The 144,179-nt window shown below is 43.0% G+C and overlaps 7 protein-coding genes across 12 annotated transcripts in view; all 7 read right to left on the bottom strand.

Moving 5' to 3' along the window:
- The window catches only part of yeats2 (YEATS domain containing 2), a 40,585-nt gene extending 3,922 nt beyond the window's left edge, over positions 1-36,663 (bottom strand). Inside the window, exons 1-27 of one of the 5 annotated variants that reach the window (XM_080440695.1) lie at positions 36,525-36,663; positions 35,725-35,830; positions 35,470-35,567; positions 34,803-34,895; positions 33,505-33,735; positions 33,288-33,406; positions 29,685-29,846; positions 25,558-25,669; positions 23,712-23,756; positions 23,465-23,636; positions 20,453-20,677; positions 18,175-18,354; positions 15,296-15,387; positions 14,319-14,504; positions 13,487-13,706; positions 12,852-13,013; positions 11,736-11,860; positions 10,352-10,501; positions 7,231-7,413; positions 5,898-6,285; positions 4,632-4,769; positions 3,460-3,594; positions 2,925-3,111; positions 2,425-2,501; positions 2,258-2,337; positions 1,053-1,257; positions 1-62 (exon numbers count right to left, since the gene is read on the bottom strand). The exon at positions 1-62 is cut by the window's left edge and continues 174 nt beyond it. In XM_080440695.1, the coding sequence (XP_080296821.1) occupies positions 1-62; positions 1,053-1,257; positions 2,258-2,337; positions 2,425-2,501; positions 2,925-3,111; positions 3,460-3,594; positions 4,632-4,769; positions 5,898-6,285; positions 7,231-7,413; positions 10,352-10,501; positions 11,736-11,860; positions 12,852-13,013; positions 13,487-13,706; positions 14,319-14,504; positions 15,296-15,387; positions 18,175-18,354; positions 20,453-20,677; positions 23,465-23,636; positions 23,712-23,756; positions 25,558-25,669; positions 29,685-29,846; positions 33,288-33,406; positions 33,505-33,735; positions 34,803-34,895; positions 35,470-35,567; positions 35,725-35,824 (3,927 nt within the window). In that variant the 5' untranslated portion in view covers positions 35,825-35,830; positions 36,525-36,663. Of the gene's footprint in view, positions 63-1,052; positions 1,258-2,257; positions 2,338-2,424; positions 2,502-2,924; positions 3,112-3,459; positions 3,595-4,631; positions 4,770-5,897; positions 6,286-7,230; positions 7,414-10,351; positions 10,502-11,735; positions 11,861-12,851; positions 13,014-13,486; positions 13,707-14,318; positions 14,505-15,295; positions 15,388-18,174; positions 18,355-20,452; positions 20,678-23,464; positions 23,637-23,711; positions 23,757-25,557; positions 25,670-29,684; positions 29,847-33,287; positions 33,407-33,504; positions 33,739-34,802; positions 34,896-35,469; positions 35,568-35,724; positions 35,831-36,378; positions 36,399-36,524 lie in introns of those variants that run through there. The other 4 variants (XM_080440696.1, XM_080440697.1, XM_080440693.1 and 1 more) reach the window with 4 other exon arrangements.
- Positions 36,664-47,173: 10,510 nt separating this feature from the next.
- klhl24a (kelch-like family member 24a) lies at positions 47,174-72,706 on the bottom strand. Its single transcript, XM_080439113.1, has 8 exons — positions 72,465-72,706; positions 70,387-70,504; positions 69,396-70,240; positions 66,180-66,364; positions 60,929-61,047; positions 53,096-53,284; positions 51,214-51,402; positions 47,174-50,692 (listed from the first exon to the last, which is right to left on the bottom strand). Exons 2-8 carry the CDS (start codon positions 70,459-70,461, stop codon positions 50,492-50,494), a joined length of 1,803 nt encoding a protein of 600 aa, XP_080295239.1. The 5' UTR covers positions 70,462-70,504; positions 72,465-72,706; the 3' UTR covers positions 47,174-50,491.
- A 1,208-nt stretch (positions 72,707-73,914) lies between these two features.
- LOC308093563 (putative G-protein coupled receptor 148) lies at positions 73,915-77,719 on the bottom strand (the record flags this gene model as incomplete). The annotated part of the gene is made up of 4 exons (XM_080439897.1): positions 73,915-74,316; positions 76,520-76,682; positions 77,087-77,347; positions 77,451-77,719. The coding sequence occupies 4 exons, from the start codon at positions 77,717-77,719 to the stop codon at positions 73,915-73,917; spliced, it is 1,095 nt and encodes a 364-aa protein (XP_080296023.1).
- A 344-nt stretch (positions 77,720-78,063) lies between these two features.
- Positions 78,064-79,499, bottom strand: LOC308093328 (putative G-protein coupled receptor 148; the record flags this gene model as incomplete). The annotated part of the gene is made up of 1 exon (XM_080439662.1): positions 78,064-79,499. One exon carries the CDS (start codon positions 79,497-79,499, stop codon positions 78,468-78,470), a length of 1,032 nt encoding a protein of 343 aa, XP_080295788.1. The 3' UTR covers positions 78,064-78,467.
- A 1,766-nt stretch (positions 79,500-81,265) lies between these two features.
- mterf4 (mitochondrial transcription termination factor 4) lies at positions 81,266-84,956 on the bottom strand. Its single transcript, XM_080439661.1, has 4 exons — positions 84,758-84,956; positions 83,481-83,913; positions 83,193-83,377; positions 81,266-81,667 (listed from the first exon to the last, which is right to left on the bottom strand). Exons 1-4 carry the CDS (start codon positions 84,782-84,784, stop codon positions 81,278-81,280), a joined length of 1,035 nt encoding a protein of 344 aa, XP_080295787.1. The 5' UTR covers positions 84,785-84,956; the 3' UTR covers positions 81,266-81,277.
- Positions 84,957-87,922: 2,966 nt separating this feature from the next.
- pask (PAS domain containing serine/threonine kinase) lies at positions 87,923-110,416 on the bottom strand. The gene is made up of 22 exons (XM_080440053.1): positions 110,352-110,416; positions 107,965-108,158; positions 107,374-107,585; positions 106,873-107,043; positions 106,194-106,331; positions 105,761-105,895; positions 105,256-105,430; positions 104,126-104,307; positions 102,855-102,951; positions 102,638-102,739; positions 101,835-102,015; positions 98,084-98,271; positions 97,279-97,360; positions 96,196-96,722; positions 95,722-95,852; positions 93,745-93,912; positions 93,498-93,623; positions 92,849-92,983; positions 91,276-91,475; positions 90,329-90,462; positions 89,770-89,928; positions 87,923-88,762 (listed from the first exon to the last, which is right to left on the bottom strand). The coding sequence occupies exons 2-22, from the start codon at positions 108,152-108,154 to the stop codon at positions 88,593-88,595; spliced, it is 3,603 nt and encodes a 1,200-aa protein (XP_080296179.1). The 5' UTR covers positions 108,155-108,158; positions 110,352-110,416; the 3' UTR covers positions 87,923-88,592.
- A 2,119-nt stretch (positions 110,417-112,535) lies between these two features.
- kcnab1b (potassium voltage-gated channel subfamily A regulatory beta subunit 1b) overlaps positions 112,536-144,179 on the bottom strand; it is a gene marked incomplete at its 5' end in the record, with an annotated part of 64,737 nt that continues 33,093 nt past the window's right edge. For both annotated transcript variants that reach the window (XM_080440438.1, XM_080440437.1), the window contains 12 exons: positions 112,536-112,670; positions 113,432-113,520; positions 115,428-115,548; positions 115,643-115,737; positions 115,823-115,943; positions 116,352-116,437; positions 129,874-129,960; positions 134,289-134,332; positions 138,315-138,359; positions 140,256-140,300; positions 141,714-141,793; positions 143,270-143,307. In XM_080440438.1, the coding sequence (XP_080296564.1) occupies positions 112,569-112,670; positions 113,432-113,520; positions 115,428-115,548; positions 115,643-115,737; positions 115,823-115,943; positions 116,352-116,437; positions 129,874-129,960; positions 134,289-134,332; positions 138,315-138,359; positions 140,256-140,300; positions 141,714-141,793; positions 143,270-143,307 (953 nt within the window). In that variant the 3' untranslated portion in view covers positions 112,536-112,568. The remainder of the gene's footprint in view (positions 112,671-113,431; positions 113,521-115,427; positions 115,549-115,642; positions 115,738-115,822; positions 115,944-116,351; positions 116,438-129,873; positions 129,961-134,288; positions 134,333-138,314; positions 138,360-140,255; positions 140,301-141,713; positions 141,794-143,269; positions 143,308-144,179) is intronic.

Genomic DNA, 144,179 nt, shown 5'->3' on the forward strand with positions numbered 1-144,179 from the left:
GGTCTGCATCTGCTCGAGCCGCAGCACCAGGTCCTCGCAGCTCCCCAGCGTTGACGGGCACTCTGCAGGCACATCAGAAACGGGTTAACATGCACTCACACCCAAAAGAGAAGCAGAACAAGTTGGGATGCACCGAATGGGAAATTCTTGGCCGAAACCGAATGCCGAAAATAGAAAACAGTTGGCCGAAAACCGAATGGCCGAATATGATAAATATATATAATTAATTTATTTGTTTACCAATGTTGATCAGCTACCTGATTATGGCAAAATACATGATTATAGCAAAACTTAACTTAAATGATTATCACTATTATGGGTCCATAAAACATTTATTAAGCACTTTTGAATGCATACATTAATTCCAGACTGACTGCTGAAAGATTGTAAAATGTAAACATTTATATAATTATATAATAAGATTATTCCAGATTTTATTCCAAGATTTTTTGATAATAGCATTGTTTCGGTGTCTTTCGGTGATATCGGCCGATATGTTTCGGTGTCTTTCGGTGATATCGGCCGATATGTTTCGGTGTCTTTCGGTGACATTTTTTCGGCGTAAAAACCCTTTCGGCCGAAAGCCGAAAATATTTTTTTTAACCATTATCGGACGATATGTTTCGGTGGCCGAATATTCGGTGCATCCCTAAGAACAACCTGTTTTTAAATCACTGCCACTGATGGCAGCTATTTAGTAACAACAACACAAGTAATGTGTTGGTTGAGATCAGGGAGGAGTGTGACTCACTGAACTGGTAGCACTGACTTAATTCAAAATTTGTTTTAATTCAGACTGCCTATGTGACTAAGGGCTTAACCGAACACCAAGGCTGTGCACTTATCTTTATAGAATGTGCACCTGGTAATAAACTACTTAAAGAAGTTTGAGTTTTGCTCACAGTATCACTTTAGGTGGAGAAAAATATTGATATTGAAGTGCACTGAACTACAGAGAACAGGCTATGTAAACTGTGAGTAGTGGAAAACTAGTGGATCCCTCAGGAAAAATGTAGCTAAACACACCCACACGCACAAATATCTAAACCTACCAGGCTCATTGTCTATTTGAGTGAGGATGTCCTCGATGGATTCCTCATCATTCCTGCGCTGGGGCTCGGGGTCGGGCGGTGTGTAGCCCCTCTGCCGGCACCACTGGACTACCTCCCTGGTCTTAGGAGGCGTGAGTGCCTGCAGGCGAGGGCAGTGGTCCAACACATCCTGGACAACCCGCTTCACCGCCACAGCTCGCTGGAGCTGCACACCATTTATTATGTTTAAAACAATATACATCAGGGGCAACAGGATTCAGAAGAAAACAATAATATTGTTTGTCCTTGGAGCAACATGAACTCATGCTCTTTACAGAAACTCTCTCTGCATTCCATTATAAACTCTGTAAAACTTTCCTTGTTTCAATCTCTTTCTTGTATTTCTTATCAATCCCTGTTCCATGGGTGAATTAGCAACATATGGCTACACATTTCTAAGACTATGCCAGTCTGCAAGCCTTTGGGAGCATATCAGGAAGAAAAACAGAGACAGACAGACAGACAGACAGACAGACAGACAGACAGACAGACAGACAGAGAGAAAGAAAGAGAGGGAGAGAAAGAGAGGGAGAGAAAGAGAGGGAGAGAAAGAGAGAGAGAGAGACAGACAGAGAGACCCACAGCTTGGTCTAGCGGGGACCCGTTGTTGATCCCATTATGAGAATACGGGAGAGGACATCAAGGCAGAGATACACATCTGACCAGACAGAGAGGAAGGTACAAGGCAAGCAGAAAGCCTGCTGAGTCAGAAGGCCTTGTGTTTTGCACACAGGGGCATTACACAGACAACACAACTCTGAGGAAGGGAAATTATCTCTGACAAAACAAGGCAGCATTGGCTAAATACATTACAGTACAATAACAGCAGACAACGGTGGTGTCACTTTGAGATGCTGTTTGGCTCCACTCAGATGTGCTCTTTGTTTCTTTGCAACAACTAACTTGCCTGCCCTTCAAACAACAATTAAAATTCTGCATAGATTTGGCTTTGGCTTGTTTGGCTGTTCCGAGTAGACACCATGAGAAGCAGCGGAATTGAGCTCAATATAACACGCCTCTGTAGCAGAGTAGTCCTGCCTGAAGAAAAGAGAGGTGGGTTGGTGGACTGATCATCTATTGGTCCAAGTGGGTCTGAGGCTGATCACCGTGGAGAAAGCATTTATATCAACACACATGCACACAAGACAAACATAACAAACAGTCACCTCTGATGCTCTTCGCTTGCCGATGTTCCAGGAAAAATACTGCTCAGCAGAGGCGGCACAGAACGGGTGGGAGTCTTCCGCTGAGAAAACAATGGACATGTTAGATCACCTAGTCCTGATACAGGTTAAACTGGGTTCATATCAATGTGGGACAGAAGTTCACTCACTCTTCTCTGGCACAATCAGGGGGAACTTCTTCACTACGGCAGTCAGCAGCTGCATCAGGGTCTCTATGTGCTCAGTGCTGAAGACAAACAAAACAGGATATTAACATCAGTTATAGTAAACCAGTATGGAACCAGTGTACCAGCGTGTACTAGTATTTTTTAGCCCCTCTCTGTACCTCTGGTACAGAGAGGGGCTAACTACTACAAGATATGTCTGTCAAATAACTTGTAGCTGTCCGATAGCTAGAAAAATAAAACTAGCCACTAAAAGAGCTATGAAACACCTTTCAAATATTTTCCAAAATGCATCAAATACTTATTTCACAATATATATATAGCATTTCAGAAGCCAGTTCTAAAATAGAACAAGGCCTCTGGTTACCAGCCATAGTCAAGCTGCACCAGCATTTGGCCAGTGGCTGGTATTTATGTGTGAATGCTGAGCTACTAACATGAAAAAAGGTTTAATCATAATGAATTTCATCATAATGAACTCTTACTTGATGAGGTCGTGTGTGGAGTTATCAGCCCCCTGCTCCAGTTTGATGGTGGCGGTTGCCACGGAAACATTGGGCGGGGCGTGGCCAGAAGGTAAGCAGGAGGACAATGAGGAGGAGGAGGCAGAAGCCATCACAGGCGGCAACGGGACGGAGGACACAGGTGTGCTGGCACCTGGCTCTGTCTTCACTGTTGGCAGAATGAAAAGACAGAGGTCACGGACCGAGACACTAGCTAGACTGATATTTGGATATTTTTTGGTAATGGCAATTATGCAGCCGATGTGTCCCAATTTCAACCTGGCGTCGATAGTTTGGGCATGTCATTACAGAAGTATGAAAAGTTTTCAAAGATTTTCAAAACATAAAAGATTTACAAGCTCCCAGTCGCGAGTCACAATGTGACACGATCAGGCTCTACGAAAGACACGAGACACAAGATGATGAAACAGAGAAGATGTGAGCGAAATCACAGCAGAGGAAGAGCAAGAGGATGAGAGGAGTCATGGAAGGGGTGGGGGAGTTTGTCTCCTCTCACCTTGTGCCAGAGGCAGGGCAAGGGAGGGGGAGACCTGGGCGGCAGAACTGGGGGAGGCTCCTGAAGGGGTGGTGGTGGTGGTGATGGCGGTGAGGGGGGTGAAGTGAGTACTGGAGCCTGGGCCTTTAGACATCACTATTCACACACAGAATAGAACACACAGGATGATGGATCAATAGACTATAATGGAAGATAGTCGGTGTACTCAGGGGTGATGTAATGTGGGAAGGCAGTGTTTACCCGAGAAACCAAGACAAAGGTTGATGTGTGACTTGACTCTTGAGAATATGTGGAGTATAATATTAATATTAACATGGCTACACAGCAAAGAATTTGAGCCACTTATTCTCAAGAGTGTACAGAACTCAAAATGAGTTTTCAGTGAGAGTTGAGTGGAGTGAAGTCATGCATTTCAAAAAGGTTCCTTGCCCTAACCGTGCAGTTGTCCTTCCAAATGGTATTATGCACCAGCAGTGTAGCAAACTAATCATCCTCTCCGTCGTCGCTATGTCCAACCAAAATGTCCTTGAACACTTGACAATTACTCAGTCAATTAATTTTGAGTTCATTTAACCAGATTTTTGGGATCAGCCATTTTCACTTCCTCAACAAAGAGGCTGTTAAACCTATTCAGACTGAGTCGAGACCGAGACAAAAGGAGTGGCGAGACAGAGTCAAGATCAAAGCTGAGCGAGTGGAGTCCAGAATCCTAATCAAGATCATTAAAAAATAATTCCATTTGCTAATTATTTACAAATTAAAGATTTTAAGATACAAATAGATAGAAGAACAGAAGGCAAGCTTTTGATCTGAAACACTGCAATTATATTTACCAACTTTGGACAGGTTCAGAATTGGGTATAATAAGACCATGGGTCTGACAGAGTCAAGACAGAGGTGCCTCCTAATGCCCGTTTTATGTTCCATCATACGATTGTGTCGCACGTGGAACGTTGCGACGCGTTCGTTATACGGCAAATATAAATCAGGCTTAAGCCGAAGGCACCACGGAGGAATCAAACTCTCCACGGTGGTGGAGACTTTAGTGACTGTGTACATGCCTTGCAGAGAAAATGATCTTGTAGCTAACCGTAGTGCAATTCTCCTTAAATTGTACATGGTCCCTGCTCCATAAACAAATTAAATGATCGGCCCAATTGGTTGGCCCTTACCTTTACCGACAGGCATGAGTATGGTTTGCATGGCCCCAGCAGCGGTGCCAACCCCAAGCTGTTTGAGCTGGTTGGCAGGAATGGTCAGGACTGTCTGCTGGGAGCTGGAGGAGCCTCCAGATTGAAGCTTTAGCATGCCTGAACAAAAAACATAGAACACCCTGAAATAAATCTGGGAATGGAGCTGATGGACAGTCTCTCTATGCCCTGCTGTCAGCCTCAGCCATGGAGGCACAAAACACTGCACTACCTCCAGCCTCCATCCCTCCTCCTCTTCTGCCTAACAAAAACTGCATATAAAACACATTATTAACTACGTAATATAAATATGCATTGTGGAGTTGTATTATCTTAAAGGAATGCTTATTACATACACATACTAGTTTAAAACTTTGTTTTCAATATCGGGTAAGTTCCAAAGAGTTATATTGAAGTCTTTTTCAGTCAACTCGCGTTACTGCCCCCCCCCCCCCCCCGCCCCCTTTTTTCTGTTTTCATTTTCTGCAGAAAAAGCTCTCTGATCAGCGTTTTTTCTTCATATAAGGCGGATTGTGTGAACATAGCCTAAAGCCTCTTGCACACAATAGTCAGATTTTTCGCACTGAAAAAACTGACGGTTACATTTCAAAAACCAACACACGCTTCTCTAAGACCTCTTGCACACCTGCGCTAATGAAAAAAGTCTGCAAGGGCCGTAAGAGTTTAAACACCCAGCTAGTGACCCCTAGAGGTTGCACAGCTTCTACCACCCCAGTTTTCAAGATATCTTGATTGGGAAGTCACAAGTCTCATCATAATCCGCCGATTACATTTTTGAGATATCTTGTTTGCATTGACGTTACATTGACATTTTGGCCTGAGGGTGGAGCTAGATGGAAGGCCATGTATTCAACAAAATCAGTAGAGTTCATTCTATGGGGAACTTGAAGGTGCACAGCAAATTCCATGGCAATCCAACCAGTCGTTATTGAGTTATTAAAACCCTCCAAACTCCACTTTTTGTATATTTTTTTGTCATTTCAGTTGGTTGGTTTCTGCCCGACAGCAGAGCTATGCAAAGGGTTGGAGAGACACGTCTCGTTGAGCAGAGGCGTCTCGCTCATTGCATGCGACATGATGTCCGAAGTGCTCTGTCGCTCAAAAAATACTTTCAGTGGACACGGCCCGTAGCACTCGCATCACATCACATCACATCACATCAGTGCACGACATCTTCTGGCTAGTTCACGTCTACAGTACCCCCTCCTGTGGCAGCCTTCTACCTACCCGACAGCATAGCGCTCTTGCCTCCTCCTCCTGCAGCCATCCCACTGACCAGCGAGGATGCCGTGACGAGTGACGTGCTGCTGGCGCTTTTGGGCACACCCCCCACCACGGTCCCCGCCCCGACCCCTTTGGACATGCTGATGACCGGCAAGTTGGTCATGCTCTTGGCCACAGTCACCACGGCACCGGTTGGCCCCGCAGCACCACTCTTCGCCGTGACACCGGAGCTGCCGGTGCCCTTGACCAGGCCGGTCTTTGATAGGCTGTTGCCGGCGGCCGCCGCTGCGGCAGCGCTGGCGTTCTTGGCAGCGTTGATGACCGCTGCCTGGTTGGCCGCTACCAGGACAGGGTGGTGCTGCTGGGAAGCCGGCTTGGCTCCATCAGACCCCTGAATGGGATAAATACAGTACATACGGTAAGGTATATTTCCTTTATAAAGTGCCTGTTTAAACAAGAGTTAAAAGGTGCTGTATAATGAAAAATAATTACATAGAAATAAAAACAATAAAACACACACAGCCGTCTAGACAGAAAACAGACAGAATGTGTATGCCTAACCTGCAAGTACACCTGAGCGAGCCTCTATGAACACACACATTTTCAGCAATTATGTCACATCATGGGTAAAGTATTGGCCTTAAACTGCCCTGTTCCCTTGGCTCAGTTCACATTTCGTTCTGGGTTCCCATGGAGACCTGTCCCCATCAGGTCACTGGGTTGATGGAATTCTCGCTGACACAAAAGGAGTCAATTTCCCTCTGGTGGGGCCCTGACAATCCAATTAACAGTACCCAACGCGCAGCGTTTCAAAATGGTGAACTGTTAAGGCGGTAGTGTTGCATTCCAATGTAGCAAAAGCTCACTGTGCTTTTATCAATGTATCTGGGAGAGTATCTGTGTGTGTGTGTCAGACACTCCAGTGTAATGGCCATTCTGTGCTTCTCCTTCATTTCTTCAGTTAATGAGGCCTTGCCAATGGCAGTAAGGCTTTAATCTCCACAGCACAGGCCACCGCTGGTGATAGACTACTTATGGCTCCTCACTCACACACAAATTACCATATTCACAATTCATATTCCCTGCATTTTACCTATAATAATTACACATCCAGCCATTATAAAAAATAAAAAATGCACCCACTTCAAGAGTGAGTCAATGGAAACGCATCACCTGCTGCTATTATGCTCACCTCAAAAACTGAAAGATAGGGCAATTACAGGTAAATTGATCACTACAATCATTCAAGTATCAAAATGGGAGAGGTTTTGAAACCGCAGGTTATGGTATAATGTAAAAAAAAATAAGAGAGCGAGAGGTACACTATAACACTGGCCTGTTGGGCATTGTTTGCCGTGGCAGCGCCGACAGAGCTGGGGGTGGAGCTTGTGGCTGTGATGACTCCACCCGTCATCCTCAGCGTGGTCGTCCCCGGCTTGGACAGGTGACCCGCCCCCGCAACCGTCTTCACAGAGCCGTCCGACAGCTTCACCTGAGAGCCCTGGGACCCGCCCACCACCTGTCAATCACACAACACCTACTTGAATTCTCGTTCTAAAACAGCGCTACAACTATTGAGCATTTTCTTAGCGATTGTTCTATTGGTTACTTTTTCAAATAATCGAATAAACGAGAAGCGCTTTTCTTTATCATATTTAAATATAATTTTTATATTATATATATTTTTTTATATATCAACGAATCGATTAACCACAAGCGTTATTTTATATTTCACATCAAGACTACCGGTATTCATATAGCTGATGCCTTATTCATACATATTGATGCCCTCTCCACAGACGTGTCAAACACAGCTGCAGCTAATTAAATTAATAGTGGCCACGTCCGATTTGTCTGATTTAGGTGTACCGTCGCAAGCATGCGATTAGCTAATGTCAATGCTTGACTCTTTGGCAAACCTAAATCAAACACACATTATTAATTCACTTAGCTGCAGCTGTCGCTGCCCTGCTGTGACACTCCTGTGAAAAAGGTCTGTCTCTACAACCAATGGGATATCACATGCACTTTGCGAACCAAAGCGCTATATATATATATATATATATATATATATATATGCGCTTTCAACCACTTTAGTGGTGTTACATAAGCTGAGACAGACTGCACAGCATGAGAAGAAGCATCAGCCTCCCAGCCCACACACACACACACACACACACAGGGGTATTGAGGCAGACAGCGGCTGTCCCCTGGAGTAGTCTTTAATCCATTAAAGACCAGGAACGCATATGTGTCATTTAAGATTGTTTTGGCCATTCAAAAATAGCACATCTACAAGCTCATAGCGTGACCTATGAGCTTGCAGATCTGCTATTTTTGAAACCCCCCCCAGCCAAAGAAATCTAAAATGACAGCGATGCGTTCCCGGACTGAATGGGTTAATAATACTGTGCTTGTGCAATAGATGGGAAAACATTAAGACATTTTCTGGATCAGGGCCCACTTGAAACCCTTGAAAGCGTTCGCGGTCCACCCATCTGGCCACTTAACACAGCAGCCGTGTTAAGTATCATTCATAGTCGGACGTAAGGATACGTAACGAGCGCCAGCGCTCCTTACGTTGTCGTTTTTGTCTCCCCCTCCGTCACTTACGGCTCCAGGATTTCCGTCCGTGCAGTCGACATTCACCGTCAGGTCGACGTGCACGTTGACTGTAGTACCACTGGCGACCGTTGGCAGTATAAGGGGAAAAAGTTTCCTTGGGCACTCTTTCTCCAAAAAAGACCCTCGTTGGTGGAAGTACTTGAGTAAATGTACTTAATTACTTATACGACCAATAGCCGACCGTCGATCCACGGTCTGTGACAAACCATTGTAGACAACCATTGTTTTTGTCTAGTTTGTGGACTAGTTTGTGTCTTTTATTGCATTGTTTTGGCTAGATGCTACAATGCTAGCTCCATGTTTGTTAATGCTAGCTCGTTGTTGCCAGCTTTTGTGAGAGAAATAAGCAACCAGGTCTATGAAAACAAGCCCAAAAGAATCGACTAGGCCTAGTAGGCCACGTCACATGAAAATAGCAGATCTACAATATATATTTGAGAATCACTGGTTTAAATAATAATTGGCCCAAATAAGCAACTACACTTTAGAAACAAGCACAAATAAAACCGCAACCACCAATGTTTGTTTACAAGCAACTTTACAGAAAGATAAGCCCAAAGTCGCTTATAATAAGTGGACATGGCAACACTTTCCGCAACATTGAAAGGCTCGCAACTGCCATCTAGTGGATTAATAGGTGTACGACGCCTCAACATCATAATTCCTACGGATTTAACGTCAGCGACCTTGCATGTGTACATAAAGAACGCAAGACATCCCTCACCCCCTGACGTACGTTAAAGACCCATCTAGGGACTTTGAACGGGCCTTTAAGTGGCCATATGGGGGGGCTGCTTGCATTTTCACCATGTTTATTTGAGTGATCAATCAATCGACCGGGTTCCGGGTTTGATCAGTGGAACTAACACAGTATACTTTAAGTTCCTAGTTATCGGCATCACAACAAAAACTCATTTTCAAGTTTTCTTTTTACATAATTGTTTTGAATATGTATGTATTAAAATATTAGTGTTTTGCCAATTATTTGGGGTCCCGCTTGCAATATACCCTCGCAGCCACAGGTTGGGAATCACTGCCCTAGAGTAATCTTCATAGAGTACTTGTGCAATAGATGGAAAACACTAGACATAGCTGGAAATATAGTCTTCCAGCTCCATTCTACCATCATTCTGATCATTTTGTCATCGCTTACACTACAACAGGTACAGAATTCAGTTATCTGAATCTAAGCTGGCGTCAGTAGAACCAGGGTATTGTTGATGCCAATTCTCTCCGTACTGTTCTCAGCTCAAAATAAATCTGTCCAAACAAAAAATGTTCTCTCCAGCTGAATATTTTAAAGGTGTAATCTTGTCAGGTGCTAGAATATTTAGGGGCGGGGGTGATGATAAAATATGCTGGCAGTGAAGTGAAGTGAAATGAGGGAGTTCTCTTGGCAATAAGAGGTATTCAATCCTTGCTCAGAACTCTGCCAAAGGTGTAATCATTAGCTCTAATCTGTTGATCAAAGCACAAATCAATTGAGCCACTCATTACCAAAACACAAAGCTTGGGGCGTCCACTGGCCTAGTGGTCCAGGCGCATACCACATAAGCTGGTAATCCAGCATGACTCTCTCCCCATTTCCTGTCAGCCTACTGTCCTGTCCAAATAAAGGCATAAAAGCACCAAAAATATCTAAAAAAAACAAAACACAAAAGCTTCTTCAAGGCCAACTCACTGACTTGTTGAAAATGCTGTGAAGTATGTACGACATGTTAAAGTGAATATTGGTGCTTTACACATGGTAATTACAGTGACTTCTACTAAAATTAGACAAGCGTATAAAGGTCAAAGGGGGCTGACTCCCAGCATTGTTCGCTCATACAGACCTGTGCCAAGATGGCAGCCTTCTGTCCTGCCGTCACACGGATGGCCTGCTGTGAGACATTCGCCGGAGACGATGCCGCGAGACCACCTGCTGAGCTCGAACTCCCATGTTTTCCAGAGCCCTGCGCTGGCTGGCCCACCAAAAATGTGCCCTGGTGGAGATAGAAGACAGCTGTGGGGCTCTATACGGAAACACGCAACAACACACCAATGCTACCATAGAAAACCAATCGGGCTACGGTTGCATTGTGCGGCGTTGTCAGCTTGTTTGTCTCCAATGTTTTTCTAATTAAAGTTTAAAGTATAAGTGGTACTCAGACTAAACAATTTAGTCAATTATACATCTATTCATCTAAACTATTTGAAAATTTTCGCACTGCATCAGGCCGATTTGAAAGATTTGGGGTGGAAATTCTTCCGTGATCAGATTCACAGAATATTAGTTGAAGATAGCATTCAAACATCATGAAAATGTTTTATCATGTCTGGTGTGAATGCACCTCAAGACCTCTCTGGATCAGGGACTTTATTAAGTACCGTTGGCTTTAAATGCACAGACAGCATTGTTCCACAACGCAGCTGACTGGGAGATCAATGCGACAGTAATGAATGTATCTAATTAAAGTTACACCGCGCTCCACGGCTGCACCAGAATAGAACCTAACTTCACAAAATGAAAAACAACCAGATCCAAAGACAGCCACAGATATAATGTACATGCCCTTTCATGCCCTATGAGATGATACCTCAAAGCAACAAGGCTTTGAGGTATTATATACTGTAAAGTGTTGCAATTTCACTGTACCTTTGAAAAATCATGGAATATTCTCCGTGACCACAGTCCTCACGGAGATCACCTCATTACACACACGGTCTCGTAGTATAGGAAAAAAATAATTGTCCGCACACAGTAATCCATTGCACAGCTGTGTGCAATTGTTTTTGCCGCAAAGCAAGAGAACGGAGATATAGCCATTTCCCCACAGGAAATAAAGAGGAAGTAAACAAGCTTTGATTTTTTTAAATTACATCAATTCCGGGTCTGTCGTCATCAGGCAGTGAAAGCATCATTCATAGGGTAGATAACAGCGCCAACTGGTGGAAAAACACTGAAAACGCAAATCTCGTCAGCCTTGGCAGAATCTGACAAGAAATCTCGTCCATGGCAGGCAAATAGTTAAGTGCCTAAGCCTTATTTGGGCATGCAGAGAGTGGGTTTATACCGCTCCGCATGTGATGCTGTGACAGAAGACTTTCAAGAATGAGATCAAAGATAGTGAGGGAAAATAAAAGTGACAGGGAGAGGAAGAGGAAGAAGAGTAGGAATAGCAAATGCTCTCTGTGTGTGTGTGTGTGTGTGTGGGGGGGGGGGGGGTGTACACCAACCTGTGGGGTCTGTTTGAGTATATACGATGTGTAGGATAGATTGGAAGGTAAACTGCTGGAGGAGGTGGAGGAGGTGTGAGAGCCACCAGAGCCTGCAGACGAGCTGTTGTTCTGGGACTGCTGACCTAAATCAGATGCACACACACAAACAACATCAGCCCTTCAACCTCATAAAGAAGCCAGTGACACTTATGGCTTCACTTCTTGCGTCGATCTATTCGTCTTCTATCTGAAATCTACAGCATCTGCTGCATCTACTGCGATAGGACAAAGTACAAAGTAGAGTTGTACAGTCTGTGGTGAAACTGGGTGATGTACTATAGCTGTGGTGTAAATATGGGGTTTTGTGATCTCGAGATGGAAACTGGAATCCGTTTTGAATGTGCTGTTGTGTTTACAGAATACAATCTTGAAGTCTAAATTATAGCTGCTGAAGATCACGTTTTATCAAACATCCCACAGATATATAGCGTAACTGTGTGAAAGTATTTAACCCAGAAGGAACACCATTCTTCTGTTATCTCCCTCGACTTCTGAGTCTAGTCTTACAAAAGAGCGTCTCAAAACGCAGTGCAACTCAATATGGCGTCATCAGCAGACAGTATGAAAGATTTAAGCCCTGCAGTGCTTCAGTTATGTTGTCCAACAGATGATCGGCTGACTCACCATCCAGGGGGCAGTGTCCGAACCCACTTTTAAACACCACCACAGAGGTTCAAGAAATTAGAGTCACTTTGACAGTTACTGTTCCCAGTAATTTGTATTTGTAGTAATTTGTAAAAGTATTGTTTGCAAAGAGCAAAAATACAGCTAATGTGCAATGGAAAGATGGGTGCTTCCCACACCTTAATGTCCCAAACAATCACTAGCTTTTCCCAAAAGGATAAGGATAAGGATAAGGATAATGTACAATGATGTACAAAACTTTAATGACTCTTAGTTGTGTGGGGTTTCTTTCACATGAATTTAAGCTTCTGCTTTATCAACTTTTAGCTGTAACTAATATTATTCAAACATACAGTAGGGAGCCAATTTGAACCAGGTATTCCTGTTCTTCTGCCATGGAATGTGTTCAAACAGCAAAAGAGTAAAAACGAGATGAAAGACCAACTGTACCTGCTGAGTTGGAAGCTCGGAGGATGGCTCCCTGTGGGATCAGCAGTAGCTTTCCCTTGCCTGAGGGATTCTTGCTATTGGTGGTTAGGTAGAGCTTGGTGCCTGGAGGCAGGTTGGCCAAGTTGGCCAGATTGTTGGCAGGCAGCTGGAGAGTTGCCATCACTGAGTTCAGACAGGAAAAAGCAGAAATAGAGACATTAATGTTTCATCCTCAGACGGACAGAGGGGCTAGGAATAATACAGTACATTTAGATGCACACGATTATTTTTATTCTAAAGAGCTTCTCAAATCAACTGTTACAAAGAGCTTGCCCTCCTTTGGGGGCTCAGCAACACACCCGCCAAGTGTGAAGACTATCGGATGAATGGTTCTCAAGTAGGGATGGGACGATATGAAAATTACATGTCACGATTATTGTGGCAAAAGTAATTGTGATTGCAGGTCAACAAAAGCTAATTCATCCTAGTGTACGACGTACAATTCCACGATCAATTTTAATCTCCGCGATACGATTATTGTGAGCGTTTTTCAATCACCATAAAAATCGTCCCATCTCTATTCTCAAGGTATGCAAAGGACAGACAGACAGACAGATATAGATAGATATGCATTTTGTGTATGGAACCTCACAAACCTCCACTCTTCCCGCTTCCCGAACCGCCAGATGCCTTGGTGACGACCTGCTGCCCTACGATGCCACTCGTTCCGCTGACGATGGCCTTAGCCACGACCTGCTTGCCACCCATCACCTTGGAGCCAGAGGGGCCACTCTTGGCCACTAGAATCTGACCACTGCTGATCGCCACTTGCTTGACTGCTGACTGGAGCGTCGAACCAACAGGGATGCCCAACATCTGCAAGCATGGACCACAAAACAACCTATTGTTCAGGAAATACTGTGTGTGTGTGTATGTGTGTGTGTGTGTGTGTGTGTGTGTGTGTGTGTGTGTGTGTGTGTGTGTGTGTGTGTGTGTGTGTGTGTGTGTGTGTGTGTGTGTGCGCGCGCTTGTATTACTGTGAGGGCTAAATGTCCCCACAAGTATAGTAGAATTTGAGAAATACACATAGTCCTCCTCACAAGAGAGGTGGTTGTTTTATAGTTAAAACTGATTTGGAGAGTTGGGCTTACAATTAGGTTAGGGTTATACATTTAGGGGTTAGGTTTAGGGTTTGGGGTTATACTTATGTCTGATTTGTTTGTAGTTGCGCACTGTTGTCACTCACTGAAAATAGCTGATGAGGACCACAACGGAAGCAAGTCCCCAGGACTTTTTTGTGTTATCCTTTTAGCTTAAAGTTTTCATTTCTGACTAATAAAATATTCAATCAATCAATCAATCTAGGCTATTTCCGGCTTTAGGGTCAAGGTTAAAAATGGCAAAAGTTTGTTTTTAAATGTTAATCTTAAAATCGGCAGTATAGTTGAATGTGTGTGTGTGTGTGTGTGTGTACGGTGTGTGTGTAACCTTGCTGGATGTGGCCCCGGTGGCCCCTCCTCCTGTCTGTTTCTGGGGCGACATGGAGATCACGTGACCCCCCTTCACTGCGACAAACTGCTGCGTTGCCGTGGCGACGGGTTGCTGCTGGGCGGTTACCATGGAAACCATCTGCTGCTGAGTAGGTACTTCCCCTGGCTCCTGCTTGATAATGACCTGCAACAAGCACCAAACACCAAAACTACTGCCTCCTGCTTGATAATGGCCTGCAACGAGCCATAAGAGCACCAGAACTACTGCCTCAACGTACTACAACTATTATTATTTTTTTCGAGTTTTAATAATTAATAGTTAATATTTGCAACCTTAAAAACAAAAACAAACAACACACACTAAAGGGAATAAAGTGATTTTAAAATAATGACTTAATAAATTACTTTATTTCTTTAAAAAGGCTTTTCTGCAGGGAGGTAACCAAAACGTTTGTCGCTCCATAATATCTGGGTTATTTACCACCAGTTAAGTGTGCAGCAGAGACAATCCTCAGACATTGAGCCAGTTTAACTGTGACATCCCTACATCTCAGCAATAACTGCTAAAAAATCTATCTCAGATGATGTATTATTATGGTTTTTTTTTCTACATCTGTGGATGAGAAGTTGGTGGGAAGTGGGTGGATTTTTTTATCCTGCAGGGAGTTGTCTGTTGGAGGGTGATACACAACTATGAATTCCTCTGTGCAATGAACCCCTCCCACCCCACCTCAGAGTTATGTCCCATTTAAGTGGCTTGCCAAGGCGCTCACATCTGCTGAAGATAGCACCGTGGCGCTCTATTAATACCGCACAACCTCGTTAGCAGGACAGATCCAGCAGGAACGATTTTCACACGAGAGGCGCTGGAAACAGATCAGCAGATGGCTGTTTTTTCGTCTTTTTCTTTTCTTTTTTTTTTTAAGTGTTGAAGGGAATGCAGCTGTTCGATATGATACGACTGTACGAACTCACCTTCACTCCCGAAGAGAGGAAGCTGCCTGTGTGAACTTTGGGGGCCGGAGAGCGAGTGCCCTGAGCAGAAGACACTTTGGCTGAAGGGCTTCCTGTGGGGGACAATTACAACCAAAACACAGACATTCAAATATCAGTCCGATACACTGGAAAGAGCACACTGGTGGAAGATTACTGATTCTCAACCTTTTTAATTTCAAGGACCCCCAGTTTGATATGCATTAGGCCTCAGATCCCCATTTCATACTTTTTATCACTAGGAACTCAATCTACACAATAAAATCGTCAGCATTTATCTAACTCAGAGAGTAAACTTGGAACCAAATAGGTCCATTTGGTTCCATTTGTACATCCTTTGAGTAAAAATTTAAGTTACAGCCAAGGAAGAAGTTACTTAGGCTGCATATTAGACATAAATTATTGAATCATAATAATAATAATAATTAACTTTATTTATATAGGACCTTTCATGACATGAATGCAGCTCAAAGTGCTTTACAGAGCAAGAGAGTATGGCTTTAAAAGGTCAATCAAATCTCAAAAGGTCAATCATAAAGTACAATTTCTAGCCAGAACATCCATATTCATTGACAGAAGTGCTCAGTACATTTTTACAGTAGCACTTGTTACATGTCATTTTTATTACACCTGCACACCATGGTACATCCCTGGATAAGTTGACAGCCCTACTGTGAACAGCTAATCTCCGGCACCGTTGGCCCGATCGCAGCAAAACTATGCCTACACACTCCCTGCATGCCAGAGCAGAACCTCTGCCCCGAATTTTTCAGATCGGCCGGTTATAGCACCACCAGGAGGCTGATTTTTTCAAAACATTTTTTTTATATTACTCCTACAGATTTTGTCCAAACATCATGCAAATCGGTACACAGTATCTCTATAGTCAGTAAACCAAACGGGTCTTTCAGATTTTTTAAATTCCATCGTGAGTGGCTAAGATTGGCGTCCAAAGTTTGCAGGAGTGCTCCGTTTTGAACAAAATGCCTCAAATCATAAACACAGCGTGCGATTGCCATTAAAAACTTTGCACGCATATTGCCACTAGGCAGAGGAAGAAATGCCACCCAACATTTTCAGAAAAACAGAAAACAAACAGAAAAAAATCAACCATTGTTTCAAAAAGACACTTCATAAATGAATTTTAAAGAATGGCCAAGAAATTCCTAAAATTACAGAAACAAATTATAATTAAGAAGTAGTGAAAATAGCAGATCTACAAGCTCACAACGTGTGTGAGCTTCTAGATCGGCTATTTTCACTCGAGCTAAAAAGTTTGGGAACCACTGCCATAGATAATCGGTGTGGCTGTTCTAGCAGGTGGATAGAAGAAGCTTAAGTTACTAGTCTCAGTTAGCTATGCTAGCTCCAACAGTGGACCCAAACGATGTTAAAGTTTATCCCGTTACTAACTGCCCCTTTACTGAAGAATAGACAGACAGACACACACACACACACACACACACACACACACACACACACACACACACACACACACACACACACACACACACACACACACACACACACACACACACACACACACACACACACACACACACACACACACACACACACACAAAAAAGTCACAAGGCTATTCAAAATCTACAATTTGATACAAAAGTATAACAATTAAAAAAATCGTTACAGGTTTCATTTAAAGCAGGTCTTTAGAACCACAGGGATACTTCAACTTTTTGAGTCCTGGCATGAAAGTTTAGCAGTCTTATCAATTTATTTTGAAAGGTCTTCTTTGTTTTTGGTGTTCGTGAACCATGAATGACACTGGACACCGGCTAGAGTCCTCAGTGCACTCCTGTTGATACACAAGGAGATCCTTCTTTGGTTGACTTTCGTGATCACCTTTGATGCTGTTTTCTTTCACAGGAAAGTTTGTTATCCAAAATACAACCCATATAGGCGACCTCATCTTTGCTTGTGATCACCGACTCTGATCGTAAAGCCCCGGGACTCAGTGAGGTTGGTATTGGACCCAAAAAGTATGGATTCTGCTTTCCCCAGGTGTAATGACAGTTTGTTATCGGAAAGCCAAGTGCAGAGATCATTAACATACAATTACCAACATCAGAGTTGATTGTATGCCTATAAAAATCAGCTACCCATTACCTAACACTCCCTTCCCCTCGCTTTTTCGCCTCCTTACACTACACTGATCTCAAACATCTTCTCTGGAATCCAACTGACGACCAATCCGCCATAGCAACGGAGAACTTTACTCCCTGCATACACAATCTCATCCAACTCATATTCATCTTCTTATCTATGATAACCCCAACCATGGAAAAGCAGCAGCCCGGTCACCATGGAAACCTCGCATCCGGCCAAAGATGCTGCTGAATCACCCCACGTCACCATTTATGAAAGGGAGATGGAGGCCTCTCATGCTCACACACATACCTGTACACTACTCACACTCCCACCACAAGAAGGAGGGAGAAAAAAAGAACATTGCTGAATAAGGGGGAAATAGGAGGTAAAAAAGAATAAAGCAAAAGTAGGAGTGACAGCAGGGAAAGAGATGTGAGACAAAGAGTGATGAGAAGGACCAAGCCACGTACACATATTGTTTGTTTGTGTGTGTGTGTGTGTGTGTGTGTGTGTGTGTGTGTGTGTGTGTGTGTGTGTGTGTGTGTGTGTGTGTGTGTGTGTGTGTGTGTGTGTGTGTGTGAGAGTGTGTGTAGGAGGCAAGAAAAGTAGCCCAGCGGCAGTGTTGAATTTCATCACTGCCATTGCACTCTACCAAGCTGCTTTCATATTCTGTGTGTGGGGGCGGCGGCTTTAAGACCTTTTCCGCTTGGCTCTACCCGTCTCTTGACACACTGTAGGCGGAGTTGAGTACCTGCGGAGGACGTACCAGCCACGCCGATGCCCTGGCCCGGCTTGTCCACGATGATGTAAGGATTGTTGAGCACCGACGACGAGGACGAGGAGCAGGCGGAGCCCTGCTTGCCATGGACCGAGTTGGAGGTGGTGGGAGTACGGGGCAGTGGGGAGTGGCTGGGCGTGGAAATGGGAGAACCTGGAAGGAGGAAATGATGTTACATGCATTAGGGTTGTGAATCGTCTGCCATCTCACGATTCGATTCCGATTCTTGGGGTCACGATTCTCGTTTTGTTTCTGATTCAAAACGATTAAAAAAAAAAGATTCTCATTCAAAAATGATTCCCAATCAGTTTAATCCAAACTATTTCAGTCATATTGTTTTCATCTGGACTTTAACGACCTAACAGCTCAAACAAAAAATGATATAATACCAGAGGGGGTCATGTAAAAATTCTTGGCTTTGATGGAATCTTAGATTAGGTGTAGTTCTATTTGATGCAGAAACACGACATAATTGCTTTGATGCAAGTAACATTAACGAGTGTCAACGAGCGTCAGCTGGACAGTGACACGAAGTGTGTGTGTCACTGTCCAGTGTCCAATGTTTACTGTGATTATGGTAAGCTTACATTTCATATCACAAACACCATAGAATAAAAACTCCTGTAACTTTAACCAGCAAAACAAAAAACAAAAAAACAAAAAATCGGTTTTGAATCGTATATAATAAGAATCGTGATTCTTACATGATTAGATTTTTTCCCAAACCCCTAATATACATTCAACACATCGCCGATCCGACCGATATGTCTGAGTCATAGTGTCGGGGGCTTTGTCAGCGTACCTGTAACAGAGGTATTGTCACGTCTTCGATATATATTAAGGACTGTATCTCTTAGGCGCTTTGGGATCTTATGACTGTCGCAGTATCGGCTGGGGCTGAGGCTCGAAGCGACTCAGCGGGCTGTGAGATATTAGGTATGGTTTCTCTGGGGTTAATTCCTCCAGTACAACTCTATCTGAGTATAGCTCTCCTAGGTATGATCCTATCTCCAGTCTCCAGATACTCTTCAGTACTCATCTAACAGCTGGTCTGGCGCCCGCTCGCGCCTCCCGCTGTGCTTAATAGGTGGGACATGGTGTCGTATGATCTTAGGGTGACGTCATACTGACGCTACGTCCTTAATCGGGACGATTGTCCCGTCGTCATCGTCGTCTTGGCAACAGTACCCGTTGTCGCTGTCTGTCTGTATCCCTTTGTGCCCATATATGGAGATCCCTGTTGTCATCAGTATATGCCCATATGTTGGCATATTATGGGTTGGATCGGCAGTTCTGGACAACTGGATATCTATGGACATATCGTTCTGGACAAACGCATATCCGAACTACTCTACAGCGGGCACCGCACTCTTTTGAGTCCTTACCGATGCACGCTCCAAGTTTGAAGTCGGTCGGTCCCATATATGCACATGACCATATATGGAAATCTGTGGCTCTGGACAACTGGATCTCCATTTATGCCTATATATGGGCATATCGGGTTTGTTTATGGTTATGCTCGAGTCATAGTGACATGCCTATATATGCGCGTATCGGGTTTGTTTATGGTTATGTGTGAGTCATAGTGACGTGGCCGTGGTCCGTCTGCTCACGGACCAGGTGAGGTAGGTGAGCATCAGTGTTCAACTGGCAGAGAAATAAAAGAAGACAGAAACCACGGAAAGAATACTAAAATGTCTTTGACAAAGAAAGTTGGTCATTGAGTCTGGGTTGAGTCCACAGGGGAAACTCAAGCACAGCTCCTCGCGTATCCCATACACCCCTGAGTCTTTCTTGACCCTGACAAGTACTAGTGCTGAGCCCCTTGCTAAGGGGTATGCTATTCATCATGTAGAAATTGCTTTGGTGGGTTTTATAGTTTGTAAGTGAACACAAATACCGTAAGTTACAAAAGTTTTTGTCTATTGGAGCGTTGATGTATATTTTGAGTGGGCGAAGGTGCACAATACTCCGCTATCAGAAAGGTCAGACTGAAAAACACCCAGCAGCAATCATAACTAAGTACTGTACTAGAATTTCAGCACCACCTCTCTTGGTTTTATTTATGCTGTGTGCTGATGCACTCCTTTGATTTTATTTCATTCTCCAAAGCTACAATTGGAGGGGCTATAATAAAAATAAATCCCTTGTTATTTAGGGAGGACAAATATATGCATCTCTGTGGAGGGTCATATATAAAAAGCTTCCCTAGCCACACCCCCACTCAGATAAATAAAAAACTGTCCCTTACCAGACACAATCTTGCAGCTCATGGTGATTGGTTGGAACGATTTCCCGGGGGACTCAATGGGGCTGGGTGCCTGTCCCTGAGGGACGATTTTACAGCTCGCCGTGATTGGCTGGAAGGCAGAGTTGCCGTGGGAACCCAACGTGATTTTGTCGCCGGGTTTGGGTCTGGTTGGGGTGCGTTCACCGTGTGCCACCGCAGACCTCCCCATCTCTGACTTAATGAGACCTGGAAGAAGGGGGGGGGGGGGTATTGAGCATGGATCATTAAAACTCACTGAAGCACATCTCAGAGTAATTAGAGAGACTCATCCTGCCACACACAGATAGAGCGCAGAGGAGATGTAATGTGGGGGCAGTTGCAAAGGAGAAAGGGGGAGAGGAGCATGGTAGAGTCAGGTATATCAGATGACAGAGAGGGAGTGAGAGAGAGAGATTACCCACTTCATCAATAATTCACTGGCCTGTGGAGGAAAAGGATGAAAGAACTGGGGGGAAAACTGAAAATTGGCTCACTTGAGAGCGAGGGAGGGAGGACAGTAATGAGTAATGCGGGGTGCAGGACTAGCCTGTGATGAAAGTGACATCATTCAATAGCGCTGGCACTTAATACACAGCCTTCATTTTCTGCAACGCACACATAAAACTCACTCGCTAAAGTCCTCTGCCAAAGTTTACATTAACTTCTCTCAGAAGAGTTCTAAAATGTCTCCTTAAAATTTCTGGTTGGAAAGAAAAAAAAGACAAACTTGACATGAGTATTGAGTTGAAAGTTTTACCCTCTGAAAAGCTTATAAAAGAGAGTGAATTTTAGATGCCAATTACACTGGGCCATGAAAATCTAGGTCATATTGAAAGAGCTGAAACAGCTATTTGGTGGAAAAGAAAATAGATGCCAGGATTTCATACAGACATCAGGGCCTTTTTACCTCTCCTAAGCCACTATGTAGTCACCTTGACACAGTCTTTTTCCGTCTCTCCTCTCCAGCCACACGTGTCTCTCTTTTTCGTAAAGAGAGACACTCCCTAAAACCTCCGTAAAATGTAGACCACTACCCCTTAAATCCTGCACCACACAGTGTTGGATTGGGTCATCTTGTCAAGCTAAGCTAATCTAGCTAAATTAAATGTCGACATTTCTGAAAAAAACATATTTCATCAATATTCAAGGACTATATGCGATTTCAAAATAGATTACAACTGATTCCCACCCTATTGGTATGCAACTTGTACGCCACAGATGTAGTCTCGCGAGGCCATCAGCTGCTTGACGTGGGCCTGGCAGCTTGCTTGGGGCACACCTCATGAGCCGGCCTTGTTCAGAAACGTGCACCGCGATGGCCTGCTAAACCACGCCCGTCCAGGTGTAACACCTGGTTTTTAGTGAGTCCCCTTTTTCTATCACTTCTCCCAGACCTGCTATTCTCCACTTATCCACCAGATGCCCTCTGACTTTCTCTCTGTGTTAGGAAGAAGGCTCGCTGCATACAGTCATCTATACATTTTCATATAACCTTTAGCTTTCGAAACCTTCATTCTAAAGAGTGAGCGGTCAAATAGGTCAAAGGTTCATATTAAGATTCTTTTGGGGTGTATTATGGGAACCTTAAAAAAAATCAATCACATTTCAGGGCCTCAATTTCAGCATGGGATTGCGGATATTGCACATAATTTAACTGAGTCCTGCCAACTTAGCTCTTATAATGTGGGAGATTCAACACACGTCAACAGAGATGTTAATAATAACCAACATGAAGATAGATGGGCCGCTCAGCTACCATGCGCTCCCTTTCTCCTTTTCTCAAGAGTGGTTCTTTAGTTCCTATCCCTCTGTATCCGTGAAGTGTAAATTATATTTTTCATATTATCATTACTAGTCCATACCCGGTCGACGCATCAGTGGGGGGATATGCACACATGATCTGGCAACCCGGGAGCCATTCATCCCATAGCTCGCGGGGCCATTCCACAGCTGGGCAGCCATAACCATGGCGACATTCTTTTTACATAAAAACGCGAATAAACAGCTGACAGTTGGGGAAATCGAAAAACGGTGTGCAATTTCAGATCAATTGGTCCAGCCACTGAGGAGAACTGGGCGTTTTGTGCACACAGCACAGACAGACAGACAGAGCTTTGTAAAATTATAGGAGGATTATGAACTTTGCAGCTTCTGACTTTCCCAGAAGTAGTGTGTATAGGATGTGCAGCAGGAGGCAGGAGATATGTACTGTAAGAACAGAAATGCATAGACCTCTTATCTACTGTACCTATGCTCATCCATAAAATATGTATTAGAATAACTGATCTTTAAAATATCTGTCCATCTCTCATCCCCTGCTCTCCACACACACACACACACACACACACACACACACACACACACACACACACACACACACACACACACACACACACACACACACACACACACACACACACACACACACACACACACACACACACACACACACACACAAAATTGAGTAGAACAACTAAATGCAATCTTCACATTCCCTGCCATTGACGGAGATCTCAATTTAAAAAAATAATGTTTTTAGTGATACCGCTAGAGGGGGCTCTTCGCCAACCTATGAATGATGCCTTGACTGCGAGAGAACGATAGAACCGGAAATGACGTCATCCAAAAAAAATAACCCTGTCCAGTGTCCACTGCAATGTTATGAGATTTAGAAAAACACATCTAGCTCAGATTTCTTCTCCCAGACTGCCTTTTTTTTTTACGAGCTATATTCAACTGTCGATAACAGAACGTACGATCGCGGTTACAATGTTTTTGTTCCGGTGGAAAGAGGAGAGACTCATCTCCCCACGTCGCTTGTTTACATCAGCTGGCAGTGGCGGATGGATTAATTAATTAATTAATACCTGGCAGTGACTGTGTTAAGCTCACAAGCTTAAAGGAGGAAGTATATAAAAAAGTATATTCAAAATAGTGTATAAATCCCCCCATTACATTTTGTTATTACAGACCCTGCATTTCCCTGTGTCTCACCTTTGTCAATGCTGGACTCCTGTAAGTGTGTGGTGGGAGAGATGGAGCGTCCACAAGCCTGCGTCACAGAAGATGACAAGGGGCTGGCTGCTCTGTGGTACAACCTGGAGGACGAGGGGAGAGGAACATAATCTTCCCCTAGAGAGTTCCTATGGATCTCCACATCAACCACCTGCAACACAAAGAACTGATCAACAGAGGAAGACAGAAGAAGAAGAAAGTGAGAGAATATGCGCGATCAACTTACAGTTTCAGCCCCCAGTGTCTGTAGACCCGTATAAGTCCTGTCCAACTGTGGAGAGAAAAAACAGAGGGAGCTTTACATACAGACGTTTTTATAACAAAATACTTATACAGGACGAGGCCAATGTGGGAATATGCCCTCAAAAAACATTACTGATCCCATTTAAAACAACCAGTCAGGCAACTGAAGACCCTGGGTTTGATTTCCGGAAGTGAAAATTAGAAATTGGCAAAGTATTATCTCCATGTTGCTGCACTAATGACCCCTGCTGGTTGATTGTGGCGACCATTCGGCAGGTAAGAAATCTGTGGGAGATAGCATGAACCCCTGCAGCATGAACCCCTGCATCCTTCCACCAGAATTAGGGCCGACACCAATGGAGTCCGTGTGGGTCTCAGAGCACACCAGTCCTCCAACTGAGTTCACACTTTGCACAAAGATTGCTCAGCACTCTAGCTATTGGGATAGCTGCAGTCAGATCGGCGGTACGACGTAAGGGCCGCGCAGGGCCACGCAGCAGCCCTCACACCTACGTGGGCCCGAACCTTGGAGCCACTTTGGAGACTGGTTTCAGATGCCTCCACTGCAACTCCAGCTTGACCGGGCGCATCAACAAACAAAACTGGCTGTGTTCGTGGGTGGGAAAGCCAGCAGGGGATTTTGTCCTTGTACATTCTAAACAGCGAATACTGGTTGGCCAGGGTGGCTGTTCAGCTGGGAAAGATAGCATGTTCTTCTGCATGTGTTACGGCATTGAAACTCCTCAGTGTCGGGTAAAAAGAAACGACTGGGAACGTGTAGTGTTTTTTTTAAGGGAACTGACGGACAAAATTGTGGAGAGGAAAAAGAAAAGCATTACTGGGCACATGAAGGCATGCCACTGTCTCCCGTTCTCAGTAAGAAGTGGCCATAGTAAAGTGTTCACCCAGGGGCCATATCTATTAAGGGTGTACTGTGTACGCATACAAATTCTGGTGAGCAAAAAAGGGTTTTATCTCATACTCAACAGGTGTGGTGTATGCAGATTTTCAGGGAGTGATTTTTGGCAACAGACTCATGAGGAAAGATAATGCAGGAACAATTATAATAGTGTATTTTGAGTCTAATAAAATGTCATATCAACATAAAAGTTTGTGCGTTTTAAAGATCAGATACGAATTCATGACTTTATTGCCCATTATATTTGCGTGAAATAGAAATTTCTCTTCGGTTCAATGAACCTTTTCCATGCTGATGCAAAATCATTCTAAATGAATGCACCGATACATTTCTCAAAAATGTTCGGGGCATCGCTGTCCGCGAGGAGATTGGTGACCGCTGTTTAGCCCAGGATACCAGCCATGTGCTGGTCCAATGGAGAGAGCGCTAGTCCCCTCTCCCTTCCAGTGGCTGCGAAACGTGCCCTGTGGCCTCCCTTTTGAAGCTCCACCACTTTTTTTTCCTCCACAAAACATTGCAACACTCTGAGCAAACGTTATAGCGTAAATATTTTTTTTATTTACCACAAACCAATTTCACCCACTCAGTTCTTTTATGCATGCTTGATATGCTACAACTACACTTCCAAATTATATTTTGTATAGTTTGCTACACCCTCAAACTAAAGTTTTGTTTACACTTTTTTGTCACATTTTACCTACATTAATATGAACTTAGACCTATAGACATACAGTATAGACGTATAGCATATTAATAGGTTAATTGCTCTCTGGCCTGACGCTTTTAAAGAAAAGAGTGCAGTATGCTGCTTTAAACATTAGATCTCGTATGACCACCTTAACCTGACTAAACCTACTTGAGCTCTTCTCGATCTGAGAAGTGAAAGTGAAGCTGTGATTGACTGACTGACCTTTAACTGGTGAATGATGTCGATGCGTTTGTTGCGATGGTCATTGAAGTGAATCTGGATCCTCACCGGGAACTCGCCCCAGCCACGCCGCGTCAGGTGGAAAGGAGGCTCACTGAGAAAGAAAACACATCAGAATGGACTACATCACTCATCACTGAAATATGCATGCGAAAAGAGGAAATAAGTAGTTTCTGAGACGAGAAAGAAATACTTATACATATTATTCTCCTCTCATCCTTTCTGACTCTGAAGTTAATAATCCCCTAAAATCAATTACTTTAAAGTTGGTCTTTCATCTCCTCTCGCTCTTTGAAGCCTGGTGTTTTCATCCCCACAGCACCAGAGACTGAGCAGTACGCGTGTGCGTGTGTGCAAGCGCGCATGCATGCATTTACAGTATGCACATTAATTGACGAGACTCTGCAAAGCGTGCCAGTTTTCGTTTGCCGTGTTTCTGCCATCCTACTATACTCAGCTTTGGGTCTACATGGGATTCAGTGGGTGCAAATACTCTATGTTAGTCAATCATTGTAAGCTTACGTGGCGTTAGTAGGCAACTTGTGTGCCTTGTCAGCTATAGCAGCACGGGTGGCTATGTCTCAGTATCAGAAGTGTTTTTTTAAAAGTAATTTTTGGGGGTTTCTGCCTTTATTGATAGTACATAGTAGAGACAGGAAACAGGGAGAGACAGGGACACGCAGAGACAGAGACACGCAGCAATGGCCGTCGGGCTCGGGAATCAAACCTGCGACCCTGCTGTCAGGCTGCATTAGAGCCTAAATGTGGTATGCGCCTTAAGCGCTAGGCCAGCGGCACCCCCCATCAGGAGTGTTTTAGGACATCATTTACAAAGCCACTGGTAAAACGCAATCTAAATTTAGAACGTACAAAAAGAAAAGGTCTTTTAGTTTCTTATGTCCTCAAAACAAAAACAAAAACACTTGTCTAATGATGATACAACACTAGTCTCTTTACTGTGAACTTTACTGTGTGATGAGAAAACAAATATGCACACTGGAATTAAAGCTCCCTTTTTTTGCGATGCTACGTTCCCAAATGGTCTTCCCGAGTCAAAAACCAACACATAACGAGTGGGAGGTTGCATACATAAATTAGAAGCATAATAGAAAACATATGTGCGTCATGGCAGAATATGAATACAGTATACCATTATAGAATTTTAACAAAACAATTATAAAAGTTGCATACAGTCACTTCCAAAAACATGATCGACCTTTGGTTTATGAATCTCAAGTGATCTTAAATTTGAGCAAAAATAAACAATCACTGTTGCCTCTGGAAAAGGACCAATTACAGATTTCCCTGTAGGTATTGTACCCCACGAGTACAAGTGTTTATTCAGGTTGAACCGTGGAAAACAAAATGAAAATAAAATGCACCTATAATCACAAGGATCACAGAGTGGACATGATGTGGCTAAGACAAAGACCTGTGACTGAGTTCCCTCTGGAAAGTCCCCACCAGGGGCCAGGAATCCCAGAGTGGAGAGTATTTGGACAGGTACAGGTATAGCGGGGATATACTGTAGTATGTCCTCCCCTCCAACACAGGGGCCAAATCTAACAAATCTAACAAAACGTTTCTTGGGAAACGAAAGTTAGACAGTTGACAACGTCTTCCAATAACGCAAAGAACAGCCATGGCTGAGTTGAGGTTTGCAGGAAGGTTTATAGCTCTCATCATGTCTGTAATTCAAAACACACCGAGTTTGGATATTGGCTTAATTCCTAATAATATGCCAGTCGATTTGCTCATTAATGGAGCAGCAAATCGTCTCTCTGCAGTTCAGAGGATGCTGCTCCTGTGCCTAGAGTGTCCAAAATAACCCGCAGGATATTCACTTACAGTTACAATTACAGCTAGTCTGTCATGGACGAAGAGATACAATCACTTCCACATCTAAGTAAGGTTTTATGATGAAGTACTTGATTGTGGGTTGTGTACAAGTAATTACTTCAAAAAGGGGCATGAAACCCTGGACCAATTTTGTACTTTGTTTTCCTGTATAGGTTAAAAACGACATACGGTTAACAACATTGCAGGCTGACTTAATAGTACACCATGATGTACAGTAAGAAGCAACACAGTTGTAGCTAATACAATTATAATGGGTGATGAATTTTGGGCGTATCAATGTGCGTTGACAACATTGTTGTTGACTACTGTCAATGTCTGCACATGGCACAACTAAATCTAAGACACCTGTTCTTAATTTTATTAGCTGCAGCTGCGTTTTCTGAAGGGCTGCTTTTACAAATTTTTGTGTCATATATTTTGTGCGTGAGTAGGCTGCCGCAGCACAGTGATTCTGGACACAAACATTAGTACCATGTGACAGAGGGGTCGAAATTGAACAAAACCTGCTCTATATGGTAGAAATAGGTCAACAATACAAATGACGCTAGTTTTTTTAATTAATTTATTTTGAATGAGCGGCCCCCACCAAATCTACTAATCTACCGGAACTACTTCATATTTATCAGAACCGGACCATAACTCTGACCACGGGACTCGGGCAATCAATTAATACCTTTGCAACCACTACATTAATGGTAAGTATTTCCTACAGAAAATATACTCAAAAAATCTGAACTAACCCTTTAATGCACTGCAAGGTCAGCTTGCCATGATTTTACCCTTCTGTAGCTTTTAACCTGTACAGAAAACAAACTAAGAAATCAGCCTAGGGATTCATGCATGCCCCTTTAATTCGACCTCAAGACCATTGTAAAGATGACAGGGTGTGAGAAACTAGAGTGTCATCCTGCGTGCCTATGAACCTGCGTGCCATGCCTACTGTATGTCCACACCTGAGTGCTCCAGGCCAGAGACAAGCCCTCTGAGATGTCAAGTCTTCTGTCTTCTCAAGTGATTACGTCATCCATCTCTATGACCTGGGTGTGTCCTATTATAGTGTGTCATGTGTTGATGTTGTTGTGCTCTGTCTCATGCTGGGCTCAATAATGCCATGGAACTTGCTACAGCATGCGTGCGTTTGGCCTGCACGATGATCAATTAAAATAAATCTTATGACCCCTTGGCAGGCGCTATCTATGGACAATGGAAGCTGATTATTCATTGCCCCCAAGGGGAAATTCCTTTCCAAAGAACAGTACACACAGCAGCACACAATAACAACATAAAATGACAGACAGCAGTACCCAGTACTCAAGCCTGTTCAGCAAGGCCTATGGTTTTGGCTATGATGTACTGGCTGTTTTACTGAGGTTGCAATATGTGCAATAGTCTTATTGTTCTTCGAGGTCGAGTGTGGGGAGATCAATTATCCTGCCAGCACTGTTGGTTATGGGTGCGAGTTTTGCTCAGTTAGTAACAGCTCACAGCAAATTGCAATGCAATGCGTTGTAGGCTTTTTTTTTTAATGTTGGTAAAGTTATAAAATATTTGCCTATAATGACATGTCCAATTTAGGGACGCCAGGTTGAAAGTGGTTAAAGAAGGAGGTGGAACAGTACAGTAGGATGGGCTAAATAATGGTTCTGGTACAACGGTAGAAGGAGAAGGGAAGATACAATTGGCTATAAGCTAAAGCGTCCACAGTGGGGCGGTGTTCATCAAACAGGCTTTTCGCTGGTGTGTGTTTACTGATGAGATGTGGTGTCGCCAAATAGTTCCAGACGTTTCTGTGGGCTAAATTCTATGTTGAGGCACAGGTCGACTTGACAACAGTCAGTCTGTGACGAGAACAGGTTCTCTTCATACCTAAATGGCTTGATTCTTTCCAAACCAGTTTCTTCGCTCTTTTCAGTCTAGTGATGCATGGAAAGGGACAATACCTCTTGACATTGCAAAAATAATAACAATAATGTATTCATAGAAATAAGCAGTGTCCATGGCAACACAACACAACACAACACTGTGACAACATATGTGATCAGAACATGTTTCACCCTGTCTCTCTACCTTTATTTCTTGCCTAAGGCAAGGCAAGCACTTGGGGAAAAAAACACCACCCAAGTGCACAGTTCAATAACAAGAGAGAAGCCCTGCCTGTTTTACGTGTGCATGATTTAAAAACACACAGACTGGTTCTTTATCCGAAATACACGACGAGGACATGTAAACACACACACACACGCACGCACCTGACTTCCACCAGGTCATTGGGTTTATAACTGGGGTGCAGGAAGAACCAAACTTTCTTGACAAAGTGGTCGATGCTTGGCTCCCTTCTGGAGCCTCTGACATACACCATCCACTTGTGGGTCGACTGGTCGTTCTCCTCCCGCTTATCTGGAGGGATGTATCTGAGGGAGAAAGAGAGACAAAAACAAAGAGGAGTTTAGATATTTAATGTATGATTCGTCCGCGGTGTTTCCGGCTTGGCCAGGCACTCCAACGAACACAATTGGTCGTGTTCGCGGGAGGGAAGCCGGCAGGCGAGGGCGATCTCTGTTGCGGCACTAGCGACTCCTACAGGTTGGTCGGGGCATCTGTTCATTAGGGAGCGGAACTGGGAGGGATAACTTGTTCTTACGCATGCATTACGCCATGAGTCCTCACTGTCACGATTCAGACCAACAGTAGGGGTTGGCATTGACAGGTACTATACACATTAGCATGAAAACTACATTGGGGAGAAGGGTGAAAAATACTCAAAAAATAAAACATGGATGGGAAAAAGGGCAACAGAAGTGTGGGTGGGTGAGATAGAGGTGGGCTGGGAGGAGGCTGCTTCTGAGAATTGTTTTCCACTGAGAGAGAGAGAAGGAGGGAGCCAAGAGTGATGACAGCTGAAGGCGAGGATGATGAAAAAGTACATGGAACAACACAGCCAGCTATGTTAACCTAAATAGTTTGGCACCATGTATCAGGAGACAAATATGTCACACACAAACATTACAGCACATAACTCCTATCAAATAACTTGAATTCGTTGTCTGCAACTCCTGTCAGGCGAGCGTTAGATCAGTGTTCTTTGCAGTTATGGTTTGTAGCACAGATCAGGGGGGAAAGCTATATACGGTAGTCTAGATTCACAGCCCACATGGAATAAACTCAGCTTTTTTTTTTTCTTTCTTTCAGCATTTCTGCTTTATTTCTGATAGTGACAGTGAGAGAGAAACAGGAAAGGTGGGAGATAGGGGCTTACATGCAGTAAAGAGCCGGCTGCGGGAAGGACTATGGCCTTATTTGTGTGGTATGAGCGCTTACCAGGTTTGCCACCAGGGAGCCCCATGGATCAAGCGTCTTAAGATTGTGTTTATCTAATATTTTTGCCTCAAATATAATGATTGAAATAGGTGCCCTTGCGAAATAGCTAAGCAATCTTAATCAACCCCCTAATGAATATGAGGCAACCGAAAAAGTAATCCGTAGGGAAAAGAGACATTTAGCAGTTTTACATCAAGACTGGGCTTGTAGGAGGTTCTTACTCAACTTCTCCAAACAGCAAAAGAACGAAAACAATCTAAGACAGACAAATGAAAAAGGGGGGTATATAGGAAGAAATCTGTCAGCATTGATTTTATTTAAAGACTCTGGTGTTACACATCTCTATTCCTTGCTTTACTGACATTGTTACACCACACAAGTTGCAAAACAATAGGTATGCTTTTTCTATGACCAGATGTTTGGCAATATTTGGAGTTTTGCTAAATTTAATATATTGTTGAACTTTTACAGGGTCAATCAACAACAACCGTTCTCAACCACAGACCACCCACACACACACACACACGGCTCTATGTGTGTGTGTGTGTGTGTGTGTGTGTGTGTGTGTGTGGGGGGGGGGGGTCTTGGGCCTTTCTGTATTGTTTGTTTCTCCATTATGGACATTTATGCCTCATCTACCAGCTCACAATGCATTGAGATGGGACACGTTGTGAGCTTGTAGATCTACTTTTGAAAATGTTTAGTTTCCACACAGACTGTTTCCCTAATATTTTTCCCAAGGGATTTGGGATTCAGCGTTCCCCTGCATAGTCTGCAAGGCATATGATTCTTCCAAAAACATTCTGCCAAACCAGTTGAAACAAGACATGGATTTGAAATTAATCTGTTTTGAACACATTTAGCTACCTCTCAATTTTATTTTTAAGGTTACCGTTAAGGCAGTGGATACTTTGCTGTTGGAGTTAACACTATTAAGCCATCAGGTACTCTTTTGAAACCCTAACTCAATCGCATTCCAACAACTAAACTGTCACTCTATTTACTCTGCGCTGTTTGCATGTAAAGTGGAAGGTTCTCCATATTGAAGGCTGTCTCAAACCATTTAGCGGGAAGTAAAGATGTTCTATAGAACCGTCCCACGGCTGACTTGACACATAATAATACCCCTTAACGGAAGCAATTTATTTCATAACATGCTCATCGTTGTGCAATCTTTTGGAAGCAAATATCCTTGCCTCTAAACACTGAAACATCAAAACCAACTCATAAAAACAGCCAGGCGAGGAAGGCATCTTAACAGTAGCCTTGGTGATGGCTGCTTCCTGCAGCAAATTTATTAATTTAACCACACCAACCCCATGCCTAAAACTTAACCACATAAACAATGCCTAACCTTAACTAAAATGTATTGATTTAACCACACCAACCCTGTGCTTTATCTTAACCACATAAACGATGACCAACCTGAACTAAAATGTATACATTTAACCACACCAAACCTTGCATGCATTTTAACTAGCTGCAAGCTACTGTATAACCACTGAATTAGTTCGAAGCCCCGATAAATCAAATGTCATAGAAGAACGAAGAGGGTCCAGTAGCTCCATATCCACTTTCTATTGTTAACACATTGACTGCCAATCACGTAGATCTACGCGAACCTCCGCAAAGCCGCCACGTGCCAATCACGTAGATCTACGTGAAGTGAAAAAAAAAAAAAAAATGTTTTTTTTTTTCCAATTTCACCCAAAGACCAAGGAGATATGATTAGTTGAAGATCTAGACTCCTATCCACTTCCTTTATAACTTAAAACTTAAAAAGTCTGTATTTCGGCTCCTGAGTACTTTTTTTTTTCCAATGAAAAACTCTGGCACTGGCTAAAAAAATATGAAAATAATTCTGGCAGTTAAGCCGTTATTGAGGACCTTGTGTCAACTTCTAATAAAATGTTCTTGTGCTAAATATGAAGGTCTTGTGAAATACTGATAACCCCACTGCCTCCCAAACTCTGCAAGAAAATTTGAAAATAAATATCAGTTCCCAGGGACATGTTAACACATTGGGTGCCAAAACCGTATATATACGGTTTTGCGCATACTAACGTTGAGTGCCAAAACCGTATATATACGGTTTTTGAAAAAAAAAAAAAAAAAATTACTTTTTTTTTTTTTTTTTTTTTCTTCACAGCAACAGGAAATATCACTCCTACAAGATTTAGACTCCAATCCACCTCCTGGTTAACTTATGACTTCAAAAACCTGTATCTCGGCTCCTGTGCACTTTTTTTTTTTACAATGTTAATTTAACTATTTTCAACTGGCTGCAACTATGGAATGGATTTCCGAATGTTTTAAAAAAAATTCCCCCGATTGTACGAGACCTGTATGTGTGTAATGAGGGGATCACCGTGAGGACGGTGATCACTGAAAATATTTTGTGACTACTTGAAAAAGGTTCAAAATGTTTAAAAAGTCCTGGCACTCAAAGTATAATATTTTAATAAACCTCTGGCACCCAATGTGTTAAGAAAGTGATCGTAGGTGTTTTTGAAACCTTTATGTATATAACATACTTTGACACGTTGCCCACTACAATGGTCTTCTTTGCGTAAAGTCTGGAGGCCTCGTCCCCAGTCGTGTGGTACGTCACCCTCGGTTCTATTCCTGCCAATGACGGAACGCCAAATGTGTCCTGCAACACAGAGGTGATAACACAAGCGCTTCGTCACAAAGCGTGACAAACTGCTTAATTCTCAACATTCAACATTTCTCGACTTTCTCTTAACTCACCCTTCCTGTGTTGCGCCCAGACCTGCGTTCCTGCCTGCCACCATCGTCTCTCCATGCTCCCTCACCATCTCTCTCGGTTCCTTCTCCTTGCTGTGAGAGGGATTCTGATTCTGAGGGGGCAAGGGAGGGGGTCTCGGAGCCCTGGTTCAGGGGAGAGGAGGAACGTGAGGGAGACTCCAGGAACCGCCTGACCGCTGGATGGTTTAGGACTGCCGGGTCACTCTTAGAGACCTGCTGGGAAATACAAGGCAAAGCAGTTGCTGCTTGGGCTGCACAACTAGTCTAATTTTAATCGTGATCACGATTTTGGCTTCACACAATTAAATGTACATGATCGTCCGATTATTGACATTTAGTGATATGCAGGAATGTAGCGCATTGTAAAAGTAAAAGCAGTGCTCTGTTGTTTTAATTTAGTGTTAAGTTTTGGTATTCATTCTGTAATGCACAGAATTTACAGCAGGTGAATAAGGAGGAACAATTTTATTTTGATTAAAAAATTTGTACATTTTGTGCTGTTTGTTTTGTTTTTGTTTTTTGTAGTGTCTTACTCTCTACATCAGTGGTTTTCAACCCTCTTCATATATCAAGGTCCATTATTTATTCTGCATTTGAGCCACGGACCACCATTTGATGAGATTTAGACTCTCAGACCCAAAACTTAGGATATGTCGTTGGATAAGATTGTCCACAATTCCATGCTGTATTGATGTTGGTACCATAGAAGAGACTACAAGCAAACGTTGATCAAAATAACAATTCTTCTACATTCTCTAATTGTGTAGAGTTCTTGTAAATTAAGTAATGCAAGATGTTTAACAATAATTTAACTCTTGTGAGCATTTTACACTCAAGAGTTAAAGATCTATAAGGGTCCATTTAGTTTTATTTTACACTCTCAAGAGTTCAAGATTTATAAGGGTCCATTTGGTTACCAACTCTCCATCATTTAGCTGGGGACCACCTGGAACCTCCTCAAGGACCACTGGTGGTCCCCGGACCACTGGTTGAGAACCATTTCTCTACCTGGCTTAAGAGTAAAGACTGAAATAAAAATATGACTTATTTACTACTACATTAGCAGGAATGTACAGAAGCACAGGATAAATATGAAAGCAGTGATGCTTATGAGACAGTGCAATAAAAATATTTTAAATAAGTGATCTCAATATTGATCAAAATGATCGTGATAATCATTTTGGTCATAATCGTGCAGCCCTACGTTGTCATATCACTCAAATCCGCGACCTTCCCACAGCCAACATGATTTTGTTGCATTCATATTCAAGACGCCTTACCTCTGGGAGCTTTGTCACACCAGCGTTGGCATAATAATTGGCCACTATGCAGGCTCTTAGCTTATCCATCATCCTCCTTGCTTCATTGAGTCGCTGCAGGATTAATGGAGATAGGGAACCACAAAAAGAGGTTTCACATAATCTACTAGAGAATGCACCAAAGTACGGTAGTAGTATAAGTCTATATAAAACAATTTATACCTGCATCAAAATATAAACAATAACAATGCACAAACACTGAGTTATATGGGTACTTTATATTGCAAAGTAGTATATGAATATTATAAAAATTTTAGGGTGACCAGACATCCCGGTTTGGCCAGGATTGTCTCGGTTTCAAACTGTGTGTCCCGAGCCCTGACAAACATCTCTAAAAAAAACGAAAATGTCCCGGTTTTCAACATTCATTATCAAATTGCCCCGGTATTCCCCACAATTAAAATAATGATGTTCTGTTCATGTACATGCTCTCTAACCAATCAGAAAACATGAACAATGCATTGTGTGTCAACGCCTATGTGTGTCAATAAGTCGTTGCCTGTATGCAACAGCTATGGTGTGTGTATACATTTGCACGTACGTGAACGTGCATGGTGTGCGCGTGCACGAAGGGGGTTGAAAATATGGTCATTGGGTCACCCTAATATTACTGCATGTTTCAAGTTACCTGGCCTATCACTTCAATCTCATGCTCTTTGTTCTTCATTTCCAAGGAGAACTGCTCCCTGATGATGGCTTCAATCTTCTGCACGGTTGCTTCCCGGGCTGACAGAGGGGAGACAAAAGACAGACCAGCACTGGCACAATTGAGTGTGTGACATGACATTAATTGGAGGGTGGCGTCACTGACAGAACACTTTGCTGTGGAGCAGGTGTATTGACACAAACTGTGTGAGGATGTGATTTAGGAGCACGGTCCTACCATTATGTTCAACCACTTTGTTTCTCTTGCTCCCCTGGACCAGTGAGATGTCCTCATAGTCTGGATCATTATCTTCTATCTTCCTCTTGATTCCTGACATGACAGCCTGAGAGGGGAATGAATAGAACAGATAATAAACAGAAAACAGGCTATCTATGCCAGTGGTTCTCAAAGTGGGGTCCAGGGACTCTCAGGGTGCCTTGAAGGGGTTCTAAATGGACCCTTACAAGTCTGTCTGTAACTGTGACAGTGTATACTGTCAGAGTTAAAGGGGGTCTTTGAAATGTTAAAAGTTTGAGAAGCACTGATATATGCTGGCACAGTCAATAAATAGTAAGGAAAGCTAGCATTGAGTTAGCCAGCAGCAGCCAGGGGGAGGGAGGTAATGCCCGCAGGTCTGTAGGTACTAGGCAGCAATGCTACCATAATAAACATCAGCAGACGGGCACCTGCTGCACTACGCGAGCCCGGGGTCTGGCTGCGGCCTGCAGGCTAACAATATTTCACACAGCGCACTGTTTGCTGGACAATTATCAACTGCAATTATATGTACCGAAAAGGCAACGTTAGATATCTTTAACAGGCCAGTAGCACTAGAAGAAGTACAGTGCAAAACTGCATAATTGTAATATTCTAGATATAACTGGTTCATACCTCAGGGTACTGGCTGCTCCCACCAGGAGACTGGCTGCCAGGCAGAACAAATAGCTGACTAGCTTAGCTTAGCATGGCTAGCCCATTAGCACACATACATGCAGACATTGCAGAGAGATAGAGCGTGTTTTGAAATGTTAACTTACTGGCGCAAAGTCCTGTGAGCGAGCGTGTTTGTGTGAGGTGTGGACTTTAGTTCACCAACAGCATGGCAGCGTGCTGTATTAATCTCGCAGACTGGTGTTTTCATAAATTAGCTAAACATCGAAGTGAGCATGAAGCTAAACCGTGGAGGTTGGCCATGCGATGAGGACACTTGGCCACTAGGGCCCACTATTGTACCAGATGATGGTAGCTATATGCCACCATGCAATGGCCTGTATTTGTGTTTGTGGTGCTGCACCCGAGCTATGAAGGGTGCTGTAGTAGTAACTAAATATATTTACGGCGGCAGTGGCAGAGTGGCCGGGTGGCCGGGTAGAGTGAACTGGAAACCGTAAAGGTTCCCAGTTCGATCCCGGGCTGGGGGCCTCGCCTCCCCCAGAGTGAGTGTCAAAGTGTCCTTGAGCAAAATGCTGAACCCCTATTGCTCCCGATGAGCAGTTTGGTGCCTTGCATGGTTTCCTCTGCCATCGGTGTGTGAATGTAATGCACAATCTATGTAAAGCGCTTTGGATAAAATAGGATATATGCACCATTTACCATTTTACCATTTACTCAAGTACTGTTACTGGAGTATTTCCAAATTTCAAGTACTTTTACTTCTACTCCACTACCTCTCAGAGGCCAATATTATACTTTACTCCACTACAGTTATTTGAAAAGTTTAGTTACAAGTTACTTTGTAGATATGGATTATCATTACAAAACGTACAGTAACCACTATTTTCAGCCATTTGAAAATAGCCGATCTACAAGCTCACAATGCTTGTAAGCTTTTAGATCTGCTATTTTCAAAAGATTTATTTGAAAACGTGTGAAGACTTGTGAAATGGAACATTTTGCATAATGATGATTGCATTTTGATACCAATACTTCTGTACTTTTACTTGAATTCCTGACTTTTACCAGAGTATTTTTACATTGCAGTATTGATGCTTTTACTTAAGTAAAAAATGAGAGAGCTTTTTCCACCATTTACTATGAATCACCCCATGTTAGCTTTTATCTGCCCATTGGAGTTCTAAACTGATAGAAAGCTATTCCAAATACATCTTCTTGTAGTAGACTAGACTGAACGGAGATGTGGTTTATGGTTACAGGGTACAGCTGTGGCCCAGTGAACAAAAACAACAATAATAGAAAATCATCTTTAGCAACAATCATAAATATCCTTATAGAACATAAAAACATTTTAAGGTACACGTCAGCTGTCTATCAACATTGTAAAATTAATAAGTAAGCATAGGCCTACTGACTGCACTAAACTACTTTATTCTCTTCCGATGTTTTGCTCTAAATTTATAGATGGACTGGATGTTATGCCTGTTATATTTATTAAGTGCAGGGCAGGTGTGTCCTGGATTGTTTCATTGTATTAACAATGTCTAACAAGGTATAATACATATAAGTAATAAGGCTATAATACAAGGGTACTAAGCAGTAATAAGTAATAAAGTGTTAAGTGTGTAAAATGTAGGCAGTAAAATGTAGGCAAATAACCTCTAGGTGTGCAACAAAACAAAAAAAAACTCATACACAGACTTTGGTGTACACACCGGAGCCTTATAACCTGCCAGGAAAGATGCCATTCCATTCTAAATGGTATGTTATGCTAGTATATATGGTCATTCTACACCAATGTTTGTCTATATTTTTGCACACGTATAAAAGGTTATTAAACACTAATACGTCTAATTTGACACACTTGACACGCTACACTTTATTACTTGTTATTACTGCTTAGTACCCATGTATTATACTGTAAACCTTACTTGTATAATACATTGTTGTTTGGTGTTGAACATTATCACAGTCTGACAGAATAATGCCACACCAATATTTCACTGCACATACTTGTATGAGCATGTGACAAATAAATCCATCTACAGTGCAAAGATCTAGGGTGAGGAGGTTTGAGAGAGACAGATGCTGAGCTATAGATCACAGAGGGAGGCAGACACTCTAATTTAATAATATCTTGTAATAAAACCAAAATATATCCAAAGGAGGAGGCCAGTCTATTTAAACATACTGAAATCAATCAAGTGACCTCTACATAATTTCTAAGCATCCTAGTAGATGACAAACTCACATGGAAAAACCACATTGATCATGTGTGCTAAAAAGCAATGAAGTCAAATTGTATTATCAGGAAGGCCGATTTGCTCATTAATAAAAAAATATCTTTATTTATAGTTTGATATTCCTATACATATCATATTGCAACATAATATGGTCCAGCACTCATTCATCGTATCCTAAATTAAAGTTGGCTTAAGGGTGGACGGGCCGGCCGGCGGACCTCTGACGTCACTCTGACACAGACATAACCATAAAACAAACCCCATATGCCCATATATAGGCAGGACCACGGCCACGTCACTCTGACTCAGACATAACCATAAACAAACCCGATATCCCCATGTATAGTCATGTCACTATGGCCTCGAGGGAGTGCAGTGCCCGCCGAAAAGTCGCTCGGATATGTGCCCATATATGGGCATATATACCGTGTTAAAAAAATCTCTCAGACTGGCAATATTCTCAAACCGATTTAAAACAATCTGCTCCTTTAAAAAAAAAACGTAGCAGTGACAATGAATGATCCAAGCAATGATGGCCAAGGTTAGTAACACAGCACTTTGCATCACTTTATCAGTCCAAATATGGACATGCCCTCTATGTCAGTACAATATATGAAGATACCTGTGGGTGTGTGCCCATTTTATGCCCATGCATATGGAGATCCCTGATATATACATACATAAAACGACATTCACAGCACACTACTGAGCGCATGCATTATGCCCAAATATGGACATTCCTGATATCACAATACTGACATCATCCAATGCTGGGAACTGAAACCTGAACAACCCTTACTGTCAGCGTGATATCCCCAGCAATGCCAGGCAAGCTGAAAATGTGTCTCTTTGCAGTGTGTTTTCAGCTTGTTTCTTATACAAGGGCCTAGTATAAGAAACAAATTCCCCAATGGGCAATGAATGGCCTATAGTAACTAAGCCATTGCCCATTGGGGGGTGATCGTGTTGGGGAACGATGGCCATTGGAAATCCATGCCCCTCTAGTTATGCAATTGCTAGACTGTGTTGGCAATACCCGTTGTACCAGTCTATCTGCTTTTGTACCTATATAATTTAGATCGATCCCTGATGTCATCCATATGACATCATAGTCCTGACACCAGTCGGAGGACACACACACACACACACGTGTGTGGATGTCGAATCTCCATACATGGAGATCTCCATATGGAAATCCATTGCCACTTGGTGGTTCTGGACAACCACCGTTCAAACCGCCTTCCCACTCAGCACATCTCTCCGCGTTGAGTTTGAAGTCGATCGGACAGCAGAGATTCAGCACATTTATAGATAGATTCTTATTTATTTCTTTTTATTATGTTTTATTAAAGTGTGGCTTCCTCAGAGGCAAGCCGTCTAGAAGAGGTCCATTACAACTTGTGTATGGACCAAATTCCTTGTGCACATAGCCAGTAAGCCACAGAATAACCTCCACTAATTTTCTTTCACATTATGTTTTATGTAATGCAATGTACTCTATTGTTGCTTGTTTTTATGTTTTTTGTGGGACTGCGGATGAAAATTTGCATCATTGAGCTAAGTCCGGTGCATTTAGGCCTACATTACATTGTGTATTGTTCATTAATATGCGGTGTCCAAGTAAACAAATATAGTAAGATGATAGTTTTTTGAATATATCCGTTTAATTTTATGATGGAAGTCAATGGGGCTCTGATCAGGCTGAAACCTTGCCCAAAGTTGGAGTCATAAGTCATTATACGTCACAGACGACTGACATCATAGATGAACAAGAAGTCTAATTGGAGCTAAGCCACTCCCATGTGGTCCTGGGAATCCACATAATTCAACCAAGACAGTGGCCCTAACTGACTGTTGTCAGAGAAACCACGTGACATATAGTATCAAATATGATGTTTTCTGCCCATGTCATGGGAACTTTAATAACTCCAGTGACAAAGACACTGAAAATGTATTTCTAAATGAATCTCTATGGTAAAAAAAAAGGAGAAAAAAAAAGACGAGACAGAGAAAGGGAAGAAAGGGAATGCCAAGTTCATGAAGGACTCCAGCTTCTTGTGACCCTCCGTGATGATCTTAATAAGCAATCCCCAGACACACCAGGCCCACCACAGAAGCCAAGGTGATGACCATGGCAGAGATGATATTGCCAGAAATCATTGTGCTCTATTTTTTGTCGGCAGGGGGGATGTTGTAGTTTCTCTGCTTTCAGGTTGGAGGCCGTCACAATGAAGTTCACAGGGAAGTTGGTCCTTCTCAAAGTCAATGGATGAGGTTGAGCGTGAACCTGGGTGGACTTGGAGGACGGGAGAAGAGTCTTCAGCTTCAGGATGCACAGCTTTACCCTGAAGTAGGCGCAAGCCGGTGCACGTTGGTGTATTTTATGTCTTTAGCACAAATGCCACCCTGAGTACCTGGACCTGGATTTATTATGCCTTTTGGTCAAACATGTTCCTTTCTCCAGACAACTGGCTGTTGTTTTGGACCCTCTCAGATGAGGACAGTGGACTTCTGCATGCACTTCATAGGCATCATGGCCCTCTGTCGTTGACAGAGGGTGTGTGGTACCAGTTCAGTTTTTCTCTGACAGTTAAGAGCATTTTGTGTTCCTGACAACCATGTGGGATGAAAATCCCCCCCCCCCCGGGATAACTAAGAACAACATTATTTGTTCGATACAAACAATGGGACTGGGAAGAGAGAGGGGTAGTCATGTTATGGTGGAGCGATCAGTGAGCAGGCTTGCTGTACTTCACATCTTTCTTTCCCCCATATGATACTTTGTAGTAGTATGTCATGATGCCAAGAGCCATCTCACAAGTTTTGGTATGCTTAAAGGCATACATCTTGCTCCACCAATTTGCGAACACGAGTTCAGCCATGTTCAGTCTGCAGTATAGAGGGACGGTCAAGAGGTCAGGTTTGGAGTCATGCAATTGTTATTAGACCCCATCTTTTTTGTTATCTCCTCTTCTTCCCCCGTGTCTCCCTCCATCTCTCACTCCTTGCAGGAGAGCTGTGGCATGTCTGTGTGTAATGGGAAAATCTTCATCCTCGGTGGCCGAGGGGAGAATGGCGAAGCCTCTGACACTATCCTGTGTTACGATCCCGCCACAGGCATCATCCACAGGGGTGGCAGCCATGCCCCGACCCATCTCCTACCATGGCTGTGTCACCATACACCGCTACAATGAGAAGATCCACAAGCCTTGACCACGATAAACAGACACACGCACAGTCACATGCGCACGTGCATTTGAAAATTAACTTAAGGGCTCTTTTAAAGTCAAGCTCTGCCACACACGCAAGCGCAGTCGTGCACACACAAACACACACACGCATACGGTTGTGCAGATAAGCACACAAACACCAATGCAATTCTGTAGAAGAGGCCCATTTAGAAACTATTCAGCTCTTTTATTTCCTTTCAGCTTTATGTGGAAGCATTCTTTGTGGTGGTGGTGTGATAAAGCAGGTTTCGCAGGTTTCAGCAGAACCTGCTTTAACAAAGTTCTGTGGAAGCTGGTTATCCATCTGTAATGGACTGCATGTTGAAAGTAAACATATTACCGCTGTACCCACATTACTGTGTCATATGAAGTCAATCTAAGATCTCGATCTTTGACAAGTTTAAATGTGTCTGTTTCAGCAGAACCTGCTGAAACCTTGCTACTTCCATAAAATTGGTAGGAAATATTCAGGATTTTGAAACATCCTCTATTCCTTGATTTCCTTTCCATGATACTTGAAATGCCTTGTGTCAACAGGCTGAGGTGTTTCTGACCTTTGAACCTCAGTGGCGAGGGAAAAGGAGATAAAGAAAGGAGTTTTTTAATATAACAAATATGTAAAAAATATATTATTTTATATATAATGTATTGATTTGATTGACTGCGTTAGCCCCATTGACCTTTTTGTTATATTATTTTGGCAGGGTTGTTTTTTATTTAGATTACATGTGGATAGTCGCTTGAACAGGAAATCTGGGACAGAGCGAGGTCACAAGGAGCATATGGTCTAGTCATAGAGTCGAACATCCGCACGCTGTCACGCAGCTGCTGGTTCTCGATCTGCAACTCGTCGAGACTTCTCTTGAGCGATTCATAATACTCCCTTTTCTTCTTGCGGGACGCTTTTGCAGACATCTTGTTTTTCCACAGACGGTGCACCCTCTTGTCTTCGGGAACAAGCTTGTGGGGGTTGTGGTGGTGTGTGGCGGTGGCTGGCATCCCCACCCCCTGATGGAGGCTTGAGCCGGGGTTGCCAGTCAGTTGATATGGGGGCATGCCCCCTCCACCTGGGGCAGTTGGCATCTGTAGGAAGAGGCCTGGCTGGCTGATGGGATAAGGATGCAGATGCTGTGGAGCCATGGCTGTGGCCATAGGGAAAGAAAGCATGTTGTTGTATTGTTCATTGTTGATGTAAGCAGCTGTAGGATAAACGTAGAATGGCTGTTCAGGTTGCGCTGCATCTTTTGCAGTAACAACAAGTGCTGATGGTGGCACCTCCTCACTCGTCATGTTTCTTCTCGTCACGTGACGCTGTTTGCGGCTGCCTGCTGCGTACCTTTACGTAATGTTGCGTAAGGCCTACGTAGCGATGAAGCGGGTTAAGATAGGGCAACGTTTATTTAAGATGACAGAAGTTGATATTAATGTCTTCGCTCTTTCTTCTCTGTTCCCTCAAGGTGGTTGTCAGACGAAGTGGAAGCGTAAGAGTAACGTCAGCCTTTATATAGATTTACAAACGTCATAGATAAGCCGTCTTACGTCACACACACCTGCCAAACAATCGATTTACGTGCCTTAACAACGCCGATGCGCAGTGGTGGAAAAAGTGCTCACATGTTTTATTTAAGTAAAAGTATCAATACAGCAATCAATGCAGAATTACACGTGTGTGTGTGTGTGTGTGTGTGTGTGTGTGTGTGTGTGTGTGTGTGTGTGTGTGTGCGCGCGCGCGCGTGTGTGTGCACGTGTTTGTTTTTACGTCTGGAGACTCCCGTCCAGGACAGTAAAAAGTCCGGTATTCAAAATTTACTTGATCTTAAAAGTAGCTACAAAAGTATTGGCATTAAAATGAACTTAAAGTACCAGAAGTAAAAGTACTCATTATGCAGAATGTCCTATTTCACAAGTGTTCTACAAAATGTATAAAAATCTTTTGAAAACAGCAGATCTACAAGCTCACAACACAAAGCGCAAAGTAGCCTATGGATAAAAGTGGTTGATGCATGTCTTATAATAATAATCAAAATCTACAAAGTAGGCCTATAGTTACTAAAGTTTTCAAATAATTGTAGTGGAGTAAAAGTACAATATTTGCCTCTGAGAGATGTAGTGGAGTAGAAATAAAAGTACTGAAAGTTGGAAATAAATACTCCAGTAAAGTAAAATTACTTAAGTACAGACAGTACTTGAGTACATGTACTTCACACCACTGCCGATGCGTGTCTACTACTGCCTAGCAACTGACACGCTGCAGGCGCGCCTTGCAGTTCGTTCGCCCACAAGTGTCTCTGTGTCTGGAATGTGACTTTGAACGTTGGATCTGATTCATTCTGCACAAATGGTTCCTCTTTATTAATGGCACAGGATTTTCTACTGAATGTCGATGCTGCTTTCGGACGAAACCGTTCTAATGCTGACGCAGTGGTGGAAAAAGTAGCCTACTCCATTTTTAAACTCAAGTAAAAGTATCAAAACTACAATATAGAAATACTCTGTTTACAAGTAAAATTATCAAAATCTACAAAATAACTAGTGACTAAAGTTTTCAAATAATTGTAGTGGAGTAAAAGTACAATATTTGCCTCTGAGATGTAGGAGTAGAAGTAAAAAGTACTGAAAATTGGAAATACTCTTGTAAAGTAAAACAAATACCACAAAATTGTGCTTAAGTAGGCTACAGTACTTGAGTAGCCTATGTACTGCATAGCGCACTGGTTCACAAAGTGCAGGGGCTGGAAGCCCCCAGGGCCCTTGAAGGCGTTCCAGGGGGTCCCTTGCAAAATGAGGAACAGTAAACAACATTTCCCATTTCATTCTTCAGCTATTCGAACATGCTGAAAAATGTGGCAAATCTTCTCTTATGGGGGTCCCTGGCACAACCTCTTTTCAAATGGGGGTCTGCTCTGCAGCCAAATACATTACAACTCAACATATCAATTTGGGGGTCCTTAAATGAGCATGTTGGGCTAACGAGACCCTGTTGTCATCATCATGTGTGTGAATCTGATTCTATGGTGGTATTGTGGAACTTTATGTCCAATTTCTGTACAGCTGTTTGTGCTTTGTGCATAAAGAGATTGTGATTGAAAGACTTGGAATTAACTTCTTCATCAATTGGCATCAAGTTAAGGTGAAGGATTCTTAAGATTCCATCACCGTAAATAGGTCTCATAACACCACATGCAATTAATGTGGTGATTTGAGGCCTATGTGTGTAAAGAGACGCACATGGAGCCAAATGTCTTTTTAATTTATCACTTTGCCCCACTGATTTGAAATTAATATGAGCACTTGGCAGGCTATGAGTTGTATTTAGATGGTATGATGATAGGGAAATACATCATAATATATTTTACTTGCTGAATCATGTATTGTGTCAGTGACAGTCTCTATTGTTTATTGTGAAATCTAAAGACACTGCACATTATAACCTACTTAGAAGAATAGCAGTGGTATTGAATGATTATAACCCCAATGATAATAAGGACCCTTTGACACGTAATCCAGAACCATATCTTTGTGCATGAATGAAATGCTTGATTAATGAAGATGCCAATTTATAATTTGACATATTGTTTGTTAACATATTGGTGAACACAATGCATCTTGCTTATAGCAGTTTTTCAATTAGATTCTCATGAAAACATGGATGATTTTACAGCATAGACCATATTCACACGGCGGCCATATTGCCATTAAGTCAATGAAATGCCACCCCAGTTGCCACAGCAACGCAATGTTAAATTCAAAAATGGCCACTGTGTGAATATGGACTATTGCCCCATATGGGTCGAGCCGTCTAGATCTAATCTTGCAAACCACAGACTGATTAGTGCCAAACTTCTAGTTTTGTGCATGCTACCAGTAGGAGGACATGGAAATGAATCCTGAATTTAAAAAAATACTTTATTTTATTCTAGTAGTCAATGGAAGTTGTGCTGACTTTGACCAAATATGGAGATGACTGATGTCATAATACTGATGCCATAGATGACTCAGGTATAGAGCACCGAAGTCCTGACGTCACTCGTTCATCCCCAGGTTTGCGGAAGTAATTTCTCTATGGAGAATAACATTGGGTCATCTTAGAATCGTCTCATATAAGAATTGTGGTCCAAAAATAAACACCGCGTGTCGGCGTTATTGTCAGGGAGGAGGTTCTGTATCGTTTATGATAGTCAGTCACTTATATTTGATACAGTCTGTTTCTGGCGAAAATGTAACTAATTCGGCGGAAGTAACATTAGCGTTTTCTCACCGTCAGTTGATGCTTCATATCCATAAGAGTCAACCCGCCGGGGTCATGTGTTTATTTTTGGAACACAGTTCTTATTTGACGCGATATTCAATACGTCTATGGGATTCAGAACGGGGGTGGAAAACTGCAAACCAGGTAGACAAACAAAGGATGTGTAAATGACGTCAGACTTCGGCGGTCTATTGACTGGACGTATAACATCCCGAAGCCACACCATTATTAGACCTAGTTTCTCTAGTTGTACATACATACCTTGTGTATTATCCCCTTAACGTTCATTTAATCACAAAACTATCACATCAACAGATACTGTTTATTGCAAAAGTAATAAGTCATAGTCCCACAATTGTAGAAAGAAAGCATGCTGTTGTATTGTTCATTGTTGATCTGCTGGTAAGCAGCTGTAGGATGAGAGGGATAAATGTAGACTTGGTTGCGCTGCATCTTTTGCAGTAACAACAAGTGCTGATGGTGGCACCTCCTCACTCGACATGTGCTTTTACGTCCAATTTCTGTACAGCTGTTTGTATTTTGTGCATAAAGAGATTGTGATTGAAAGACTTGGAATTTATTTCTTCATCAATTGGCATCAAGTTAAGGTGAAGGATTCTTAAGATTCCATCACCGTAAATAGGTCTCATAACACCACATGCAATTAATGTGGTGATTTGAGGCCTATGTGTGTAAAGCGACGCACATGGAGCCAAATGTCTTTTTAATTTATCACTTTGCCCCACTGATTTGAAATTTATATTGTATTTCACTGTACAGTACATGGGGTTTGCATTTCCTGCTTCTAAATCATGATGTGGACACCTGCCAACCTACCACCTAATAATCAACACGCTGCTAATGATAACATAGTGCATAACTCTCTGACTTCTTGGGAATTCCACTGGCATCTCTTCTTTCAGCCCTAGGCTAAGAAAAAAGGCAATCAAGGTGAACTCAGTCAGACATACGGTAAACAGAGGATAGTACAGTAGAGACTAGATAACTATCTGAGTGATTTAACTGTTTAATATATACCTCTGACCAACAGGCAATAGACAGTGAACACATTTTGGCATAAAGAGAACTTTATTGATGCTTCAGGTCAGCCATTACATTTAGACATACTGCCACACTTTTTCTCTGTGAGCTAAAGACAATAATCAAAGGAGAAAAGAGACGTTAAAAATATTGCATCACGTAAATCTTTCTCATAATGTAGGTTATTATCAAAAATACGAACACTGTGTTCTGTCTTAGTTTATTCTGTTATGAAGGCACATTGAGGCATCATCCCCAAAAGGGCAACTGAACACCTCTGTCACGCATGCAAGTAAAATATTTAATCAATGGAGTTTCAATATACCTTTGGGATTGGATCTTAAACCACTTTGGATTAACACACTTTCATACTCCTCCTCAATTACATTTCCAAGTTTACCCAATCTGCAGCCTGAGACATCACATACAAGGCAAGACCACTTAAAACATGGCAAACATTCAAAACACAACCCATCAATCAGCAACACACATCATCCCAAAAGTCACCACAACAAGAACAGAACGTAAAAACAAATTAAACAATGTATGAAAAATCAATAAATCATAACCGTTACAAAAAGGACACAGTTCATGTCCTGTATGGAGTAAATACTCAATGAAGTCAGAGACGCACACACTCACACACACACTCAACCTCGCTCTCTCTCTCTTTAACTTCCTCTTGCCCGTCAGCCTCCGCCGGTTGTCTGTCTAAAGCAGTGGTTCTTAAACTTTTGTTGATACGTAATAGGCCACGGACCCCCATTTGATTACATTTTGTCTCTGGGATTCCTATCTGAGATGATAGATTGACGATAATCATATTATGATTTAGTACAGAATTTCTGTGTCTAATAGGGGAGATAACAGTGGAAAATGTCAAACGTATATGATCAGAATAGTCATTCTCATAAAGTAAATTCTATTGTTGAAATAGCATCTTCTAAATAAAATATAAATGACAGCAAACTTCTCCCCACCTTGCGGGGAACCCCTAGGATCCCCTTAAGAACCCCTGGGTGTCCCTGGGCCCTACTTTGAGAAACACTGGTCTAAAGTTATCCCAAGTATGGAAGTGGCAGGGAATGTGGGTGGCCTGTGGGGTTCTACAAAGTTTCAACATTTCAGGCATCGCAATACACTGAGCCAATCCGCAAAAAAATGTCTGGAACTTAAACGTTTGTTATACTGTAAACTGATATGCTGCCAGCGTCTTTGCCAATCATCGTTGACTAAATCGTTCTTTAAGCCTATTGTTGCACAACACTTTTTTGCTGAAGCATGCATTAGCTCTTAGGCTTTGTATTGTACTTTACCATAACAAACAAAAAACACTAACCCACTATCCTTAAACCAAAAACAAAATGTTTAAATTCTCCCACTCTGTCCCACTGTTGTTCACTTGAGAGCTATTTTTGTTATTCAGACAGTAACCAGCGGGAGGTGCTGATACTTCCTTTCCTCTCATTCACATAGTCACATGAAAGCAAAGAACATTTACTGATGCAGTAAAAAAAAGTAAATCAAAATCATATTTACATTGTCATAATTCTATTTAACAGGATTCTGTCAAAGTGCACAACTGGGGCTCTTGGTTACAAAATAACGACCAAAAAAACAAACAAATCAATTTAAATACATATATTGAATAAAGAAACAAAAGGTTTCAAAGTTACCATATTCACAGCAATATCTCTAGTCTATCAACACCAATAGTAGTAAAAGGTTACTTTTACTGCTAGGATCCAAATGGTTCAGATCCCCTCTACCGCACAACACTCAAGCATCCTATGAGAGGTATAGCACACAGGACGCCACCTTCGCTGAATGATACTAATTTATACCTGGAGGTGGCATTGATTTTTGAAACAAGGACTTGTAGGCATTGTGTAGCAGAGTAGCCCTGCCCGTAAGCCCAGAAGCCTAATATCTCCCTTTGGTCAGGGAGATAATCCCCTTTGGATGAGTGGTAGATGTTTGGTTTCCCATGTGGGAGACCTAGGCTCATATTCAGGTGGTCAAAATTACACGAGGCAGAGTGATAGTAGCGAACCATTTTATGTGCTACATAAACTACTTAATGCTACAACTAGTTGATAAACCTCTGTGGCGATAATGTGTCCAGACGGAACAGTGAAAGTCACATACATACTGTACATGCATGCACACCATTTATTCAGAGAAGACTTCGAAGTTTGATCTGCAAAGGCTTCTGTTGTCTACAAATCACCCATTACACCCAGTACACCAAAGTACAAGTCCAAAATACACTCACTAAAAGTACTTACATTATAATAAATCATCCAAATGTAAAAAACAAACAAAAACAAGTATAATTTAAGATATAAAAAAAGTATAATGAGTGTAAGGATGATAACGATAAGAATAATGATAATATAGCATCATACAGATTAAAGGGAGGTTCGACTGTGAATTCTAAAGCTTCAGGCGCTGACACAGCGGAAAAAGTAATGACAGAAACGGACACGAGAGGTGGAACAAGGTGATAAAGTGACATGGGGAAACAGGAAGTGAGAGGGAAGACCAAATAGGAAAAGGAAGCAGAGAAAAGTTATCTATTAGGTCCGGAGCACAGCCAGGGAGCGAGACTAACGGAAAACATAAGAGAATCTGTGGCTACCTTCCAATACTGTGATACAGCCTCCTTTCTTTATCTCCTTTTCCCTCGCCACTGAGGTTCAGAAACACCTCAGCCTGTTGACACAAGGCATTTCAAGTATCATGGAAAGGAAATCAAGGAATAGAGGATGTTTCAAAATCCTGAATATTTCCTACCAATTTTATGGAAGTAGCATGGAGCTCCAATGTACCTGACAGGTGGAGTGCAGGAGGTACAGAGGTAGGAAACGTAGATACTGATAAAAATAAAACGTTTCCCTGACCCCATTAGTGCATGATTCTGCAAGATGCGTGACAATTTAAACTTGTCAAAGATCGAGATCTTAGATTGACTTCATATGACACAGTAATGTGGGTACAGCGGTAATGTGTTTACTTTCAACATGCAGTCCATTACAGATGGATAACCAGCTTCCACAGAACTTTGTTAAAGCAGGTTCTGCTGAAACCTGCTTTATCACACCACCACCACAAAGAATGCTTCCACATAAAGCTGAAAGGAAATAAGAGAGCTGAATAGTTTCTAAATGGGCCTCTTCTACAGAATTGCGTTGGTGTTTGTGTGCTTATCTGCACAACCGTATGCGTGTGTGTGTTTGTGTGTGCGCGACTGCGCGTGCGTGGCAGAGCTTGACTTTAAAAGAGCGCTTAAGTTAATTTTCAAATGCACGTGCGCATGTGACTGTGCGTGTGTCTGTTTATCGTGGTCAGGGCTTGTGGAACTTCTCGTTGTAGCGGTGTATGGTGACACAGCCATGGTAGGAGATGGGTCGGGGCATGGCTGCCACCCCTGTGATGATGCCTGTGGCGGGGTCGTAACACAGGATATTGTCAGAGGCTTCGCCATTCTCCCCTCGGCCACCGAGGATGAAGATTTTCCCATTACACACAGACATGCCACAGCTCTCCTGCAAGGAGTGAGAGATGGAGGGAGACACGGGGGAAGAAGAGGAGATAACTTTAATGGTGGCTGTAGCATAAATTGTATAATTTAGGCATTTAGCTCTTATCCAGAGCACAGAACACTAAAGAGTAAGATCTGAGTAAGTGGCATGAACCCTAGTCAACCAACAACAGGCTAAATTGTCAAGTAAATAGCCCCGTACTGCATCTGTGAACAAGGAAACATCTATTTAAATAAACCACATAGCAGATGTGAACAAGAAAACAGCATAAATCGACTGTAACTAAACAACATAATTGTACATAATTATGTGAGCAAGTAACCAACATAACATACATCTAGATAACATGAACTAGCATATATCTAAATAGGCAACAAGTACTGAAAGAAATAAGGAGTGCTAGGGGATGAGGTGGAGTCTGAAGAGGTACAAACAAGGATTCTATTACTGTGTTACGCATGAATCAAGTAGCAGTAGACGGATGAGAGTGTAATGTGCGTTAGTGTATGTGTGTGTTTTGTTACCTGTTTGCTGAAAGTGTGCACCACATGCATCCAGTAGTCCTCCATGGGGTCGTAGCAGAATATTGACTTGGTGAGTCCGCCGGAAACATAGACCATGCTGTTCAGGGACACCGCGGTGATGCAGCGCCTAGCGATGGGAATGTTGGCTCTGAGCAACCAAGTATTTGCCTCTGGATCATAGCACTGGACCTGTAATGAAAGCATTGGTTGCTTTTATTTGACTTTTGTTCAAATAAAATAAAATAATAAAAAATAACAATGCAGTATATTTATGAATGTTTGATAATATCATGTGACCAGTACACCTGCAACTGTTACCTAGCTAGTCTACCACTTAGCAAGACTACTTCTGGGATATTGGGCCCTGACAAAAATTAAGCTTTGAGTTTCATGTCTGCTGTCTAGTTTAGTGTTCTGTCTGAGTCTATGTTTTGCAGTGTACACAGTCAAATCCTTAGTGTCCACTTAACTCAGAAAAGTGTACAAATGGAACCAAATGGACCCTTACAGATACATTTGGTTTCATTTGTACACTCTTCTTAGTCAAATCAAGACTGTGGTTATTATTGCGTACTTTGCTGGTAATTACATTTTTTACAGTATATTAGGTCATGACTGCAACTCATGCCAAAGCAAATTCTTTGTCTGCAGTCTGCACCCATCAATGTCAATGCTGCGGTAGTGATGGAATGCCTAGTACCTTCATATCTGATTCTGTGGTTTGACTCTTGCTTTATACACACGACATGGGCTTGCATTTAACCTGCTTCATTCTGTCCCTTTAGTTCCTACAACTGTGTCACTCATAAACGTAGTTAAGGTGAACATCACAAATCTCATTGATTTGGGTATCATTGATTTTGGGAATATGCTAATCGCCCATGGTAGTCTGTGGAGATAAGAGCCAGACGGAGGACATATAGAGACAGATATAATAACAACATCCGGCAGCAAGACACTGCTGCCTTTGTTATCCTTGCCCGCCTGCCATTGTGTATGTGTGTGTGTTTGTGTGTAAATGTGCGTGTTCTCCAGAGAGCACAGACATACACAAACACAGACAAAAAGCTATTCCAGGAAAGAGAATGTTCCTTCTATTGCTTCTAGAGCTTTTGTTACAGCAGATCTTCTTATTTACTACCAGATAAGAAGATGAGATGTCTGGGTAATTAGAAGGTAATGACACCAGGGTATCCCATCTTCAAGCCTGTCTGTACTGCTATCAATCATTCGGTACAATGACACTGCTGGCAGCTCTTATGGTACAAACAAAGTTAAGCTGTCTTTACCGGTGTTCAATCTGCACCAACCGGTCCAAAATGTCCTGAACTAATAGCATAGAATTTACCACAGGAACTGTGACACCAAAATTTCCCTCCGGGGATCAATAAAGGTTTATTTGATCTTATATCAAAAACATTTCCAGCCTTTTATCTCTAAAAAGGCTTTCTATTTACCTTTCTTTACCTCCCACTGGCATTCGTCACAAAAATATGTCACAGGCATTTGATTACAAGTGACTCATATATGCCCCATCTAACTTGAAATACTGCTCAGTGCATAAATGATCATGGTGAATAAGTCGGTGAACAAGGACTGATGTGATTTTACTCGTCTACTTCATCTGAATAAAACAAACCAGCTATGATGTGGCTTGTTATGACATCAGGTTAGGTAGGGGACATTTGATGTGTATGGGCGGGGTTTTCAGTTTTGTGTGCATATGCATTTAGAATGACATGAATGTCAACTCCAAGGTCAAATTCATTTGACGACAGGTGTTTAAGTTCACACTGGAGCGTTACTGTCAGTCTGTTTTGTCCCTTTTTCTTCATTAGATAGATAGTCATAATTCGACCTCTAAACTGTCGACCATGCCCACCTTGTCTGAGCAGGTGTTGTCGTCTGGCCCTCCCCCGATGACAAAGAGCTTGCCGGCACAGCTGCACACGGCTGGAGAGCTGACCGCCTCCTTCATGGGGGCTACTTCTGTCCAGCGGTTGGAGAAGGAGTCATAGCACTCCACGCTACTTAGACGACTCTGGCCGTCGTAGCCGCCGACCGCGTAGACCTGGAGAAAAACACAGACAGACACAGACGCAGACACATGAGGCTTAAAGGATGAGATGTGATTGACAGTGAAGCGTATCTTATAAGCGCTGATAAGCTTTTCTAATTAACCCACCACGTTGAGAAACTATGCGTAAATCGCACACACGCGAATGTAGAATGCGGATGCATACACATGCGTGTTGTTGTTTGGGGTATTTGTCACTGTACAGTTGCACAGACGTGACAATTGTCCTCTGCCTTTAACCCATCCTATTAGGAGCAGTGGGGAAGTGCCATAGACACAGGAAAGACATACACGTGCGCACCCACTTAGACATGGAAACAAATAGAAATGTACACAAAACGTCATGGTCTGCTGCTGAATGAGACATGTTTATTCAGGGCTTCTACTTTCTGTCTACATACAATGCTTTGCACTCTGGCAGCAGTAGAACCAGTCCATCTGGTGAGCGGCAGAGATGATGTGATGCTAATATCACAAATACCGCCATGCATCTCTTTACTAAGACCGATCTCGCAAACAAGAAACACTGGCCCGGATCTGAGAAACTAGAACTTCAACTTTACTCTGACCTCACACACACGCACTCTACACAAAGGCACCATAATCCTTTGATTTTATCACAGCATGTCTTTGAAGTCTGAAAACTTTTTATCACCCAGGGCCAGAGGGTCAGTAACCCGCTTAAAGACTTGTGCAGTGCATGCTAGGTGAAAGCTTGTTGACATAATGAGAAGTTGTCACTATGGTCTCACGGTTCCCTTATTCCCAAGGAAAGTTAGTGTTTTGAAAATAAATTCATGTCAGGTATATCATCTTTTTATAGTCTGATATTTAAGTGTTCGTGGCAGATTGTATGACGCTCTGTGAATGTTGTTGGATAGTGGCCAGGTGATGAACTCATAATCAGCGAGTGGGGAAAAACAACTACCGTCGCTTTGGAGAGGAAATGAGGGCAGGATCAGGAAGAAGAGGAAGAGACTTTTGAGATAGATCTCTCATTTTAGAATTATTATATCTTTTAGTGAGTGAATAGTGTCACAGGTTGAACTTTTGAAATGAGTGTAGGGCATGATGACATACTGTACAGTAGGGCACCAGCTTGTGGTAGAATCTAGAATGCATGCAAAACACTACCTCAAGGCTGTTCATGTCTTTCCTCTACACCTCCTCTGTAAAGACAGATAAAAGCAGGGGCAACTGCCTGGAACACCTGGATATTTGCATAGGCACTGAGCCATTTTAGAAAAGTACCGTCTTTCTCAACTGAAAAGTAGAGGGGGGAAACTCCAGCAAACCATGCGGTTCATGTTTGTTTGTCTTTATGCGCGCGCCAGCACTAAATATGGCTGACAGCTAGGAGTAAGACAAAAGCCCAAAGTTTATATGTGATAAGCACACTGTTATTAACAGAACAATAGGATAGTAAACAATTTCGAGACAGACTACTTGGGTATTTAGATAGATACAGGCAAAGACTAAATCTGACAGCTGATTGTGTGTGTCTGCGTGAGAGATTGAGTGGAGTTAAGACAGATTAAGAGTGTCTACTAAATGTCTAAAACGTAAATTGAGCAAGAGAGAGATGTGGGGCGAAATGGAAATTGAGAGAGAAGCACATGATTGTGCCGATGAGCCATGTCGTGCTTAAGACAAAGGGACACTTCTCTTCCCGCCGCTGTCTCTGACTCTCAGCTGAGGACACCAAGCACCCTGTTGTGACAGCAGACCAACACCCTCACAGAGGAAAGGGGAGTGTTGGATCACTTTTTCCTGTTTGTCAGCAACAGTCCGCAGCTCCGCACGCTGTCGTCAAATCACCCCACACACACACACACGCTCTCGATACATGATAGCAGAGTATGGTACATCAATACAGCGGCATTCCACACAGGCATGACAACAATAGCACGTACTACGAAGGGACTTGAGGTAATGTGCTCACATAAACATCAGGCGTAGTGTGATGCATGACCTCTTTAGGACAGATTTTTGCTACTGACAGCATAAATAAACACCTGTGGCTTCATTAAAAGCTGTGATGACGGCAAACTGATAAATGGTTTCATTAGCACACACGTGATCGCATAGAGTATATGCCTATTTATACAGACGCATGCTCAGAGTGAGAGAGGGTGACAGAGAGACAATGACAGAGAGACAATGACAGAGAGAGAGAGAGAGAGAGAGAGAGAGAGAGAGAGAGAGAGAGAGAGAGAGAGAGAGAGAGAGAGAGAGAGAAAGACTGTGATAGTGCAGCAGAATCATTCTAGGGAGAGCAACAACTGGTGACCTATTTTATCTAATACGTACTCTCAGGACCAGTCCAACAGGACAACACTGAAGGCAGTGTGTGTGTGTGTGTGTGTGTGTGTGTGTGTGTGTGTGTGTGTGTGTGTGTGTGTGTGTGTGTGTGGGGGGGTGGTGTGTGTGGGTGTGTGTGTGTGTGTGTGTGTGTGTGTGTGTGTGTGTGTGTGTGTGTGTGTGTGTGTGTGTGTGTGTGTGTGTGTATATTTGTACAAAGATTTTTGCTGTGTTCCCGCATAATCGCTGCTGCCGGGCAGAAACCTCTTATCTCCATATTTTACTACTTACTTCCGTCATACTACAGTGACACACAATAGTAGCAAAAATAGCCGATCCACAAGCTGAGCTTGCTTTTTTTGCTATTTTAGAATTTGAATCCTAGTAAGTAATAGTTTTGGACATAGAGGTTTCCACCCGACAGCAACATGCTAGAGTCTCTAGACACAGCAAGGCATGTTGTTTGCTTACATAGGAAGAATGTTGCACAGAATGCACACAGTGCAATCCCTGAGGATTTAAAGTCTGAGGATTTGGGGGTCCATTTGGGTCACTTTACACACTCTCAAGAGTTAAATTAACAAGGAGTATTTTCTGTATGCTGATGACTGATTTAAAGTATGCCTTTGCGTGTGTGTGTGAGTGTATGTGTGTGTGCATTTGTCTTGCTTGCTATGCGGGCTTGTTGACAACACACCAGTTCAGTTCCTCATACCCTCAAGCAACTGGAACTTGAAAAGAGGAAATTACATACTGCATCCGAAAATGAGTGAGGGGGGGGGGGGGGGGGTGGGCGGAGGTGAACGATAATAATGGATGTTTAAGATTGGAGAGATCATTTCAAAATGAGATAAACAGATGAGATAAACAGAACTAAGGGCATCACAAAGGATGTGAGACCTCTGAAAGGGACTTAGAAATCTAAGCTAACTGTTGGGAGTCAACAAAACAAGGCGAGAGCGAGAGAGAGAGAGAGAGTGAGCAAGAAGGGGATTGTGGAGCAGGACGAGACGACTCTCATCCTGCTCCACAACATGTGCTTCAAAGGAAGTGGTCTGAGATGAAAGACTCTCATGGGATTTATGAGCTCTTCTAGGAATGTTTTTTACCCAAGAAAGTGTGTAAAATGTATGCATGAATGCGTGTGTGGGTGGTCTATGTTTGTGTGCATTTGTGTGCGTGCTTGTGTGCGTGCGTGTGTGTGTGTGTGTGTGCGTGTGTGAGTGTGTGTGCGTGTGGCGTGTGCGTGTATGTGTGAGAGAGAGAGGAAGCCATTTGCACTGAACCTTCGCCTGTGTCTGAGTTAGTGTCTAGTTCACAGACACTTAAAAACGACCTAATGACAGGTCTGGTGTTGTTTGACAAGGGAATTAGCTACAGCGTTTTAGAATATTTTTTGCCAGAAGCAGAAAAACAATCATTTGTTTTCTAGGGATAGAGAAGTGGACGGTCCACTATTCTTGGAAACTTATGTCATACCAGCAACATGTACACAAGTGTTTCCTTCGCTGTAGCCAGTCTGCTTTTAGGAGACACTTTGATTGCTTTTCCAACTAATGTTCAATTAGTCTCACAATTAGTTTCACATTAATCTGACTAGGTGTAGTTTAAATAAATAAAAAAGATCCTTCACTCAAGCGTGGGTTTAATGTGTCTTTTATAGTAACTGTGTGCCAGACCCGGCGTGTGTTTGGATTTATGTATACATGCACGTGCATGTGTGTTTACCGTTTCAGTGGTTAAGGTAGATAAGCCTTCTGGGTGTTGTTTTGTAGAAGGCACGGTAATATAAGACCAATGCAGTCTGGCCACACACGGCTCTCTAGGAGCCAGAGGAATGTTTTCGCAATTGCTGCAAATCACAGCGAACCGCCTGTGTCGTGCCCTTACTGACTTCATCCCATATGGCACTGTTTCAGCCCCAAACCGTCCAAGAATGCCTGTAGTAGTTTGCATTCGTTCATTTGTGCATGTGTATTAGTGAGTGTGTCTCTGTCTCTGTAATACGCGTGTCTGTGTTTGTGCGTAGGCGTGCCATCACGTTAGTGTGCCATGCATGCGAGCATGTGTGTTTGAGAGTTCGACTGCTGGTTTGCCTGGTTTTGTTTGCCTAAGTGAGCGGTGCGTGCGTTAGGCCTGGCTCATCTCCAATGCACCTCCTGCTTTGTCTGAGACAATAGAAGCCTGTCCCTATCTACACATTAATACTCAGATAATTACGGTTTAGGAGGTATGTGTGACATGCATTAGCAATGGTCAATGTTTGTTTTGCATTATGATGGCGCTGACAACTGGAAGTTGTGTGTGTCTGAAGTTGTGTGTGTCTGTGTCTCTGTGTCTGTCTGTCTGTCTGTCTGTCTGTCTGTCCATCTATCTAACAATAGAGAATAAATGCTGTGCTATGAACATCAAATGAATGTTCAAAATGCACTTTTTGTTGATAGTGCACACTTCACTCCTCACTCAAATGTTTGTATTCAAGTAAGACTAGTGGACCCCGTGACACATACAGTATAGTGTGTGTGTGTGTGTGTGTGTGTGTGTGTGTGTGTGTGTGTGTGTGTGTGTGTGTGTGTGTGTGTGTGTGTGTGTGTGTGTGTGTGTGTGTGTGTGTCTGTGTTTATAGCTGCATTAGAAGCCTGTGTAGCTATGTAAAGCTTCTGCAGGGTATGAAAGTGTATTCTTGCGATGGATGAAGCATGATATGGGTCAGGTGTGAGGTGTTGGCACACATCCATAGAACTCCCAATGCCCTCCAGTAAGTATGTCCACCCAGCAAAGTATTAGATTCATGCACACTATTGAACTGGGATCATTGTCGAGTGACAACAGAAAATGTGACTTAATAGTGACTTAGTAATCGAAATGTGGTGGCATTCCTGTTCAGAGGTAATGTACAGGGAGTCCAGGTTAATAAGCACCAAACAAATGACTGCTTTTTCTGAGAGGAATTAGTGGGAAATCGGGAATTAGTTCAAAGTCCACTTGAATTTAACTTCCATTTGTAAAGGAAGCTAATAACTGCATCAGCTCCACTGTTTCACTAACCGACTCATTGAATGTTGTGCTTAATTTGAAACTAGTCTTGTGGATCCGGGTTGAGGGATTAGATGAGCTGGCCTGATAGTGTCCAAACCCTGGGGCAACACATGAACATTACAGTTACTTGGAATACAATAAGACACATGGTGCCAAATATGACGGTGGAATCTAGTACTGTAGCTTCCTGGTTTTCGTTTGTCAATGCGAGTGATGAGTGACTTATGTCTATATTTGACGGCCAGCACATCTACACTACATTTACTGTCAATCATGACTATAAATCTTAGGAGGTATGTGTGACATGCATTAGCAATGGTCAATGTTGGTTTTGCATTATGATGGCGCTGACAACTGGATTTCCCCTTTGGGATCAATAAAGTTGTGTGTGTGTCTGTGTCTGTGTCTCTGTGTCTGTCTGTCTGTCTGTCTGTCTGTCTGTCTGTCTGTCTGTCCATCTATCTAACAATAGAGAATAAATGCTGTGCTATGAACATCAAATGAATGTTCAAATGCACTTTTTGTTGATAGTGCACACTTCACTCCTCACTCAAAACATTTTATTCAAGTAAGACTAGTGGACCCCGTGACACATATAGTGTTTGTGTGTGTGTGTGTGTGTGTGTGTGTGTGTGTGTGTGTGTGTGTGTGTGTGTGTGTGTGTGTGTGTGTGTGTGTGTGTGTGTGTGTGTGTGTGTGTGTGTGTGTGTGTGTGTGTGTGTTTATAGCTGCATTAGAAGCCTGTGTAGCTACGGTATGTAAGGCTTCTGCAGGGTATGAAAGAGTATTCTTGCAATGGAAGAGAGAGAGAGATGAAGCATGATATGGGTCAGTGGACTGGGAGGTGTGAGGTGTTGGCACACATCCATAGAACTCCTAATGCCCTCCAGTAAGTATGTCCAGTCCACCCAGCAAAATACTAGATGCTATAGATAGACTCATGCACACTATTGAACTGGGATCACTGTCGGGTGACAACAGAAAATGTGACTTAATAGTGACTTAGTAATTGAAATGTGGTGGTTGAATAAGCATTCCTGTTCAGAGGTAATGTACAGGGCGTCCAGAATAATAAGTACCAAACAAATGACTGCTTTTTCTGAGTGGAATCAGTGGGAAATCGGGAATTAGTTCAAAGTCCATTTGAATTTAACTTCCATTTGTAATGGAAGTTAATAGCATAAATTAGCAAGTGCATCAGCTCCACTGTTTCACTAACTGACTCATTGAATGTTGTGCTTAATTTGAAACTAGTCTTGTGGATCCGGGTTGAGGGATTAGATGAGCTGGCCTGATAGTGTCCAAACCCTGGGGCAACACGTGAACATTACAGTTACTTGGAAGACACATGGCGCCTTTCAAGAAAAGGCATAGTCAAATATGACGGTGGAATCTAGTACTGTAGCTTCCTGGTTTTCGTTCGTTAATGCGAGGGATGAGTGACTAATGTCTGTATTTGAAAGCCAGCACACCTACACTACATTTACTGTCAATCGTGACAGCGTAAATCTTTGGTGTCTTCAGAAACTATGTCCACATAATACAGACAGGAATGTGTGTTACAGAAGGATCTAAGTCAAACAGATGTCATTGGAGACGCTATAAGAAAAAAAATAAGGTATTGTATCCATCTATCCATTAAATGTGCATGTAATTCTAGAAACTTCCTGATGGTGTAAATTACAGAGTATAATATCTGGGTTGAGGTATTACGAAACAAAAAGGTAATGCATGAAATGTCACACTGCCTGCATTGTTAATGTCTGTAATACCTTTGGATTACTTCCCTTGAAGCTGTTGGCAGAGAACTCATCTGTTTATTCTATCCTATTTGTCCACATTGTGAGGGTCCTTTACCAGTTAAAGCACATGGACACCATATTGGAATTGCATAGTGTGAGTGATTGGAATTAAACAAATTGACAGATAAGGGTTAAGGCATTTATACAGACACAGTGACTGGTTGATCTACGGTATAAATATGTTATAAAACAAACAAACAAACAAACATGGAATTAAAGAAATATAGATGCTGTCCATGAGACAGATAGATGGACATCTAGACAGAGAGACCAGATATATAGGTATTGTCCATGAGACATATACAGTATGATATAAAGACTGCTAGATGGACAAGAGACTGACAGGAATAAGTGGAGGACTGAGTGCTCTCCTCAGTCTGAGGGAGAGCTAAGACACTCGAAATAGTAGTCATCTTTTGTGCTAATCTATTCAATGAAATATGGGATCCAGTCAGTGTGCGGACTCTGTTTTTTTCTATCTGAGTTCTCTCCTCACCTTGCCCAGTAGGACAGCCATCTTGTGTCTCCAGCGACCCTTGTTGAGAGAAGCAACTCTGATCCACAGGTTGAGCTGGGAGTTGTACATCCACACATCTCTGCTGTTGATACGACCACCTACAACACAACACATACATTTCACATATTTGAAACATTCATGGTGTCAGCATTGCCACCAGGTGCTTTTTAATGGGTAACTCCCATTTTTCTAAATCATTTGGTTATGAGTCCAACAGAGCCCAGTTTGAATCAAAAGGCAGAAACATCACAAACATACCTGATATTTAGAACATTACACAATAACACAACATATCACCGTTTTAATTAATGGAATAAATGTCATTACCACAATGAGGAACTCCAATTCTCCAGTCAACCTCATTAAAATAATGAATAAATAGTTGAGTTAATGCTTGGCTGGTAATGGTGGATTATGCATTACATGACAAGGTCATGTGACTTTTCTTGCTAACTAGATCACATTTGACAGCTGTCTTCTTTGACTTTTGACCAAAGCTAGCTGCCCTGTGTTAGCCTGATGATCAAAGTGTCCCTCATTCACTCTGGCTAAATACAGCCCAGAGGCTCAGAAGCTCAGAGAAAGACACAGCTGCCAGTGGGCTCTTTATTCACTCAAGTCTAGTTTATACTTTGTTGGTTAACAGTGTGGCTTGCCGAAAAAAACAGATTGAAATAAATGTAACTATCCACTTAGCTCCATTTAGTTATTGTCGGCAAGCCACAATGTCGTGCAAGTGTAAATTAGGCTACAAATACTCATAAGCAAGTATTGCAGACACAGAGGCACACACGTTTGCATTGCTATCTTTGTGGGGACATCAAAAGCAATTGTTTATTAAAAATGTAAATTTGACTTGACCTACTGGCCCAACTGACCCTAACCTTAACAACAACCACAACTAACTCCATCCTTGACCCTTAAACTAACCCTAACCCCTCATCTTAACCATAAACCTAATCCTATTACTCCTAACCTGAATCTTTTACTAATAGTAAAGCTATCTGTAAAACATCTTTACATAAAACACACACACACACACACACACACACACACACACACACACACACACACACACACACACACACACACACACACACACACACACACACACACACACACACACACACACACACACACACACACACACACACACACACACACACACACACACACACACACCTTTGTTAAAGTCAAAACAGCAGTTAGTGTATTTCCTCCTCTCTATCTATAGTCAAACAAGTACAGGAACTGCTTATTGCCGATAACAACAGTAAGCAGTCAGAAAACCAGGTTAAAGTTTGACCCAGTCACGTTTTGAACAAGTCCTAACAGAGCACCTCTTTCTCTACCTGCTCCTCCACCACCCCTCTCTCTCTCTCCCTCCACCTGCCTGTTGATCTTCCACAGACTGCATTAAAGGGCCACGCTGATCTCTCTAAAAACAAAAGGGTAGTGCTGAACACATTCAGCTTTCTAACAGGGCCTGGAAGACATGACAAAGATATAGGCTCAACAAACAAAAAAATAAGAACCAGGAAAAAGGAAAGTATGGTCAGTCGCATGGGAAACTTATGTGTCTTTTCAAAAACACTATGTTATCTGCCAAAGGATATGACAAGTCTAGTATCATCTGGAAAACTGGAGTGTCGAAACTAAAGTATCTGCAGCAGACGTACTGGCTTCTACCCAAGAAAAAGTTCAGGAGAGGTTGTAAACTCAGGAGAAGAGAGAAGCTTAAGCCTGATTTATACTTCGTTGCACGGCGGTGTCAGGCAACAAAGTATAAATCAAGCGAGTGTACAGTTGTACAGTGTCTGTAGTCACAAGCACCACATGCACACATACATGTTTATGTGTGTGTGTGTGTGCTGTGTGTGGTTAACAAGACTCAGCCCATAAACAATAATGTCGGCAACAAGACGCGTTATTTCACACAGAGACAATAATTGAATCATGGTGGTACCAGTTCATAAATATTGAAAATTAATATCAAATGTCGTGCCTTCAAATTACGCCTCTCCCTTTAAACTCTGATACCCTCCAGACAGAGAGGCATTTCTGATGCGACAAATAAACAACTTCATCATCTAGAAGATGGACTGATGAGTTCGTAATGAAATCTAATGAAATCAGTTAATCCATCACACCGCAGCTTTGTGCTCTTTAGATTGGGTGTTTTCTTCTAACTCACAAGTGGGTGGCTTTATGAAGCAATGGCCACGACATTAGGAAGGCCTACCTGTGAAAACAAAGGTGTCTGGTTCTCTTTTGTATCTCCATTGCGCAGCCTTTTTTATAAGATAATTAACTTACAAACGCAACAGGTGTGCAGACAAACAGGCGTGTGTTCCAACCTGACAATCACAACAAAACAACAGTGAATAGCATCTGTCTCGTCCTCCTATCAAATGTCATCCTTCTTTCATGCTCACCCGTGTTACGGTTAAAGTGACTGCTGGCAAGTGGCTACCTGAGTTAAACTCAGGTAGTGTTATGTAGGGTAAGAGAAGGAAAAGACACACTAGATCACAGAGGAAAAATATCTGATAAATATTTGTACCCCGGAAATACCTGTACGCTTTATTTTTCAAATATTGTGGCCCCTCAAAATGTATTTCTTCTCATACAGGAATGACAGGAATTTTGCTTATGCTTTCGTGAAGATTTGCATAACTCTTCAGAGTCCTATGAAGCTATGAATGCTTGTTAAAAAGCAACAATGCTTATTATCGCCCCCCCTCCTCATTGCGAGATGGTACTCAGAAACAGTTGTGTTCCTCTTGAGAAGATTACTATCTTCTGAGAAATGGGTTTGACAAATCTTTGAAGATTTGGCAACCTTATTTGGATTATATGGAAACGTTGTCCCAACCTGTATCAGAGATGTTATAGGTTGTTATCTACAGCTATCTCAGTCTAGATCTATTATTTCTTGAAGCTACTTGATGTCTATACAGTAGATTTGTCTCTTCTTGTTGTTCCTTTTCTTTTCTTTTTTGTACCTTTATTTTTGATTATGTTTTATGTCTTACCAGTCGCCATCACTGTTATTGACAGTTAAGCGGGTTGTTAAGGGGAACTGTTCCACAGCCATCTCAGAATCGAACTCTGCCTACATTCCATCATGTTGTGTCCTGGGTGTCACTGATTGCGGTTTTCACAGATTGCTGACATTTGCTATTGATAGCAATCGACCTACTCCCATGCTGCAAAATCTGTTGTGGTTGTTGGGGTACAGTATTTGTCACTGTACATTTTGCAAATATAAGAAATTCGTCCTCAACATTCAGCCATCCTAACTGAAGTAGTTCGAGGAAGCAACCAGAGACGTCATGCCACCTGTGATTCTAGATTGTACGTACTGTATGCCACTGTGTTACGTTATGTGAGCACACGTGCCGCTGCTCTGCGAGCTTATGATACATTATCCACTAACATTTGATTCAGTATAGTAGAGTCGAATAGCACACTGCCATTTCATTCTGCGACAACAAAACATGATACCAAAGATATATAAACGTATCCCCCTCACATCTCTATTTGAATTACGACCCAACGCCTCTGCTGCCGCAAATAAATACCACAATCGCCCTAATGAGGGGTTTAAGTGTTAAGCTGCTACAATCCCCTTTCTGGTGTGAGATGTGATGTGGTTGATGGTGTTGCTGACAGTGCTTTGTTTGTATTGTGCAGCATGGATGTGGGAGAGACGGTGGTGTTTGGGGGTCCCACTCCCATGGCAGACAGTGGAAGGATTTCATATCCCCCCCACACCCACCCAACCCACCCAACCCACCTCCCCTCTGAGGATGATCCTATTTCAGACCACAGTTAACTGCAGCTGTGCTGTAGGCTGGAGGGCTGCCAAGTTATGCACGCCAGCCTCCAGTGCCAGAAAGATTTTGGGGAGTCTGAGACAGTGAGTGTGTGAGAGAAACAGAGAGAAGTAGGTGAAGGATAAAAAAAAAACAGGAAAGTGAAGAAGTGGAATTGGGACAGGTAAGGGGGAAAAAATAGGGAGCAATGAAAAAGATGGACTGTCATAAAGCAATTAAGAGGGAGGGAGAGAGAGCAAGAAATGTTGACTTTTCCATGCACTGCTTGCAAGGTGATTGATAGCACACACGTGATCATGAGGACCTGGAAGGGAACAGGAAGACATAAACACTACAGTCTCACACTTAAGGGGAGAACACACAGTCTCTCCCCCCGGCTCTCTCCCCCATCCCTCTCTCCCTCCCTCCCTCAGTCTCTCTTATTTTTCTTTGTTCAAAGTGAAGCAAGTTTGCACAGGAACAATCCTTGCCAGTACATCAGGCTCCTGTAAAGCAAACCCCTCTCCCCACTTTGTTTCCAATGTAACCGAACCATATAGAACTGTGTTCACATATGAAACACAAATGAATCAATCCCTCGTGAATTTCATAGAAACAGCCTTCTTTATATAAAAAGGACTGGACTAGTATGCACAGTAAAATCCTCAGTGTTCATTTAACTCTGAGAGTGTAAAAATTGATAAAAAAAGACTTCACAGGTCCTCATGGACCACGTCTTACAGTGGGTAAACTCAGATTGAATAGAGAAAATCTGTGCTTTGGGGTGCATGTAATGAACATCATATGTTATTAGTTGGATATATGACGTGATGCTGTTGTCTTGTTTAATCTACGCCCTCTAGAGAGGTTTGCGCCATACTTGGCCTACAGACAATTCCCACAATGCAACAGTCAGGCCCAAGGGCCAGAAAAGCTGTGCAATATCCCATATTTAGGTTCATTTTTAAATAGGCCCAACCTACAACGGCTGATTCAGAAGAGGAAAAAAAACAGACACAAGATCCTAGAAAGCTATGAAGTGTAACTTATATGGAAGGCGGGAGATCCTGCGTGTTGGGCCAATAGGATCAGAGAGAATGAGTGAGCTCGCCAATAAGGTCCACCATTGGCGGTGAGCCTGGAGAGTGCATCCAGATGCTGCGCTCACATTTTCCTTTGACTCAGACGGGGTAAAATAACAGGGCAACCGGCCATCTTATTACAGCCTTTCCTGTGGTTCCACCGAAGTGCAAATGGTTGCACAGGCAGAGGGAAGGACCATGTCCCCTACGACTTTAATTGAAAGCTTTTATATGGATGAGACAAACGACACTTCAGCTTGGAGAAGCATGACATACATGGGAAATGACATTTGCAAAACAGCGTGTCAAAAAAATCCTGCATTGGCTTACCTGAGACCAGAATGTCATTGCGCAGGGCGCACACAGCATACTCTGACTTTGTGAACTCAGGCAGCTTGGCCAGTGACTTCCATTCTCCTGTGACTGGGTCGTAACACTCAGTGTAGGGCAGGTTGAAGCCCCCCACCCGCTCACAGCCTCCAACCACCACAATCACCTCAGAGAAGCCTGTCGACCTACAGAGAGAGAGAGAGAGAGAGTGAGAGAGATACACAAGAGTAAATATTACATAACGGGAAAGAGAAACAAAACAAAACCCCCCCAAAAAGCGATGACAAGATGAATTTCAAAGGCATCACACCACAGGAATGTACACATTACAACCATGACATCTCAACAAGTTACTCAACACAACACTCAGTATGAAAAACATATGCTAAGCATTGTACAATAGACTGGAAAATATCACGGCGCATATATCAACACGCAGAGGGAAAGGTGTAATCAGGGAATCCCAGGTTGTTGTTTCAGGGCAGGTTCAGATTGGTGCACACAGAAATAATTGTACTTACAGTATCTCAAGGCAAGGTTACTTCAGATCATAATAGATCATAATAATAGTATCGTTACAGGGTACAAAAATAAACATGCGTGGCACTGGATGGAATCTCCATTACCCATGCTTTGCTTTCCCATTTCCCTGGCCGTTCAAATACATGCCATGGTCTTACAGTAACTTCCTAAAAAGGTCAGAGCTAGCACACTGTGCAGAAACAACTAAATGTATTATATCAGTGGTTCCCCATATCAGTGGTGCGGGTCGCGACTCGCAATTAAATATCCCTTATTTAAAATATATATATATTTAAACATTTTTAAAAGTAGCGCAAATAGCAGATCTATAAGCTCACAACGCGTCGCAACGTGCTGTGAGCTTGTAGATCTGCTATTTTCACTAGTTTGGGTCCCAGGAAGACATCAAATTTCTGTTTTGGGTCAGAACCAAAAAAGTTTGGGAGCCACTGTATTATACAACTAGCTAAGAATCAGGGACGGTGATGACATAGATATTTCCACATGAAACCCTCAAACCTGCAGCATAGATCATATGTCATTGTCAACGCAATGCCACATTGGTCTGCTGCAGTGGTATTCCAACATGTAGGCCTGGACCCATATTACAAAGTAACTACAAATTGATGTCATTCCGAGCATCGGAAAGGCGGTCTTAGAACTTTTCCTTGGAATTCGTGCATCTCCAGATTTCCGAACTATAGTTCGGAAAGCCTTTCCGAACCAAAAGATTTTCAGACGTCGGACGCTTATTTGACTCTGAGAATGTAAAAATGGATACGAGAAGGCTTTGCAGTGGCTATATCAGGTATAGGTTAAACACAGGTTGGGCATTGTTAGGGTATCACGTACAGTAATTGAATAGATAGCGTACCCCAGGTGTGTTCAGGTGTGTGAACGTGTACACTATGCCTGTCTGCATCTCCCATTGAGAAAAAAGAGGCCCGAGTGAGCCTCTTAAGACCCTGTGTGTGTGTGTGTGTGTGTGTGTGTGTGTGTGTGTGTGTGTGTGTGTGTGTGTGTGTGTGTGTGTGTGTGTGTGTGTGTGTGTGTGTGTGTGTGTGTGTGTGTGTGTGTGTGTGTGTGTGTGTGAGAGGGGGGGTTGTTCCAAGAAAAGATGGGCCCTGGCGGAGCAGAAATTGCAGAGAAACATATAAGTCATCTGTTTGTGTGGAGCAGGAGGATCAAGCCCCTGGGGTAAGAAATGCAGTGTCTGCTCTGGTGCCTGTTTGGCTGGCTGATCTGATCAGATCTGCCTGGATACTGACACAATACGCCTGAGCCACACGTCACACACTCGCACTCACACTCACACACACACACACACACACACACACACACACACACACACACACACACACACACTGTATGTCTAACCGACACCCTGCACCGTTCCCGCTTTAACCCTTACAAGGGGGGCCGGGATGGAACGACAGCTGTGCTGTTGTCAGCTTAACATGGCGGGGAACCATAAGCCTTGTGCTACCGTACACTGTGTCTTACCCATTGGATTTGAATCAACTATATAACACACTATATAACATAGGGTAGACTCACACACAAGGCTCTAAATCAAAGACAGGGTGGTGTAAGTAAACAGGCGAGCAATACGTCAGCAAGGGTGAGTGACACTTCTGGTACGACAACAAGACTGAACGTTTCATGATTGCTGTTCTTGCAACATGGTATTTCCCCCCCCCCCCGTAACCAGGCTGTGTATGAACAAGCCTTGCCTCCCGCCTCGTGATCCATTTTCATTTCAAAATAGCCAGGCTGTTAAACAAATCTGAGTCAATGATAGCTTTGTTTGTTCAACACACAATAACTGTCTTTTTTACTTTCTACATCTCTCACACACGCACACACACGTGCGCATGTGCATGCACGTACACTATGCACACCGACAACTTTAGTTTACACATCAACCAAAAACATTTCAAAGGTTATTGAGTTTTTATGAACGTGTTGAAACTTCAAACCACATGCTAAGCAGAATAACACGACACAGCGTTGGCTGGGAAACATGCTTTCTTATCTCTCTCTGATCTGTCTTCACAGTGGCAGTAGGGGCTTGTTAACCTAAAGGCCTACTCAAAAGCCTGATGGAAAAGTAAAGGTCTATGGTGTTTTATTTTTCCTGACCTGCTAGTTACTTGTTTTCTTAGCACTTCATTTACATGACCACTTATTATCCTGTTGTTGGGTGACTAGGGTTCACACCATTTACTCCAATCTTGCACTTTGTAAGATGCTCTGCATATGAGCGTCTGCTAAATATAAATTGTGTGGTTTAATTAATAACATTTTAGTTACGGTTAGGCACCGTTTGTGTGGTTAGGATTAGGCATGGGATTGGTGTGGGTCTGCCATTCACCATGTGGTGCACTGAGAGCAGTGCATCTTTTTCTTTGGGGGGGGGGGGGTTTAATGCCTTTATTGATAGTACAGTAGGTAGACAGGAAACGGGGAGAGATGGGGTGTGACACGCAGGCTGTCGAGATCGGGACTCGAACCTGCGACACGCTGTCAGGCTACATAGGAGCCTAGGCGGGCCGAGGGCAGTGCATCTTGCTCCAAAACAAAACTAGAGAAGCGTCCCCTTTAAAGTTGCAGTTGCTTGATTACAGCTAACCTGTGTCTCAGAACTCTCTTAAGGCCATTTTGGTTCTGCCTCCTACATATAGTGAACCTTACCTGCGTGGGCGTGTTCTGGGTGACATCATCTCATTGCCCAGCACGTGGTAGCGCCTGGCCTCGTGTAGCAGCTGGTAGCACTCTGGAGCATTCTGGATGATCTGGTCTCCCTCCACGGTCTGGACAAAGTAGTTAGGATGCAGCAGGGGCAAGCGGACGTGATGCAGCAGTTCCTTGAGCATGGGCTTCCTCTGCTCCATGGCGTGATACACCCAGCGCATCACCGACTCAAACACTACTTCCTCCTTCCCGATGGCCAGCTCGTCACTGCAGATGTACTCTTCCAGCTCGTCCATGCGCAGGTCCAGAAACTCCTCGTGCTGAGCCACCTCCGAGAAGTTGGCTTGGGCATAGCTGCGGCAGCGACTAGCCAGCAGCTTCAGGGCATGGGCGTCTGCGAAGCGCTGGATGCCCAGGCAGTTGCAGGGGTCCAGCTGGTCCTCCAGGAATTTGGCGCAGGCGTCGCGCAACGTAGTGATCTGGAAGAGGCTGGAGGTCTCGAAGAGGAACTGGACGTTGTCACAGGTGATCTTGGCACGTCCAGTGTAGACGTAACTGAGGAAGGAGTCCATGGCCTCGGCCAAGATGCCGTTGATTTCCACAAGCATCTCGCGGCTCTCGCGGTGGTCATTGCAGAACATGGCACGGAAGTAGGAGGAGCAGGCGGACAGCACTGCGCGGTGGCAGGGGAACTCGCGGCCCTGCACGCTGATGACCACGTCAGTGAATAGGCGGGTGTCGCGGAACTCGTTGAACACCTGCAAGATGGCCTCTGAGTGGGAGGAGCCAGAGGAGAAGTCAAAGACATCCTGGCTGGCTAAAGCTTTGGGGTCCATCTCAAACACCTTTGGAAAGAAGCAAAATGTGTTTTTAAAAGATGAATTCTGTGACATTATTAATTGTGGCAGTCACTGGCATAAACAAATACCATGACAAGATAAAATGCGTGTTTTTTTCTGTGTGTGTAAAAAGTTGCGTTTTGAAGGATCACCTTGCGTTTGACAGCAGGAGAGTCTCTGGTCCCAGAGTCCTCCCTGTTCAACCGTCTACCCAGGATCAGCACCATAGCTACAGCCTCCAATGTGGACCTTCTCTATGCCTTAGGGGACCTGGGGATGGACAGCAGACAACACAATGCTATTGTCAAGAACAATGCATCTTCAAAATAATACTGTGGCATTAATTAATGTATCATTAACAAATTGAATTATACATTTTAATATGTTATATATGTATAATAAGGTGGAAGAAAACAAGTCACATGAACAGTTACCAAGCAAGCCCCTGGGGTAGTGCTAAAGTGCCTTAATAATGGCACTTTCAAGGGGAACAAGAAACTTGAGCAGCTAACAAATCTGCCTAACACTTCCTCCGGCTGCTGTGCAACAGTTGTGTCCTGCGGCACAATACACTGGTTGAGAGTGATGATGACAAAGAGAGGCTGGCGGGAGAGGGATTGTGCAATGGTTGTGGAGGCAGGCCGACCTACATGTCAGTCAAGTTTGTTTTTAGAGCAGAGCTGGGGGAAGGAGGGCCAGCCAGTCGTGTTTTGAACAATGAACTTTGAGGCCAGCTCCACAGATTACCTTTACACAACTGTTCTGAAATAAATAAACCTGTAACACAAGCTATATTTAAGGCCCGGCCCTGAAGAGATGGGGTGTTTATTTTTGGACATCTACTTAACATGTTTTATAAACGCTCTCCTAACATCAGATTTGCGTCTTTACGCTGGGTTGAGACTATTGAAAGTAAAGTTTGGAAACTTACACTTGTGAGTATAATTTGCTTCTGCAACATCAAGATCAGTTATCACTGTGGGCCTCTACACAGTCACATGTGGCCTGCTGTAAAAGTATCTAACACACGAGTCTGGCTGTTGATCAGCTGAGGTCATTTTATTTTGCATTGTTTTGACTTGCCTCAGTAGTAGTAGCAAACTCGCACTACAACAACGCACACACACCTTGAAATCAACTATAAAGGACAGGTTTTGCCATAGGTCTCTGACGCATGAATTATTTCCCTCAGATAATGTCAACAAACACCACATGTTATGTTTTCTACTCAACACCTGGCCCTAACCAATGAACCATAGACAGATAGACTGAGAAAAAGCAAGCTAAGTAAATAGGCATGGCAGGCAAGGCAAGTTTATTTCAACATGGCAATTCAATGTGCTTTACATAAAACATTAGAAGCAAAATAAACACATTATAAAAGGATATTGGAATTCAGTAAAAAGGAAAGAATATCAAATAAGACAAAGTGAGAATAAAATATATATAAAGGCAGCTGCCCAGAGTTAACGTCGAACAGATATAGACAGGAAATAAGCAAATAAATGGCACATCAAATTTTAAACTTTTAAAATTGTATTAGCTAAAGCAACTGACACTCCAACATCCTTCTAATGATATTGATATTGATGTAACTGTAATGTGAATTAATGCAATTTAATGTTGTAGTTTTTTTTTATGTGTTTTGTAATATGTTTTCTTTTGTAGATCCCAGTAAGACTAGCTTATTGCCATGGCATCAGCTAATGGGGATCCTTTTCAAATAAACATAATAAACCACCATTAATTAGACAAATGTATTTTTAGGTAATGATCAAGTTCAAGTTCAAGTTTATTATGTCCCAAACTGGGAAATTTATGTTACAGCAGATAATAAGAAACTCCAAAACACAGTAAACATACATACACAAGACATAAACATAGACATGATAAAAGACTAAAAAGACATTTGGCTGATTAATCAAGGGCTATCTACTGCTCTGTTTAGGCCAGCTAGCTAGATCAGATAACCTGAAATCAGAAAAACACTAGGTAGGTTATACTGTAGGTATACAGGCTACATCAGGTTATCAGACAAAGGAAACATGCCAGCCTCAGGTTGACCGACCGTTATTGGCAGTGTATACAAAAACAACAAAGGGAAGTCGTAGTGGTGTATAATATAATTGGAATAATCTTATTCTCTACAAACGGGGATGAAAAAGCATTGAAATTCTCAAACATACATAGAACTATGTCACGATTTAGCATTCAGGACCAATAAATGTACCTGATCCAGAAGTTTCTAGGTGAAGCTTCCTCTTCAGTCTGAAGCGCAGTAAACAAAGAGTGGTGAAAAAAATAAAAGTGTATCCTCCTGGAAATGTCAATAAAGGATATCATCCAATGTGTGCCATCAAAGAGTGGAGAGGAAACACAGCAGGTTGTTTTCTAAGTCCCAGACATAGTGACTTGGTTGTGTGGTGGTAAAAGACAATAGAACTCTAACTATCTGTCAACATAAAACCCATATATAAGTCAGTTGAGTGCAGAAAAAACATCCCAGTCTACCGAGTCAGCTGGAGGTGGTGGTGCATTGTGGGTAATGTATTTCATTTGGAGGTGCTGTCCCATAATTATGGGTGGCAAAAAAACACCACTTCCCAAAACTACCTGGATCTCCACGTGGCTGTGCTTTGTTTGCAAACAAAACTCAACAAAAAGTTTCAACAAGAACGATTGAGCAATACTTTTCTCAGAGAAACATACTGTTTTTCACTGGATCAGCCTTTATTCGAACAGATGTACAACTTTAGAGGCAACATTGCATGTTTTGCTAGTGTTGTTTAAACAAACATAACATTTGATAAGAAGACATAATACATAACACAAGTTATTATCAGAAACAGGCATACAGTAATAGGCTACACGTATAGGCTACATAGGCCTATTTATATAAAATAGCTCTTTACTGGCCCAATAGCATAATCAGGTAGGCTATAGAATCCATGAGGTTCTATCCGAGTTGAACAAAGATATTTTTTCCAGGTGTAATATGATATGGGCCATGTGCATATGGCATGTTGGAACATGATATGCACTTTTCAGGTGAGGATGGAGGGAGGCGGGGGCCTAAATTAAACAACATGGCAATATCCTTATAATCTTGCACAATATTCCAGAGCAGAAACCTAGTTCTTAGAAAGTGCTTAAGGCCTTTATCTTTCACCCACTTCTTGAGCCTACGTTTTACAGTGTTTATTTTATCAATGGTGACAATTGACAAAATAATCGGTCCCCTATATGCAACGTTACATTACCCTCTAGTGGTAAAGGATGGTTACAGCAAAAGTACAACCTCCAACGCCAGGCTACAATACCTCATAATCACAAAAACAAAAACAAGACAAAAAAAACTAATCATGACCAGTAAATGGATAACATACAACCAGGGTGCATCGGCTTGTGATGGACATTTTTGTCAAATTTCTCTTTTTGCTACGGACATAGAACATGAGCGGTCAGCTGGTCACTAATATTACTAGAAGCACGTAGACCTATAGCCCTAAATGTACACTAGCAGACTTCAAGTGCCATGATGTCTATGCCAGTGTCTACACATTAAAAAAAGTATGGTATTTCTGCATTAATTAAAAAAGTGTCCATATTCTAAAGAAAACCTGGAGACAGACAAGTCAGCCACTGGCTGAATACATGCATTAATGCAGCATAGTTCAAGTCTATTCCGTGTTCACAGGAGTGACTGCTGCCTGCTTCTTCAGACCGTAAAAGCTGAGCACGGCCCCTCGCAGCTCCCTGTATCTCAAGCTGTACATGATAGGAGCCAGGACCTTGGGCAGCATCACCAGCACGTTGCACACAACCAGGGACACCCACAGGTCAGCCTGCGGATTCAGGGCACCCTGGTGGCTGTAGAGCAGCAGCTCAATGGCCAGCACCAGCATGGGACAGAAGGACAGGAATAGGTGAAGATAGTGCATGAGGAAGGTGCCTTTGGCCCGGGACGATCGTTCACCTCTCCAGACGCGGGCCATGCGCGTGCGCCAGTGCAGGACCACGTAACCAACGAAGACCAGTAGTAGGATCAACATAATACCCGCCACGGTCAGAAGCATAGATATCTAGTGTGTATATGGAATAGACAATAGAGTGTGATTGGTCAGTATAGGAATGAATCAACTATTGTGCATGAAACATTACAGTCAAAATGAATACAGTACAGTAGAACAGAGGCCTTTCACTGAATGCTTAGAATGTCCATTCATTTATGTTGGAAGAAACAACAGTTGCAATGTACAAAACAACTGGTATGTGTTGATATATTAGTTGACAACATAAATGTAATAATGTGGTGTCTGATTACTGGATCTTGTGAATAAGTCACAGTGCAATAGTAATGTATGCTTTAACAAACGTTTTTACCTACCCTACCACAGCACATAAATTAGGCATTTTCTTTTGAAAGTGTTTACCATGGTTTCAGGCAGCCATACTGGAAGTAAAAGAGCTATACAAACATTCTGTGCATGGCCGCTATAGCAGCAACACACAACAAGGTTCCAAAAGACAATGATACTTTTAGAAAATCAACACATTGAAATAAAGTGCAATATGTTTTCACTTTGGCCAGTATAGGCCTATATGCAATTAAGTAGCCATTTAGAGCCAGTGCAGTGTGGTTTTCTTTAAAAGAAACTGTATACTTTTAACCACTTAAGCCTTATAAACATCATACAACGAATTGCAAAAATAGCCTCACAATGCATTTTTGTTTTGAAGATTTTGGCCTATAATGACATGCCCAAATAGCCAGGTAGAAAGTGGTTAATACTATGTCTAGCATCATTAGGGACCAGTCGAAATTTACAGAAGGGGGTCCCTGGAGGAAAATAGGGGAGGGTCATGCCTTTATAATTTTAGTACAAGGGAGGGTCAGCTAATTTTACTTTGAATCCAAGGGAGGGTCATGCAATTTTGAATTGATAAAACAGTCCGTTTTTTATATACCTTTTTAGTACAGCAGAACAGTGGTCAATGACCCCTCTCTATTTCAAATGATACAAAGGATTCAAATCCAGTAACACCTGACATACAAGAGACAGACAGATATACACACTACTATACAGAACGTCATATAATCAGCTTACAGGTTACTGGTATGAAGAGTGAAAACTATGTACAAGAGAAAAAAAATCAGGGATGGGGTGGGTTAAGACCTAGACAGGGGCCATTTTCGAATTACAAATTCCAGAGAAAAAGTACAAGCAAGCACATGCGATTGATATGGGCACATTTCCTACTAATGATGACTCAACCAGGTAAACCTGTTCAGTTTCCCTTGAAATTCTAACTCCCATTTCTGTGGAAGTTCTTGACATCCGACTTCCAAGTAACTGACAACATTGATGCGTTATCATACATCGAATAAAAGCCTAGATGATATCTGATGTACCAAAACCGCTGTGTGTGTGTGTAAAACTGTCATCCTTGAGTTGAATTTCCTTTCTGTTGTCATGCACATTAACAGTATCCACCATCGATAAGATAAAATATAATACAAATCTTCACTTTCCTACATTACTAAATGCATGGTCAGGGACCACATAATCAATGTGGAAAGCAAAAGATCGTACATATTATCAGTTTTAAATGTCATGTTGTTGTATTTGATGGGGAGGGTTAGGGGTGTCAAGATAACACTAATTTCACGATACATACATGATGTTGGGGATATGATATCGATATGATACATTATTAATGTTCTTTTCTCATGTATCATCAACATTGGCCATCATCTAAAATAACAACTATAAAGCACTTTAAAAAAACAATTACAGAAGTGCTTTGTACACACAAATAAATACATTTGTGCAAGCACCATACAGTAAGAACTCCTATAACTTTCACCGGCAAAAAGAATAAAAAATATAAAAAAAATTAAACAAATATTACGATACAGTATGACATCTAGACAATACCTATCGTCACATTTTAATACCACGATAGTCGTGGGACAATATATCGTGACACTCCTATAGGCGGGGAGGGTTAATCTTCTTCTTTTAATCACTTGGGGAGGGTCATTGATTTTTTTCTTTTTAGTCAAAGGGAGGGTCATGGCATTTTAGATCACATACATTTTCTCCAGGGGTACCCTTCTTTAAAAATCGACCTGTCCCTTACTGTATCTATTCGATGTGTAAGCCAAATTCCTTGTACTATATGTGCAAACCCCACTTGGCCGGTGAAGGGATTTCCGATTGCGAGAAATTGTGAAATGGCAAACTCTAGCTCAAGTGATATTCTGATAGTCAAGTGATGCACCTGCATGGGTGTAGAGTGGCTGACAGTGAGAACCAGGAGCAGAGGCAGAGAGCAAATATGGAGGGAGCAAGGTGCAGTAGCGTTGTACCACATGAACACCCCCACGGAGCCTGCTGGAAAGACCACCGACACCGCCCAGATCACCACCACTGCTCTCTTGGTCCTACAGAGAGAGAGAGAGAGAGAGAGAGAGTGTGCGCGCGCGTATGAGAGAAAAACAGAGAGAAGGGATATACATACACAATAGACAAAAATAAATAGACAAAATTGAGTTTGGATAGTTTCTCATCATTGGATCAAATTGGTATTCTGACCTGAAAAAGTTTGTTTACTAAAAAGCTGGAAAGACGGGGAAACCCTGTTTAGTGAACAAACTCAATAGCACAGATTACTATCTTAAACAATATCCTTTATACCACCTTTAAGAGAAAATAAATCTGAACAGAAAGACTGATACGGTATTCGATAACAGAGCAAAAGTGATGACAGACAGGGAACAGAGAGGGTTAAATGGATAATGAAAAACACTGAAAGCCAACGTAAAGCCTTGGTTACAAGCAGCAGTACCTGGATACGGGCCAAAGGGCAAAGTAGCGCAGCGGGACCAGCACTGCCACGGTGGTGTCTAGCACCATGGCCTGGGTACTGAGGATCCCAGAGCTGTACACCGCCCCCAGCAGGAAGAGCACGGTTGCACAGGCCCAGTCGGACATCAGTACCCCTGCTGTGTTCAGACAGGTACTCAGCACGTACCCAGACACAAAGAGCAGGTCACCAAACAAGGCATTGGCCAAAAGGAGATAACGTGTCTCCTGGCGCATCTGGGGCCTTGAACAATGCCATAAAACATAATAAATGTTTTGAATAAATATGACATACTTCCTTGTTTATTTCCAGGCTAAAATGTGTTTGTGGAGTAACTGTGACTCACCTGGTTAGGATCTGGGCCAGGATGACAGGACTAACCAAGCAGACTGCCAGGAAACCTAAGATGGGACCCAACTGCAGTAACCTGGAGTGTGCCGGTGGCAGGAAGACATGCCATTCCTTGGTGAAGAGCTCAACCTGCCTCAAGAAAAGGTCAGTGCCGTTGAACAGACGGATATGTCTCTGAAGCTGTCTCTCTGCACGGCCAGAGATGTTGTACCAGCTGCCAAAGGCACACAGCACAGACTGAACAAGGTCCTTTTCACTCGTCATCACTGTAAGCCAGCCTCAATCTTCTCACCTCCATCCATCCACCTTCCCTCCCTGGCTGGACTGACACTGGCTGAGAGGACCTTGTTTTTCCTAGCGCCTCAGACCGTCAAATCGATTAGCCATTTGATAACGGTATCCCTGGACACCTAGTTTTAGGCAAACAAGGCTTTGGGGCATATGGAGTGAAGTGCTTTGAGATGGTGGTCATAAAAGTGGGCCAAAGTGCTTTTACATGGCCTTTTACCTTACAATAATGATAATTTTTTATGTCTTCTTTTTTTTTTAAATCTGAAATATCCTGTGTACAGAACATCCCAAAAAATGAAATAAACTTGGACAACAGCAAAGTTTAGCAGAGTTTTAATTAGGGTTGTTTAGTACTAACAGGTCCTTCAAAACAAATACAAGAAAACTACTGTACAGGCCTCCACAAAACACCATACAAAAAACTGAATGAAGAAACAAGGATCAAGGGATAGTTACCAGAAATGGTTCAACTACAGGCAAAATACTTCATGTTGAACGAAAATGCCACATCACACAATAAAGGATTTGAGGTGAACCAATCCAAACCACAAATGCAGAACAGTTTTCACATTACTTCTTACAGTGAAATGCGGAGAATATACACACAAAATAAATACATGACACCAAGAGCTGGATTTTATTAGTGAGGTTTAACGGGTCTGTCCATCAATAGTTTCATAGATGTGTGTATGACTGACACACAAAAGGGAGAGTTCCGTGTCTAAGCCACAGTGGTCTGACTGAGTCTTCTGCCACGGTACAACCCCTGCAGCAGCGTGTCAGAGATCTCCCTGTACCTCAGTCCAAACAAGTAGGGAGCGCAGGCCCGGGGCAGCAGCATGAAAACACACATGTTGCTCGTGCTGACCCACACTCGGAGACCATGACTGATATCCTTGTGCAACAGGAAGAGCTCCACCGTGAAGACCATCCCGGGGCAAAAGTAGAGCAGGAGCAGGACCCCGTGAGCCAGTAACGTGACACGGGCTCGGGAATAGCGGTTCTGCCAGATGCCTTGGGTCTTGGTCACCATGTAGAGGCGGATGTAGCAGTACAGGATGAGAGTGGTGCAGATGATCGCTGCGACGGAGAAGTAGACGTGCAACCTCACCATTTCGCCCCCCTCTGTGAAGCCGAGGGAGATGAGGGCCAGGCACAAGGCCGTCTTGGCGGGCGCGTCCTCCCCCTTCCTTACCTCCGTCACGATCGCTAGGGAGACCGGGTACACAGCCGACAGCACCCACATCCCTAGCAGGATGCGGTGGGTGCGGGCGGGCGGGAGGAGGTCGCGGTAGTGGAGAGGCCAGCGCACCGCCGCGTAGGTATCCATCACCATGAGGGTGACGGTGAAGATGGCGGCGCAGTAGGCTGTGACAGTGGCCGCCGTGAGCACCTCGCAGAATTGCCGGGGCATCTGTACTCCCAGGTTGTTGCAGTACACAGTGATCAGGTTGAGAATGAGGAAGAGCGAGTCCGCCACCAGGGTGTTGGCCAGCAGCAGGTAGCGGGTCTCTTGGCGCAGGGCACGGGACAGATAGATGCACACCAGAAGGACAGGGTTGGCGATCAACGTTGCCAGCGTGATGACAGTGGCAGGAATCATGAAGTACCCCAGGTGAAAATCCTGCACAAGCTCAACCCATTGCTCTGTGAAGTTGACCATAATATTATTCATGGCAGCAGTCATCTGGTCTTGCTGGTCCGGGAGAGAGGAGGGAGCCGCAAGGCAGTTTTGTATGTCAAGAGATGTCATTTACTTCTCTGATGGCTTCCTGCAGATGGAAAAAATTATTAGAAATTATGTTTTCATCAGCAATTAAATGTACAATACACAAGCTCCAGAACTTGAAAGGCCCACTAATATTTGCTTATGGTTAGGCAGTAGTGGTTACATTAAATGAAAATATTAAAAGTCAATTTGAATTTGGAAGGCCAGGCAACTTAAAAGTGGCCAAACATAGTTGTACACCTGATGGAGATTCATCAGAGCACACAAATAGACATTATTAAAATCTACAGCATGTGTACTTTCATTAGTCCATCATGATATATGCTGTTTAAAGTGTAGACAGAACAAACATGTTGTCCATTACTTATCCATTACTAACTGGGCCAAAGACACATGCATAAAAGAAAACTGCTGTCAGGATAATTAGTCTCTGCACACCCAACCTAGTAGAGCTAAATAATAAAGCCTTTGCACGCCTTGCAATCTCAAAAGTGCAGGACATCACACACCTATTCAATCACCAACATACTCTAATGCCTTTCGGACGCTAGTACAGAACACAGAGGTGCAGAAAAAGCTATGGGAAAAGCCTGATACCCGCAGTCATAGTCGCCTGAAACAACAGGCCTCGCCGAATAGGTCTGTGTTTGTACTGCTGTTTGTCATTTTATGTTGTTATTGTTTTATTGCCGTGTGCTGCTGTATGAACGGTTGTCTGATATGCAAAGTGCTGTGGAAAGGAATTTCAACAAAGTCTAAAGTCTAAAACATTAATTAAACATCTCCAGGCCTGACTTTTAATAAGCCCTTATCCAGATAAGTATATACAGTACACCTATTAATGAAACAAATTTTGCATTATTCAAATGAACAAGCATATGAACTGCAGCAAAAACAAACTGAACTTTGTTCCATTTTTGTAATTAAAAAAAAAGTACATTACAATATATACATTTAAATGGAAGATTAAATTATGCAGGTTAGAAGATGAAAATATCTTTCACTGGACATAAAATCCCACTAAGATCTAAGGGGTGCCATCAAATTACAAAAAACAAGGTTAAACCCTAAGTTATAAGTCAATTTTGGCTGGGCAACAATACAAACTACCACGATGTTAGCACAGTCTATACAATAACTCATTTCCTTCCACGTTCAAATCCTCTTCCCACATTGCACAGGTACACCTATTGACAACATTATTGATTTACATTAGGTAATGTTTGGTTGAAATCATTTCCCCTCAACACAAATAGAGCGTGGCTTTTCTTACCTGTCGTCCAGAGCACAGACATGCGAGAGCTGCTGATCCATTAGACATAGTGCTTCAATAAATCAATGGCTTCTCTGTATGACTTTGGTCGACCACTAGCCTTATCTGCTGATGTAGTCCTTGTTGACTCAGAGATAATGCAGGGATGTAGAAAGCTTGGGGCACTTGGGTGTCACATAGAAACAGGGTGGCGCTTTAAAGCACTTAGCTCTTCACATTCTGCGCTGTGGGAAAAAATATACCTAAAACAGAAATTTAAACACCAGACATTGTTGCCATGCCATCCCACGTGGACATGCTCCTAAGTATCCATGCTGGCCTGTTAACTGTATACGGAGTTGTTTACATAATCTAAACAACTCCATATACAGGATTGGAATTTGTGGCAGCAACTACTGACGAAACTAAACAATTCAAACTGTTTAAATACATTTCTTTATTCCTTTTAGTGTTAATATACCGTTATGAAATACATATATTAACTTTATACTGTTATGAAAATGTCCCATTCTTTCAATACCCCATGTCCTCATTTCTTTCTCTTTTTCAAGTATCCACTCCTCCCTCCCCCTTCCTCTTCCTCCTCCTCCTCCTCATCATCATCACTACCACTACCAGCGTCCATGTCCATCTCCTGCTGCTCTTCTTCCTGCCATTCTCTGACCATCAGCTTCCTAAACACGTCGTACTCTTCGGCTGTCGCCTTAGCGACATCCTCAAGGTAGGTGTCCTGGTCAACCGCGAGGATGTCGCTGAATTTGGGGTTGAGGATGAGGGTCTGTCCTTTCTTGTCTGGAGTCTGGTACAGGCCCCTACGCTCCAAAAAACTGTGGCGACAGCGCACCTCCTCCAGACTGAACCGAAACAGCTTCGACTTCACCATCTCTTTCTGTGCGACGCCCATGCGGAAGTAGACATACTGCAGAAAGATATGAGGATATGAGGAGGAGTGTGTTAATGTACAGTGCATCGTTAAAACCAGCAGGACACATACCTTACATGCGTAGGCCTGGGCAGTGTATTGAAGTGTCCAAAATGAAAGCAGCACATGAAAGAGAAACACTGATAGAGTGGAATAAACGTAATCCCGTTTAACATGTATTTTTGGCATTTTATGCTTTTTAACTAGCAGAGTGCATTGAGACAGGAAACTGAGGACAGAAACAGCATTATGGCCAGTGCACTTGACCCACCAGGCACCCTGGAACATACTTATTTCCACAGCATATTTCAACCAAAATCATGTATACTTTCACTCTCTGTTCATCCCCTTATAATCTGTAACAATAGAGACATATCAGCATCAATCTGGGAACCCAGAGCCAATGAGAATGAAAAACAGCGCCCTCTGCTGTTTGTACTATCTCACATTGGCTCTGGGACAATGACGACGTAGCACAAGTGCGCATAGGAAACCGGGGTTTTAGTCTGCCTTCACGCTCCACTTCCGGGTGGTGCGACTATGTTTTCATTCCCACTAACAATATTTCTACACCCACTTCTCCCAGAGAACATGGATCGTTTTGGTTATAAGCCCACTTGTTTCTATGATGAAAGAGCAAGTTAAAATGTGAATATCTTTCCGTGGTTTTGTCTGCTCCGCGGACGCTATTGTTAAATTAGTTTCGGCTTGTTTCGAGTAGGGAAGGATCAACGGACACGTAAATCCCGCCCACTACATTTGATTGGGTAAAGCGCGGCCTGCTTCCTGATCTGAAGGCACGCCCACGCTCACACAGTGCGTACACGTTATGACGAACCTTCACGACAGATTCCAACGCAGAGCAGAATCTGTTCTTGAGAGATTATATCAGCATTGGTTCATAAATTAATGTGATAACGATAACGGATAAGTCATATCAGTCAGCTCACACGCATAGGTGTGAGCAATCTAACATGACCATAAAAAAACGTTACTGTATTTCATAATAATGTATGTATGTAAAAACAAGTCATATTTCTTTCAATCCTGATCTAGAAGGAAAGTTAAAATATTAAGTTAATGTTTAGTCAGATTTAGAGGAAGTCTTCAACTTGGTGGGATAACATGGAACCAGCGATTTAGACAAGAACACATCCCTCATTGTTTGAACAGCATTTGATGTAATTGTTTTAATGATTTATTTTTTCATTGACTGCATTATTATCTCTTGTTATGTATGTATCTATTATGCCTTTATTCTGTTTTATGTGAGAGACCACAATTGAAATAACTGACTTTATTGTGCTATTTTCTGCTTGTTTTCAAGTGTATTGTGATGGTTTCAAGCAATTAAATCAAATCAAATCCAAATCAAAGACTGAATGCAACAGCTTCAATTCAAATACATTGCTTTTTGTTTCGTTTAAACACCATGTCATTTCGTTAAATATAGTAATGAAGGGGAAACAAAAGAAATAAGAATGCTGCTGCCATTTATCCCCCGTTAGTTTGTGAAACTGACCTGGAACTTGTACTCAAGCTGACCCAGGTCCTCGTGTACCACAGACGGACTGTCTCTGAGGATGTTTGTGGCCTGCTCGCCAGTAAACAGGCACTTCTCTCTGAGGAACAACACCACGCATTTGACCCTCTTTGCAGTCAGCGTCAGGATCTGGGGGTAATAGGACACCACTCTCTGGAGACTGCCTGAATGGTGTAAAGGAAGATAATGCTGTGATGTTGACCTGCAAGATGTGTTGCAAATACATTCTGTCTGGGTTATGAAATTACACAAAGATTGTGATTGTACCTTCAACTAAGCCTAATTTCCGTAGGTTCGCTATGCGCTGCTTAAAGTGGGAGTCCTTGAGGCGGTAAAGTTCTGGACATTTCTCAAGGACCTTCAGGACAGTTTCAGAGTTGAGGCCCAAGAGTAAGAGAGCTGACAGCGCTGTGAGGGCATGTTCTGCAGCATTCTGTCCCCTGGCATTGGCCACAGCATCATAGACCTGTTCTGCCTGGGTGTCCGTAAAACCCATGTCAATTAAAGACTGCAGTGACAGCTCTGTGACCGGCTGCCCAGGTAACAGAGATAGCTCTTGGTTCTTGTGTAATGACTGCAGGGTTCCCTGGTTAGGAGAGGAAATGAGTCTGCAGCAGACAAGTTGCGGTACATGACATATCCCAAATCCATTCCGACGGAACAGTTGGGGTGTGGTCTTTCTCAGGGTCCATCCAAGAACCTGCAACATAGATAGATAGAACAAATGGACAGTGGTGGAATAAGTACTCAGATATTTTACTTAAGTAAAAGTAGCAATAGCACAATGTAAAAATACTGTGTTACAAGTACAAGGCCTTTGTTCAAAATGCTACTTGAGTACAAGTACAAAAGTATTGGCATCAAAATATACTTAAAGTGCCAAAAGTAAAAGTACAAAAATGTTTGAAAATAGCAAATCTACAAGCTTGCATTGCGACGTGTTGTGAGGTTGAAGATCGGCTATTTTCAAATAGCCTATATAAAATAGGGCTCAAGTGGTTAATGTATGTTTTATAATATAATAATTTATGTCTGCAAAATAACTAACTCAAGTTTTCAAATACATGTAGTGGAGTAAAAGTACAATATTTGCCTCTGAGATGCAGTGGGGTGGAAGCAAAAGTGTTGAAAATTGGAAACACTCCAGTAAAGTAAAAATACCTCAACATTGTACTTGAATACATGTACTTAGTTACTTTTACACCACTGCAAATGGACACATTAGCCTACTAGTAATTTACGACCCAAGCCTTTCTAATTGCAAAGTCATTACATTGTTTTGGATAGCCAGTAGAGAAAAAAAACAAGTAATTGTTGTGGATTGAGGACATTGTAAGTGTAAAAGGTACAAGGTAAACGCAGAGATGCAATGTTAGCAACTGAATATCAAGGTTATTGCGGTAGGTTGCGTGCTGACTTGACTTACTAAAACAAAACGCCTGTGCGATATTCAGAAAACACGTGCTTGACACGATGGGACACCTCTGATCTAAAAACAACAAATAAACCACAAAATGAAGATATAAAACGAATAGTTCACCGACCTGTCGTAGAGGAACAGCAGCACTCATGGTTGTCCGTCTAGGAAATACGTCCCTCTTTCAACAAGGCATAACGTGGCCAACGTTCCGGTATGAAAGGGTGCAGTGTTTTTATTTTGTGCTCGTGGTAAGTTAAAAAGTGTTTCCAGTAAGATATTTCACAAAAATAAATAAAAAACAACTCTATGGTGACCACCCGCTTATCTGTTGCTTGCGTCTCTACCACCACGCACTGACATAGTCATGCAATGACGTCACGCTGACGTAATTCCACGTCAGATAATTGTAAAAGTGGACGAAATGCATGTTTATGACACAACAATTTGGAAAAACAAAACAAAGTAAGTGTAGTATATTTGATAACATAACATACATATTTGTTAGAACTTCACAAGTCTACAGTACAAGTAGGCTACAGACAGAAGAAGTGGATTGAGTCAGAGAGAGGTGCCGGTGTGTCTGAACGGGGTGTGGGTGCTCTTAGCATTTTCTTTGTCTTACCTGCAGGAGACAGAGGGCATGTCCCCCCCATTTCCCCCTTCCTGCCCTTTACAGTTGCAAATGTGGGGGCCGGGAGGTGGGGGGCTCACCTTTGAAGGCTGACACACCCATACATGTTACCTCCTCTTATTCAAAATGTGACCACTGCTATAAAGAATATGACATGTAAGCTTGTAGTGTGTGTGTGACTCAGCAGCCGGCAGGCTGTTGTGTGGTGTGGTGGGGACCTCAGGGTCCCCATAGGAAGCTGTTTGTACTTATGCAATAAATGGAAGCAACGAAACCTCACTAACTAGTGATGACTCCTTCATTCTACAACCATTCATTCTCATCTCTGGGACAACAAACTTATCTGCAATATGGCGTTGTTGGCAACTACGAAAGCAATAGAAACCTTTAAGTCTGTGGTTTTTAGATACCACATTATGGCGTCAAGTCGGCAGTCGTGTTGGTTTGGTTTTTTGGAGGCGCAAGTCTCCAGGGATACTGAGCCAGGCGTCGAAAGAACGTGCGGCGGGACATCGGGACGACATGACGACGATTTTTCGAGAATCTACAAGGAGAGGACTTCATGACCAGATCTAGGACGGCTGCACGACTCATCTGGCTGCTCAACATATCTTCTGCGATCGCTAGAAGGGCGCGCTGCGGTGCAGACGGCAGAGCGGAGAAATTGGTGTGTCGAATTTCTTCGTGGCGGGTATGTTGTGGGGAGAGGACAGCGGGTGCCGGCGGAGCGGAGGACTTGCGATGATGGGGTTCTTCGTGAAGAGTGTGGTAACACATCTTCAGCGATCGCGAGTGGAGCGCTCTGTTGTAAACATGCAGCTATCTGTTGGAAAATCTGGGTACGGCGTTGGAGCGCGGCTGGGGTGAGGAGATGACATTGAGGGAGACTACAAGAGAGACATTATCGAGCGGAACGCTGCGCATATGGGACCTGGGGTTATGTTTTTGTGATAAGGGTGGGTTAAACTATGGGGCTATGGCTGCCATGGGAAGTGGTGCGAGGGTATTTTTTTACTTTCTGGTCTCCTGTGTTTAATGCGAGTTTACTTTGTGGGTTATTGTTTCATTGGGGGGTACGCTGCCTTCTTTTTTCCGTGTAGACACTTTCGTGGTAGTTGTCATATATGCTTGATGGTACGGTGTAAAACTTAGGGATAAGAATTAGGCTATCTTTGAGTATATTTTGGTGACTGGACGAGGGGGACATTGATCTTGGGGGGTGGTGCTATCGCTTGGTGGGCGTGATTCGACTGTATGCTGTCAGCTTCCACTGGGTGGCTGTGTAATGTTTTATCCTGGAGTTTAAAAGGCTAACAGAGGGATCCTGCACGCTAATTAGTTTTGGGGGTGTCTATTTGATGTAATTCACCGTATCGCTGTACTATGTAATCTTGGTTTTTGTATGTGCATTGTTCTGTGTGATGTTGTTTGCTGTTTTAGTTTTCCTGAATGTTAACTTTTTTTTCCTGGTTGGTGTTCCGGTCGCTTTTCATGGGGGGCGATTCTTTGTGGTTCTTTTGAAATATACGTGTTTGTGAGAGACGTTTAATGTCTCTCATGGGGGGAATGTAGTATATTTGATAACATAACATACATATTTGTTAGAACTTCACAAGTCTACAGTACAAGTAGGCTACAGACAGAAGAAGTGGATTGAGTCAGAGAGAGGTGCCGGTGTGTCTGAACGGGGTGTGGGTGCTCTTAGCATTTTCTTTGTCTTACCTGCAGGAGACAGAGGGCATGTCCCCCCCATTTCCCCCTTCCTGCCCTTTACAGTTGCAAATGTGGGGGCCGGGAGGTGGGGGGCTCACCTTTGAAGGCTGACACACCCATACATGTTACCTCCTCTTATTCAAAATGTGACCACTGCTATAAAGAATATGACATGTAAGCTTGTAGTGTGTGTGTGACTCAGCAGCCGGCAGGCTGTTGTGTGGTGTGGTGGGGACCTCAGGGTCCCCATAGGAAGCTGTTTGTACTTATGCAATAAATGGAAGCAACGAAACCTCACTAACTAGTGATGACTCCTTCATTCTACAACCATTCATTCTCATCTCTGGGACAACAAACTTATCTGCAATATGGCGTTGTTGGCAACTACGAAAGCAATAGAAACCTTTAAGTCTGTGGTTTTTAGATACCACATAAGCAAGCAAACCTTTTAATTTCATGGACCCTCATAACTCTCAGAATAACCGATTTGGGTTCCTGGACACTACTTTAAAATCGCTCGGTTATACTGTATATTTTTTGTTCACCAACACTAGATACTTGTCAGATGCAGTCACCCCAACATTGAACATGGACACGGCCTGGCCAAAATCATTGCGATTAATGATATTATCCCGATAATCAAAATATGCTTTAAACTTTTAAAATGTCACCAAAACATACATAAGTCACTTACCTTTCAATTTGTTAAGAAACTAATATTTGTATTTCCTAGAAATGTGAACGTCCTTCTTAGTGGAAAACATCACTACTCAAAAATCATGTTGGGGCCTTATTGTCATTATAAAGTATGCCTAATTCTACTGCTGGTGTCTACATTTTTAAGTTATATTTTGAAATGGAAAAATATGAGTTCATTTATTTTTCAACTCTGGGACAAGATCGAAACGAGAAGATTGAGTTAAATTTGTGATAAAATATTTATTTGTGTATAGTAGAATAAATAGATAAAATATTGTAAATACATTTTCAACTTTGACTAAGTTTAATAAACACAAATAAAACAAAAACACATTGTATTAAAAATGTAAAAGCATGTTAAGTCAACTTCAGACAAAGAAAAAAGAAGTAACATATTGACTCAAAAAGCATGACAAAAAAAGAAAAGCAATGCTGCTGGGTCAAGATGTTCTTGCATCATTGTACAGCACTCAGTGATAATCAATAAATACACATTCCAAGGACATACAATGCTGTACATTAAGCTTCATCTTTACGTTTGGCAACAAGTCCCGTAGTCTTCAATCGCTCTGTTTTCAGTGCACGATGTCGTACACTGAAAATAGCAAATCTACAAGCTCACAATGAATAACGATGCGACGCATCGTTAAGCTTGTAAATCTTGCTATTTTTGGCATGACAAACGACAGATTTTCCCTGTTTATGTTGTTCATCTAGCCAAGACTCTTTGTACAGCAAATAGAATATATGCAAGCTTGTCGATTGGCTATTTTCAGCGAGTGACACCATCGTACGACAGGCTTCAATGTTGGATAGACGAAACAAACAAACTCAGTGCAAATTCTTTGAAGGGAAACCAGGAGAGGATGCTGTCACCACAGAATGTACATTTGCTGTTTTTGTAATTCCAGTCACTTCAGTCGTCACAGAGGTATTTCCGGAGCTCAGTTTCGAGAGCCTCCATGGACATCTTCTCGTCCTCGTCTTGCTCATCATCATCGTCAGGAAGAGTCTCGTCACCGGCGTCTGGAAACAGGCCCTGCCCCAGGCTTCCTTTAGTGTTGACCTCTTGGTACTGTGGTGAAACTGTGTTGAGAAGCAAAAGCTTTAAGCAGAGAAACGACAAATTTGACACACAGCTCATGCTGCCACAGCATGACACCAGGAAACACCGCCTATGGCCATGAATGCCCAAAATGCCAGGTAAATGAAAGCGCAAGTGTAACTTTTGAGCAGTAAAGTTGATAGCTGAAAATCTACGCAAGTAAAATATATTTATTTTAGTTATGCCATCATCAGTCTTGTGAAGCATTATGTTCTCATTGGTGAAGTATTTATTTTTATAATGCTCACCATTTCCATTTAGCCAAATGAGGCATAGACCATCGCCACATTTGAAAATGCACACAAGCACCTCCACCACATCATTCAAACTGCACACATAATATCTTACCATCGATAGCTATAGATTGGACAGGATAGATTGGACAGATGCCATTATTAGAGTATATGGGTGCGTTGCACCAACAAGGATGAAATTAAATAGAGTTTAGGGCTAAGCTAAGATTTGTTGATGCAAGTTTAATTCTAATGGCTTCTCAATTTAGTTTTAAAACTTGAATGAACAAACCTTGGATTAATGATGAATTCATTATAAATTTTTGTCCCGAGCATACTTGATTGAGGATAATTGTTTAAAATAGTTTCTTTATTATGTATCAGTTTGAATTTTATGTCTAGAGAGATGAGACAGAGAGAAATTCAGACTTTAAATTATTTGAGAAGCATTTAATGCTCGAGTTGATGGCCCAATACAAGGCAGTAATTTAGGATAAAAAGATACATGGCTACCAGTAGTTATTGTATAGTTGGAACAGCAAAATTCCTCTTACTTTGATGTTTGATCCTATCTTCAGTTCTTGTGAATTATAAATCTAAATTACACCCAGGTTTAAATGTAATTTAGGTTAGATTTAATACATGCTTAAAATGTTGTGCAACAAGATTAACAGGAAAAAAAAGTGATTTAAACTGGTTTAGTAATTAATCCTTGTTTGTGCAACCACTTTACTTGCTTTCACTGTAGTACTCACCAACACCAACGTGGCTCCGTCTGTCAGGAACCACCTCGTTCCAGCTGTACTCTGCCAGGGAGATAGGCAGGCTGATCCAGGACTGAAGCAGCAGCTGATCCAGTGTCATCCTCTGGCTGGGGTTGGCCTCCATCAGGCCCGACAACACAATATTCAACTCTAGGAGAATAGAGAATGGCAGAAAATACAGAGTAGTTAGAAAAACCTTTGTAACAGAGAGAGAGGCTTTTTCCCCCAGTGGGCCTTAAGTAGTTACACTATACAATACCCACCAGCACCACTTTGTTACTAGACTACTGAGCAGTGGGCACTCGTGTCTGAAGTGGGCCCCTACCATATACTGTTTAGTGTATATTAGCATGCTGCTGCTATGCCTGTACTGAAATGAGGACAGAAAACACTACAACACTTTCTTATCCCCTCCTCAGGTTCTAAAAAGTTCCCTGGAGCCCAGCTTGAATACAAATATGAAATAACAACCACACATTAACATCCACAGTGACACAAAAAGCAACATGTTTTCCTACTAAAGTGGTTATTTATTTAGTAGCATTTGTACCTGCAGACACAGGGAACGGGGGCTTCATTTTGGCTACCAGGATCTCTTGCACGCCACAGAAGGGGTTCTCACTGAACAGTAGTGTGAACAGCAACACCCCCAGAGACCACATCTCCAGCTGTGGACCCTCGTAGCTACACAGGAGGAGAAATGCAAACAACTAATGGGTGAAATACGCAAATGATCAAATGTACAATAGTGCTTGAAAGATAAGCACAGTTTTCTTCGGTTAAATAATTCAACACATCAGCCATATTGTTTGTTTGACTATTCAGCATCATAGACATCCTCCATACGACATAAATATTGAATATTACTGGCAATTCTTACATTACTGCACATATCTAGCATCTGCAAGTCCCATGACTCTCGTTTATAGTACCAATGAAAAAATAAAAAAATAAAAAAATACAGTGCAATGTTCAGTATAAGCTCTGTAAATTTGATTTTAATATCCAAAGCATTGAGCCTGAAATGAATAAACAGTTTAGGGGCAACCACTTGCCTATCAGAGCAAACAGCTCATCCTTCCTTCATAAATTATTGCCTCATTATTGTGTTGCAGTGTGTAGTAGTGAGAAAAAACTAAAGTCAAATGGGTTTCATTTGAAAATGCATTCGATTTAAAAACTGGTTATGCAAAGGAGATGTATGTACACAGATGTATGAAAAAACATACCACTCAAGCCATTTTATACTTAGTGTGAAAAAAAGAAAGAAAAAGTAGTGAAAACAGCCAATCTAGGAGCTCACAGGCTGAAATTGGTTAAGCTTTTTTTGAGACCTTTCACCTATGATGCCAGATGTCCAAAATAGCGATGCCAAGGACAATGTGGTTAATGAACAGGGTGTATCACGTGTGTGTGTGTGTGTGTGTGTGTGTGTGTGTGTGTGTGTGTGTGTGTGTGTGTGTGTGTGTGTGTGTGTGTGTGTGTGTGTACACGCACGGGTTTCCTCGCAGCACCTCCGGGGAGCAGTACTCTAGCGTGCCACAGAAGTTGTGGAACAGCTTCCCTGGAGCTAGCAGGGCAGCAGAGCCAAAATCTATCAGCTGGATGTGGAAGCACTTGTCAATGATGATGTTCTCATCTTTAATGTCCCTGTGAAGGATGTTCCTGTTCCTCAGGTGGAACACAGCAGCCACCACCTGACAGAGGGAATAAACAAATGTATGCATAAAAAAAAGACACTTGATCAAATGGAACACTCCATACTATTTCCTTGACTGCAAATCTACATATATATTGACCTAATAAATACAACATTGCATAACAACTTGGGCTGTGGCAGATCTAGACTTTAAACAAGCAGCAAGCTTGACAATTCAATTCTATCTTTATTGCAGACTCAAGGTCCATATCACATACCAAATGACAAATATACAAACAATAAAAAAATTAATACAAAATCAGTCCAACCTACAGCCAGTCCAAATAATGCTCACAGGCTGTTGCGCCAATGTCTCCACATCATGGAAGAGAACCGATTAGAACTCTTCAGTGAGTTGATTATATCACAATAACAGTTCTCAGACTCTTCTAAACGACACATGCATTTGTACATTCAGTTTCTTAAAAGAGCTTGACAGGTAGGCACCCCCAAGTTAACAAACAGCTGGCTGGTGCTGTGCCATCTTTGTACCCTCAGCAGCAACCGCAAAGCATCATTGTATGCAACCTGACACTTTTTGTGTGGCTCCGAAAGGCTCCCCTCCACGGACACAACTACAAAACCTAGACCCTTGTAACCTGTGCTCCCAGGCCTCCCACTTTTTCCATGTCTGAGTACTCGCTGATACAGAGACGAGTATTAGTATTTCACATTGCCATTTGCATGGCAATGACCAGTAATTGGTTTTTCCAGGGCCCATGATAAACCTTTTTTCAAGGTATTATGTTTGATAAATAGGTATGTACCTTTTTGTGACAGGCCATGCACTGTGAGTTCTTCCTCACGGCCAGGATCAACCTTTCCAACAGGTTTTGTGCAAATCCTTTGGAAACGTGGGGCTGTCCCTTTGGGTTATGGGAATGATATCTCTTGTAAACACAGCTCTTTACAAAGTTGTTTTTACAGGTGACACGTGGCAGACGTGTCACCTTAAAATAGTCATGTTGGACCTTACCCTTTAAATAGGGCTGGGCAATTAATATTATATCAACATTGTGATATAAGACTAGATATCGTCAGAGATCTTGGATATCGTAATATTGTTTTATGGCATATAGGTGTTTGCTATTCCTAGTTTTAAAGGTTGCATAGTTAAGTCACAATTGGTGTCATTTTCTGAACTTATGACTGTTCTAGCTGTTCCATTAATTGTGTTTACCCACTTAATTATTATATATGTCCATATCACCCAGCCCTACATATAGAGTACTGAAGTCCTGACGTCACTCGTTCATCCCCTTGGTCACAGAAGTAATTTATCTATGGAGAATAACCTTGGGTCATCTTAGAATCGTCTCATATAAGAATTGTGGTGGATTTGAACATGATATGGGACTTATCTCCTTGTACCTGTCTGAAGATGTAGCTGGCCAGGGGCTCATCTAGCCTTGGCTGCTTGTCTATGAACTCAAAGAGGTCCAGACCGTCGCCGTGTTTCTCCATCACCATCTGGAAGTAGCTGCCATTCTCAAACACGTCCAGCACCTGGTGACATGGAGACATGAATGTATGCGAGCAAAAACTCTTAATTTTTCAGCGTGTGGGTTTCTTATTTATGTGCCAATGTAAAGATGTGTCAGTCTGCCAGATGCACATCTTAGCATTGTGTCAAGACTCGCTCTTTTAAAAATCACAGAGCGTTTGCTAAGCACCTCATACATACAGTGACTTGCAATATTCCAGAAATTAAACCATGAAATAGAAATCCAGCGGCCCAGCTAGGATGAAATTAGTCCATAAATCACTTTCTCCACATCGTGGACTGCGAGAAAGGACTTTGATAACACTAAGATAAGATATCATTTATTGTACCACAAGGGAAATTTGTATTGGGCTCCATGCCACTGCATTACACAACACAACACAACACACTTGTCAACAAGATTACAATGCTGCACATTCATAGTACATAGACAGCAGGCAACGCTCATTTATGAATAGATAAACGGCTGTAAATTCAATACGTTAGCTCCTATTTGGAACAGCATCAAGTAGTTACCTTGACAACGTTGTGGTGCTGTACTCGGGTCAGTATAGCGATCTCTTGGCTGACATGTCCTAGCATGGGGTCATCCACCCAGCAGTCATCAACTATTCTGGCCTTCTTGATGAACTTCACCACCACCTACAAACGGGATACATCGTCCTCATGAAGTAAAGTAACAAAAATGTTCCACATACTCAAGTTATTTTTCAGTAGCTGGTACAGTAGCTCTTTACCCCTAAACTGTATCTGCGGTCTTTACCTCTAGTCCGTCACAGCGCCTCGATGCCTTCCAGACGAAGCCAAAGGCTCCTTTACCAACTGCTTGCAGAGGCTGGTACTCTTCTTCAAACTGGCCGTCACAGGCTCTGGACTGGTCCAGATTCAGGGTTGAGCGGAGAGCCTCCCCATGGCTGGACTCACCAATCCTCTGCAAAGTAGAAGACAAAATGTGAATCTCAGGATCTAAATTCGAATGGCGTGGCTCCAATGTGGATCAAGGACTTCATGGGCCCACCTGTGATGTCGGTTATCTATGATATCAGTCATCTAGGACATATCCAAATTTGCGTTTCAGCCTGATCAGAACGTCATTGACTTCCATTATAACATTAAATATTTCAAATGATAAAACGTGAGAAAAAGAAATGAGTGGAGGTACTTCTGTGGCCTACTGATTGTGTACAAGAAATGTGGCGCTCATTGGGTTCAGCGGTTTTCAAGATTAAATCCAATTGTCGCCAAGCAGCGATATTTATGCACCCCTCCTGTTCCCAAGTTGGTTTCTTGAATTGTAGATCGGCTACTTTCACACAGCTAATTCTAAATCAGCTTGTAGATAGGCTTTTTTTTTTACCATTCAGCGTATGGATACAGTGGAAATGGTGTTCGGATACAATAACATGCCGTGGAGCAACAAGTTGAGGTCAAAGATCAAGGCAGGCCTCAAGTAGGCCTCTATGAGGAAGAAGGAGTTGTGAGTGAAGTAGAAGGAGAAGAGTTACTGCAGCCTACACATCGGACGCCAGAGGTAGCCAGAGAGAAGCTGGGAAAGTAAAGAAGACTGATAAGTGTTTAGAATAGCTCTCTCATATACTATTTATTAATTCTCGTGTGTGAAACATAATCTGAACTATTCAATGACTAATGTGATGTATTATTGTGATCTGCTTTGATTGTTTGTGTTATAATGTGTATTGTCACTAGTTATAGATGTAATGCATGTCTAGTTGAAACTAAATTAAGTTGAAGTTAGAAGCACTAATAAGCACCTAGCAGTAGCGAGATCAAAGTTAACTGTAAGCTTTAACAATGAGATCATGTGTAAGTTTGAAGCTTTGAAGGTTCAAGGCCATAGACAGGTGCAAGGCCATGGGGTTTGCATCATAGTAACCTTGAACATTTTCAACTTCACATTTGACACAGTGACTTGACCCAACTTCACATTTGACCCAGTGACTTGGGAGGTCAGGGGACTGGGGGGAGAAAGCCGTTTTGAGATGATGTAATGGTTAGTGAGGATGATTAAGAGGCAGGTGATGGGTAGAAGGAATACGTTGTACTATTGACAAGGTCATCAGGGGTAATGCAAGTGCTGCACATAGGGTGCGCGAGAGGTTTCCAACCCCAAGGAGAGACGGGGCACTCCTGCCCTGAGGAGAATGAGTCTTTACGAGGAGACATCTACTGCCATACTTAGAATACTTGCAGATTCAGGTTCAAATTTTTGTCATTGTCCGCTTTTAGCTTGAATAGCTGTCTCTGGGAATATTCATGAGTATGACTTATCGTGCCATACTTGGGATATTTTCAGGTTCAGCTTCAGCTGAAAATTCTGGCATTGTTCGTCTTTTGGCTTGAATAGCTGTCTGGAAATATTCACCTTAAGTATAGCTTGTCAACAGTTTAAGAACATGGGCTCCATCGGGAGTGAAGGATCTAAAGTCGGCCAAACCTCCTTTGGGAAGATTAAAGGAACCCCCAGCTCTATCAGACTATTCAGGCCTGAATAGCGGGAAGCTGTCAAGGTCTAAATTATATTGTTATCAAGAATCAGACTGGTAGGGAGATTAAAGAGATTAAAATAAAAGTCCCTCTCAGTAATTTGTAACAACTATTATACTGTCTGATCTTTACTCTGTATCGCCAGACGCTTCTTCTAGCAGAGCCAAAAGGGTTAAAGTGATAAGGAAATATGCTCTCATCTTGTTTCCATGCTTAGACTTAGACCACCACCAACCTCTCCTAGACTTGCCCCGGATACATCATGCAGAGAGGCCTGCACCAGGCTCTGGCCAGGCCTGCTCAACCATACGCAGAACGCAGCGGTGCCGTCAAGGAGGTCGGCCCGGAGTACGTCACACAGCACGTCTGAAGACCGCACATGATACAAGAGGTAAGATTTTTTTTTAAATATAATAAATCAAATCTAGGGCTGCAACTATCAATTATCTTCTAAATGGTGTTGCAAATATAACAGATGTACAAGCTCAAGCTGTGAACTTGTAGATCGGTTATATTCACCATTTTTTAGATTGTTAAACTTTTCGCCTATGACATTCTCAAAATAGGGAAAGAAAGATTAATAACCCATCCATTATTTTATTAAATTATTGATTAAATCAATTAGTTCGATTAACTGTTGCAGCCTTAATCATGTTATGTTCATCAGACAATATCATTGACAGTTACTGACTGCTGCAGTAGAACAGACCTATTCTGGTGCCATCCCTGTGGTATGCATTTCCATCATATTGGCCCTCCAGAATCTGCTTATCCTCCAATGACGAGGTGTTCCCCTTTTGTTTCTTTGGAGTGGACGTGGCAGGAGCTTCTGTCAGAACCTGCTCGACCGGCGCGCACGGCATCTCGTTGAGCTGCCCAATGTGAATTGACGAGATAGCTCCCCACTGTCCCTTCTCCCCCTCTTGTTCCTGTAACGGAACGCTTGTGGTTTCTGCCGGAGCGTTCCAGACAGGTTCTGCCTCCTGGACGGGATAGGCCACGTACGGGGAGGGGGTGCGCAGCAGCTCCGTGGTGCTGCAGGACGCCAGAGAGCGTACACCGTTATCGCTGGCCTCCGCTCCTCCAGCGCCGTTGGGCAGCTCCACACTGCCACTCAGGTCCAGGTCGGCCATGGCTCGGGTCACCAACTCACCATCGGTGTTGAGGTCCAGGAAGCAGCTCGCGGAGTCGTCCCGGGCGTGACTGGCAAACTTCTCACAAAAGCCTGAGGAAGATCTGGGAGAACAGTCCGGTTGTATACAGATTATACTGGGGAACACTGAAGTAGGGGTGCAAGAGTTAATTAGTTGTTAATTATCTGTTAATTAGCTATCAAACTAATTGATTTAAATCTATAATTTTTTTTGTTGATAATTACATTTTAAATCAAATAATCAGTTAATAATCTATCTATATTTTGGACATACAGTAGCAGAATATCATTTTGGACATAGCAGAATAGCAGATCTACAAGCTAGAGACACGTTTCGAGCTAGCAGATCTGCCATTTTTGCATGCCACTGTTGTGCAACAGAAAATAGAAAGTAGGGCTTGATTGGTTAATTAATTTGTAAACAAAAAAGGCAAATTATATTATAAATTTATTTATTAATTATTATTCAATCAATCAAAAAAGTAACTGATAGAAATAGTCGCTAAAGAAATTATTGATAGCTGCAGCCCTACACTGAAGAGGGACAAGATGCCAAGCTCCGAGCCCGGAACCACACCACGGCCAACTGGTTGAACCAAATGTCCTGCACACACGTATTTATCTCAGCATCTTACACACCTGCTCTCCATGGAGATGATCTCAAAGCTGGAGACCTGGAGGACAGAGAGGTCGGCTGTGTGCTTGTCTTGTCCAGCCTGGTCTGAAGGACAACAAAACACTCCAGATGGTTTCATAATACAAATCTTTAACACATTTTGAAGACCAGGAAACGCGAGCCCAGATTCTCAGGAAAAGGGCCCAAACAATACATCGGCTGGCTGATATTGGCCTATATTGATACCTGCGTATAAGTTGTCCAATATGCGCCGATATGAAAACCTATTTTTACAGAACATAATACAGAAAAAGTTATTATTAGTTATTATTTTATTTATTTATTGATAATGATAGTATCTTCCTCAATGTATCTGGAACTGGGAATTTATTATCAACTTGTGACATAACTTCAAAAGCATGGGTTGAGTAATCTTCTGCTTAGCAACATTTTACGTTGAATGGAAGCAGAATGCAAATGCTGGGATGTAAAATTAAGTGTGTTGGGGTTTGGGGGATAGTGGATACAACCTCTCTGAAAGGCATTCAGAGATCACTAGACAAAACTGGTCATATTGGCATTTTGTTCAAATTCCTTGACTTTTATATTGATAATAACCTAATTGTTTTAATAAACATGCTTTTGAATACAGTTTGTTAAATTAATTGGAATAATATCAGACACACACACACACACACACACACACACACACACACCTATTTAAAGTGCTTAACTATACTTCCGGCAATTCCTATATACGTAGATAATAGGTGCATCTGGAAAACCTTACAACCTTGCAACATTGTCATACATACATACATACTGTACCTGGAAGAGGGTGACCATTTCTCTGAGCCTGTTCTGGAGGATTAGCGGTGTTCAGGCAGAGGGCATCTCCCTCTGGTGGCTCTACCAGGAAGAAAGTCTGTAAGAGGGCCTGGGTGGAGTCTCCATCTTCCAGCTGCCAGGTAGACATGTGGCCTGCTCCCTCCACTAGCTCTGTAGTGTCATCAGCCCTGGAACAATAAAATAAGATTACCATACTTTCAAACCATGTCACTTCACAGATTTTAACTTCTGCTTTGATGCATACATATAGGCTACCGATATATTATTCACAGATAAGCTGTGGGAAATATTATTATTGTGATAATGGAAATTCATCTGATAACTAGAAAAAGTGCACAGGTCTCCGCCAGGTCAGGTAGGTTATAGAGCACCGAAGTCCTGACGTGACTCGTTCATCCCCAGGTTTGCGGAAGTAATTTCTCTATGGAGAATAACATTGGGTCATCTTAGAATCGTCTCATATAAGAATTGTGGTCCAAAAATAAACACCGCGTGTCGGCGTTATTGTCAGGGAGGAGGTTCTTTATCGTTTATGATAGTCAGTCACTTATATTTGATACAGTCTGTTTCTGGCGAAAATGTAACTAATTCGGCGGAAGTAACATTAGCGTTTTCTCACCGTCAGTTGATGCTTCATATCCATAAGAGTCAACCCGCCGGGGTCATTTGTTTATTTTTGGAACACAGTTCTTATTTGACGCGATATTAAATACGTCTATGGGATTCAGAACGGGGGTGGAAAACTGCGAACCAGGTAGACAAACAAAGGATGTGTAAATGACGTCAGACTTCGGCGGTCTATAGTGGCCTCCTGGTGGCGCTATAATAGGCCAATGTGAAAAGGGTGCCATTTCTTCTTAGGCCTTGCACGGCAATCAGACACATAAAAAATGAGTTTTGATAAATTAGACCTGCTGGTGGCGCTATAACAGGCCAATGGTAAAAGGGTGGCATTTGCTAGCCTGGGACCAATCTGCGAGTGCAAATAAAAATTGCACTCTGCACCGCTCCATAGAGAATCCATTTCCTGCTCCAGAAGACGTGGGTGACCAATCAGGGACCAGGATTCAAATATGGGAGACTGTAATTGGTAGTTGGTTGTAGGTCTAACCAATTGCGTCGAGGGCCATTGTTTTGATCCCGCCCCTTGGGGAAAAAAAACTTCCTCATGGAAGCACCAGACTCATATCCATGCAGTGATATAGTCTGGCTACGCGAGGCTAGGCATTTGCTCCTCAGCATGGTGTGAATGTGTGTGCAAAGTTTGACCGCAATCGGATGGTGCGTTCATGATTTGCGACATTTTGTTCAAAACAAGCCACTACTGCAAACTTTAGATGTCAATCTTAGCCAATCAGGATGTAATATGAAAAATCAAACACATTCGTCTTGATCACATGACTATAGAGATCATCTGTACCGATTTGCGTGAAATTTGGATAAAATCGGAAGGAGTAATATAAAAAAAAATGTTTTACATATGTCGGCCTCCTGGTGGCGCTAGAAAAGGCAGATGTGAAAAATGCAGGGCAAAGATTTTTCCTCTAGGGAGTGCGCTTACAAAGTTTTACACAGATCGGTGCAGTTATAGGTAAAAACACGAATCGGCCTGTTATAGCGCCACCATGAGGCTGATTTGAAAGATTTCAAGTGGCAATTCGTCCTCGGCATAGTGGAACTATGCGTGCAAAATTTCAAGGAAATTGCATGCCGTGTTCATGATTTGAGGCATTTTGTTCAAAACTGAGCACTCCAGCAAACTTTGGCCATTTTTAGCCAATCAGGATGGAATATGAAAAATCTGAAAGACCTGTTTCGTTTAATGACTATAGAGATACTGTGTACCAATTTGCGGGATTTTTGGACAATATCTGTAGGAGTACTGTCAGAAAATATGTTTTGCACAAATCGGCCTCCTGGTGGCGCTATAAAAGGCCCATGTGAAAAATTTGGGGCAGAGGTTCTGCTGTGGCATCCAGGGAGTGTGTGTGCACAGTTTCACAGCGAGCAAGCTAACGGTGCCGGAGATTAGCTGTACACAGACAGAATGACGGACACACGGACGGACGGAAGGATAGAGGGCAAAACATGCTCTCTCGCCATGCCTTTCGGCCTGGCGGAGACAATTATAGCCAATAATATGGCACTTTATAAGGGGTGGTTTGACAAGTTATGTAAACAAGTACTCTATGAGCTTAGAAGTGCATACTGCACAACCAACTGCTTTGTCCTCACTGCATGTAAGGTACAGTATAGCCCCTAACACATCATCATCCAGCCAAGGGATTCCGCTAGACCAGTTCAGTCTGGGAACCCCACCGAGATGAATTGTTTAGAGAATTAAAGTATGTCAAATAATTATTATTATGAGTTAAGCTCTGCCACATGGTTGGTCCAGGTACTGATTTATGTGAAATAGGCCTATCCCTGTCTTGTTTCATTTCTTGAGTTATTTTGATCCAGTCTTTGTGCCAGTCTTCTTCCGTCCATCACATGCATGTCTTACAAAAGGTGATCGGTTGCAAGTTCCAGACCTGCAGGTCCTGGGAGTTCCTGACTGCATATCGCCTAACTTTTATCTATTCACCCACACACCCCAGAATAGACCTAATCATGACACCAGCAACATTTTTTATTGATTATTTTCTTAAATAATCCTTTGATTATGTTCTGGCCATCTAATGGCTTAGAAAAATGTGCCCAGGGGCCATACTTGCCGACCCCTGCACTACAGGTTAATATATTTTAAATTGAACACATTTTTAACAGTGACTAATCAATCGTTGATGAATCATTAGCATTCCCATAATAGACCCAGTTCTTTATTTTGAGCTTTTACTCATCAAGCAAAGCATTTGGTCACATTATGGTTTTGCCCTTATATTAATATCAAATCCAGTCCTATTATATTGCGCTGATCAAAGCAAATGGTCACAGAGTTACAGCCATTTGAAATGTTGGGCACTGCTGTAACACAAGTGGCCCCTGGTGTGACTATTGCCATGGCAGACCCCTGAACAGTGTTTGTCCCAAGTTTGGTGCGGATTGGATCAACAGAGTGCCTGTGGCATCCAGGGGCCTCCGGGGGCCCCTGATGTGGCCCCTGGGGGCACACGTTTGGTGAGGATCGGACCAACGGTGCGCCTTGCAAGTCTGCATGTTATGTTTGCGACCACCGTCGGTCAGCCTGCCCGCCCATCCTCTAGACAAGTTTAATAGAACTAGAGGTTTGTATAAACTATACAAAAAAAATCCCTACATTCCATGTCTAAAAAGGTACTTTTTTCTTACTGTGATTGTTAACATTAGGGATGTACATGAGACAGACACACAGACAGGGCGAAAACATCTGGAAACACATCGAAAACACGTAATCTCCGTCCCCAGCCTTTGGCCTGGCGGATTAGGCCGACCCTAAAGTTTAGTTACTGCAGTTAGCCTTTGGATGGCAGTATAGCCCATCCAAAAATATTACATTAAAATTGTATATGTATTTTTGGGGGTTTTCTGACTTTATTTATAGTACATAGTGGAGATTGACAGGAAACAGGGGGAGAGAGACGGGGAGTGACACGCAGCAAAGGCTGTGGCACGCTGTCAGGCTGCATTAGAGAGCCTATATGTGGTATGCGCCCGGACCGCTAGGCCAGCGGGTCGGGCGCCTCTGACCCATCCCAACTAACAACAAGATGTATAAGAGTGTAGTAGATACATAATGACCTCTACTTACATAGCCACGGGTGAGGAGGCTACAGCGGGTGGGTGCAGGGTGGACGGAGCACTGCTCTGTATCTCTAGCCTGGAGCTGGTTCCAGTGAAGATCTTGCCTCGTCCTTTAGAGCTTCTGTCCAGCCCTGCCTGCTGCACCATGGCCATGTCTCCAGCTACCAGTGAGGAACACTCTGGGAAATCTAGAGGAAAAAGGAATGGATGAAGAGGTTCAAACCCATCAACAGTAGACATATACAAGGACAAAGGGCTAATACATCTTATAATGACCCTGAAATCAGAAATTGCTGTACTAGTTCCGATTATACTTTCCAGGTAAAAACAACATTTAATGTAAATTTGTACTACCGTGGCAATATACTTTAAAAGCAACATCACGATATCCGTGGGTTGATTATGTCTCGCTACTGTCCAGGATTTATTTGGGCGGCCATAGCTATGGATAGACAGCCCACCTGGGAAGCAGAAGGGATCCCAGGTTCAATTCCCGGCCCCAGCAATGTGTTGAGGTGTACCCAAGCAAGGCACTTGCTCGGGGAAGGCACTTGCCCCTCCCCTCCACGCTCATTTGAGAAGCACTCAGCTGGGTGAAGCTGAAAATTGAATTTCCCCCGTGCAACAATTTGACATTGTAGCTCCATATACATACAGACAGACATGCATATACATTTTTATCTCACTGAACGTATCATATTGGAGACAACACAATACATTTCCCCCAGCACTAGCAGGACTGAATTCAGAAGTAGACACATTATACCAATACTTGTTTTCTGAGGAAGAAACTATAAAATGTAAGCAGACCTCTCCTCTCCTGGGGCTCGTCTCTCTCCGGGAGTGTGTGACTGGGATGGCTGATGGGGCTTCCAGCAGCCGTGTCAGGCCCACCTGGAAATCTGCAGGGGTCTGAGAAAGGAATCCAGTCAGCACTACCTTTTCTCTTTCAGACTAAATAACTTACAAATTAAAGCAGTTCCAACAATGAAACACTAGCAGAATGCCCAATATGAAACGTACTGACCTGTAATGCCCTCCAATCCAGGAGAGGGAAGGGGGCTGCCTCTTCTTTCCAAGTCATTCATCGTTGTATAAAAACCAGGCATCAGGAAAGTGACTGACTGAGGACACAAGCAGAGTATTTATGATTCCAGCTGAGAAGCGAATTTTAAGTGCACTTATCAAATGCTGCACAAAATATCAGAATTAGGCATGTTTCCTTGGCCATGCCTCAACTGACTGGATGCGCTTCATGAATGTGTAGCTATAGAGACACGCTACAACCATCGGGAAAAGGAAAAGTTGCCACATCATTATTTATTTGACAGAATGACAATACCTTTATCCACCTCAACCAATATGAATTTATATCAAAGCTCCATTTCCATTGAGCGGTTCTAAAGTGATAGGTCATAAATGTGGATGAATGCAATTCAGGTCGAGACAACAGACTCAACAAGCTAACCCAGTGGTTCTCAAAGTGGGGTCCGGGGACCCCCAGGGGTCCTTGGGGGGGTTCGAGGGGCTCCGCAGCAAAAGTAGTTAATACAGCATCACAATCATTGTAACCACTTTATCCATTTATACGTTGGCTATTCAAAAATAGCAGATCTACAAGCTCACAGCGCGTCACTTCGGGTCGCGCTGCGAGCTTGTACATCTGCTATTTTGGGGTCCCGACCGTCCCTGGCACAAAATTATCATTTTAGGGGTCCTTGACATGAAAGGTTTGAGAACCACTGCGCTAACCTGTATCCTAAAAAGCTAAAGCCTAGTTTATACTATGTAAGGCAAGCCATGGCTTAGGGCGGGGCGATATGATTTCAAAACAATATCATGATTATTTCAAACTTTTGCCTCGATTAAGATTAATGAAAAAAAGATTGGGAAAAGAAAGTGAAAATATGTTGGCCTTTTGTGTACGCCACCATTGCACAAAGTATAATACAGGGTTAAGTGGTTAATCAGACTAATCAATTTAGTTCATTATAAACAATATATTAGAACGTTTTCATGTGGCCCGTTGATATACAAGACATTTTTATAAAAACTTGCTTCTTGATTATTGGTTCTAAATATCTGTTTTGATTTATTTTTGGTTATTTCCTAAGCCCTACTATGGCTCTGGGCATTTACTATATTCAACACAGCAGCTCACTGACAAGCATCCTGTGGCTATGGCAACGGTGAGAGCCCGTTAAGACACTTCAGGAGGTATGAGCCAAGTGGCTCATAGCCTGTGAAATGTTCCAAATTACGTCAATGAACAAGAAAAAAATCTGGCTCGCAGCTAACCTTTCCCAGCAGCTCCTCCTTGCTGTAGCCAAACAGGCTGAGGGCCAAGTGGTCGTGAATGCTGCGAATAGAGCCGTCAGGGTGGAGGACAAGGAGGCCGCACATAGTAGCATACACCCACACTGTACCCGAATACACCAGAGCAGAGCCTGAAGAAAGCAGAACGCTGTCCTCTTTGACTTCTAAGGGACACACACACAAACACACACACACGTGTAGTGGATTTAACTTATTCACAAAGTGGCCATTTTGCTCTTACAAAGTCTGACGGGTGTGGAATTTCACGCAGTGACTTGACATGATGACATTGCAAAATCATTACTTTAATATACAGAAGCTATTGGGTCACAAAGCTCGAAACATAAAAAATATTCTAGCTACTTGCACAATTATTGATTCATGCCAACTTATGTAGATAAGAGCCTTCGCCAACGATGGCTTTGGCAGCAACTAGAAATGTGCTTTATATAACACTCTAGGGGTGCCTCAATTGAATTGATCGCAATCGGCAGATATTCTGTATATGAGATCGGAGAATTCCAATAATGGTTTCTAGTCAGATTTTCTAAAAAATTATCACTCTCACAAACACTCTCTGGTCATTGTACCGTAGCAATAAAACTCATGCCATGTGAGTTTGTTAACATAATGATAACGTAGGGCAACCTATTGAAGGACAAAAAAGAAAACAGATAACCTATCGTTTCACTCTGGGAGTCAAGTTGATAGATGAACATGTAAGTGGAAACTGAATCTACTGATATAATAGGCTACTAATCAGCCTTTAGATTGTGGTAACTACCTATCCATCTCGCCAAATCCTGTTGCGCTACTTAGGACGCACGTACATAGTTTTGTTTACATAATGATCCAAGTAAATATTGTGGAAGAAAAAAAATAATGTAATGTGGATGTTTTAAACACGACTCAATTTGTGGATGAAATGCATTTAATTGAAAAAAAAAAAAAAAAAAACCAATGCTATCATCAGTGTACCATAGGCGATTGACATCAGCGAAAAGAAAAACGTTATTGCGGCATCTAATATATACCCATTTCTTCAGAATAACATGATTGAACATACTGTATTATATTTTTTTGCAGGCTTTGAAAATACAACATTATCTTACCAGAGGACATGGGAGTCTCATCTAACACAGGAGTCTCATCTAAGTATGAGCAGCTAGTCCCGTTGTTCACCTGCTGCTGAGACCTCCCACAAACTACTGTCCCCTGTAGTTTGATACACAGGGGGTTCAAGGTACCTCCTCTGCCTTGACTGTGCACTTTCTGAACCCGTAGCATCTAGTAGGAGGGACAGCAGAGATGGAGGCAAACAGGGAAAACATACTTAATTAAGCTTGAAAGTCTGTTTTAGGAGAATATCAGAAACCTGAATAGGGGAACATTGGGCTTGACAACAACTACTGCTGACAGTGCTTAACCGGTAGTTCAGTGCTACAGGAAGTTCCGATAAGTAGGCTGGACAACACGTAGCCCTGTACTTCCTTAAACAATTTTAGCAGTTAGTTATTTTCCAGGCTTTATGTCCTTGTGAGATGGAGATAAAATTGGGATTGAGGTTAGGGGGAACATAGGGAAGGCTTGATGCTTTCAGTTGTGAGGTGTGCTTACTTTGGGCAAGGCGTGGCTGTGAAGGTGGATTTGTAAGGAGGGCATTAGCTCCATAATAGAAACTCCTTTTAACTCCTCAGCATGAAGGTATCCATGGAGAATGGCAAACGCGGTGTCGCAGGTGAGAATACCTCCCTGGAAACAACAGAAGTAAGCTTGGGTTACTTACAATATAGCTGCGGGATAAAAATAACTTGCAATTCTTTCGCTAAATATTGTGCAGGGTGACCACATGTGCATTTTCCACCAAGTTACATTTAAGACATTTTGATAGAGATTAAAATGACATATGAGACCAATGTCATCACCAAAATTAGATCAATTTCATCAGTAAAATAAACATGAATGGGGGACCGGGGACTAATGCATATCAAACTGGGGTTCGTTGAAATAAAAAAGGTTGAGAATCACTGCTATAACGCTGTGTACTTACATCTTGTGAAAAGGAGACATAAGTTGATACTCTCTCCACGTGTTCTATCAGGACATGGCAGTGTTGTGCCCCATTCTGTGATGGCTTGCAGTTCCAAACTGACACTGGCATCTCTCCAGACAGAGTCACAGCATCCAGCTACAGGAAACATGGAACAACAAACACTCTCACTCTCAACTCTCTTTTTTGGCATCTGTTGTTTTGTATCCTTTATTCGATTTTTTTGTGTCAGTGTAATGGCACAATAGAAAATGCTTTCTGTCCCCCAGGGCTCTATACTAGGTCCATTAATATTTCCCTCAACAACTTCCCACAACAAATCTCTTTCCTGAAAATAGCCAACAAGCTCAAAACGCGTCGAGTTTTGAGCTTGTAGATCTGCTTTTTTGTCGAATGTTCACCTCCAGAATAGGAAAGCTAGGGTTCAAGTGGTTAAAATGTGTCTGAATTATCCCATCATGGGCAGTGTTGGGAGTGGCCAGCCAGACATGAAAATAAATTATTCATTCATTCACCAACATGTATGGACACCATTTTATATTCAGTGACTGAGATGTACACATCTGAATATCAAAGTGGTTAGTGATATCTAAATGATTAATTTGGGGGAGATAAACCTAAGAGCTCAATGAACGGCACGAACTGCGAAGCATAAAAAAAAAAAAGAAAAGAATCATACCACTTTTCCAGACACATGTACAATAGTCCCGTCTGGCTGCAGGCACTCTTCTGCCAAAGACTCTTCCGGGAACTGGTTGGTTTTCTTCAGAACACAGGGCAGTGTTTTTCCAAACAACTCATCAGCAGAGCACTCAAACAGTTTGCAGGCCTGCTCATTAGCATCCACGATCTGTGAAAAAATAAATAAACAAACACATTTTCAGGAGCAAAACACAGATAACTGTTCTAATTCGAGAATCAACAGGGGCTTGTTTGTCATACAGGTACAAGCAACGAAATGTTGGTTCTGCAACAATATAATAACAATAATACTGATGTAACAAACTAAAAACAAGAAAATCATAGATAAGGGGAAAAAACGGTTAAAAGTACATGAAGAATAGATATTGACAGTGTGTTTCCTTATGGAGGTTCGATAGTTAATGTACTACAATACTGCATGTCACGACTAACTGAACAACAGCACAGTGCAGCCTGTATGCAAGCACACATACGTTACCTCTTGGGTTTCAAGGTCTACAGTCAGGATAGCCGTTTTTGGGTTGAGCACAGATGGGAGTGCAACATTTCCAGAGGTCAGCTGGCTGAACAGGCTGAACATCTCTGACGGGGAAGGCGGCCGAAGCAGGGATGCAGTGTGTGAGGCTGGATGGAGGCTGGACATCTGGATGTTCCGTGCCGCTACAGAACTGTATGTGTCCAAATAGTCACCTATTGAGACAATTTGGTGGCATGCTTTGTTTAGGCTACCTGAGAGTACCTCAGTCCACACATGGTAATATCCTCAGTGTTGATTTAGCCATTTGTACACTATCCTAGAGCAGTGAGGTCCTTGAAGGGCTTCCAGGGGTTACCCAGCAAAATTATTGATAGTTAGGAGGAACCAAATGGACCCTGACTGGGGGTCCTAGAGTGTACAAATATAAGCAAATGGATGTAAGGGTCCATTTGTTTACATTTGTGACACTGGACACTCAAGAGTTAAATTAAACACAGGATTCTACTGTGCAGCAGTTAACTCAAACTGTTTTTTTGGGACAAAATGTGTTATACTGGTCAGACAGTGGTTTAGGTAGCACTTTACACTGACCTGCTATGAAGCCAGAATAAGATCCCAATGCCAGCTGTTTTTTCCTGTGGACTGGACGTCGAGCACAGGGATACGATTTATTCAGGTCAAAGTCATCATCAGGAAGGAATTGGGAGGAGAGGTCATGGACCACACAAACTGTGTCTCTACCGTCCATCCGCCACCTGGCCGCTGCTCCAAAATGAGACATTGTGCTGCAACATAATAATTACAAGTCAACTGATGAAAAATAATGCATGCGATAGATATAGCTATACTATTATAAGTTAATGCTGTAATCTTTTAAATATAACGTATTACATCTGCAGTGGTTTGAGGTGGACTCCCTAGTCCCTATTGAGACATTTTGACTTGGTGTCAGGTGGTTCTCAAAGTGGGGTCCAAGGACAGCCAGGGCAGGGGTCCTTGAGGAGGCTCCAGGGGTCCCCAGAAAGAAAATTAAGTTAATAATATACATCGATCGGCTATTTGAAAATAGTAGATCTCTCTGCCAACTTCACTCCCTTGATCACTCAGCTTAAGTCAGACCTAACCTCGCCTCACCAGTCTTTCCACTGCGGAGGACACCCTGGTATTGCGTTCCAGTTGGCGTTGCATTGTTTTTGTTCCCCATATAATGCTAATCAATTAGTTTAGTCTCACTACGAGTTAGAATAAAAGATGAACATACCAAACCATTATTATACCAAACGATTATACCAATTTAAACCAATTTTAAACTTGAGGAATCATTGTGGAGGTGCACGGCACCGGAGGTTCCGGTCGTGGGTTCCGGCCGCCTGATGACGTAGTTATTTCCGTCCAGACCGGATCAGAAACCCAAAAATGTTATTGATCCCAGGCTAAGTCAGACCTACAAAAGGTGGAAGTCAACGCCTCTGTCACTGATAGGTAGAATTTATGTGGTAAAAATGAACATTTTGCACAGATTTTTTATTTTTCAATGTTCTTGCCTAAACAATTTTTCAAATCAATAGACCAAATAGTCTCTAGCTACCTATGGGATGGGAAGGCACCCAGGGTGAGAAAATCATCTATCAAGCACACCTTGTGCAAGACTAGAACTTACAGTTTAAGGTATTACACAGCAGATTGCAGTGAAACTTTGCACGCACAGTCGCACTACGTTGAGGAACAAATGCCACCCTTTTGACATTGCCCTATAATAGCGCCACCAGGAGGCCTATTTTTGCCAAACACATTTTTTTATATAACTCCTACAGATTTTGTCCAAACATCACGCAAATCGGTACACTATCTCTATAGTCATGTGATCCAGATGGATCTATCCAATTCTTCATATTCCATCAACATTGCTGGCCGACAATAACATGCCTGACCTGGCGGAGACCTGTGCTCCGAGGAGCACTTTTCCTAGTTGAAATCTGCATCTACTCGACATCTTTTTATTCTTAGTTGTTTATTAAAATGTTATTTAATTTTGTGCATACATAGACTGTGGTGGTGGGGGGGGGGGAGACCTGTCCCATTGTATTTGGTATTCCCTATTAAAGATATTAATAAAAAAAATTGAACTGAATATTTTTTAAACATTTTATCAACACAAATCTTCTAAATCAAATTAATTCTACATGGGGGTCCGCGGCCAAATACATATTAATGTGGGGGTCCGTCCTTGACGTTTGAGAAGAGAACCAATGGGGACACAGTCACCTAGGCTACTGGTTGACAAGACAGTACTGCCTCAAGCTCATAAAAGCCATCTCTCCCCTCAGTCCCAGCAGGGATTCCGTCTTGATTTATGGGTTGTTTGCATGTATTTGACTTTACGTCAGTGGTGGTAAAAGTACTCACGTTTTTACTTAAGTAAAATACCTCAATGTAGAAATACTCCATGTAAAAGTCCGGAATTAAAAAAATTCTTGAGTAAAAAAGTACTGGTATCAAAATGTACTTAAAAGTACCAAAAGTAGTATGCCTTTTTATTTGTCTTTACTTTATTTACTTTCATTTCATTTTATTTCTCTGTCTGTGTGTCATTTTCATATTTGTTTCTTTGATCGTTGAATTTTCTAACTGGAAAATAATAAAAAATAAGTTACAAAAAAAAAATAAGTACCAAAAGTAATAAGTACTCATTATGCAGAATGTCCCATTTCACAAGTTTTCAACATGTATAAAAATATTTTGAAAATAGCAGATCTGAGCTTGTGGATCGGCTATTTTCAAATAGTCGAAATATATCACTACGGCTCACAGACCTAGTTTATTTGCCATCCACCGTCTCGAAGCTCCATGTTTGTTTGACGTCTCTCCAGCAACAGGCTGTGTTGTTATAGTTACTATGATATGTTTAATTGATAGAATAGGAGGCAGAGGATGATGCAAACCATTCAACCATACAGATATATATATAGTTGACTTACCGAAAGGTTCAATAAAAGGGTCTGACGTCTTCTTTTCAACACAGTGCAGGTAAACAAAGATCATTTACATTCGTCCTGCAGCAGCAGCAACACCGCGGGTTTCAAGCGCGGATCAAAAACTTTCCAGGAAGCAACAGGAGCCAATCAATGAGTGGGGTTTTGAGGAGTTTCCTGTAAATCGTCCAATGAACGGTTATCTTATGATGACGTACAGAAGGAGGCGGGGTTCAATCTGGAGTCAAGAAGAGTGGAAACTTGAATGTTATGCCACAATAACAATCAGTGTCTTTCTCAAAATAATAATAATAATAATAATAATAAAAATATAATGACTTTTTGTGGTGCCACAAATCAAAAGCCCATTTATTTTTCCCATAGAGATTTAAAAATATATTTATATTAATTATTTGAAGCCTGGAACCAAGCCATCCAGGCTCCTGGTGATTCAACATTTGATTCTGAGAAAAAATATATTTGAAAACCACAAAACAGTGTATTTTAGATATAGTATAATTCCATTTTTTTCCCCAGCGCAATATCAAATGTTTTATGGTCATGATTCATTAGGAGCCTGGATTGAAATAATTAATATAAATATTTTCGGAAATCTCTATGGGAAAAATGAATGAGCTTTCGATTTGCAGGACCACAAAATGGCAGTCACTGCTATGCCCTGACCTTTTCGATCTGCTGACAATATTAGATTTAAGTTGATCTTACTAATTGACCTACACATTTTACTTAAACCAGAATAGAAAATCTATGATCCTGTTAACATGAGAAAACACCACACACGATAATTGTAGGGTATTTATTTGTATATACAAATATGATGCACAACACCAAAAATACATTTTGAAGACATTTCTTTTTCTTTTCAGTAACATTGCCCTATTACACAAATTGGCTTGGAGAAAGCAGTATCTTTATTAGCTTCATGGCTCTGTATTTTAAATCCACAGACCCACCCTTCGGAGTAGGCCTACTCTAGCCTGGAAACCAGACGAATCTGCCATTGCAAAAAAAAAAACATTTGCCCTCGGCAGATTTGGTCTGGCACCGCTCAATTGTTATTGGATTTCACTCCCTCCGAGGTAGTGAGGGACCAATCAGGGCCCAGTATGCAAATGTGGGGCGGGTTTTTCACCGGAGGATTTTTTTTTGTTTCGGACCTTGGAAATGCAGGTTCCACACAGAGATATCACTGCGAAGATATCAGTCTGGCCATGCCAGGCTAGGCCTACTCACTTCCCCATGTTTGACTGTACAAATGTTCTTCTGAAGATACAGATTCAAGTTAAATGAATCTAAAATTGTCACCACTGACAGAATGTCTGGCAGTTAAAATTATGATACAGCTAAGGGGCACAGATTAACTGTTTTGATGCATGCTAGTGTTTTAAAAAACAAACTGCCTTTTTGCATTGCAAATGACAGATCATAAGCTTATCCTGACAGCCGCTTATCAAATAAGGAAAAGATATAACAGTCAATACAGCAATACATTTCTGTTTAGCTCTTGGTATTGTAGCAACACACTTGAGAGCATGAGCATGTTCAGTTCATACTGAAAATATTTATCACATTGACGAAGGAACAAGGGGAGGGTTTACACACAATCCAGTCTCCTGTTTCCAGGCACAATTACAGTAAATAAATACATTTTTATTACTTTTCACATAACACCTGGAAGCTATTCTCTGGCACACCAACCAATAGGATGCTTTGAATCCAAAGGCCTCAAAACAGATTGCCATGTTTTAGTGTGTGTCTTAAGCCACAGGAATTTGTCCGTGCGACTGTCCATCAGTTTGTGTGTAGTAGCACAACCATCTCTGTGTGAGATTTTGTTCACAGCAGATAATGCAGCATTTGCTGCCCTGGATGTAGACCAAGGTTACTGTTTGGAGCAGAAGAGAATTGCATACCAGTATTCTGATTGGCTGGATCTTCTAACATGTGGTTGGACTGGGTCCAATGTATGGCTGAGACAGCTGTAACATGCATGCTTTGTCAAAGCACTCATTCTACAATAATGAGTACTGGACTGGTTGATCTTCGTACAGACAAGGAGCCAAGCAAAACAGTCACTATGCAGTCACACACTCAGTCATACGCACGTCGCACACACAAGCAAGGTTGGGCACAGACTTAATGTGCTATGGCTGTGAGGACTGAACTTTATGCTTCTTGGTCACAGTTCTCATAGGATCCATCTCAATGGTGATTCTTAGATTCTGAGTCCTTCTTACTGTGAGGACGATTGCCCAATATGTGATCCATTTCTGATGCAATGCTCGCTGTCATCTTTGGAATTACCTGTGATGTACACAAAAAAGGGAAGAGCACACAAGTTTTCATCCCATCAGGCGTGTGACTGTTTACTCCTGCTGCTGATACCCTACATCTGGTTGGGCATTAGTTGTAATGGAGTGCTGTGTTGTAGGCAGAAAGGACACCCAAAGTAGTGCACTTGAACAAGGGTAGAGTGCTCTCTGTTGTGTGGGTTAAAGTCCCACATGTTGTAGTGTATAAAATCCTCTTTTACAATGTGATACTCCTGATGACTCTGATAGTGTGAGAGAAAAAGTTAAACCACAAATACAGCCTGACATAATTTTGCCCATCTTATTTTTTATTTCTGTATGTAGAGCGACATTGGGTACTTAGAAAAGCGCTATATAAATCTGCTTCTATTTCTATTTCTATTTCTTATATTATGGTTTTAACCACTTAAACCCTGTAAACTGTGTCCCACGGGGAATCCAGCTACCCCCCCCCCCCCACACCAAATCTCGTTGCTGAAATTGGACGATCTACAAGCTCACAACGTATTGCTTGTGAGCATGTAGTAGATCTGCTATTTTTGCTATGTTTGCCCCAAAATAAGGACACTAGGGTTTATGTGGTGGAAATGCATTGGACATATGAAGCACTTTGAATTGCCTTTGTGTATGAAACATGCAATAAAAATACACTTACCATGCCCTACAAGATGCCAAACAAGAAAAATGAATGAGATACTAATCTCAATCTAGACGTCTTTCTAGTGTTGTGCAGTTAAGAAATGTCCTTTGTACCTGTATGGCTCCCAGGTTCTCTGTGAGCTGGGTGGCATTAGAGGATCCCAGTAGCACTGAGCTCACTCCCTCGTTCCTCAGGCACCAGGCTACAATTCGGGAGGAAGAAATAAAGTTGGCATTAGTAGCAGTATTTTCACCAGAGGGTAGTCTAAGCTCAGCTCAAAAGCCTTTGTTTTGTTTTCAAGGTTCAAAGAAGGAAGCTACGATATCTTTCATGGGAATGCTAAAGTGATGCTTTATCCTTAAAGGTATCATGACATTCATTTTCACTTTTTTTATTTTCAATGTTTTATTTGGGGTTTTATGACCTCAATTACACCCAAAAAACCTGAACTTAGAACATTCAGTGGATTTTCTGTGGTCTGGGGTTTTCTGAATAATTAGGCTGAAAAGTAATCTGAGCTTGGCCCTTCGACAGTGAGGTCACAGTCGATTAATCCCGCCCACTCTCCTCCTCGCCCCTCCCCTCCCCTATCCTTTCCTTTGGGGGGGGCGGAGCAAAGGCGATGATTGACAGGCAAAATCCCTCACCAGCGACACCCGCAGGCAAAGATTAATTTTTTCATTGCAGTTGAAAAGGCTTTAGAAATGTGAGAGAAAAACACCTGCCATTGATCACTGGAATGGAATTTTCACTTAAAACTTTTTGTACACTTTTGAAGGACCAGGACAAAGACTTTGAATGTGGTGTAAAAGTGAATGTCATGAAAGCTTTAAGCTGCAGTCCCTGAGATTGTGTCCCCAGCTACTTTAAAACGTTGTGCTGCTAAACTTGTTTCTGTTTTGACTGGTATTCTTTTATTGGTCTTTCAAACTGTGTTTGAAGTACAAGGATGCTTTAAATTTGCAGTTAAAATTCCTGTGCATAAAGAAGCCCACTGATAGTGGTTTAAGACGTGATTACAGGCCTGTTGCCTTAACAACTGTTGTAATGGAAGTATCTGAGCATTAAGGATGCAAACATCTGTCCAGCGCTGTGCTAGATCCCAGTCAGTTTGTATACAGGGCAAATAGGTTGGATGATGGATAATGTTGCATATCTCGATCTCCACTCCATCTTGCACAACTGTTCATCGACTATTATCTAAGCGTTTAATACAATCACACCCACACACCACAGGGCTACTGTACAGTTATGAAAACCTTTTGCATATGAGTTTCCATCACTCTCTAGGCTCTGTATCTTGGACTTCGTATTGAGCAGAATACAGGTTGTCAATATCAACGATACAGTATATTCAAACTCATTGGCCATTAGCAAAGGTGCCCGTCAAGGTTGTGTCCTGTCACCTCTGCTTTGTTATACATGACACTCTGACACTGTAATTTTTTTTACAAGTGGCACCATGGTTAAGGTGCATACCACATAAGCTCTAATGCCTGACAGCGAGTCGTGGGTTCGGGCACATTTTAAAGTACTCCTCTCATCCAGCCAACCCCCTATTCAATTATTTCCCTTCAGGTAAAATAATCTGTAATATCTCGCCTCCACAATAGCACTTACCCTGAAGCAATCCGCTATCCGCATCCTAAATGCTTCACCAGTTATGTAAATTGTAAACTACTTAAGCACAGGCATTTAAATCCATTCCTTAAGGGCATAGCATAGGACATAATATGGGATGGTGCAATATTACAATGTGGACAATCTTTTATGTATTGAGTAGTTATTATGTTATTGTTATCACTAAGCACACCAAAACAAATTCCCAATCAACTGTAAAGTTTTTTTTTTGGCAATAAATGATTGAATGTTGAAGGAACATTACACAAGATTGCCTTTTTACTGTTATTATTGCCATGAGCATCACTGAACTAGCAATAACAGTAAAGAACACTCTCTAAAATTATAACATTGTGACATGGTTACAAATTAAGGTGACTGTCTTTTTTAATTAAAGTTATTCAAAACATTTGAAAAATACACGTTTAATGGCAATGTTAGCGAGTTTGTTAAGTACTTGCTTATGTAGCATTGTACAATGTCTCTTACCTATGGCTAGCTGTGGCAGAGTGCAGCCCAGCTTCTCGGCGATGAGAGCTAGGTCCTTCAGTTTTGCCTGCTGTTTCGTGCCATCCTCGCTCACTACCTTATCCTTCAACCACTCGTAATGCTGAAGCAAATAGAACAGTAGTAGAAACACTGGAAATGGCAGTGATCTCTATATAAGGTTGATAGCTAAACATGTATAAAAAAGCTGTTTATACCTTCATCGATGCCCTGGAAGATTCTGGGATACCATTCTCATACTTCCCAGAGATGATTCCACTGGCCAAAGGTGACCAAGACACCACACCCACACCTGTGATTGGACAACAACAAATATGAGCAGGAAATGCAAATATCTATTTACCTCTTTTTTCATTTTTTTCTCAGATGCCACTTGCCTATCTTGTGATAAAGCTCTGGTAGCTGTGCCTCAACCTTGTCCCTATGGAAGAAGTGATACTCAGCCTGCTCACACACCGGAGGGATGAGATTGAACTGCCTGGCCACAGAGTACGCCTCCTGAACACGTGTGAAGGAGGAGAGAGGAGATGGGAGGATGAGAGAGAGGATGGGAGGATGGGTGCAGGAAAAATGAGAGAGACAACATCAAAGCAAAAGAAAAAAAACTGACCGTGACCTTTTCAAACTACACCGTAAAACCCTTATGGACCATTGGTTGCATTCGTACACTCTTCAGTGTTAAATTAACGCTAAGGATTTCCCACAGATGATATTAGCCTGTTTACTGTTGCGACATTTGACCTTAAAGTTTTGATGGGCATGTTATGGTAAATATATACAATAGCCTCTACAAGCTACAAGCACTTCTCAACTCTAATTTATGCTTTGTCACATGATGGTTTTTGTGCTAGAACAGACTTAAATGTACAGGAGAAGCACAAGGTGATTCTCTGCTCTGCTACTCACCATAATCTCCACGGAAGACCACCGTGATGTTCCCCAGTACATAGTCATGCCCTGGTTGATCAAATGTGTCATCGCCCTCACTATCTCTGTAAGGAGGACAACAACAACAACAACAACAACAAAAAAAGAACAACAAACACCATGTTGCAGTTAGCTTCATTGTCAGAAAGTCAGCAGTGGGTGGCGCCACTAATCCTTTTATTTTGGCAGAGAGACCGTTCAATAATGCACCTGACTTAACCACTATATAGCCTATACAGTATACTTCGTCGTATGACAAATAGCGAAAATAGGCACCAATAGTTTACGTATTGTGAGCTTGTAAATATCTTATTTTTGCTATTTGTGATATATACTGTATATTATTTTTTTGTATTTCTTTTTTGAAATACTTAAGGAAAATTGCCCAACATATTGACACCAGGGTTAATGTGGTTAAAGGGCATTATTTACTTTGTCGTTTAGAGGTATACAGGCACAAGCAGACAACCCCATATTATTGTTTTGTATTCTGCTCGTATTTTTCATCAGAAGAGTGTCAGGCGCACATGGAAGGACTCAGAATGCAGACACAGAAGGCACTGAAAACAGGCTTTATTCACAAAAAACTTCCAAGGCAGGCAAGGGGCAGGCAAAGAATAAACAGTGGAAAGCGGGGGTCGAATCCAGGGGGGGCAGTCAACGAGGGCGAAGGTACAGGCAGGGACTGGGCAAAAACGAGGTCTAGGGGATAAAGCAGAGAACAGAAAAACAGCAAAAACTTGGCTTGAAAACTAGGCTCTAGTACACTGCTTGACAGCTTGAAAATAAGACAATCTGGCAAAGGCCTGCAGAGAGGCTGGGCCTTAAATACTGTGGGCATGATTGGAGGTGAGTGTATGCAGGTGGTCACACTGATCCAGACACACCCACACCCACTCCTAGGTCAGACTGTGACAGTACCCCTCCCTCTACGGACGCCTCCTGGCGTCCCATCCAAGGCACCGGGGTTGTCACGGAGAAAGTCACTGATGAGGGAGGGATCCACGACAAACCTGGACGGAATCCAACTCCGCTCCTCAGGTCCAAAGCCCTCCCAGTCAGCAAGGTACTGGAAGCCCCTGCCCCTGCGGCGAACTTTCAATAACCTCCTGACCGTAAACACCTCTCCACCATCGATGACCCTGGGAGGCGGAGGGGGCTTGGAGGGAGGGGAGAGAGGGCTGAGTACAACAGGCTTGACTTGGGAAACATGAAAGGCAGGGTGAACACGTTGCATGGGCCGAGGCAGCTTAAGTCTTACAGCAGAGGTATTGATGAGTTTGGTAATGGGAAAAGGCCCAACAAACCTGGGTGCTAACTTACGAGACAGGACCTTCAGAGGTAGATTCCTGGAGGAAAGCCAGACCTTCTGTCCAACCTTGTAGCGGGGTGCTGTTGAGCGGCGTCTGTCAGCGTGCTTCTTGAAGTAGGCCACCGACTGCAACAGACGGGCTCGAGCCTGTCTCCAGGTTCGCCGACATTGCTTAACAAAAGCCTGGGCTGAGGGGACTGCCACTTCCTCCTCCTGTGCAGGAAACAGTGGAGGCTGGTAGCCTAGGCAACACTGGAAAGGGGAAAGGCCAGTAGCTGTAGTGGGGAGTGAGTTATGTGCATATTCAACCCAGGGAAGCATCTTACTCCAGGAAGTGGTGTTGGAAGAGGTCATGCACCGAAGGGCCACCTCCAGGCTCTGGTTGGCTCTCTCCGTCTGGCCATTGGTCTGGGGATGATAACCAGAAGACAGGCTGGCAGAAGCGCCAATGAGCTTGCAAAATGCCCTCCAGAATTGGGCAGAGAACTGCGGGCCCCTGTCGGAAACTATATCCTGGGGTAAACCATGAAGCTTAAAAACATGAGTGATTAGCAGTTCTGCCGTCTCCTTGGCTGTGGGCAACTTTGTCAAGGGAATAAAATGAACTGCTTTGGAGAACCTGTCAACTACGGTAAGTATGCATGTGTTACCCTCGGACATGGGCAGACCAGTAACAAAATCAAGGGCTATGTGGGACCAGGGTCGGCGGGGAACAGGAAGGGGTCTTAGAAGGCCAGCCGGGGGTCTGTTGCTGTGCTTGTTCTGGGCACACGTCTCACAGGCTGCCACAAACTGCTTCACATCCTCCTTCATGGATGGCCACCAGAAGCGCCGCTTAATGAAGGCCAGTGTCCGGTCCACCCCCGGGTGACACGCTAGCCTGGAGCCATGTCCCCAGGTCAACACCTCTGAACGAACAGATGCGGGGACAAACAAGCAACTAGGAGGACCATTACCTGGGCCGGGTTCCTGACTCTGGGCCCTCAGAACCTGAGCCTCAACGTCAAAGAGTGCAGCCCCAACTATCAGCTCAGGAGGCAGAATAGGCTCGGGGGCCAAAGACTCCTTCTCTGGAGAATAGATCCTGGACAGGGCATCTGGCTTAGCATTTTTGGAACCTGGGCGATATGACAGGGTGAAATTGAAACGTGAAAAAAACAGAGACCATCGAGCTTGGCGGGAATTAAGGCGTTTAGCCGTCTTGATATACTCAAGGTTTTTGTGATCAGTCCAAACAAAGAAGGGCAAGGCCCCTCCCTCAAGGCAGTGTCGCCACTCTTCTAAAGCTAGCACCACTGCCAGCAGTTCACGATCTCCTATGGTGTAGTTGCGCTCAGCAGGAGACAGACGATGAGAGAAGTAGGCACAGGGGTGCAGTCTATTGTCCTTGGGGGATCTCTGGGACAGCACACCACCGACTCCGGTCTCTGAGGCGTCAACCTCCACAACAAACTGCAGAGAGGGATCAGGGACAGTTAGGACAGGTACAGTGGTGAAACAATACTTGAGTTTGGAAAAGGCATCCTCTGCCTGAGGATTCCAGCGGAAAGGTATCTTAGATGAGGTCAAAGCTGTGAGTGGGGCAGCAACAGTACTGTAGTTGCGTACAAACTTGCGATAAAAATTGGCGAAACCTAAAAAACCTTGGAGATCACGCCTTGTGGCTGGCCTGGGCCAATCAGTGACTGCTTTTACCTTGGAGGGATCTACGTGAAGTTGGCCGGAGCTCACAATGAACCCCAAAAATGACACTGTGCTCTGGTGGAACTCGCACTTCTCTGCCTTTACAAAGAGACGGTTCTCCAGGAGTCGTTGGAGAACCTGCCTGACATGGTGTCTGTGCTCCTTAACAGAGGGAGAAAAAATTAATATGTCATCCAAGTAAACAAAAACAAAGCGGTTGACCATGTCTCTCAGCACGTCATTGACTAGGGCCTGAAAAACAGCAGGAGCATTAGTCAAACCAAAAGGTAAAACTAGATATTCATAATGCCCTGTGGATGTGTTAAAAGCAGTTTTCCACTCATCTCCCTCTCTTATCCTCACAAGGTGATAGGCATTGCGTAGGTCAAGTTTAGTAAAGACATGTGCACCCTGTAATAGTTCAAAGGCTGTAGACATGAGTGGCAAAGGGTAACGATTCTTGACAGTGACATCATTCAAACCTCTGTAATCGATGCATGGCCTTAGGGAACCGTCCTTCTTGCCAACGAAAAAGAAGCCAGCACCAGCAGGGGAGGACGATGGGCGGATGATGCCTGCGGCCAGGGATTCCGAGATGTACTTGTTCATCGCCTCAGTCTCTGCAGGTGAGAGGGAATAAAGGCGCCCCTTGGGGGGCATGGCTCCTTCCAGGAGGTCAATCGAACAGTCATATGGCCTGTGAGGCGGCAGGGAAACAGCACGGGACTTACTAAAAACAGTCTTTAAGTCCAGGTACTCAGGAGGGACAGAGGACAAATCGGGGAATTCCTCAGTCCTGTCTTGCTCCAGAGAGAGAGAAATGGCAGCTGAGGTTAGGCAGTGAGAGTGGCAAAACTGACTCCAACTCATAATTGTGCTATCAGCCCAGTTAACATGAGGGTTGTGGACCGACAGCCAGGGAAAGCCTAGGACAATGGGGACATGAGGGTTATCCATTACGTGAAAAGATAAGCGTTCGGAATGATTACCGGAAACTCGCACCCCAACGGGCTCTGTGACATGAGTGATACGCATGAGACTCCGTCCATTAATGGCACTAGTCAATAAGGGCTGCTTCAGGGGAAGCACAGGAATTTTCAACTGACGGGCTGTGGCCGCGCAGATGAAACTTTCATCTGCCCCGGAATCTATGAGAGCTGTGAGGGGGTGAGTACCATCAGACAGCAACAGCATAATGGGTAATAAAGAACGTTTGGCAGGGTAATTACCTTGAGCAGTGCCCACCAGAAGCCCTGCTTCTAATGATGGGCGTCGCCTTTTAGTGGACACTTGAGGCTAAAATGACCCATCTGGCCACAGTAGAAACAGGCATTCTCCTGGCGGCGACGAATGCGCTCCTCGGGGGACAGCTTGGCACGATCGACCTGCATAGGCTCTGGAGGGGGGGCTGCCTCCTGGAGAGGCGGAGAAGCAGTGGTGGGCTGTGGGCGAGGGCGGAACAAACCCCTCTCATAGCGCCGCTCCCTGAGTCGAGCGTCGATCCTGCCGGACAGCTTCACCAACTCATGGAATCCAGTCGGCAGCTCATGTGACACCAGTTCATCCTTAACAGCATCTGACAGACCACTCAAGAAGGCATCAGACAAGGCGGTGTCTCCCCACGCACACGAGGCAGCCAGGGTACGGAAATCAATGGCATAGTCAAAAACGGACCTGCTGCCTTGCTTGAGCTGTAGCAACTGTCTGGCAGCATCCCTGCCCGAAACAGAGCGGTCAAAAACCTCCTTCATTTCACTGGTAAAGTCCCTGTAGTTACCACAAATAGGGTCATCAGAATCCCATATGGCTGTTCCCCACTCCCGAGCCTTGCCAGTGAGTAAGGTGATTATATAGGCCACACGTGAACGCTGTGTAGGGAAAGCTGAGGCCTGTAGCTCTAAAATCAATGAACATTGGGACAAAAAGGAACGACAGGTTCCGGGCTCACCGTTGTAAGGTTGAGGTGGGGGCAGTCTGGGTTCTCTGGCAGCAGGCTGAGGAGCGTCAGGCTGACTAAAAGGGGCGGGGACGGATGCAGCAGAGGAAGCCTGCACACTCAGCTGTTGCAATTGAGTATTGAGTGCATGGAAAGAATTAGCCAAAGTGGTCAGGTTTTGGTCAATCTTCTGTATTCCCTGTTGTTGATTTCCCAGCAAGGCTCCATGTTCATTCACTGCCGCCTGCAGGGCCTTCAGGTCTGCTGAGTCCATAAAGGCCAGATTGTAATGTCAGGCGCACATGGAAGGACTCAGAATGCAGACACAGAAGGCACTGAAAACAGGCTTTATTCACAAAAAACTTCCAAGGCAGGCAAGGGGCAGGCAAAGAATAAACAGTGGAAAGCGGGGGTCGAATCCAGGGGGGGCAGTCAACGAGGGCGAAGGTACAGGCAGGGACTGGGCAAAAACGAGGTCTAGGGGATAAAGCAGAGAACAGAAAAACAGCAAAAACTTGGCTTGAAAACTAGGCTCTAGTACACTGCTTGACAGCTTGAAAATAAGACAATCTGGCAAAGGCCTGCAGAGAGGCTGGGCCTTAAATACTGTGGGCATGATTGGAGGTGAGTGTATGCAGGTGGTCACACTGATCCAGACACACCCACACCCACTCCTAGGTCAGACTGTGACAAAGAGATGGAGAGAGTTATGGACTTCTTCAGTTCAATTTAGGCTCATTCCACTGTGATTGCCAGACATTGGCCAGGGTGAGAGGCTCGATTAGAGGCTTAAGAAGAAGCCATTAAAAGCAGCCGGCCTGCAACTTTAGTGGTAAGAGGGCAATTGAAACAAACATAATGGCATGAAATGTGTTCTGCTTTTGTTCGGAAGAAAAGCACACTCTTTGTATTGATGTCCCAGAATGCCGCCGGGAATCACCCTTAGTGGGTTGTTTTGCTTGTGCCTGTGGGTCAGCAGGGTAATTACTAGTGAGGACTGGTAATAGCTGATTTTCAGCATGGGTACATTTTGTTTGCAGAGGTAGTGAAGTGTGAAAGCAGACCCTAAAGCCTAATTTGTGCTTTAAGCCTAATTTATACCGTGTGAGACAAACCCATAGCTCAGGGCTCACAGTGTAGCTCTGTAAATGCCCAGAGCTATCAGCCATGAGCCATGGCTTTTCTCACACAGTATAGGGTAAATTAGGCTAAAGCCTAATTTAAAGCCAGATCTAATGGGCAATGGGTTAGGGTTAAGCCTAAAGGCCTAAAGGCTTAACCCTAACTCACTGCCTTAAAGACGCAAGATAACTGAAAAACTAATTTAACTATATAACTGCAAAGTTCTTACTACCAATAATGTTGAGCCAAGGACACACTTGCAAAAGTGGCTTGGCTCGAAACATTTCAAAATGTGTAAATTAAAAATCCAAGGACATGTCCATAAACATCACACAGTTAGCATTGTGATTGTGATGCATTTCATCCATGTGCTGTTTACACAAACCGATATGAAGTTGCCCTACGACAAGGTGAAAAGTACATTTACATGATTGCTTCACACCTGAATTGTCCTCATTATATGTGAGAACGAGAGCAGAAAGGAGAGATGAGCCCACAGCACTGTGATTAAAAATAGTGATTCACTATCATAGTCGGTTCTCTCTCCTTCTTTCTGGACTGAAAATGTAACTGAGTGAGAAAGAGAGAGCAAGCCAGTGTGTGTAGGCGACACACGAGAGTGTTCCGAGAGAGAGCTGGAAGAAAGCGAGGGAGATCGAAGATTGAAAGTAAAAAGCGAAAGACAGCGAGCCAAGGCGGAACCTTGACACCCACGGCGCTTATCTGGAGGCCATGAATGTGGGACGAGGGGTTTATCTGAGGTGAGGCTCAGTGCTACCATAGTGCGGTCAATGACGTACTTTTGTAGGCGGAAGGAGGAAGTTAGCATCTTTCCTTGGTTTCCTCCCAGATGTAAGTGTGTGTGTGTGTGTGTGTGTGGCTGTCATCGCAAGACTGTCAAGTGTGTTGACAAGACAAGGGTTATTGACCCTCCTGTCTCGCGATGACAGCTCATACTGCCCAGTCAGATACGTACTCTGGGAGTGGGAGTACCAGTGACAACCAGGAACAGACTGGGTGACGACCACAAAGAGTGTGGCGACATCTGGAGAGACAGAGGACGGCCGGAGAGACGGCGACCCGGGGTGGAGAGGGTTGGCAGCCCAAACCACTTCTTCCATGAGGAAGAAACAAAAGCTACAGGCTGAGGTGAAACCTGCAGGGAGGGTTCAATCCATCAAGGCAGAGTGAGATGTTTGTGCCCAGCAGCAACGACGACGCAACGCACAGAAAATCCCCTACTTCTGGTCATACGAAGGAGGAGCCGGACCCGGAGGCAACCCACAGTGCCTCCTAGTGTCGCCAACACCAGCTGCAACATCTCAGCCAACCTGGCCTGGCATTGGCCGGACTGATGGCGTGGATTCACTCACATACAGCCACGTGTGAGCGGATCCGCGTTGCCGGTCTGGCTAGTGCCAGGCTAACCCTATAACCCCTAATTAGCTCTGTCTCTAACCCCCAAGAGACAGTGGGGGCAGTAGCATGCCACTTGAACACAGGCCGGGGTCTGATCAGCCTCGGTCGGGTCGCCTGGAGGAGGGTGTCTGTTGCAAGACCCGAAACACCCAGTGACTCCAGGTAACACCACTGATGATGTGTCCAAGTTTGTGCATCAGTTGTTTTATTAACTTAAAGTGCTCTTTAGATACCTCAATAAAATGATATAGCCTACTGTGCACATCAAAAAACAACAGACAAGAAACATATGATATGTCTTCTTTTATTTTCCTGAACCGATTATTTGACAATGGTCACAATCATTTAAAAAAAAGTATTTATTCATAAGCATGTCCACCCGAGAGCAAAATTCAGGTTCCAGTTTGCCTCCCAGTGCCTGCTATGCCATAGAACGCGTGCTTTTGTTGTCTCCTTTTTCATACCCTCCTTCGTACTCTCCTAGTGTAAAAAGATAGGTCAAACAGAACACTTTCTAGACACTCCTACTGTAGATGTTGTACATGCCAGGAGTTTTACACCTCTGTAGCCTACTAAAATAGAATACACTGCTATAGGCATTCTAAAAGAAATACAAGTTATTATTATTAATTGGGCCACACACACCACACACAAGGTTAAAAAGGCTCAGCAAAGCCTCTACTGCCTCCATCGTCCGGAAGAAATTCAGGGTGAGCCCCCCCATCCTGGCCATTCTACAATAGTACCATCAAGAGCATCTTGACGAGCAACATGCGTTCACGTGGTACGGCTAGTAGGAGGTGAGTTTCCCTCCCTCCAGGGACTACACAATAAACAGTGTAGCCAAGGCGTAGCGAATCATCGAGAACATTCATCACCCCAGCCACGGCAAGGCAAGCGATACCGAAATATCAGAACGCATAAAAAGGCACAAAAAATAATTTCACCCACTCTTTTACACCCCTAGTCATGTGATGGCAATATAAAGTTGATTTTGACACTTTGACACTTTTTTTCAGTTTTAAAAGCAATGACTGGAGGATATCTGCACTCTGCACAGCACACCTTTCTACAGTAGTTTCATGATGCTATGGCTCGGGTCAAGAGGCTATACTTTCGTGGCATACCCCTCCCAGAACCAGCCTCTCCCATGAAATGTCAATTTAGCATATATTTGGGTATGGATGAGGCTGTAGACACCTTTGAATCATGTCTCTCTCTGTGTGAATGCTTAAACACCAGTCAGTGTGTGAACACTGACTGGTGTTTAAGTGTGTGTGTGTGTGTGTGTGTGTGTGTGTGTGTGTGTGTGTGTGTGTGTGTGTGTGTGTGTGTGTGTGTGTGTGTGTGTGTGTGTGTGTGCGCGCGTGCATGTGCGCGTGCGCGTGCGTGTGCGTGTGAGTGTGTGTGTGTGTGTGTGTGTGCACACGCACGCGTGTATCTGCAAGTGTTGTGTTGTGTTTACTGTGTGTAAACCCCCCCAGCTTTTGCTGTTGTTTAGCATTCTGCCCAGAACGTGCTGTCCTTGAATGTCTCTCCCTCAACAGCCACTAAAAACTGTGGAACAAAGACTCTCCCTAACCTCTGGAGAAAGTTTAGTCAAGGCCCCTATGGGTAAATTATTACAAATGATCACAATTTATGTATATGTATTTTATTTTTTTTCCATATTTTATCCTTTGTTGTATGACGCTTGCTGCCCTTTCTCAACTCTGGTTGCAAAAGTAGAGAAAATAGGCAATCTACAAAATCTGAATCTGTAAATAGTGGATTTTTCAGTATTTGTGGAAAATCTTGAAAAAAGTCTATTTCGTTCGCCTATAATGACATGCTCTAAATAGGGACACCAGGTTGAAAGTGGTTAAGTCTGTCTGTGGGTTTTACAAATATTTAACCAATGAAAAGTATTAACGAGAGGCTCCGAGCTTTTGGCTAAATATTATAGTACATTGAATCCATTGGAACACACTATATGTCACGGTCCGCTCCTCAGCCCTTGGACTTTGTCTGTGTGTATTACTTTTGGACTTTTACTTTGTATTCCTGTTCTGTTTTGGTCTTTTAGTTCTATGTAGTTTGTTGCCTTGGTGTTCTGTGTTTTATTGTGTAGTATTGTTCCTAGTGTTTCCTGTCTGCTTAGTTATCTGTACCTGTCTTGTCTAACCAGTCCTGTGATTCCCAGTGTTTCCACCTGTGTCCCCTTAATCCCTCAGCCTATCCCAGTGTTGATTGTCTGTTGTGTTCACATGTGTCTAGTTAGTCCTTGTCTATATGTATGCCCCTTTGTGTTAGGTCCTTTGTCAGTTCGTCGTCGTATTTTGATGTGGTTAGTTCTTGTCCCATGTGTTGTCCCAGTCTTTGATATTTTCTAGTGTATACCTAAGTCTGAGATTCCTTGTGTTTTCCCATTGTGGGGTTTTTGTTAATAAACCTCCTTGAACAGTCACTGCTTGGCCTGTATCTGTCGTTCTGCACCTGAGTCCTACACCTCCAGAACCACACCGTGACACTATATCTTTTTCACTTTCCTGAAAAGTAACAGTTCTGGACATACAAGGTTTCCACCAATCTACAGCAATTGCTATACTCTATATTGCTTGACATTTGGACAGTGGCTGAAAGTCCCATGGATGAAAGTGAAAGAGCTTTGTTATGGCTATTTGATTCACCCTGCCATGGAGGGATTGATATAAAGCCTGCTTACGGATGCCAAGTCTGCCTTGTGTCTCATGCCTCCCTGGTGCTTATTTGCACTTTCCTCCGCATTTCCATCTAAAGTTGACTAAACAGATTCGATTTTCGCTGTGAACTGATGCATGTTTTTTTTAGCCCATAATGAGAAATGGTGACAATTGAAGGCACATAGGAACATTGGCTTGAGACTTGGAGAGATTATTGTGCAGACTACACTATGGATATGAAACATTATAATTGGATTTTATGCAGCGCCTACAGTATGCAGTATGCGTTTTTTGAGTCCCTCCCAACTGGCAACATATCTGCCAAAATGTGAGATTGTCTACTGACCCCCACTCGGCCCCACGCAAACATCCACATATACCCACACCCAGGCCCGCACGCACGCACGCCTGCACACGCACTCGCGCACACGCACACGCACACGCACACGCACACACACACACACACACACACACACACACACACGCTTCCTCCAAAAGCAAAATGTGTCATCTCTGCAATGGACGGCTGCACTTTTAAACAGCAATGGATGACATAAGAATGACCCACTGGCCGGAGGGAAGCCAGGTATTCATGACTCATTCATGGCCGTGTCTTTTTCCCTACTACACTGGATGTGAGCTGAATGATGAAACAAGCGAAGAGAAGGGGGGAGTTGGGAAGGGAAAAATGAATTGTATTTATCTAAAAGAACGAGTGGACTTCTTTGGCTAGAATACAGCCTATGTCGGGGACAGACGCTTTTTTCTTTGAGACATGCTACACGGAACACACATACTGTACATGCACAAGATGTTTGATATTGAGTGTGACGCTATATACTTTATAGGCTGGGGTCCCCCAGGGCTCTATCCTTGGCTTACTCCTTTCTTTTCCTTCTAATTTACAACAAAAATCCTCAGCAAAAATACAAGCTCACAACACATCACACCACGACCCTATTTTTGCCGAATGTTCGCCCCCCAGAATAGGTGCCATGTAGAGTTCATCGCCTGGTAACGCTTACACGTTACTTGATTCACATAACGTGAGGCTCTCAAAGTGGGGTACAGCGTACCCTCAGGGTTCCGTGGGAGGGGTAACTCTGAGAGTTATGGGGGTCCGTGAAATTAGAAAGTTTGAGAACCACTGACGTAACGGATGTAGCCATTGTAGAGAGTGGAATTTTGACACGCTTGCTGCCCTTTCTCAGCTCTGGTACGTCTGCCATCTCAAAGAGAAAAATGGCCCACTAAATGCCACAGTGCGCTGATGGAAGCAGGATGGATGCAGGGATCTGGGACTTGTTCTCGTGCACACAGTCCCCATTTCTGAGAGTTACTGACCTTCAGCAGCATGAGTTACATCAGCAGCCTTGCTCTGCTACTGTATAATGAGGAATGAACATGATTATTGTGAAGAGATTCTCAAGCTTAATACATTAGGCCAGTGGTTCTCAAACTTTTTAAGTTGAAGGACCCCCATAACTCTGATCACAATTAATCACCACCGTTTACATAGAAGCACAGGCCACAAGACTGGATGGCTGTGGCACCCACCCCGGGACAATCTGCCAGTCACCGTTGCCACTGACGGTGGTGCCCACCCCGGGACCGTCTGCCAGTCAACGCTGCCCCTGAAGGTGGTGCCCACCCCGGGGACCGTCTGCCAGTCACCGCTGCCACTGCTAGCAGCGACGGCTAGCGTCTGAAGTCGGTGAAGTGTGACTGATTGGCCTGCAGCTGTCCACTGGCTCGCACTGGGCCGCTGAAGGAGGGGCGAGTCTGTAAAAAGAAAGCCCGTCTCTTCTTCAGCCATGTGCAGCCCTCCCCGATGGGAGGCTGGACGGACGGGGGGCCGATGGTACTATATGTGTCTGGAGCGAAGATGTCCGTATGAAATGACAGGCGGTGTTACAAGTGCATCAGCAAAGAGAACGAGAAATCAGAAAGGCATGAGCGACAAATCAGTTTCCACCTCGCTAACATCAGACGGTTGAACAAGCGCTGAGCCCGCCTGTCGCCACGTTGTCCTGACGACACAGGATCAGGACCAAACAGGATTAGTTTCTGTGTACATATATAACTGTATATGACTGTATACTACTCGGTCACGGTTATTATATCTGGTTATTTCCAACTGCCTCATTTTATTGATATTTTCGTTCAACCATACACCTTATGTGCATACATATCTGTTATTACATCTGCTGCTATTTTAACCATGCATGCACTTATATTTCACACTGCCCATATTGATATCTGACCTGTTTTCTGTTTCTTTCCTTCTCTATCTCTTTCCACCTTTCTTGAAACTGCAATGGTGGACCTTGTAAGACAAAAAATGTCACCCACTTTCTTTTGTACACCTATACACCTGTGATGTGTGACAATAAAGATGAATTGAGAGACGGAGGTGATACGTAAAAATTCGAGAGGGAGACTCACGCACGCACGCACACGCACACACACACACACACACACACACACACACACACACACACACACACACACACACACACACACAGCGTTGAGCATAAGAATAGAGAGCACAGTAGGGCTTGTCTTCACTGATACACGCTGAGGAAGGCTTGACACCAAAACACACCTGTGAATGCTGCCCGAGCCTTAATGAATTAAAAGTACCAGAAGGACTTTGGAGAGCTGGCTATTATTTTCTTATTGTGAGTCTTTGTGAGCCGTGCACCCGGCAAATTGCAGTTATACAGACTGAGTGTGCTCATTTTTCCCCTACTCGTCTTCATTGAGATCAGCCCAAAAATAAACCAGCACCCCACACACACGCACACCCATGTCCCTGGGGGGCTCAATAATCCTGTTTCAGTAGTAGAGCACAGAGGGCTGGGGAGGGAAGGGGAGCAGGCAACACAGAGACTCTGAGGAAACTACTGATCCTAGAGAGAGAGAGAGAGAGAGAGAGAGAGAGAGAGAGAGAGAGAGAGAGAGAGAGAGAGAGAGAGAGAGGGAGATTGGCAGAAGCAGAAATAGAGGGAAATGAGGCACAACTTTCACGTTTCAATTGAAGTGTGTCTTTCAACCTCGTCTTCCAGGGCAGGGGAGACGTGGGGGTTTCACACAGAAAGACACAGCCGACCGGAGACAAGAGCAACAACAACAACAACAGCACTGTAGATGCTTTTGGTCTGAAGGGCTAAGGTCAATGGTCCCCTAAGGACAGCCCCGCGGGAATCTCTCACCTGCTCAGGTCACAGAACAACAACCGCTATGTCATCCATCCATATATCAATCCATTCATCCATCCATCCATCCATCCATCCATCCATCCTCCACCACACCACACAGACTCTAGTCAGACTGCTGGTCACCCACCCTCCATGGGAGTGTTGCTGTCTTGTCGGTTGGCGAAGACCACGTCCACGTACTCCAGCTGCAGCCTCTGGAGGGAGCCCCTCAGACCTGGTAAGAATGAGAGAGAGATACATGTTTATGTAGTTTATTTAGCAATCCCCTTATAGAAGCACATACGCTAGATGTGCTTCTATAGTCTTCATGGGGTCCTGAACATCGAAGAATATGCAGACATGCTAGAAAGTACAGGCCACATTAAGTTACGAAAACAAGGCCTGGGCCGCAGCGTGGCGGTGCAGGCACCCTAGGCCTGACAGCGTGTCGCGGGTTCGAGTCCCGATCCCGACGACCTTTGCTGCGTGTCACTCCCCATCTCTCCCCCCATTTCCTGTTAGTCTACTGTCCTATAAATAAAGGCATAATAGCCCCCCAAAAAATCCCCCCCCCAAAAAAGATATGAAAACAATCATGGAAGTAAAAGTAAAAGGCACATTAATATAAAGTGACTTCACAGATATAAACTGATACTAAAGCAGACTACACAGATAAACGAACGAAATAATTTAACGCTGTTGAAATAACAAACAAACAATCGCAAACTTGAAAACAAAACACGACGTGTTGAGAGCTTGTATATCGGATATTATATTTTAAAAATCTATTTTGTATGGGGGTCCCTGACTCCCTGGCACAAAATATTTTCAGATGGAGATCCGCAGCCAAATACATATTAATTTGGGGGGTTTCAGAACCACTGCTGTAGTTAATGCTTGTCCTGTATGAACAGCCTAGTGCCGGATGAGACGCATTATTTTGAGCAAAGATTTTTTTTTTTTTAGATGGATGGAGGATGAGAGAGAGAGAGATGGGTTCGAACGAGTGAGAACGATGATAAGGGCAAAGAGAATACATCAATAATAAGGGAGTCGACAGGAAGTACGAGCATCTGGAAACTGTTGCGTTTCTGAAGTACATCGCTGTGCACATCTGGGAATGTTGGTGCCGGTTGGAATGCTCATCAATAAATATGTATCATTTTCTCTTTTCGCTTGATGCATGTTTCGCTTTGATGAGTGCAGTGCATATGGATAACAAGTCACTGAGGTGGAACACTTGATCGACTGTGATGAAAAGTGGACAACATATTAGACACATGTTGCCTGTTCATCACTGAAATATGGCAATAATGTTACATATCGTTGGTATTGGGGGCAAACTTTATATCCACATTTAATATTGATGTTTTTTCATAAATGAATGTCCTATTTGCAATGACGTGATGCAATGTGAGATTGTATATCAGCAATTTTTTGCTATTTTTGAAAAGTTTTGAAAACAAATTTGATTTTGAAATATACTTCACCTATGCCCACAAGAGGGACGCCAGGTTGAAAGTTGATTAGTCTGTCTGTGGGTTTTATGAATATTTAAGCAAACAAGTGAGTAGAGCACGCACATCCAAAGTTAAAAAGGCCAGGTGCTGGTCAGAGACAAATATTAAAAGAGAACAGCTCCAAAGGTATTTTGTTTTATTACCATCAAGGTGACATTTCGAGCCTTGTTAAAAAATATTAAGAGCTTGTGACTAAATAATAATACATTGGATCCATTGGAATATATATTATTTTCTCCATTTCCTGCCCCGTAGCGGTTTTGGACGTGCGAGGTTTCAACCGGACAGCGACAATATTAAACCTTATGGGTCTTAAAAGAAAGATTATTTGTCACTGTCAAAAATGTTCATGAGACTTTAATGGGTAAAATTAATTATTTTAGGCCCCAGAAAAAGAAAAATCTTGAATTCATTTTTTCATATGGTTCCTTCCTTATCCTATTTTTATCTTCTAATACAAAGCTGACAACAATAGCTTGTTAGGAAGTAAGGGAAATGCCATCTCTGTCACTTCAGCTTGATAAGTTAATAAAAGTTGCCTGAATCCTTTAATCCTCCATTTCTGATCCTCCATTTTTGACATAATCAGCCTACACTTTGATCATGCCGAATTTCATATATCAGGTGTGCCAAATGCTTGGATGTCTAGATGTCATGGCAGTATTTAAATTTACAGGATCACAAAAATCCTGTTTGAATTAGTTAATTTTGTCGTGGCTGGGAACCAAACACCCCAGCAGGGAGGATGATAAATGAAGGGAAGGATCCGTAAACACCAAAGCCCTCATCTCTTGCTCGCTAGCTCTGCTGACAGAATCGCAAGGGCAGTGAAGTATTTTGTGAAGCGAAGGAGAGGGAGAGATGAACAGATCTGTCTGCTGAGAATGGGATGAGAATTTCCCCACAGGGTTCAATAAAGGTATCTCTATGTATCTACGTACTTATCTACCGGTATCTCTCTTATCGGTCTCCATTCCCATTCAGAGGAACGCAGGGAAGATGAAAGCTCAGCTTATGACACAAAAAGGTTCAAAGACAAGGTACACTCCCATGTGTGACTATATGTGTCTATGTGTAGTGCATAGTCAACATCATCACAGTTAAGGTAGGTTGGTAGGTAGGTAGGTAGGCAGGTATGTAGGTAGTAGGCACATAGGTAGGTACTGTAGATACTTTATCGATCCTTGGTTTGGTTGCCAAAACAGAACAAAACATAGTATATACTGTACACGATACAAGACATGATGACACACATACAGTAACAAGAAAAGGTTCAGGCCTAAAGAAATTAGACAAAAAACAACCCTACATGAAAATCAATACATTTGTCAAAGACAATCACATGACACAAGTCAGTTTTATGGAGCCAGTGCTCCACTACTCTAAGGAACTACTACTAAGGAATGAGTGCCTAAAACCACTGCTGTGTCAGTTGTACCCCGTGCAACGAGTGGGTGGCAGAAGATTTTGGCCCATAAGCTTCTCTCGACCATGCACGTCCAAGGGAAACCTTGCAGTTTCCTCTGTCTCGTGGATTCGAACTATCTGAACTCCATAACTTCCAGCCTTGGAATCTTGTTGTTGAAGAAAGTGTCTGTCTAGACTACCATGATGAATAATGTTGTCAAGGACAAGGCATTTCTCTGAACTGTGGTTTTTCAACGACTTGCGTTAATGTCGATGGAATTTCCTTTGGGCTAGTTGTAATCTTTCTTTGGTGCTCAGCCTACAGTAAATAGCACAAGCGATAGTTATATCACATCACTGTGTATTCATCACTGCATTGATGAGAGTTTAATATGTGTCATCCTAGATTGTAATCGGTGCATGCATCTCTCTAGCGCTGAGAAGAAATATATTGAGCTCTCCAAGGTCATATAATAAATATGAAATATTTCAGTACAGTATGAAAATTTCATTTTTCAATTTTTAAAACATTCCTCCTTTTTTTTACATCTTTCAACCAAGTAATGGAAAATATGTTGACAAAATCTACTTCCATCCTATATCATTCCATTACTTTTCCTGTCAGCCAGTGTTATTCAAGTCTCTCTCCAATTAATGACAAACAAAATGTAGCTACACAGTTGCATGATTAGAATAAAGGAAGCTTTGAGAAAAATTCAATAGTACTGAACAGTACAGAAATATCAATGTTTGCTCCATAAATGTTGTGATGCCAAGCAGTACTTGCGTCCGCTGTAAAAAGGCTGGGAGCCTTCATGTTTTACTCGCAACACAGATTCTGTCAACAAGTGACACCTGGCCATGCACCAACAGTGAGATAATGTCAGCAGGGGTTTCTCTGAGCTAACAGCACACCCCGTTTATGAGTCTGTGGTGACACGTTGCACACCAGTGGAGGAGGGATGCTGTGCCCTACTCAATGTCATTTGTCATCCGGACAGAACACCTGGGATTAGCTAATTACCCATGTCTCTCTCTCTCTCTCTCTCTCTCTCTCTCTCTCTCTCTCTCTCCCCTGTACCTCTCTCTCTGCCCCTTTGTCCAAATGTTTTCGTTATGTATCCTTCTTCTTGTCTTTGGGGAAAAGTTAGAGAGGCTGTAGTGAATGTTAATCATGTGTGAGAGAGAGCTGAGTCATTGCTGGAGGTGCATTGCGCAGTGGGGAGGCAATGGATGGACCTGGCCAGGATATGTGCGAGTGTGTGCTGTCATTGTGAATTTGTGCAAGGGCGATGATAACAGGTGATGAAGGCGGAGAAGGGCAGAGAAGAGAAGAAAAGAGAAGAGAAGAGAAGAGAAGAGAAGAGAACTGAACACTAAAGCAAAACATAACAGACACATTTAAGCACATGAACCCTAGCGTCCCTATTTTGGGCCTGCCAATAGGGTTTAAGTGGTTAACTCCAGATGCCTAGGCCTGAAGTGGGCCTAGTGTACTCCCAAGTTCAGCTGGCCGCAGGATAGAAAAAAATCCAATACAAGCCAGAGGGATAAGAGAGAGACAGGATTATGGGCACCAGGGTGATGGGGTGATGTGAAGGTCAAAACAAAGGGGGAGAGAATATAGATCTGTTACCTTCAATGATATGTTTTCTGTTGAGCCCACACTCTGTCTCTGCTCTGGAGGAAGAGGGGAAACAAATACACATACATTACATACTGTACATATCCAACACTCACACACACTCACACACACACACACACACACACGCACACGCACACGCACACGCACACACACACACACACACACACACACACACACACACACACACACACACACACACACAGCACACACACACACACACACACGCACACGCCTCCGATTGAATCTCAACATTAACCATAACCGATCTACCCCTTACCCTCTCTACCGTTTCCTTCGATGGTCAAGTGACTGGTTATAGGATCATGCTTCTTCCTAGCTGAGAAACATTGCCAGAAAAGAGTCATTTGCAGACCTTTACTCTGGCTCAGTAAAAAATACAGTATCTCTCCATCTATACTGAAGAAGTCAACTGCTAGATTATTAATAGAAATTATCTAAGAAACGCTACCATATTAAACCCATCTTTGATTCTCTTCACTGGTTGCCTGAGAGTTTCAGAATTGATTTTAAGAATTTGCTGATGACTTTTAAAGCCCTGGAGGGACAGTCTCCCAGTTAGATTTTAGATATGCTGGTCCCCTATGAGCCTGAGCGCTGCCTTCGATCCCTCTTGGTTGTTTCTAAAACCCACCTCATTACCTGGGAAGATCAGGCGTTTGCGGCCAAGGCAGCAAGGCTTTGGAACGCCCTGCCTGAGGATCTAAGGCTAGCAAAGTCAGTGTCATCTTTTAAATCACTTCTAAAAATGTGCTTTAATGGCACAGCCTGGTGCAGCGACAGAGATCACCCTCCCCGCCCGTCTTCTCACCCATGAACAAGGCCAATCGGCTCTGTGCATAACTGTAGGCCCAGTCAAAGATGCTTTATTTAGTACCAGTAGGTGCAAAATGGTACACTATTACCCCCTTTTCCATGGAGCCGGTCTGTTCTTTTTTCCCCTGCATAATTTAGAACCGGTTTTGGAGTGTTTCCACTGAAAATAATTGGATCCCAACTCTAAAAGTTAGTTCAGAACTGGAACCAAAACATTATTGGTTAAATTATTGAAAGGCAGCGAAAAAGACGAAAAAGTGTAGTGGTCTAGTTAGTTTGATAGTTAAAGCTGTGTCTTTGTGTGGTTGTACCATGTACAGTAAGATTCATCTTAGTTCCACTGGGTTTAAGTCCACACCAAGCAAGATATATTGTTACAGAAAGAATATGTGTTGATTTCACATTAAATGAACAGAATGTAAACATCAATCAATCTTGGACAACGTTGTTGCCTACCGTTACTGCAAATTAGGGCTTCATATTTTATTAACAATCAATTGATAGATGTTATTTGGGTCGGGGCTGTTTGGTTACATGGTGAGCCCTCTGCATCATCAATAATTTACCGCTCTGGGATAAAGCAGTGTCAATCACTGTATTGTTTTTCTTGTAACATTATTTTGTAGGTTACAGCCTGTCAAACGTCACACAGCGATGTATTATCCCTGGCTCTCGCAGAGACAAAGACAGTCTCCGCTAACAGTAATCCTCATCTCCGCTCGTGTAAAATGAAAGAGCGAGTATGTCATATACACATTTCTAAGGGGTGTAATCTGTCATGTATGTGTTGCCGACGTGAAACAACAGCAACTCCTCATCGTCCAAGTTATCCAAACGACACGTGCGTGTGTGTCTAAAACACACATTCTGTACATACTGTATATCCATTCATAACAGATTGCAGCCTAAATATCTTACAACATTGGTTCTATTTCAAGTATGCGTGCAAAGTTTATTTTGGGAAACTGTAACTGCCATAGACTATTTAATTTCCCCTGGGAAATAAATAAATAAAGGTCTAGTAGTCTGTAGGCATCAACGCCCTCTGGCCGCTGTCTGACATCAGATCTCACTAACGTCCTATGATTACTGTTGCTAGATCTTGTGAGTGTGTTGCAGGGACAGGACAGTGAAGGGTTGATAACAAAGTAGATTTTCTCTTGATTTGTCCCTCTGACAAATGCTATTTTAGTGGCAGAATGTCCGAAAGATGCACAAGAATGGGTCCAATATTTAGTTCAGTGACCATGGGACCAAATAATCGGTCAGAAGCTATGCTCACATTCACTTCTCCCATTGAAATTAATAGACTCACCACCACCTACTTCTGGTCTCCTAAAGAGGCAAGCACCTACTACATCACACACAGATACGGAAGATGGCGTGACTTGCTTTTCTATTGTTTGTCGTGGTCCCAGTTTTCAGAAGGTGGCACACGCATTTCCCGTTCCACTTCATTTTCCCGTAGCTTCGTTTGATTGAAACAGGAAACCATCACCTTCTGAAAACTGGGACTACAGTTATGCACAGAGCCTATTGTGTTTGTTGGAACGACGGGCCCACACAGCCAGAGGCACTGCGGCGATTCAAACCCCTAGTCTCCGCGGTGATGGACATGAACATTACCCCTATACGCTACCCGAGCGCCCAGAAGGTGTCTCTTTAAACTACTGAACAGATGGGAGCACACGGCATCTTGTCTTTACGTTTGTCGGCTACACCCCAGACATAAAGTCTAGTTCAATTACTGGACCTCTTCCTTTCCTGGCTGTTTCTCTTTTCCCACTACCTTTATTTTTTCACTTTCCCACCCTCTGATCCGCTTGGTTGCCCGCCATTTGTCTTCTCCTCGCCTCAATTCCCCCCCCTCTGCCCTCCCTGTGCTCTCTGCCTGCTGAGTGTAATGGATCTTTGGACACAAAGCGACAGTAACATGGAGGCTGTCACCATACCTGGAGAAGCTGATTAAAGTATTCGGAAACAAAATACAAAGACCGCACCACAAAATGACACAACAAAGCCTAACATTTTGTTCCCTTTTTTACTTTTCGTTTTTGATTATTGTGTTCTTAGTTCTTTCCCCTATGGATGATGTGTAAGTGGGAACATGAATGTGAAGATTGTTTTTGGTCATTTTTCATCTCCTTTTTTCCTATTTCTGAATGGATGAAGGGGTTTAGGGTTGGTCAGGATGTCTGTTGACAGCAAATTTGAAATGTATCAAGTGGTGTACACATTGTCTGTGTTCTGATGCAATAAAGTATAAAAAATAAAACAGGCTGTCATTATTACATCTTCCAGCTGTGTATGTGCAAGAGAGAGAGAGAGAGAGAGAGAGAGAGAGAGAGAGAGAGAGAGAGAGAGAGAGAGAGAGAAGGAGGGGGGGCAGAATGACTCTATGTACACAGTAAAATCCTCAGTGTTAATTTATCTATTTGTAACTCAGAAAGCACACAAATGTAACCACACCACGCTCTCTAAAAGTAAAAATACAGTGTGTGCATGTCTGGTGCTGACTCTGCACTCTGAAAGGCCTCTCAGGCAGGCGCTCCAGGTGAGCAGCTTGCGCTCAGCTGGTCGTTAATCAGTTTGCTTTAAAAGCATCCAGTGTGGAGATAAGAGGGGTTGTGGGTGATATTCAGCAGCAGTCGCACGCAGGCAGGACAGTTTCAGGTTAGATAGAAATATCCCATATCCATTCCCAGCCTGGCCCTGCCTGTGAGCCTGCTATACCGTACACCCAGTTAAAAGGCAAAGGGATGTCTTGCCACAGTCTGCGCAACGACTACGAGAAGACATGTTTTATGCATCGGGCTGTGTTCTCTGTTGAACCGCCCTCTCACCCTCCAGACAGTTTGTTTGAGAAGGGGTGAGGGGTGGGGTGTGGGGTTCTTTTTGACTACAACCTCCAAAAATTAAGCCGTCCAGTCCCCCGCTCCCAATCCGATTTCATGCTCAGTCCTTGGAGATGAGAATGTCAGAACACTGACACACAATCGTGCAGGCTGAGCCGCTTACATCACACACACACACACACACACACACACACACACACACACACACACACACACACACACACACACACACACACACACACACACACACACACACACACACACACACACACACACACACACACACACACACACACACACACACACACACACACACACACAAAATTACCTTCCTCCCCAGTAGAGCTTTGTGGTGATCACGAGGCTGGACCTCCTGAGTGAAGACAGACAGACAGACATGTCACAAGGGCCAGTGAAAGAAAAACGACTTTACACGAAAATTGCTCTCAGACAGCGCGGACGCGTGCACGTGCCCAGTGCATGTACACGTGTTTATTTTTACACGAGCAAGGATGATGGGATTGTCCTCCAGTGACCTCGTCCCAAAAGCCTGCAATCTAATAAAGAGCTCCGCCGGAGAGGCTGAATTAGAGCTTTGAGTCGTTTTTTTTCTCTTTTCTTTCAACACAGTAAGAAAGAAACAATATTCACGTTTTTATGCTTTATTTGGATAGGAGCATATCATCGCTGTCGGGCAGAAACCTTGGATCTCCATATTTCATATTTTTATGTTTTTCATAAATTGTCCATCCACCTTCATCCGCATACCCGGAGTCGAGGTGCATAGGTAGAAGTTCCAAACTTCACTTTCCCGGGCGGCCCGGGTCTCATTAGCTACTTCTAACTGGGGGGGTCCTGAGGCGTTCTAAGGCCAGTGTAGAGATACAGTATGCAGGTCCTCTGCCCCGTGGGCTCCTTCCAGCTTTTCATAAAATGAATGCCCTATTTTATACTTCACCATATGACAGTATGGAGCCTGTAGATCTGCAATTTTTTTTTAAAGGGAAACTTTTGAGGATTCTTGCCTATAATGACATGCCCAAAATAGGGACGCCAGGTTGAATGTGGTGCAGTCTGTCTGTGGGTTTTATTCATATTTAACAAATGAGAAGTATTCACAAAAGCTTGTGTCTAATTACCACATTGGATCCATTTGGAACACAGGTTCTTTTTTCCATTTCCTGAAAAGTAACGGTTTTGGACAAACAGCAAAGGGTTTCCACCCGACAACAACAAGTATGGTCAGTGAATTAACTATTGGAGCCACCAGGCACCCTTCTTTTTATTTATTTTTAATTACTGTTTTTAACAAGCTAGCTCCTCCGCAGCCAATTCTGCTTTAGCTTGAATGATCAATAATTCAGAAACCATCCGAGGCAGAAGCTGCAGAGACATGTGCTAGACAGTGCAGGACTCTGAGGATCAAAGTACAGTGTGGCCGTACAATCATCTTTCTAGTGCGCTCGTGTGTGTGTGTGTGTGTGTGTGTGTGTGTGTGTGTGTGTGTGTGTGTGTGTGTGTGTGTGTGTGTGCATGTGAGTAAGTATGGCTGTGGGTGAAGTTAATGGGATATGTGCATAAAAAGTACTCAAAGTTTTCAAAATGTTCCAATTTTTTTTGAATAGCTGATGTATAAAACAGGCCTCAACTGAGTAATGCAACTTTTTAATAATCATCTAAATCTGAAAAGTTAGCAGTAATAAAGTTTTCAAATAATAGTAGAAGTATAAATAATCGAAAAATGTAAATGCTCAGGTAAATTCTACTTAAGTACAGTACTTGAGTAAATGTACTTAGTTACTTGCTTACACCAATGGCTGTACTGTAGGCCATACTGCAACTGAACTCCACACCGGGGAGCTGAGCCTGCTTTCCTCTGATCACCGTGGATACAGCAAGCAGGGTTGGAGATATCAGTGATGGGAAGGGAGATACAGCTGTGGGGCTTCTGTTAGCTTGGCGCTATGCTTGTTTACTAGCCCCAGGCAGAGATTGAAGAGATTATATGGATGCAAACATGACCTTTTGTCATGCATGCAAACACATAACACACGGATGAATATAAGCAGTAAACTAAACACACTTACATGTACTCACATAGACATACACACACACACACACTGGTGCTCATGTACGTACAAGTGCGCATGTACATATCCCCCAAACTTCGCCCACAGGCATACTTGCACCCATATGTGCGCGTGCCCTAGAAAGATAATAATCCGAGGCACATTGAGGCTGTGGCACTCTCTTAACAGATTGCACTTACCTCCAGCACTTTTTCTTGATAATGTTCCCCAGGATTATCTCCGCTCTGTGAAAGAAACAAAGGAGATTACATCTAAGGCTGTCCTTTCAGGGCGAGGAGAAGATTGCATGCTCCTTAACCGCTGTGGATCTACACCATGAATAACCCACTAAAAACCTCCACATAATCAAATAAAAAAGAATGAATGACTTGTCTCATCTGTAATGCATGAGTTTCACTCTTTAACCTCGAAATTAACATTCACCTCCAAGACAGGAATTTCATAGAGTTCATGAAAGCTAAGGCCGCCGTTGCCCCCCCAAAAAATTATATGACCTAAATGATTCACCACCCACGCTGCCACAAATGATTGTACCATTTTCTCCTCTGCCTCTTCCTGTCAATATGGTTTTTAGACACCACTGTCTTTTGTTGAGATTCTGTGTTCTTATAACTCCCCCTTACTGTGGTGTAACCTAATGTGAATGTGAGTGACGTCACAGGGTTCAACCAGGAAGTGTCTGTATTGTTTGTATCATGCCCACAGGAAGCTAATAAAGCGGTGCTATTAAGACCAGTCATGTTCCCTCGTTCTTGTAGATATTATTAAGAAGAACCCAACACAACACTTACTACCCATGCCCATCTTCTTAGTTTAGTCCTGGGCTGAGCATGTGTGAACTTTTGACTCATTGATAATTTGTAAATACGTCCTTCCTACAGTAGGCTACATTAAAATTGTCTAATTAGTCAGAACCGCCAATCCAACCAATATGTCCATGTATGGGCATTCCAATATGGGCATACACTGATGACATCAGGGATCTCCATAAATGGGCATGAAAGGGACAAGGACTGACACATACAGATATCTACATTATGGGCATAAAAGGGACACAGGTAGACACAGACAGATAGGTACAACGGGTACTCTGACAAACCCCCAAAAATATGACTCAGACATAATTGGTCGGGTCGGCAGTACGACGTAGGTGTAAAGGCCGCGTAGTGGCCCGAACCTCTAGGGTATTTAAAAATGATAATAAATTCAATTACATTTTCATCTTAAAACAATTGTTTTGTTTGATGGACTTCCTGCACTGGCATTTGGCTTTTGTGCCCTCAAAAAATGTACAACACTAAAGGCTAAAATGATGGAATTCCAGGCCTGTTCACCATCACACAAACCAAGACGTCATCATTGAATATGACGTGAAAAAGTGTGCAACCAGGCTCAAAAGAATGTGACCTGCCCGGGTGAATTAGGAGTGTGAAATGTATCATGAGCCACGGCCAGCCCTTGATTCACTTCTGTCTTCAGGTGAGTTACAGTAGTTTATGTAGCTTTGGTTTGGGGCTGAATAATGAGCAGCAGTGTTGTGGTCACCTCCTGGGACCGAGGCCCAGCGGATCAGCCTAGTGCTGCTCCAGGGTCAGATGAGATTAGATGTTAGAGAACAGACGGGAGGCATTACTCACTTTCCCCTGGAGTAGACCTCCGCGGTGTCGAAGAGGTTGACCCCGCTCTCGTAGGCAATCGTCATCAGCTGCTCTGCCACCTGACAAAAAAAAAAACCTGGTTTTATGCTACAGTACATGTGCAGAAAGGTCACATATTCACATCCCCACAGTTTCTTTACACGCCTGACAGCGTGTCGCGGATCGCGGAGTCCTGATCACGACGACCTTTGCTGCGTGTCACCCCCCCATCTCTCTCCCTATTTCCTGTCAGTCTACTGTTCAATATAGACAGATAAAGCCAAAAAATATCTTTTAAAAAAAAAGTTAAGAAAAAAGGGAACGTCCCGCACTCGATAAACTGCTTTTTGATTTAACCAAAAGTGAACAACGTTTCGCCCATGTAGGGCTTCATCAGGTTCAACCCAGGTTCCACCTGATGAAGCCCTATAGCAGTTTATCGTGTGCAGACATTCCCTTTTTTCTACACAGTACGTATGCAGAGCATGTTTCCTACACGGATGAAACATAACTGAGTTAGGACCACAATGGAAACAAGTCCCCAGGATTTTTTGGCGTTATCCTTTTAGCCTAAATGTCTGACTGTACTGTAGTATTCAATAAATCAATCAATGACCAATGCCCACAAAGAGATGAAGGAATGTGAATGAAAACCGTGAAGGCGTTTACAGCTATGGTGGCCACTTTGCTCTTATGTCATACTGGGGAGGTAAGATTAGGTCTTCAACCTAGTTATTGTGCCTGTAATTTATTTAAAGTTATTCATGGAGGGTAGTGTTTGTCTGTCTCTACGTGTCTTCAGGCAATGTGCTGGGATGACAGTGACAAGCTGTTCCTTGATGACAATGGGTGGCACCTTGAAGGTGAGAGTAAAGGTCTTCTCACACGGGGGTTGATTGACACGCCTAGTAATTCACTTTGGATGAGATAGGAGCGGACATGTAGGGAGGCGCGGGCAATCTGTCTGTGACGTGCTTGTCTCAGGCACACACCTGCCCGCGACCACCAGAGTTGAAGAGTGTTGAACTTTTTTCAATACAACGCGTAGAAACGCGTCTATTGACGAGGAGCGCGACCCACGGATCCAGGCGTGTATGCGGGCATTGTGTCCTGACCTACAGTAGGAACCACTTATACTGCGAAAAATCCAACACAAACTCCGGAAACCAACCGCCCGCTGCGATATTCACCATTGTGATCATCACTATGGTTTAGATTTTTCAATCAGCTGGCGATGCAAAATGAACCATAGTCATGATTACAACGGCAAATATCACTATAGTTTATTTTGCACAGCCATTTGAGCCAGTTGAACCAAATTGCTACCATGGTTACAATCGTAAACTTTGGCAGGCACAAAATAGCCTCAAATGGGAGTTGAGGATGAGAATGAGAGGCAAAGGTCTTTCTGGCATCAAATAATGTTAACTCTTAGACATGGCGGTTTAATTTGGTAGTCTTAAACCATGAAATAACGTGCATGCTTGAGTAATGTTCACAGCGATTGTTAAATTATAAATACTATTATTTTTCTTTTTCATCATTCAGTGTCTTACCTCGTCTGAAATCTGACTTCCAAAGGTTACCCAGGTGCCTGTTGGGGGAGATGTCAAAGTCACACACCACATGGAACATACTGGACCTTCAAATTGTAACTCTCTCCCATCCACTCGCACCCCCACCGTGTCTAACGAAGTTAGCCATGCATTAATGATGACTCATTTTAGCATGGGCACACGGCACAGCGCCCATTCCCCTACAACCATAGCCAAATGTCAGAGTTGAACGTTGGCAGGGAAGTTGCCCGAGGCTCAGTGAAAGCATTATCATAATCTTTTATCCCCCTTTCAGTCTAAGTCCTCCGAGGCCTGAACTCACTGATCATTGCTTTAAAGCAAACCCTAGGCAGAACCAAGCCAAGGCATTTTGAGAATAAATCTGGATATGACTGACAGTTCTGTCGTTCATGTTGCTTTTCATGCAGAAGTCATTATGTGTGTGTGTGTGTGTGTGTGTGTGTGTGTGTGTGTGTGTGTGTGTGTGTGTGTGTGTGTGTGTGTGTGTGTGTGTGAGTGTGTGTGTGTGTGTGTGTGTGTGTGTGTGTGTGTGTGTGTGTGTGTGTGTGTGTGTGTGTGTGTGTGTGTGTGTGTGTGTTACCTGTAGATTTGACAAGTGCCACAAACGGTGTAAACATGTCTGTGTGTGTGTGTGTGTGTGTGTGTGTGTGTGTGTGCGTGTGCGTGTGCGTGTGCGTGTGCGTGTGCGTGCGTGCGTGCGTGCGTGCGTGCGTGCGTGCGTGCGTGCGTGCGTGCGTGCGTGCGTGCGTGCGTGCGTGCGTGCGTGCGTGCGTGCGTGCGTGCGTGCGTGCGTGCGTGCGTGCGTGCGTGCGTGCGTGCGTGCGTGCGTGCGTGCGTGCCCAAGTGCCTGAGTTGGTGTGGTATCATCAGCCTGTTTAATAGTGAAGGC

The sequence above is a fragment of the Gymnoscopelus braueri genome (genome assembly GCF_963280865.1).
Source record: "Gymnoscopelus braueri genome assembly, chromosome: 10".
NCBI classification, from domain to species: Eukaryota; Metazoa; Chordata; class Actinopteri; order Myctophiformes; family Myctophidae; genus Gymnoscopelus; species Gymnoscopelus braueri.

Bases quoted from the DNA above. Each gene is read 5' to 3' on its own strand.
- pask (XM_080440053.1), bottom strand. From the start codon at position 108,154: ATGTCTCATTTTGGAGCAGCGGCCAGGTGGCGGATGGACGGTAGAGAC. The intron at 104,308-105,255 runs GTAAGATAATGT...TGTGTCCCTTAG, and splicing joins TGAGACTCCCATGTCCTCTG to AAGTCAAAGAGGACAGCGTT. The intron at 102,952-104,125 runs GTTAGCTGCGAG...TTGTGTCCTCAG, and splicing joins AGGAGGAGCTGCTGGGAAAG to TCAGTCACTTTCCTGATGCC.
- mterf4 (XM_080439661.1), bottom strand. From the start codon at position 84,784: ATGAGTGCTGCTGTTCCTCTACGACAG. The intron at 83,914-84,757 runs GTCGGTGAACTA...TCTATGTTGCAG, and splicing joins CTGCTGTTCCTCTACGACAG to GTTCTTGGATGGACCCTGAG. The intron at 83,378-83,480 runs GTACAATCACAA...TACACCATTCAG, and splicing joins GAAATTAGGCTTAGTTGAAG to GCAGTCTCCAGAGAGTGGTG.
- klhl24a (XM_080439113.1), bottom strand. From the start codon at position 70,461: ATGGTGCTGATCCTGGGTAGACGGTTGAACAGGGAGGACTCTGGGACC. The intron at 61,048-66,179 runs GTAAGCCAATGC...GTTGTGTTGTAG, and splicing joins CAATGACATTCTGGTCTCAG to GTGGTCGTATCAACAGCAGA. The intron at 51,403-53,095 runs GTGGGCATGGTC...CTTTCATTACAG, and splicing joins ACAACACCTGCTCAGACAAG to GTCCAGTGCTATGATCCAGA.